This window comes from Dromiciops gliroides, chromosome 2 (assembly GCF_019393635.1).
Source record: "Dromiciops gliroides isolate mDroGli1 chromosome 2, mDroGli1.pri, whole genome shotgun sequence".
In the NCBI taxonomy this organism is placed as follows: Eukaryota; Metazoa; Chordata; class Mammalia; order Microbiotheria; family Microbiotheriidae; genus Dromiciops; species Dromiciops gliroides.
Genome location: NC_057862.1, coordinates 264,911,669 through 265,050,005, shown reverse-complemented (window position 1 = coordinate 265,050,005; position 138,337 = coordinate 264,911,669). Strand labels below are relative to the sequence as shown.

General features: G+C 38.9%; 1 pseudogene and 3 gene segments (V, D, J or C); all 4 read right to left on the bottom strand.

Annotated features, from left to right (window-relative positions):
* Nucleotides 1–25,402: 25,402 nt before the first annotated feature.
* Nucleotides 25,403–33,386, bottom strand: LOC122738699. The segment is given in 4 exon segments: nucleotides 25,403–25,898; nucleotides 26,581–26,916; nucleotides 27,576–28,286; nucleotides 33,284–33,386. Coding segments are annotated over 4 exon segments (1,542 nt in total).
* A 12,597-nt stretch (nucleotides 33,387–45,983) lies between these two features.
* LOC122740898 lies at nucleotides 45,984–46,360 on the bottom strand (annotated as a pseudogene).
* Nucleotides 46,361–50,199: 3,839 nt separating this feature from the next.
* LOC122738698 lies at nucleotides 50,200–77,487 on the bottom strand. The segment is given in 7 exon segments: nucleotides 50,200–50,283; nucleotides 50,590–50,720; nucleotides 54,281–54,607; nucleotides 55,707–56,027; nucleotides 56,419–56,748; nucleotides 57,189–57,488; nucleotides 77,382–77,487. Coding segments are annotated over 7 exon segments (1,599 nt in total).
* A 23,049-nt stretch (nucleotides 77,488–100,536) lies between these two features.
* On the bottom strand, nucleotides 100,537–111,238 carry LOC122738697. The segment is given in 6 exon segments: nucleotides 100,537–101,107; nucleotides 102,345–102,665; nucleotides 103,844–103,888; nucleotides 105,840–106,130; nucleotides 110,765–110,809; nucleotides 111,226–111,238. Coding segments are annotated over 6 exon segments (1,044 nt in total).
* Nucleotides 111,239–138,337: the final 27,099 nt, after the last annotated feature.

The window sequence follows — 138,337 nt, the reverse complement described above, 5'->3', positions numbered from 1 at the left end:
CCCAGATTCCAAGAACCCAGGAGTCTAGGTGTATGATAACCTAAGAGCCCAGAAACCTAGAATCCAGAATTCAAGGATTGAGGAATCTAAGAATCAGCAGCCTGAATTCAGGAATTCAGGTAATGGATTTCCAAATGCCAATAGGTAAGAACTCAGGACTACAGAAACCCTAGAAATTCCAGAAAGAACCCAGTATCTGAAATCCCAGGACAGAGTATAGGAATCTAGGAGCCCAAGAACCTAGGAGTCCAGGAACCTGTTATTTAAAATATTGGGACTAAAAGGTTTTAAGAACCAGAAAATCTAAAAATTCAACTTCTCAGATCACAGGAGCCCAGGGACATAGAAGGCTAAGAGCTCTAATCATCATAGAACCCAGAGCTCAGATTCAGTTGACAAAAAGCCAACTAAGGAACCCAGGAGCCCAAATACCATAAATCCATAACTCAGGAGTCTAGGATCCCTAAAACCCAGGAACCCAGGATACTAGAATACCCCAAAATATGGAAGACTAGGAACCCAGAACCCAGGAATCCAGGAGCTCTAGAACACAGGGAACTAAAAGTTCCAAACTCTGTATGCAAGCTCAGGAGCCTCAAAACCCAGGAACTTAGTTTCCCAAAGATCCCAGAAATCTAAAACCCAGAAGTCCTAGAAGGCCTAAAACTCAAGGGCCTAGGAACCTAGTAGCTCCAGAACTCAGGAGCCCAGAAACCTAGAAGCCTAAGGAACCCAGACTAAAGGAATCCAGGAGCCTATGACCCCAGAACTCAGGAGAACAGAACCTAGTAGCCCATGAACCACAACCCAGTAATAGAGAAGTAAACAATGGACTTGAATGTAGATTGTACACTCTAGTAGCTCCCTAAGGGTATATATTTTTGTTTTTGTATCCTGGCTGCTTAGCAGCTATACACCTCACATGGTTGTATGTGGAGGTGCTTTATAAACTTTAAGTAGAAATGTCAGCTATTCAACAAACATTTATTAAGTACCTGCTGTGTGTGAGACACTGATTGTGTCTTACTGACCTTGGGAATGCCAAGATCTAAAGGAAAGTGCTACTTGGCTTTAAGAAGCTCACATTCACAGGAGGGAGTGCTTCCCTCCTGTTCTCCAGAGGTTGTCAGACTCAACCATTTTTGAAATTCCTTCCCTACCTTAAGAGGCTGACTTTTTGCTCTGGAAGAGTCATAGACAGAGATGAGCAGAATGAAGTTGGCTCCCTGAATGTTAGACCCATATAGCCTTGTATCTCCCTACTCTACTCATTCAGCATGTCTGCCTTCCAGGTGCTGCAATGGGCGAGTCTTTTGATCCACAAATAACTTTTTATTTATTTATTTGTGTATTTTTTTGCAGGGCAATAAGGGTTAAATGACTTGCCTAGGGTCACACAGCTAGTAAGTGTCAAGCATCTGAGGCTGGATTTGAACTCAGGTCTTTCTGAATCCAGGGCACCACCCAGCTACCCCCACAAATAACTTTAAAAGGCTCATCTATATCTCATAGAATCATACACAAATCAAACCAGACCAGAAGACACCCATGATAAGCATCTGCTTGAATACTTCCAATATAATTGGTTTCTTTTGTAATTCTACATATTTTATTTTAAACATTTAAAGACATTATCCCAGAAGGGGTCAATAGACTTCTCCAGACTGCTGAAAGAATTCATGTCAAAACAAAGTTGAATACCCCCCCCCCCACCTATCCTCAGACAGTCCAGTTTGCTTCTGAACAGTCATTAGGAAGCCTTTTCGCTTTTTTATACATTGATCCTGAGTTTGCCTTTCAACTTCCAGTCCTAGATTTGCCTTCTGGGGTAAAATAGAACTAAATCTAATCCCTTTTTCACCTGACAGCCCTTCAAATACTTAAAAAAAACCCCAACCAAAACTACTTCATCAATCCTGTCTTTTTTTCTCTACACTAACCACCTCCGGTTCTTGAAAATAATCTTGTGGCATGTTGTCCACTTCTCTCACCATCCTGGCCACTTTACTCTGGACAGTCTCTATTTTGTCTATATCTTTCCTAAAGTGTGATGCCCAGAACTGAAGAGAGTACTTTAGTTACTACTACAACAATAACAACAACAAACAACAACAAATGACCAGGGTAGAGTACAGCAAAACTATTTCCTTATTTGGTCTCTATGCGTCTGTAATCTATAGGATGACATCAACATTCTTTTTTGTGAGGCAATTGGGGTTAAGTGACTTGCCCAGGGTCACATAGCTAGTAAGTGTTAAGTGTCTGAGGCCAGATTTGAACTCAGGTCCTCCTGAATCCAGGACTGATGCTCTATCCACTGCACCACCTAGCTGCTCCAACATCAATATTTTTAATTGCTAAGTCACACCACTGACTCACTGATCTTGTAGTTCATTAAGAGCTCAGAGAAAAACCTGCAAGCCTGCTTCATGTAGTAAAGTCACTCAGTTTGTAATTGTGTCTGATTACCCACCTCAGTTTCCTCAACATGTTGGTGTATTGGGCTCATAATTACTGCTTACTTTCCTTTCAGAGGGCCTAGAGAACTTCCATGACCTGGTCCTTTCTCTCTGTGGCAAATCGATCAAGATTATAGCTGAGATCATGTAGTATCCCCTACACCTGAGGGACTTACAAGAAAATTTTGGGGGAATGAATTGTCTGTTTACTTGCACGTTGGCCTAAGAGATGTTGTTTGCACCTTAAACCCATTCCTTTCTATTCTCCCCACACCATCCTCTTTTACAGCTTTCAGAGCTTTTCAGAGACTTCTCTCAAGTCCACTCCCCTTTCTAGGCCTTAATGTTCTCATTTATAAAATGAGGGGTTTGGGTTAGATAATCTCTAAGGTTCTAGATATCTTTAGCACTAAATATTATGATCCTATGATCCTTTTCCCATATCCCTTGTCTTCCCTTCCGCCACCCCCCATCATTTTCCTTCTCAGCCTTATTATTGCATTCTCATCCCAAAATAATTTTGGGGCAGAACATCTGGGCTCAGAAGTCTGAGGAGAAGAAAATATACTTGGAAGAGTCTTATTTGTCAGTGACCTCCGTTAGTTCTCAGCCTCGGAAGATAAAAGCCACCTCAAGGTCAGATTTATTTGAGGGAGTTCTAAGTTTCATAACAGGATGTGGACTCATGACCAGACTTTGTCAAACAACAGCCTTGTGGTCTGGGTGGATAAGACATAAACAGAAAGGCCTGGGAGCAGGAGAGGGCTCTGCTAGAAAGTGCTTCTGGCTTGGTCCCATCCCTAGTCCTTGTACAGGAGGGAAAAAACTAACTCAACGAAGTTTTATGTCATTGACATTAGAAGATATGTTTATCAGGTTCCTTCCCTACCCTTCTTAGTGGTGAATGAAATCAGAATGTCAGAGCTGAAAGGTCTTCTGAGACCATGAATCCAACTTTACAGCTGGAGAAATTGAGAGGGAAAGTGATTTAATGTCGCACAGATGGTAAGGGTCAACGTTTTTTTTTTAAGGGTCAAGATTTGGACCCAGGTCCCCTGGTTACCCAACTTGAGTATCAGGACTTCTTTTAACATTAAAAAAAATCACAGGCTGACAGAATAGGAGTGTATTCAACGCACACTGTGCAAACGAGATAAAATTGACAATGGCAATGCTTGGGGCACATATTGATTCATGCAATCCATGGATCTCAGATTTGGAAGCACAGCACTACACCCATGCTTTCTTTTGTGTGGGATTCAGTCTCTGGTCCCTCATCAAGTATTGGCCATCAAACACCTTTCTTGTGTTGCCCTTATTTTATTTAACTTTTTTTTTTTTTTTTTTTTTTTTTTGCGGGGCAAGGGGGGTTAAGTGACTTGCCCAGGGTCACACAGCTAGTAAGTGTCAAGTGTCTGAGGCCAGATTTGAACTCAGGTACTCCTGACTCCAGGGCCGGTGCTTTATCCACTGTGCCACCTAGCCGCCCCCTATTTAACTTTTTATAAACATGAATCCTGCCTCCACAGATAGTCTGCTTAGATCAGGGACAAAGTCTTCTCCCATCATTTCTACTCAACAGCATTGAGCACAGAGCTGGGTTCAGAGAAGGGAGACTATTTGAGCAGTAGGATCTGTGCTCCAGGTTCTAGGCTGGGATTCAAACAGTCAATAAATCTGGGTTCTCATCCTAGCTATTCCATGAACTCACTACGTGGCCTTGAATCACATTGGTTGTCTGACCTTCGATCTCCCCATCTGATTTTACAGGGATAATGTTTGAATTGTGTAACTTACAGAGTTGTTGGAAGGATCTAATATGATAACCTCATGTGTTTGAAACATTTTATATGTGAGCTCTCATTATCCCTGGAAGAAGTCTCAGCTACTAACTTGGCAGGATACCTTTTGTTCACTGTGGCTTCATCTCTCTAGTGTAAAAAGAATTATAGAGTGTGGCTGGTTCCCCACTAAGTGTATTTGTATAGTTTCTGTGATGCCCAGGAAAATAAAATGACACATGGATCACATGCCAATTTTCTGCTAAAAAGCTTCAAATTTTCCCTATTGCCACTGAATCAAATTCAGACTGTCTTCTGACATTCAAGATCCTCCTTCCACAATCTGGCATCACTGTACTGTTCTAACTCTACCTCCCATGACTGCCTCCTCTTCTCTCTGTGCCCTCAGAATGTTTTGTACTTTCCCATCTTTGTGCTTTGGCTCACACTGTTCTTCTGTGAGTGGGCAAGTCCTTTCATTCTTCTGGGCCTCAGTTTTCTTCAGAAGGAGGTGAACCCCAGTTAATAATGTGGAGAAGGAAGGAATTTGCCAAGATTCTAGATGACCTCTAAGGTCTCTTCTAATTCTAAGTTTTAGTATACTTTGATGATGTGGGTGATTGTGTTTGTATCAGTTGCAGAAAATCATGACTGTAGTTCAGTATAGTGAAAAAGACATACTACAAATCCTAACTTGGCTGTGCAACTTTGGACAAATCATTTAACTTCTCTGAGGCTCAGTTTCCCTATACACAAAATAGGGACAATAATACCTGTTGCGAAGCTCAAATGAAGTCTAGGTTCAAATCTCACTCTAACACTTGCTGTGTGACTTTGGGCATGTTACTGATTCTTACTTTCCTCATCTGTAAAATGAGATGGTTGGACTAGAGGCCTTTCAAGTCCCCTTCCAGCTCCAAATATCTGATCCTATGATCTTTTCAAATTGTAACATATCAGTAATTATTATCATGACATGATGTGAGTTTGATTCTAGAGTTGACAGGGTCAGGTGTTTCATGGTATGATCAAAGCTCTCTCCATTCCAGTTAGTGACATCTCTAGTTTCTGGTTACTATAACTGAAAACTGTATGTCAACCATGTGATCTGACTTCTGGTCTCATCATACCTTACATGGATACCCACCCTCCTGGAGTGTCTTCCCTTTATTCTTCCTCCCCTACTCCCCAATTTTCTTCTTTCTTTTCTTTTCCACTCTCTCAGGATAAAGGGACATTATCCCTTGGGATATAGGTCATCACTCTAGACAAGAGAAGAGTCTACCTGACAGGAAGCAGGAAAATGGACAAAGTGCTCCTGTGGGGCTCCTGCCTTTTTGAGAGGAATTGTGTAAAGATGGATGAATGGAAGGAAGAAGGCAGTGAGATTTGGACATAGTGATCATAGTCTGTCAACAGACATTTATTAAGCACTTTCTAAATAAATACAAGCAGAAAGCCTGCTATTAAGAAGCTTACATTCTAATAGTGGAAGACAAGACATAAAAGAAAGATGAAAAGGGGTAGAGGGAGAGAAAAGAAGGGGCATTGGAAAGAAAGTCTGGAATACACAGTGGAGAGGAAAACATGGATCCTCTGCTTAAATGGAAATTCTGGGAAGAGCCATCCAATCAGAAGGAGATACTGAAGGGCTGGAGAGTACTTTCAAAGTGTGAATTCCTTTTTTTTTTTTTTTTTGTGGGGCAATTAGGGTTAAGTGACTTGCCCAGGGTCACACAGCTAGTAAGTGTCAAGTGTCTGAGGCTGGACTTGAACTCAGGTCCTCCTGAATCCAGGGCCAGTGCTTTATCCACTGTGCCACCTAGCTGCCCCTGAAAGTGTGAATTCCAAAGCTGGAGTGAGTTTCTTGGAATCTCAGAGAACTGGAAGAGAACACAAAGGACATCTTGTTCAAACCATACCTTAACGGGAATTCATTTTCAATCATCTATTTGTCATCTAGTTGTCACTTAAAGAATTCCAGGAATGGGAAACTCTCTACCCACTGAAGAAACATATACTATTTCCAGAGAATGCTAATAATTGTTAGGAAGATTTTCCTTAAAACAAGCTTAAATCTGACTCCAACTTTTATTCAATGTTCCCAGTTTTGCCTTCTGGGTCTAAGCAGAACAATTCTAATGACTTCTGGTAATGGTTTTCCCTTAAAATATTTATAGGATCATATAGGACTGTAAGGGAGCCCATTTTATAGATTATAAAACTGAAAACCAGAGAAAATAAGTAACTTGTTTAAGGTCAGATAGTAAATAGCTAAGATGCAAACCAAGGTCTTTTGACTCTGTTGTACCTTGTTAATAATTCTGGTAAATGGTTTTGCTGGGGAGAGGACTGAAGCAAATAGTTTGATGTGGCTTTGAATTATCTGTGGATTTCAATTAGTCATATACCTGTTATCATTAAAAACCAAACAAACCTGATTTTGTAGATCCATAACTTATTGTTAAGGGAAGTTAGGGATATTTGGGAGATATCATTAAACACTGTGAAGGAGGCCATGGAGTACATGGAAGAATACATTGATAACAATGTTGCTACAAGATTTGTATATTTTCATACCCTTTAGTTCATAATGGCAGAATGGAAAAAGGGAGACAAGTGGCCTGGCTTTGAATCCCAGCCATGGCATTGACCATCTGGCTTTGTGACCATGGGCAAATTATTGAATCTCTCAGAGCCTTCCTGCCATTGTCTGTAAAATGAGAGATGGACTAAATTGACTCTTTAGCTCTAAATCTTTTATCCTATAATAATAAAAGTATATTTAAAAGAATGATACCATAAGAAAAAATAGGAAACTTTAATGTCTATCTTGCCCTAATGATTTGTTTTGGCCTTATTTTGATATAGAGGATAGAGGGAATGAGGAAAACAAGGCCACAGGGAGCTGGAAGGGAGGTCAGAGGCCCAATTCCTTCCATGTCTTCCTTTTTCAGATATTCTAGTATCCATGTCCCGCAATAAACTTTGTTATTGTTGTTTGTCTCTGTTGTGTCTGATTCTTTGTGACTCAGGATTTGCTGTAAATCAAGAAATACAGGTCCCTAAAAAGATTGGGGACCTCTGATTTATACATCTGTGGGTTAGGATTAGGCCAGACACACAGAAGCCTGGGTTAGGTGGTTGTGAAGGCAGCTTGAAGAAGGGTAGGAGGTGGTCGTTCATTCAGCAAACATTTCCTAAGATTCAGTGAGAACTTGGAAGGTCAGTGTGTGGAGTGAAGTGGTTGGACCGACATTTTGGACTGGGAGGAAGGGTTCAGCAATTGAGCTGAGGCCCCAGGGGTGGGTTCTAGGCCAAAAAAAATACTTCTTCTGTCACTGAGAGAAAAGAGAATAGGTTGGGGATGGGGGTGGGGGTGGTTGAAAGTTGTAATGGGGGTAAACAAGCCCTTGTTTACTGTTCAGTTTCTTTCTGAAACCATCATCTTAGGCCCCATGCAAATGTTTGTTTCTGAGGCTGTTTCCAAAAATAGTCTGGGCAGTCACACCTGCTCTGCTCACCTCAGAGCTTTCCCTCCCCCTACCTCTATTGCTGATACCCTTACACTATCTTGATGAATTGGGGGCCAAAATGATCTTGGCTTCTTGGTTTTATCCCATAACATGTGAGGTCTGTAAAGTGTCTTGGATTTGAGGAGAGGGGTTGAGAATACTTTCCCAAATTGTTAGTGGGAGCCCAGTGCCCAGGATGTGGGGGACGAGGAGGCAAGATAGGGTCCTCCACACACCATTGTTCTTATGGCTTCCCCTATCTTTTCCAAATCCTCCCTCATTCAAGACCCTCTTTAAGTCTCATCTTCTTCAAGAAGCCTTCCCTGATATCCCATCCCACATTGTCTTATCCCTGTCAGTCACACATTGGATAATTTAGTGTCTTAAAATGGCTTTTTAAGTATTCTATGTGAATGAATATTGTGTCCATGAGTAGCACCAGTGTCTACACCTCTAAATATTGCCATATTTTAGGAGTTTGACAATTTTATTTTAGGCAATATGTAGAAAGGAGGGACATTAGACTAGTGAAAAGACTGAAAACCAAGTCATTTGAAGAGGGATTGAAGGAACTGGGGTTTTTAGACTGGAAAAGAGAAAATTTAATAGAGGGAGATATGAAGGCATCTTCAAGTATTTGAAGGACTATAACATAGGAAGAAAGATTTCATTTATTCTGTTTGGCTCCATGGAGTAGAATTAGAAGCAATAGATGGAGGAAGTTGCTTGGGAGCAGATTTAAACTTTATAAAAGGAAAAAATATTTTAACAATTTTTTTGTTCAGTTGTTTTTTAGTCAAGTCCAACTCTTTGTTGACTCTGTTAGGGGTTTTCTTGGCAAAGATACTGTATTGCTTTGTCATTTCCTTCTCCAGCTCATATTTAGATGAGGAAACTGAAGCAAACAGGATTAAGTGACTTGCCCAGGGTCATTCATGTCCTCCTGACTCCAAGACCAGAATTCTGTCCACTGCATCACTTAGCTTCTCCTGTCTTAACAATTAGAGCTGTCCAAAAATGGAGTTAGTGAGTTACCATCTTAGGATTTCTTTAAGAGAAAGCTATATGAACATTTACTATAGAGTGGAATTATGTTCAGGTACAGATTGAACTAAATCTATTCTGAAGTTTCAGAGATCCGAGATTCAATGAAACAATCAATAAGCATTTATTAACTGAATACTACATGTCAGGCACTGTGTTATGCACTGGAGATAAGACTGCAAAGAATAAAGCAATCCTACTTTTAAGTAGCTTAATTTTTTTTTTAATGTATAAGGTATTTTATTTTTTCCGTTACATGTAAAGATAGTTCTCAACTTTTGTTTATACAAGCTTTACAATTTCAGATTTTTCTCCCTCCCTCCCCTCCCTCCCCCCTCCCCTAGACAGCAGGTAATCTGATATAGGTTATATCTATATACATAAACATATAGATTATATATATACATACACATAATAACATGAATCCTATTTCTGCATTAATCCTGCTACAAGAGAAAAAATCAGAGCAGTGATGCAAAACCTCAAAATAGAAAAAAAAAACAACAACAGCACCCAAAACAAAAGAAATAGTATGGTTCAATCAGCATCTATACTCCACAGTTTTTTTTTCTTTCTTGGATTTGGAGATCCTCTTCTATCATGAGTTCCCTGGAACTCTTCTGTACCATTGCATTGGTGAGAAGAATATAGTCCATCACAGTAGGTCAACACTCAATGTTGATGATACTGTGTACAATGTTCTTCTGGTTCTGCTCATCTCACTCAGCATCAGCTCATGTAAGACCCTCCAGGTTTCTCTGAACTCCTCCTGCTCATCATTTCTTACAGCACAATAGTATTCCATTGTATTCATATACCACAACTTGTCCATCCATTCCCCAATTGATGGGCACCCCCTCAACTTCCAATTCCTTGCTTAAGTAGCTTAAATTTTAATGAGGGATGGGGGCAGCTAGATGGCGCAGTGGTTAAAGCGCTGGCCCTGGATTCAGGAGTATCTGAGTTCGAATTCAGCCTCAGACACTTAACACTTGCTAGCTGTGTGACTTAACCCCCATTGCCCCGCAAAAAAAAAAAAAATTAATGGGGGAGACAATAAGTACATATGTAAACATAAAGAGCATAAATATAAGAATAAATAAAAATAAAGTAGTAAAATATAAGTCAATTAGAGGGGCAAGGCACTGGCAGTTGAGGGAAATCTTCATGTAAAATGTAGTATTTGAGTTGCATCTTGGAAGAGGAAGGGAGATTCTATGAGCTAAGAATGGGAAATGGTCAGTGCAAAGACCAAACTAGATTCTATGTTCTGGTTTTCTTCCATCCTGGCAAGTACAGGATCAGGCCTGACAAGCTAAACATGAGAAAGTGGATGAATGTTGGGGTTCAGTTCAATTTAATTCAGTTCAGCAAACATTCATTTAGTGTTTAATGTGTCAGGCTCTGTGCCTTGTACTCAAGATAGAAAGATGAAAACAAAACAAGTCCTGCCTTCAATGAACTTACAATCTTCTGGATTTGTCAGGGGAGATCAGGAGGGTCTGAGGTTAAGTGAATATCAGTTGCCAGAGGATAAATACTATTTTTGTTGGTGATGATCCAACCACCACCTGGAAAGATTGCTCATTTTAGGGGGATAAGGTAGAAACCTTGTTGATCTATTTAAGGAGAACATCCCTTTGACCCAGGGATTCCTCTGTATAGAAATCTAAACCTGGCAGATCTCTGAATCTTATTTCAAGGTCCAAAATGCTTCACTTTTCTGGTTCCTGATACTCTCCAGTCTTTCTTAAAATGTGATGGCAAGATTTGATTACAATATTCCAGAACTTATTTGACCAAGGCAGCTTAAGATTGCATGTATTTTTTGAACTTCTATGTCACATTGTAGATTCAAGTGGGACTTACAGCCTGTAAAACCCCAAATTTCTTTCATGGATCTGTTGTCTAGAATTTAGATATGCTATTCTGATCTTGCACTTAGGTTTATTTTTTGAACTCAGGTATAAAATATTTCACTTATCTCTGCTAATTACTAACATTTTTGTAGTGCTTTAAGGTTTGCAAAGCACATTTTATGTTATCTCTTGATCATTTCAATTCAGCACATTGTCTTTTCTATAGTTTAGTAGCAGTGTGACTCTGACTTTTTAATTTAAGGTCTCTGAGCCTCAGTTTTCTCCTTCATTAAATGGGATGATGACTCATTACATATCTCACAGTTTTGCTGTAAGGATCACATTATATAATGCTATGTAAAGTACCAAAGTAAATGTCAGACTCTCATGTGACAATAAAATTTTTACTTATTGTAACTTTGTCTGAAGAAGAATGAATATATGAAGTTCAAAGGAAGCAGAAATCTGATGAAGCAAAACTCCAATCAGTTGGGCTAGTTTACAGATGAATAACCATTTAAAAATGAATGAACTTGGTCATGTTTGAATTTTTTCTGTTACAGGAGTATTTCTTGATGATGAATTTTGGAGGTTTATTTTCTCTGTCAATTCTTCTAGTCACAAAATTTTTATAGCAATCATTAGTTGAATACATATGAGGAGGCATTTGTATGGGGTTAGAACAGGTGTTCTAAAATCAGTCTATAATTAAAATTTATTTCAAATTGTTTTCATAAAAGTGGTGCTTACTATCCCATCACTAGCTTTAATTCTATAATGTAACCTTATTCACATCTGAAAAACTTTTGGCAATTGAGTGGCCAGAGTTTGGTTTATTTTTTAATCATAAAAGTATTTTTATTATTTCCAGTTACATGTAAAGATAGTTTTCAACATTTGTTTTCATAAGATTTTTAGTTCCAAATTTTTCTCCATTCCTTCATTTTCTCCCTCCTCTCTAAGACAGAAAGCAATCTGATATAGGTTATATATGTACAATCACATTAAATAAATTTCTGTATTAGTCATGCCTGTGGGGCAGCTAGGTGGCACAGTGGATAAAGTACTGGCTCTGGATTCAGGAGTACCTGAGTTCAAAACTGGCCTCAGACACTTGGCACTTACTAGCTGTGTGACCCTGGGCAAGTAACTTAACCCTCATTGCCCTGCAAAAAAAAAAAGAAAAGAAAAGAAAAGAAAAGAAAACTGCCTATTCATATCCTTTGAGCATTTCTCAATTGGGGAATGACTTGCCTTCTTATAAATTTGATTTAGTTCCCTATATATTTTAGAAATGAGGCCTTAATATCAGAAATACTGGCTGTAAAAATTGTCTCCCAGCTTTCTGGTTCCTCTGTTTGTACAAAACCTTTTAAATTTAATGTAATAAAAAAATCAACCATTTTGCATTTCATAATGTTCTCTCTCTCTTGTTTGGTCATATATTGTTATCCTCTCAATAGGTCTGAGAGGTAAACTATTCCTTCCTCTCCTAGTTTATCTATGGTATCACCTTTTATGTCTAAATCATGTACCCATTTTGGCCTTATTTTAGTATATGGTGTAAGACGTTGGTTTATGCCTAGTGTTTGCCATGCTATCTTCCAGTTTTTCCACCAGTTTTTGTCAAATACTGAGTTCCTATCCCAGAAACTGGAGTCTTTGTGTTTATTGAACAGTAGATTACTATGGTCATTTACTACTGTGTCTCCTGTGCCTAACCTATTCCATTGATGAGTGGCCAGTTTGTAGTGGTGTGCCACAATGCTTATTGAAGAGAAGTTGTTGTGTGGGACAAACCATCTATTCTTCCCCAAGTAAGCTAGGACAGAAGGTACATTTTCTTTGGAACTTTTTTAAAAAAATGAATACCTTGGGTAAGTTTTAAAAATAGTTTTACTGGGGGCGGCTAGGTGGCGCAGTGGATAAGCACCGGCCCTGGATTCAGGAGTACCTGAGTTCAAATCTGGCCTCAAACACTTGACAATTACTAGCTGTGTGACCCTGGGCAAGTCACTTAACCCCCATTGCCCCGCCAAAAAAACAAAAAAACAAAACAAAAATAGTTTTACTGATGCTTTTTGATTTTTAAGAATATTACTGTTGGGAGCAGCTGGATTCATGGATTCAGTGGGTTCAGTGGATAAGGCACCAGCCCTAGATTCAGGAGGACCTGAGTTCAAATCCTGCCTCAGACACTTGACACTAGCTTCGTGACCCTGGGCAAGTCACTTAGCCCCCATTGCCCCCTCTCCCCCAAAGAATATTACTGTCACTTCTCATTAGCAGATCCCAACCTCCACTTTTTCCCTCTCCCCCTTGTACCAAACAGAAACAACCAAATCAGACCTCTGTGTGACTTAGACTGGTTCCCAGTTCCTTTTTATTGGCCTTTTTTTCTTTCTTTTTTGATTCACAGCTGTGATTACATTCATGTAGGGAGCTCCAGGGGAGGAAACTCCCTTCACCAATACATGTTGGCAACTTCTCTGTAACTTAGTCTTAGTGAACTGTCTGGGGGCACTGAGAGGTTAGACTTGTCTAGTGTTGAACAAATATTCCAGAATCCAGACTTGAACCCAGGTTTTCCTGACACCACTAAGCCATGCTTATCTTTAGCATTTTCTTTATCTAAACCTTTTCTTTATCAACTCATTTTTGCCTGAATCAGGTAAATGTCCAAAGCTGTTTTGGCAGTTTGTCCTTAATCTTTGACCTGGTTTATTGTCAAAGACTGCCTAGCTCTTTTGCTTCTACTTTTCTCTCTCAGGTCCTAGCAAAAATAAGAGATTGAAGAGCAATTCTTCCCCACACTCACTGTTCACATCAGAGCATTCTGATTAAAACAGTACCCAAGTAGATCAAGACCTATTTGATAAGAATCTTTTCCTTCTCTACCCCTAATATCCTGGAAATGAAAGACAGTCTTTCTCCCATGTACATGAACATTATAGGATTTAGATCTGGAAAGACACCTTAGATATCTTCAAGTTTTGGTTTTGGGGCTAAGGCATTGTGTTATAGTGGAAAGAGAACTGAATTGGGAATACCACTAGCTCTTTTCCTGCCACTGAATCCCCTTTGGTTCAGACCTCACTTCTCATATTACCTGTATGACTTTGGGAAAGTCATTTAACTTCCTTGGCCTTCAGTTTCCTCGTCCGTAAGATGAAAGGATAACTTTTGAGGTCCCTTTCAGTCCTAAATATAGGATATACAGGAAGTCATGACAGAAATCCTTTTTTTCAAAGAGTTTACAATCTAGAAGGGGATTATGTTTACTTACTTACTTTATTTATTTTTTTTGCAGGGCAATGACTTGCCCAAGGTCACACAGCTAGTAAATGTCAAGTGTCTGAGGCCGAATTTGAACTCAGGAACTCCTGAATCCAGGGCCAGTGCTTTATCCACCGCGCCACCTAGCTGCCCCCATGTATACTTACTTTAAATCAATACTTCAAAAGACCTGTTATTTCACTGACCCTTTTATGCTTTGGTTTATAGCCTTCACAAATCCCTGTGGCCAGAACAATTCATATCCCTAGTGATGAACCTCTTTACACTCAGTTAGTTTGTTCCTGGAATGACAGATGCATGGTTTGATCCTGGGTCCATCTGCAAAGATGTTTCAATTTACTAGAAGCTTCTAGGGCTAGTGCTCAGCTGGCATATCCTTTTGAAGACTTAAGGTCCCCTCCATTCCACAGTGTGTCCTGTATTTTTTTCTCCTTGTCAGAGATGGAGTGGGGGACGGGTGGGATGGGAGGTGGCTAGTATATCTATTATCTCCAGCATATGAAGATCAGGCCTCTAATGCCTTTTTTGTGTTCATAAGACTTATGAGCCCCCTTTTCTGGTTCAGCTTTAGTCCTTCCTCTCTCACTCCAATCCCACCAATCATAGAAGTCTATAATAATGGTAAAGTTTTTATTTTTCAAATTCATGTGTATACTGAGGTACATTGGCAGTAACTTGTGAAATGACTGTATGACTCTAAAACTTTTGTTACTATTTTTTTTTTAAATTATTATTTATTTATTTTTTGCAGGGCAATGGGGGTTAAGTGACTTGCCCAGGGTCACACAGCTAGTAAGTGTCAAGTGTTGGAAGCCGGATTTGAACTCAGGAACTCCTGAATCCAGGGCCGGTGCTTTATCCACTGCGCCACCTAGCTGCCCCCTGTTACTATTTTTATAAACTTTAAACATGTAGGCCCTCACATAGAATTTTTCTGTCAGCTCAACTCCAGCAAAATTAGGGTCTATGTAGTTGGGACTGAATGGAAGACAAAAAAGTTTCATAATGGGGTAAGTAGAACCAGAGTGAGAAACACAGAGAAGGTCCAATTCATACATGCATACATGGAGCTCTCAGTGCAAGTCTATCAAGCATTTTATCAGGCATTTCTCTCTCTCTCTCTCTCTCTCTCTCTCTCTCTCTCTCTCTCTCCTCTCCCTCTGCTCTCTTTCCTCTTTCTCTCTCTTTTGTCTGCCTTCTCTCTCCTCTCTTTGTTTTTTTCTCTCTCTTTATTTTCTCTCCTCTTCCCCATTCCCTCTTGTCTCTGTAATGGCTATGCTAGGTGATGGGGAAGGCTGTAGGAAGGAGAAGCTGGATTCTAATCCTGGACCTTGCTCTTAACTTTTCCCATTCTACTCCTTATGTGTTGAGGAGCTAGGCAGCAACCATGGTCAAGGAGTTTGGGGGAAACAGAGAAAACTGTGCTGGGGAATTCTGGTGATGGGGAGCTGGAGAGATCAAGGAGTCTGGAAGGTGTCTGTGTAGTAGTAGGAGAGAGGATATTGTATGACTGAGGGGCTCATAGGGTTAGGAGGGCTTTTGGTTTCAGAGTAGATTAGGGTCTCTGAATTTTCAGGTCCTTAACACCTGAGACCAGGCTCAGAATGCTCTTTGGGAATGACTCAGCTACCCCTGGGGAGTGGAGTCTCTGTTTGAGGGTCAGTCAGGTTTTTGTGTGAGGAATGGAAAAAACCCAAAACAAAAAACCAAAAGACTTAGAAACTGTTTCTGACCAACTTTTCCCCTTTAGACCCCAGTTCTGCCTGCCAGTTGGAGACAGGTTCATGTAGTCACAACAAACCCTGCCTCTTAGAAGGGAGTTATCTCAGCTGTGGGTGTTTGTGTGAGTGTATGAACACCCCTTCCCACCTGAGATCAATCCTTCCTCCAGAACAGTGATCTCCTTTCTAGACTCCCCCAAAATAGACTATGATGGAGGAAAGGTTCTATTTTTATTATACAGCATCACTTGGGCCCAAGGGATTCAGGAAAGATGAGAATGGGGATTGGTTGTCACTGTGGCAGCTGCAACTTGTCCATTAGACTCTGGTCCTTGGTGATGGCTTTGCTATCTCATGAAGTTTACCTGTGAGTAATAGGAAGGGGAGATTCAGGTTAGAAAAAAAAAAGAGAAAAGGGAAGTCTCCGGTATCTTCTCAGAAAGACTCTTATCTACTTCCATTCTTTCTGCCAGTCAGAATTCTAACCATGAGGGAAGGGCCTGAGTCTTTTTCTCCTCTTTTCCCCTCTGATTGTGATCTCCCTAAGAGTAAGACCTGATTCTGCTATTACTCTATCTCTTCCTTAAGAATCATTGAAGCCAGGGTGTCTGCTCTCTTTGGCAGAGGTCACACATGCACACCAATAAAAATACACAAATTCACTCACTCATAGGCAGAGACAGAAATGGGAATTAGGAAGAGAGGATGAGAGCAGGGTTAGCCCAAAGCTCTGTTACACAGAACCTCCAGGACCATAAAAACTAGGTTAAAATGAATTTATATCAAGTATGATATGTTCTTTATTCCTATGCTTATAGGCTTAAAATTTGGAAAAAACATGGAAAAGAGATGGTCTATAAAAGTATAAACCTTTATTTTGGCAGTACCTGATAGCCTGAGGGACTATCCTGTCAGGTACATTATAACAGAGACAGGCAGGAATAGGAGGTGCTGTACAAAACTTGCACTCAACTTGAAAGAAGACTACTATGAGATACTATGAAGTTGTCTGACCTCTCATCTTCCTAGCTCAGCTTCTCTCATTTATGACAGAATTTCTAACTCAGGCCTACTCCTATATCTAGAAAGACTGCTCCTTTCCCACCACTATGCAGTCCTCTCTTTAACTCTCAGTGATTATCCCCTGGTTAGGTCTTCCAGCCCTCTCCCCATGCCCAAGAGACCATACCAAGACCAGGAGTCTTGCTTGTTTAGAGGCTTAGTATTTGATAGCTGGGCCAGACTTGGTCTTGATGAGGGTCACGGTGGTATTGTAGAACATGCTGAGCAGGAACAGAGTGAGGAAGGTCACTGTCATGGGCCATAGGGTGGCCTCTCTATCATCCTCCTCCACAAAATCCTCATTAAGACAGCTGGACATCATTATCTCCTTCCAATGATCTGTGGGGCACATGAGTTCAACCCTTTTAGGCCCCAAGATTTGGAGTGGATATGGGAAATCTGAGTAACTCCCTGCTTAGGGGAAAGTTCATTCAAGTTTAGAAAGACTTGGGAGTTGGGATTCCTATATAGTAGAGAGTAGCGTTCTCAGAGACCTTGAGGTTTCAGGAGAATTTGAGACCCAGTCCATAAAGCATCAGTCTCTTAACTGCCAGATCTTTTTCATAGTCTAGCTATATCTCTCCTTCCCTTTCCTATATTTGTGAAATTGATTTCATGAACTTTGAATGGAGAACTTTGAATTTATTCCTTTTAAATTTCAACTTACTTGGGGCAGCTAGGTGGCACAGTGGATAAAGCGCCGGCCCTGAATTCAGGAGGACCTGAGTTCAAATCTGGCCTCAGACACTTGACACTTACTGGCTGTGTGACCCTGGGCAAGCCACTTGACCGTCATTGCCCCGCAAAAAAAAAAATAAATAAAAAAATTTCAACTTACTCCCTGTGACCCATTGCTCCAATTTATCAGAATCATCTATCAGCTATCCTGCCAAGATTTGTGTTGATTGCAAATTTTACAGGTATTCCATTTATGCCTCTATCCAAATCACTAATAAAAATGTTGAAAACTACAGGGCTAATGATGGATCTCTGGGATACTTCACTAGAAAACTCCCTCCAGGGGGCAGCTAGGTGACACAGTGGATAAAGCACTGGCCCTGGATTCAGGAGTATCTGAGTTCAAATTCGGCCTCAGACACTTGACACTTAATAGCTGTGTGACCCTGGGCAAGTCACTTAACTTTTTTTGCCCCGCAAAAAACCAAAAACAACAAAAAAAGAAAACTCCCTCCAAGTAGATGTAAATCCATTAATGACTATTCATCCAGGTTCATCTATTTCCAAATCCTTAACTGTATATAATCTATCCTACATTTCTCCACCTTCTCCATGTTTGTAGTATGAGAAACTTCATCAAAGGTCGTGTGGAAATCTAAGCATACTTTATTTGCAATGTGTGTTTGATTTATCCTGTCAAAAGAAAAAGGGAGAAGGGAGTAGGGAAGGGGAATAAGCATTTATATAGTGCCTACACTGTGCCAGGCACCATGTTAAGCACCTTACAAATAACATCACAACAACCCTCTAAAATAGGTGCTCTTATTATCCCCATTTTACAGTTGAGGAAACTGAGGCAAAAGGGGTTAAGGGTCTTGCCCAGGGTCACACAGCTAGCAAGTTTCTGAGGACAGATTTGAACTCAGGTCTTCCTGAGTTTAGGAGAACATTTTAATCTACCATGCTACCTGGTCACCTACAAGAAATGAAATTAAATAGTTTTGGTCTATTCCTGATGACATGATTTTTGCTCACTTTTAATGATCACTACTTTTCTTTCTAAGTGATCACAGTATTCTACAATTTCCCAAATGCTATCTAATCTGTTCTATTAATTTTTAAGTCAAATTGTTACTCATATGCTCCATCTGTTTAATATATATTTACTTATAGATGAACTCTGTTTGCTATTTATTCAATTCCAAACAAAAATCCAGATAATAGGCATTTTTATCTTGATTTTTCCCCCTATTTGGACAGGCTTAGATCTTTTTAAGTGATTATGAATCTTATTTAGCAAATTTTCAATGTTCTGTGGCTTTCTGAAAATAAAACTCTGCTATCCTCTTGTAAATAAGAGTACTTTACCATCTATCTATAGAGAATCTCTTCTACTTGGACTGTTAAAGGACATGTTAGTCAGAGAAAACTTCAATTAATTGATTCAGTAAACATTTATTAAACACCTCTATGTGCCAGGCACTGTGCTAAGCCCTGAGGATACAAAAAGGGGCAAAAGTATAATTTTGTATGATAGGTTAGTTTAGATGACCACCATGTTCCTAAGGAACTCTAAAATTCTGGAATTCTGTGACAACTTTGTTCATAATCTTTCCACCATGCTGCTTTATAAGATTTTATAAATAATTTCTACTCTAAACCAATCCTGTGCTTGGCTGCCATGTAAATCCACTTTGCAAGGAAATAAGTTTGTTAGCTAAGATAGCTTCATAACACTTTTGGTCTCACTGCAGTGATTAATTGATATGAACTAAACTTCTTTAGACTCCCTTCTTGAAAAAAGTATTTGTGATATGTAGACATGTGGTTTCTGTGTCAAACTTTTATTTCTTTTGATCCATATTTTTTGGACATATATTTCAATGGGCTTAAACAAGTCTACATTTGCATTGATGTAATGTAGTATTAAAGTCTTGATTTAATTTGGTGAATCCTTTCAAGGTCATCATAAGAATTTCTTTGTTTTCTATAACAGATATTGCATAAGTTAATATTTCTTTATTCTGCTCCTTTTTTTTTTTTGCAGGGCAATGGGGGTTAAGTGACTTGCCCAGGGTCACACAGCCAGTAAGTGTCAAGTGTCTGAGGTTGGATTTGAACTCAGGTACTTCTGAATCCAGGGCCAGTCCTTTATCCACTGTGCCACCTAGCTGCCCCCCCATGTTTTGTTTTGTTTTGTTTTGTTTTGGAGGGGGTTGCAGGGCAGTGGGGGTTAAGTGACTTGCCCAGGGTCACACAGCTAGGAAGTGTCAAGTGTCTGAGGCCAGATTTGAACTCAGGTCCTCCTGAATCCAGGGCTTTATCCACTGCACCATCTAGCTGCCCCCTATTCTGCTCCTTTTACAAATGTTCATAATGAACATTGAAATATGAGTTAGCCAAGTATCATATGAAATGATATTTCTTTTGACTGTAGATACATGATAAAACCAACTGTATCAACCCTTGATTTTCTATGAGGGTCTGTAGGACATCCTTTCATAATGGAAATGCCACTAGACTCTTGAAGTTAAGGAGATCTGAGTTCAAATTGGGCTCAACCCTTACTAGCTGTGTGACCATGGGCATATCATTTAACCTCAATATCCTCATTTGTAAAGGGACAGATGGGGGTTGGGGGCCCCAAGAGTCTCTAATATTCCGTCTGGCTCTGGATCTATGATGCTACAATTCTTTTGTCTTGTGCTTTCAATTACAGCAAAAACAATGTTAAGGTTGAGTTAGTTCCATGAGTAGTTTATCTATAGAAGAAATATGTCACTTTTAGAGCACCAAAAATTAAGTTAATATTTGCAGATGGCATAAGGACCATTTAAAGTTTCTTAGCACTTTTGGTCCCTTTTCTGTCATCAGAAGGAAGCCACATAGGAATGAGTAATGTCTTGGATTTTTCTTTGTTTCATGGCTCGATATAGAGGCTAGCCCCATGATGATGAGCATCTTCATACTTTAGAAAATAGAGTCAGTCTACTTTCTGGTTTTCAGAAAGTAGATTCAGTGTGTTTTCAACACAATACTCAAAGCCTTTCAAGAATCTGTGCTCTTTAAGTAGCCTTTAAGGGCCCCTTCTATACTACTGTGAGGAATTAGAGTAGGACTTTGTGAAGGATTGAGTCTAACAGCTTAAAAAACTATTTTTTTGTTATCCTAAGTCTTACTTCAATCTGACCTTTATCATTCCTGTTTATATTGGCTGTCAGCGTTTTTTTATCTTCCAATGATTGACTTTGATCCCATTAATTCTCTATTCAAAAACCTTTTACAGTTCCTTATTGTCTATAAGATAAAGTCAAATTTGGTGCTCCCCTCCCTTTCCAGCATTATGTCATAGTACTCTCTTCTCCATACTCAATTGTCTCACCAAACTGGATCATCAAACCGATTTTGGATTTTCCTACATTGATTCACTCTGTTCATAATCCCTGGGATACTTGCTCCCTCTGTTCTTCCCTGATCCTCCTGAGCATTTAGTCTTTACTTTCCTAATGCAGGTGCTATCATGAAAACCCATGCCTTGCAATGAGAAGCAACAGCTTTGCTGGTGATGTGACTTTGGGAAAGTTATTTAAGCTCTCTGAACTTCACTTTTTTCATCTGTAAGTTGGTTAATATAGCAATTAATATGCAAATATGTTATAAAGGAAGTTCTATATAAATCACGAAATTCCATAGGCATGCTATCTATTATTATCATTATGTTTTAGTTATTTGTGTATGTAATTGCATCCTATCATTAGGCTCTAAGTTCCACAATGCTAGAGACATGTTTTTGTTTATCTCAAAAAGGGCTTCTCTCCAACCCCAGCAACACCCCATTACTGGAAGTAACTCATTGTTTGTCTGCTGAAGGTGGACAAAGGAGCTGGTGAAAGAGGTCATCATTTTGCAGGTTTGGTGATGGTGGTGGCAGAGGAGTTTAGCTTGGAGAGTTATGGGCAAACAAAGGAGATTTAGGTCTGCTTGGGGTTATGCCTATCTTGGAGGTGGTGCAGGTCCATAAATTAGAGATTCTGGAAAGTTTATAAGCTACCAGAAGCCTAGTTGTTTCAACAGGTGACATCACAGTAAGCCTTCCTGGAGAATTGCTCAGATGAAGGAAAGGGACCAATTATTCCCTACTTCCTTTCTCTCCCCCAATCCCCTTCCTCTGCCTAAACTAAATAAAAGTCCTGGGATGAGAGAAGGAAGGAAATAGGGAAGTAATTGGGTTGAGGGAATAGTCTGGTCATTGGTGAGAAGTTCAGTGTCTTAAGCTGACAAATATTGTATATATATATGTGTGTGTGTATATATTACAAATATTTTACTTTTTTAATTTTTACTCATCTCAGTGTAGCCAACTTGAATCATATAGCCATTAATAAATAAAGAGCTAGAAAAATAAGATGGATCTCTTAAAATTACCCAACAACAGTGTAATACATAGTCTAAATGTGAGCTATTTACAATTTATAGTGGTGTGGTCAGATTAAGTGAATTTGATAACTAGGCAGTTGTATGTTCCTGATGACAACTCCTTGATGGTGCTCTCAAGATGTTGTAAGCATTTCTTGGAGAAATATTTACCTCTGTTCTTACTTGCTGCCAGAACTAGGATAAACAGGTAGTATTCTGTGACAAATTTGTTCTCATCTATGGAGCTCCCACATTCCCATGGAATTCTTTATAGCCCTTGGGATGACAAGACCTGGGAGACAACTGAATTGTTGGAGCCATGGATATGGTAGGAGCAGCTGTTGAAAGAGAAGGGTGCTATCTAGCAATCTCCCCATTAGTATGGCCTTCTTCCCTAGGTCAAACAGGATTGGTCCCTTTGAGCTGCCTAAGCAGCCCTTCACACTGATAGCTCCATTAATCTTGGCAGAACTCAACACTAACTCATGAATGTGTATCATATTTGGAATTTCCTCTCACAGTTCTAACTTGTTCTCTGTGTTACCCATAACTCAATCTGCAATTGGAAGAAACCTCAGAAGTCAGAAAGTCCAAACCCATTATTTTACAGATGGGAATTGAGGCCCACAGAGGTTAAGTGACTTGTCCAAGGTCACATAAGTAGTAAGCACCAAAAGTAGGATATGAATCCAGGTCCTTGGCTTCCAGAGTTAGCATTCTTACTATTGTACCATGTGGCTTCCATGTCCTCCCCTCCTCCAGCCTCATAGGGGTTCTCTGGTACTTAAACACATCTTGTTTGTGTTCTCTATGTGATGTGTGTTGTCTCATATCCCTAGGCCATCCAGGGCAGGGGCTACATATTCCCCTTCCTGTTGTCAAGCTTAAATACAAGGTTCTCTCACTGTAGCAAGCCCAGAAACCTTGCTCTCCAGTGACTTTCATTTTCTGGTACCCTTAGCCTTTCAGGCTCTGCCCCGGGGGGCATAAGGCTTACCTTTTTTGGAGACAATATGGTAATAATGATAATTACAATTTCTATAGTACTTTAAGGTATGAAATCACTTTATGCAAAATAGCCCTGTGAATCAGGAAATAATATCCCTATTTCACATATGAGGGAACAGAGGATTAGAGTGGTAACACCACCACCACCCATCACCACACAGCTAGCAAGTTAGTTGGGTGTTGAACCCAGAATTCCTATTCTGGTGTAAAGGCCACTGGATCTGGGTTTAATTCCTAGATTTTTTAGGGAAGTGGGAAGGGGAGTGAAGGTTAGCTCTTTATAGATTTGGTTAAGCCTGTTGTCCCTAATTAGGAGGAAGGCTTCTAAATAATATGAATAGGACATTTTGGATATGTAGGGCCTTCACATGATGAGAAACTGACGTAGAAGTGACAAGGAGCCATTAGAAGTCCTAGGTCTTTCTCAAACACTAGGCCAAACACAAGACTCAGGTGTGTGGGTAGGAAGTAGAGAGAGTGAGGAGTGAGGAACAAAGGATTCAGCAGGGGGTGGTGGTGGAAATTTTATGAAGTCTAGGGACAACAGAGAGAGAATTGCCACTGAAAAACTCATATATAGAAAATCATAGGGGGCAGCTAGGTGGCCTAGTGGATAAAGCACTGGCCCTGGATTCAGAAGGACCTGAGTTCAAATCCGGCCTCAGACACTTGACACTTACTAGCTGTGTGACTCTGGGCAAGTCACTTAACCCCCATTGCCCCCCCCAACCCCCCCCCCCAAAACCCCCTGAAAACAAATAAAATACATTTAAAAACAAAATCATAGCCTGGGTTGGATTAAGGGTTCTAGGCTAGGAGGACAAGACCTAGATATGGATAAATGACCAAAGGCCAGAAAAGTTTCTCTAAGGGAGAGACATCCCTGAGCCGGATTAAACTCTAATTTTATCCACTGTTTCTGAGATACTCTTGATTGGAGTCTGGGCAGAGGCCATTCTTCCACCCCATTCCAAATTAAGGGCCCTTTTTGTGAGGAGAGGGGTCTCTGGAATTTAATGTTGGTGGCTTAATGTTGCATGGTTACAGATAGTCAGGTAACAACTCAATTTTGAACCTCTCAGATAACCAAGAGCCAAGGGAATCCCAAAATCTTGAGATGAATCAGGACCTCCATCTCTCCTCTAACTGAAGGGATCAGCTAGGGCAGAAGAGATTTGGGAAAACCCTTTATGCTTCTGGGTTATCTTATTTTGGTGTGTGAAATTCCTTCAAAATCTCCCTCCCTAGAAATCTTAACTGGCAATGCCAGGAGCAGGGTGGGTGCGTGGGGCAGTCTCAGATAGATGTGATACAGAATAGGATAGGATACAGAAATGCTAATAGGAAAGGGGAGGCAAAAGGGTAAAGGGTACCCTAAAAGGATATAGGCAAAAGGTTAAAAAATGTAGCCCTTATCTCACCACCACCAGGGGAATACCTATCATGTGTGACTATATAGATATGTATACACACATATAGGTGTGTATATATATTTATGCATACACATATGAATATGTATGTACATATACATACATATGTATACAATATGTACACTTGTGCCTCTTTATGTCTGTTATCATGTGTTTGTTTTATTGTCTCTATGTATATGAGGCTTGTATTTGTTATGTATATCTATTTTATTCTTCTGGGAGTAACCCTCTTTTTCCTTCACTCTGCCTAGTTCAAGTCCCTATTACCTCTCAATGGAGCTATTATAATAAAATAGCCTGTTTTTCCTGAACATCTTTCTAGAATCATCTCCAAATGCATTATTCTGATCTTGTCACTTTACTAAGAAACTTCTAGTGGCACCCCTCTACTCACAGGATAAAGTACATCTCTTCAATTTGACAATCAAGGCCCTCCCTAACTTTCTTTTCTAACCTTATCTCCCACTACTTCCTAACATATCTTTTGCTTCATTCAATATGATCCATTCACTGTTTTCTGAACACATTACTCACAGGCCTACCTCTGGGCCTTTGTTTACACTTTTCCCTGAACCCCCTTAGTGTTACCTTTTTCCTCCTCTCTTCCTAAGTCAGACCGAGGGTCTGCTGCTCCTTTATATCCCCCGGACTATAAGCTCCTTGAAGGCAGACTCTGGACTTCCTCTTCTGTCTCATCCACTTTGTGGTTAGCACAGGATTTTTCATCTTATAAAAATCCTCAATAACTCCTGGAAATGGACCTCTCACCATCTATTCTGACCCCAGGAAACAATTGGGAACTTGACTGGATTAGGACCCAGATTACAAGTTAGAGATGTTAGGGAGTATCTATTTGATAAAGTGATGGTTATATCAGGTTATATCAGGAAAAGTAACCCAGACCTTCCTTAAAATACCTCTCTCTGAGCTCCATCCTAGCCAGGGTAGGGAAGACATGATGAATACCTTGGCTTGGTTCATATTATGGGAGACCCTTTCCCATTGTCCTTTCCTCTCCCCAGTACATTTTACTCCTCTCCACCCTCACTCCCTTACCCCCTTCCCCTACTACTTGGGACTAGTTGTGGCGCAGACACTGAGGACAGGGCTAGTGTTATTTCTGAGTGTCAAGATTTATTCCATTAGATATTTTTTCTATAGATCGACTTCCCCTTCACTCTTGCCTTGTAATTCAAGTTCTGAGCAGTGATGGGGGCCTGATAGTTTAGGCTGGGCTCAGTAACAGGTGCCATAGACATCAGACATGATGACAGATACATTGACATTGGTGGGTTTACCAGAGAATTGGTCGATGGTTTGCTGGGTGAAGTTCAGGGGAAGAGCTTCATGGCCTACCACACAGGTGTATTTGTTTCCTTCCTTCCATTCAGAGGCTGAGACTAGGATGATGCTGGATGTTATGAAGGTGCTGATGCTTTTGGGCTCTGGGTGAGGACCACTGGTGATGTAGTCCTTACTGGGCAGCTTCTCAGACCCCTTCATCCACTGTACCAACACTTCTTGTGGGCTGTGACCCCTCATCAGGCATGTTATTGAGACCTGTTCATTTAAGGCTAGTTCATCTGCTGATGGTGGCAGCAAGTAGACCTGGGGTGGTATCTGGATCACTAGACAGGAAGAGCGGAGACACAAGGTCAGTGAGGAACTAGGTACCAAAGAGTGACCCTAGTCAGGAAGGGAATCATTTTACTGAGGATTATTCAGGAGTATAGATGAAACAAAGTCTACAGCCCAGCAGAGGATACTGAGGGAGAGCAGCAGCAGAGCCATCAGATAGGCTGGTGAGGAAAATTAGAATGACAAGATTTGTTTTTCTTTATTTCTCTGTCAATCTCTTTCTGTATCCTTTCACTCTCTTCCATTCTTTGTCCCTCTCTACCTTGGTCTCTCTTGATGTGCTCTTTTATTTCTTGATCTCTTCTCATCTCTCACTTTCTTCTCATGCTTTTAAAAAAAAGTTCCCTATCACTTTCATTGTCTTATTGTCTCACCATCTTTCTTTTTCTTTTGCTGTCTGTCTTCACATCTTGCTATTTTCCTGTTTCTCCTCATTTTTAATGCAATTCTTATCTCTTGTCTTTTCCCATCTCTCCTTTCTCAATTTGGAGTTTTGAGCTTGATATAGAATTAGGTTAGTTCTACTAACCTTTTTTTTGTCTTTGTGATATCTAGTGCTTTCCCCCTTTTTATATCTTCCCAAACCAAACAAATAAGTTTCTTCCATTTGTTCCCCCCTCTCCCATACCCTTGGTTTCCTGAGATTCTTCCCCATTTCCAAATGGCTCCCACCTTTTGGCTTCCTGATATTCTTGATAGTAGTTTTTATCTCAGGGTGGGACACAGTGCAAGAAAAGGTGTCCCCACGGGTCCACTCCTCAGCACAGATCTCCAGGACGCTGGATACACTATACTTGCCACTAGAGTCCTTCTCAGGTCTTCCCTGGATAGGTTTGAAAGTTGATGCCTGGGCCGGAGTGTTCCCCCAGGTAAACTCGACTCCTTCACCATTATTGAGGCCACTGAGTGTACATGTCAGATTGGCACCTGTGCCCAGGAGCAGGCTCTCCAGGGAAGGAGGACTCAGGGATACATAAGCAGTATTGCAAGGACATGGAATTATTTTTTCTGTAAAACACATAGAACACAGTCATCTTCTACAGCCAGGGCTACTTTCAGTCTTTCCTGAATCTCCTCAGCTTAATATTCTGCCTAATATTCAGGTCCCGTTCCTATCTTCCCTTTGGGGTACACCACAGGGGTCATCTCTAAGGTCTCTCAGGCATAGGTGAGGGAGCAGGGGTGGGGCAAGAAGGATGAATGGGTGGATTGCTGGGTTTGAATCTTGCCTCTATCACTTACTAGCTACATGATGGTGGATGAGTCATGCAGCTTCCCTAAATCTCAGGGTCCTCATGCCAAAATTGGGTTAGTGCTGACCTCAGAGGGTCATTGTGAAGATCAAATGAGATTATGTACAGGAATTGCTTTGCCAACTTTTTTTTTTTTTGCGGGGCAGTGAGGGTTACGTGACTCGCCCAGGGTCACACAGCTAGTTAAGTGTCAAGTGTCTGAGGCTGGACTTGAATTCAGGTCCTCCTGAATCCAGGGCCGGTGCTTTATCCACTGCACCACCTAGCTGCCCCTAGCTTTGCCAACTTTTTAATGCCATATAAATATGATCTATTTTTATTATGAAATGTGTGTGGATGTGTGTGAGTATGTGTTTTCCACAAGTTCTCTGTGTGTGGTGTGCCCCAGGACAAGCTCCAAATTCTTCCTCTTACCTTTGCAGGGAACCATCAGACTAGAATTGGTGTTGTAATGTTCTATGTGGCACTGGTAGCTCTGGGTGTCAAAGCACTGGTTTGCAGGAAGGTCTAACACACTGGTTTGAATGTAGGTTTTGCCATTCAGCGTAGCAGGGTAGTTCCTTACTGTGCCTCCGGAGCCACTGTAATTCCATGCCATGTTTACAGGCTGTGGGAAGAAGCCTTGAGCTAAACAGCCTAGGACCACTGAGCTGCTATCCTCAGAGGAGCATGAGCTCAGAGGGAAGATCCTGGGTAAGACCTGGGGATCTGAAATGGAAACACAGGTTCTTAGGATCCTTGAATCCACGACACATTCCCCTATCTTCTCTCCACTGGTGGATGACAATCTATGGCTCTTTATCTCCACCCAATGTCTCCTGATTCCCATCCTCTCTTCATCTTCTTCTAGCTGTCTAACATCTGATGCTCTTTGGCTAGGTGTCTGGAACTGAAGGAAGTGACCACAAGAGGGAGCTATGTCTAAGGGGAGGCCACTGTAGAGTCTAATTCCCAGAGGAGGGAGGAAGCAGAGCTTCTTGTTTCCTACCCGTAGGGAAGGCCTTGGTGTCCCTGGAACACCTAATTCTTGTGGGGATGGCTGAGACAAGTCTATTGGGTCAGAGACCACCATTCCACAGGGCTCAGAAGCCTCAAAGTGGTGCTCTTCTGGGGTCAGTAACTTGACTGAAAAATGGTCCCGGGGAAAAATATTTGATTAGGGGTTAGAAGAGCTGAGTTTTTAATCTCAGTTTTGCCACTTGCTAACTATGTAACCTTGGGCAAGTCTAAATGACTCTCATTCTTTAGGAGTCAAACTTAACATTTATAAAAGGTGATGATTGGGGGCAGCTAGATGGTGCAGTGGATAGAGCACTGGCCCTGGAGTCAGGAGTACCTGAGTTCAAATCTGGCCTCAGACACTTAACACTAGCTGTGTGACCCTGGGCAAGTCACTTAACCCCAATCGCCTCACTTAAAAAAAAAAAGGAGATGATTGGATTAAATAATTTAAAAGATTTGCTCTAGTTCTGAATTCTATGAAACTTATTAAAAGGAACAGGAGGGATGAAGTATAGTAAACTATTCTAGAAAATGCTTATCTATGACTTCTATATCTCATATCTGTGACTTTATTTTCTTATTTGTTGGCTCCTATCAAATTAAAGCTTAACATACTGTGATTACATAGAAATCTAGGATCAGGGGTCCAGATTAATCTGCCATGTCTATTCTAAAGCAGAGATCACTTTATCCACAATCCCTCATAGTCTTAACTGTCACCTGAGCTAAAATGACTTGAGGTAGGGAGAAATAAAGAGATGGAGACAAAGAATCTGGATCTTCCTCATACATTAATAAACTTTATAGAATTTTTTTTGTACCCCTGAAAACTATCATAGGTTCTTGTGGCATCTCCTGGCTGGGGAAATGGGATAACGTAGACCCTGATGACATCATAAGATGAATCAGGATAGTAACTAGACTAGGAGCTCAGAACAAATAGTCCTAGCTAGTCTACACTGAAGGGCAGACTTCTTGTAACTTTACATCTTGGTTCATTTTTCAATAACCCTCAGCATATTAATTTCTTTGTTCCCATGTTACACTTAACACTAAATCATTTAGCCTCCTACATCACTGAGAAGAATCTAGGCTATCTAGGAAGGGATTCCTTAACTCCCCCTCCTTAATTCTTCCTCTGTTCACAGAGGAATGTGTCCCCATGTTCTTAGCTAACATTTTCTGTGCCCTTGTTTCCTATACTTTGCTCCAGTATAATTTATTCTTCTCCCACCCCCTACCTCTTGTCCCTAATGTATTTTCATTCCCTTCCTCTACCCTAGTTCCTTCATGTTCTTACAAACACATTTAGTCCTCCTCATGTCCTGAAAACACTTCCCTAGTCTTAGATCTAACTTATTCAACTACTGTCCCATTTTCTGCTAATTTTTTTTTCTTTTGCTAAACTTCTTAAAAATCAGCTTATATCTCATATTTCTACTCCCTAGACTGTAAGCTACCCCATTAAACTGTGAGCTCCTTGAGAGCGGGAACTGTGGTATTTTTTCTTCCTTCCTTTCTTCCTTCCTTCCTTTCTTCTTTCTTTCTTTCTTTCTTTCTTTCTTTCTTTCTTTCTTTCTTTCTTTCTTTCTTTCTTTCTTTCTTTCTTTCTTTCTTTCTTTCTTTCTTTCTTTCTTTCTTTCTTCCTTTCTTCCTTCCTTTCTTCCTTCCTTTCTTTTTCTTTTTTTTTTTGGCTTTTGTATCCCCAGTGCTTAGCATAGTACCTGGGAACATAGTAGGCGCTCAATAAATGCTAGTTGACTGACTCTTCTCAACCCCTTCAAGTTTGGCTTTTGCTTCCAAGACTTACTGAAAGTACTGTTTTATAACACCAAGGTTTTCCTAATTGATAAATCAAATTATATATTTTTTTCAGCTCTCATTCTCTCTCCCTCTCCCTCTCTCCCCTCCTTTGCTCTTCTCTCTCTCTCTCTCTTTCTCCCTCACTCCTCTCCCTCTCTTCATCCTTTACTGACTATGTTATTCTTCCATATGCTTTCTTTTTCCCTGGCTTCAGAGATGACCAATTTCTGGTTTTCTTCCTCCCTCTGTCAGTTAGTCAGTAAACATCTATCAAGCTCTTACCATGTGCCAGGCACTGTGCTAAGCATTTAGGAATATAAAGAAAGGCAAAAAATCATCCCTGCTCTTAAGGAGCTCCCTGTCTAATGAGATCTCTCACAAAATTCAAACAACTATGTACAAAAAGCTACATACAAGAGAAATTAGAAATAACCAACAGATTATTTTCTCTCTGCTTCATTGCTTCCTTGTCCTTTTCTTGATTCATTAAGCTTTTTGCTCTTGTCTGTCTTCTCTACACTCATTCTCTTGGCATCTTGACTTCAACTACTATCACAAGGGATAATATATATATATATGTATATATATATAAAGGGTTTTAATAAACCTTAAAGCACTATATAAAGATAAGCTATTATTATTTTATTACAATCTTCATAACTCCCAAGTCTATACATCCTATCCTGACTTCTAACATTTTCCAGACTTACATCTCCAACTGATATGGTACATTTCCAACTGTATATCCCACTGATAACTAACCTCAACATGTCCAAAATGTGATCATCCTTTGAAATTAATTGCCCTTTATCTGTGACACTAACATTTAGTCTCCCATTTTTACTCTCTTGTGGTTATTTATGAATTTTCTCTCTCTCTCACCTCATCTCCAATCAACTCCCAAGGGCTTCATAGCATCAATCACATACATTCCTACTTCTCTATTTGCTTTGCAATTATCCGTATCTCACTACGACTAGGGATATGGGAAGAAAGTATCTAGGTGTCCTTGATGAGTCCAAGTTATTAGGCCCAACAGAACTATATCCCAGGATATTGAGAGTAGGTGGATGATTTGATTACTAAGGCACAAGGAGAACTGAAGAGGCACCTCAGGACAGGAGAAGGGTAAAAACTGGCCTGATTTTTTTTTAAATGGAAAAAATGGGGCCTGCAAACTCTAAGCCTCTAAGGTTCTTTTTCTAATTCTGAGATTCTGTGACTCTGTCTTTGGGAATTCCATCAACTCATAAGTTCAACAATCATCTTTAAACAGATAACTCTTTTTTTTTTTTTTTTTTTGCAGGCAATGGGGGTTAAGTGACTTGCCCAGGGTCACACAGCTAGTAAATGTCAAGTGTCTGAGGCCGGATTTGAACTCAGGTACTCCTGAATTCAGGGCCGGTGCTTTAACCACTGTGCCATCTAGCTGCCCCAACAGATAACTCTTAAACCTATATAGACAGCTCTAGTCTCTCTCCTGGTTTTTGTTTTACATTACCAACTGACTGCTAAGCAACTCCAGCTGGATGTCTTGTTGGCATATCAAAATCAACATGTTTTAATATGAACTGATTTCCTCTAAAACCTATCCTTCCATTAAACTATTTCTGTTGATGGCACTTCCATCCTTTTCAGTCATCCAGGTCTACAACCTCCATCATCTTTGATTCTTTCTTTTTGCTCACCCACCATAGTTAATCAGTTGCAGTCTTATCAATTCTTTTTTTAAAAAATCAATTCTCTCCAATCCATCCTTCACAAAGATACCAAAGTAATATTCCTAAAAAATGGGTATGACCATGTTACTACCCTGATCAGGAAGGAAGCTGAGTGATTCTCTATTGCCTAAAGCAGAGCAAGATCTGGGCTCATGCAGCTTGCAAAACTCCATAGTGCAGGCTCAAGCCAGATTAATTTGTAATTGGGAAATATTTAACAAGATAAATAAAAGCACAATACAGCATAGATAATGTTAATTTGTGATTTTCTAGGGTCCCCTTCTATTTGAGATTGACACTAGTGGCCTAGATGATAAAATACAAAGTCCTCTGGCACTGACAATTCTTTATTGTCTACCTACAGCCTACTTAATTTTCTAGAGTTATTGTACCTTATTCTCCTTCACTCCCTCTCTGTCCTGGCCAAATATCTTGCTCATACAAGATATTTCTCTGGCCTTAGTGCCTTTGTCCAGGCTATGTCTCATGTCTGGAATTTATTCCTTCCTCACTTCTACCTCTTAAAATTATAGATTCCTAGGCCTCCTCTGATCCCCCTAGTTGTTAAGGCTCTCTTCCCCTCTTGAAATTACTTTGTATTTCCTTATTTGTGCATGTCCTATCTCAGTAATTGGGATGTAAATGTAAATGCCTTGAAAGCAAGGCAAATTTTGGTCTTGTTTGAAACCCCCACTGTCTAGTGTAGTGCCTTGCACATGTTAGGTACTTATTATATTTATGTTGAGCTGAACTCAATTGAATTAATATTATAGGCTCCCAACAAGTTTTGCTACATCCATTTGTTCTCCAATCAATCCATTATTTACATTCCTTATACATAGATCTTGTCATATAATTTCTCAGCTCAAATCTTTCAGTTGCTCTCTATTACCTATTGAATAATCTCATTCTCTTTAGCCCAGTTTCCCAGGAAGGACCTCCACAGTCTACCTCCACTCTTATCCAGCCTTAGCTTAATATTTCCTTGAATAAATACTTTCAGCTCAAGTCAAACTGGATTTTCTCCTTTGCTGCCTTGGTGCCTTTGCTTTATTCTTTCCTAAACTTGAAATGTCTTTCCCAGTCTTTCAACTTTTCTGCCCCTGCTTCTTTAATTCCCATCTGTCTTTAGGTCACCTCCCCACCTATACAATATTATGTCTTCTAATTTTTTGTATTTGTGTTTCACTCTCTACTTGGTTATAAGTTTTATGAAACTAGACAAGTATCTTATCTACTTTTGCATTTCCCCCAGCACTAAAGTCTAGTGTTGTACACAGAGTAAGTACTGAATATTTTTAAAACTTGAATTTAAACTCATTTAAATTCAAAACATTTCTAAAACATTGCACTATGAAATTCTTAGAAGAGATTATTTTTGTTTAGGATCAGGATTGAAGATAGGAGAATGGATGGGAACTGGGAGGTTTATATGTATATATATTAGTATCCTACATCCAGAGCTAGAAGGGACTTCAGAGGCTATTTAGTCTAACAGTCTTATCGTACAGACACAGAAACTGAGGTCCACAGAGGTTAAGTAATACATCAGAGGTTGGATTTGTACTCAGGTCCCTTTGAGTCCAGAGGCAATACCCTTCATGCTGTACCACACCTCTTTCAATATGAGGGTTCCTATACCCACTACTCTTACATTCCTCAAGCTCTCACACTCCTTATATCTTCCATAAGTCCTCATATTTCTCCTACATCTTCCTCACGTTCCTAATAGCCCTTCCATCTCTTTCATCTCTCCCATCCTTCATGCCCCTCACACCACTCAGTTGTCTAATCATTGATTTAGAGATGGAAGGGACATTACGGGTCATCAAGTTCAGCCCTTTCACTTTACAAATGAAGAGTTAGAGAGGTTAAGTGACTTTTCCAAGCTCAGACTAAAGTTTTGAACCCCAGGTTTTCTAGCTCCAGATACAGCATTTTCTCCATGATAGCACAAGCTCTCACAGTGCTCACTAGTTTTCAAATCCATCACAGCTCCCAGAGCTCTCACCAGTTCTCATATCCCTTCCCCGATTCTTATCTGTTCCATTCTTCCCCAAACTCAAAGTCCTCAGATTCCTCACAGAACTCACAACTCGCTCAATCAATCATCAAGATTTTAAATATAATCTATATGCCATCACTGGACTTCCCCCTCCCTTAGTCCTTCTGCCCTTCCATGTTCTCAGATCTTCCTATACCTCACAGTTCTCACAATTCTCATAAGTCTCACAGTTTCCATATCTTTTCAGATCCCTTGTCTATGCTCTTTTGTCTCTTTGGTTCCCCGTTTGCCACAACTTGGATGAAAACTGTTAGGAGTAGTTCTCTGCTTTCTGACACTCCTTTCTCTCCAGCATATCTTCAGAAGAAACAGAGTTATGGAATATCAAGCTGCAAGTCCAGAGTCTTAATTTTGCATGAGTAAAATGAACCCCAAAGAAGGGAAATAACTTTTCTAAGTTCATACAATAAATTTTTGACAAAGCAGGGGCTAGATCACAGGTCTCTTGAATCCCCTTAAATCAAATCCAGGAAGCCTTTCCCTCTTGATTCCTCATAGAATCTCCTCTCTAAATAAAATTTTCCTTCCTTTTCTTCTGTCCTCCCTCCCTCTTTTCTTTTCTGTCTATTCCTCCCCAAATATCTGAGTTTCCAGTACAGAGTTCCTCCAACTTCTTTCTTAGTATCTTTCCCCTTCTCTCTGGGCCTGGTCCAGGGGAAAATGGTGAGACAAGGATTACCTGAGCTGTGTCCTGGGCCCATGCCCGTGTCTGTCCATCTACCCAGGAAGGGCAGTCCTGGAAATCTTTTGCTCTAATACCTGAGCTCTCTTTCTCCCTCCCTCTTCCCCTCATAGGCTCAGGCTTCATATCATCAGAGGGGCTCAATGGTCACTCTCTCTGACTTCCTGTCCTAGTTGATCCAGTCTGTCTTTCACGTCATGTCTGCTTTGTGGTTCTGGCTGTGGCTGGGCCAGGTGTATGAGGCTTGGGCCTGTCTGCTATTATGATGGTAGTGGGGGTGGTGGGGGAAGATGGTGGTGGTAGGAAATATATGTTGGGCCTGGTACTGTAAACCAACAGGGAAAGGAGATTAGAGTCTCAGAGTTACTGACCCAAATTTAAGGTTAGAGTTGAAGAGCTAGAGACAACCAGAGACTGCTAGAGACATAAAAGGAAGAACAAAGAGAGGGTTCATGGATAATAATGGAGGATTTCTCTGGATAAGGAGGTGACCCCTCAGGTCAGTGAGGTGGTAGAGAAGGCACCAGGATGTTGGGGTCTTGTCACAGTAAACATACCCAGACCAAAGACAGGTATATCAGATATGTGCAGAATGATTTGAGTGGTCCATGACACCTCTTTTATTTCTGTTTTGAACTTTCCAAGTTGGCAGTAGAAATTATGGATCCAGTTATTTGTGTGGACACTTCATGAAGTTGTTTACATCCTTTGTATTTTTTTTTGGTGAGGCAGTGAGGGTTAAGGGACTTGCCCAGGGTCATACATCCTTTGTAACTAGACCAGCTATATTGTCAGCAGCCTTTGTAGGTCAGGTTTGTGGGACCAAGTCATATATGTAGATATATGACTGCAAATTTGTGATCATTGGACCAAACTTTTAGGCAATGTCTATCTGTTGAGAGATACCCAGTGATATCCTAGAGGTCATTGTCTGGCTCCCTTCAGGTCGAAAAGAACAGGGGCTGGACAATGGTGCACAAAACTCCACAGAAGAGTATTTCTTTTTATGCCCTACACTACTAGGGGCCCTTTGGGGAAAATTGTCCCTTTGTTCAGAGGAGAAAGTGTGTCTATGTATTTTGTGAGACTGGGTGTCTTTATGGGTAGAGATGGAGGAAAGAGTCCTGTGCTTCAAATCAACTTTCTCTCCACTAAGGATTTCCCTAAAGCATCCCTAAGGAAAAGAGTTCTCTGTAATAGTTTTTCCTTTGTGTGCTGTCCCGTTCTAAGATCAAATTGTGGGTAGTTGTAGTCACAGGAAGCATCTGTCCTATTGCTTCCCTTTCTGAGAAATGACTTAGCAGGGACTGTTTACAGTATTTTACCTTAGAGAAACTTTTGTCTTTTTGAGAGCACTTGGCAAATATAGAAAGTGAACAGACTGTTTGCAACAATAACCATGAGTGTGTGTGCACACACACAAGGCAATGGGAAATAGGCTGTAAATTCATGGCAGTGGCCATAGCAGCAATGACTGTGACACTGTGAGGTATCCAGATCTCCCATCTTCTCTCTCAGTGGTATGTGTCGGCTTGTTGTTGTTTGTCCTTCATTCTCAAAGAAGACCATGACATAAGGGGTGATGTCATGACCTACAGTGAATTAGATTTAAGTGAAGGAAGACTGTGCAAAGCACTGGCCCTGAGTTCAAATCTCACCTCAGTCACTTACTAGCTGTGTGATCCTGGGCAAATCACTTAACCCCAAATGCCTTAAAACATCTCCAGTCATCTCCAGTCATCTTGATGTATATCCTGCCACTGGACCCAGATGGCTCTGGAGGACAGGGTGAGACTGGTGACCTTGCACAGCCCTCCCTCACTTCACTGCAAGTCATGACATCACCCCAATGTTATGGTTCTCTTCAAGAACAAATGACAAATAACAACAACAACAATGTGTAGGCACAAGAAAATCCCATTTTCCTCAAACACACTGCTCATTTTTAATCTCTCATGAGATTTCAGTTCTTTGCACCTCTTTTTGAGGAGAAAAAGCAACACTTTTCTAACAGGGTCAAAAGCTTGAAGTTTGTTGGTCCCCAGAGACATGCACAGACAGATACTGGAGACTATCACCACCCATGGACTTTGTTTTCAGTGACCTGCTACTCCTTTGGGACTTGAAATTCAATGACATATTTCAAGACTGATAAATGAAGGTAAGTCTTTGAGGTCTGAGACGTGGGGAAGTTTTGAAGGAAAATAGAAGAAGTTAACTTATTTTCATGTTGAAATAATTTTCCTATTTTTTATTTTAGAAACAAACATCTCTAGCATTGGCTTTTTGTCACTATTCAGGACTATTGATCTATACCACAATTTGATAATTATATACTGTCTTGTTTTGTTTTCAATCTTCCTCTTCACTCAATCCTAACTTCATCTCAACTTTAGTGAACTTCCAAAGGGAAGGTCCTGGTCCCTGAACACAGTACAAGGCACACAAGAGGGATCAGTAAACCCCAGTTGACTTGAATCTACTTTTCTTTGCCTTTTTTATTGCCTTTTCTTCCATTTCACTGTTTCTGGGGAAAGCACCTTGGGGGTCAAAGAATGTCTTCATAACACCTTTATTTGATTTAGTGAAAGGCCATGGTAGAGAGGATAATGCCTAAGGAAAGTTACCTTATATGGAAGGGGGACCCACTATATGAGTGATGGCCCTTGTCTATTCTCTCCCCTTAGAACTTAGCCAAAGGAATAAAAGAAGTTTAAAGAAAAGATAGGACTGTTTCTTGGAGGTAGATGGTACAGATGAAGATAACTGAGAAAGAAGAGCAGGCAGAAGTACTCAACAAAAGCAATAGTTTGCTTTTTTTTTTTCTATCAAAGATCTACAGATTGGGACCAGTAGGGAAAACATTGTTGAATTGAGCTGGTTGACACCTAAGAGAACTGGAAATAATAAGCTGCCTTTAGAGAATTTGTCACCAGGCCCAAATGAACTACATACATTTCAGGGTACTGACAGAATTGGCAAATCTGACTGTGATGTTTGAAGACACTAGATAACAGACCTTTTTCTAGGGCTCTTTTGCAAACTAGCAAATTGTTCTAATTTTCAATTATTAGGCAAGGGTAATGACTTTCCATCATTCAACCATTTTGTATTTTCCATGAACATGAGAATTTCTCAGCTGAGCCCCATCACCTGACTGAAGTTTCTTCATAGGTTTTTGTAATGTTCCAGTAAGAGAGGGTGGAATGGTAACATAAGCATTGGATTTGGAGTCAGATTAATTAGGTTCAAATTTTGGCTCAGCCACTGGTTTGACTTTTACTAAGCATCTTAACTACTCTTGACCTCATTTTCCTAATTTCTAAAATGGAGTTTGAATTAGATGAGCTTTAAGATCCTTTCTAGTTCCAAAACTATAATCCTATATAATACACTTAATTTCTCTAGGCTTGTTTCTTTGTCTTTAAAATGATGTTAAACTAGATAAGATCCATTTCAGATTTGTATCTTGGATAACTTCTTTTTGTTTGTTTGTTTGGTTTTTTTTAGTGAGGTAATTGGGGTTAAGTTACTTGCCCAGGGTCACACAGCTAGTAAGTGTTAAGTGTCTGAGGCCGGATCTGAACCCAGGTACTCCTGACTCCAGGGCTGGTGCTCTCTCCACTGTGCCACCTAGCTGCCCCGGATAACTTCTTACTGTGACTCCAGGGCCTGTAATCTTTCTTCATTGTCTCATTAGGTCCATCTCTTCATTTTCTCCAAGTTGTCTCATTGCTTATTCTCTTTGACTGGGGAATTCAGAGCCAAGTAATATGGCCACAAGTAATATGACTTATGTTTAAGGAAAGGTCACTACATATATAATATGTAGATATTTATACCTCCTCTTTCATCTAGAATTCCAAAGCAAAAGTCAATATGTAGGCAAAGGTCTTACCTGAACCTGAGCAAGTATGATTCTTTTGGCCTATTTTACTTTTTAAGGAGTTCTTCAGTAAATTTTTGTGCCTCTTTTACATTTGGTCAATTCTGTTTTTTTTAAAGGTCTTTTCTTCAGTATTTTTTGTGCCTTTTTTTTTTTTTACCAAGCTGTTAATTTTCTTGCATCACTCTAATTTATTTTCCCAATTTTTCCTCTACCATTTTAATCTTTTTCTTTATCTCTTCCAAACATTCTTGTTGTGTTTGTATCCACTTTGCATTTTTTCTTTGAGATAATGCATGTAGCTGTTTTTAAATTATTGTCTTCTGAATTTGGGTCTTGATCTTTCCTATCACCATAGTACTTTTTTATGATCAGGTCCTTTGTTCATTTTTTGGGTCAATTTCATGTTTAAAGTTGTTTTTCTCCCCCAGCAACTGAAGGGGACTATCCTTCAGCTTGCTTCAGATTTTTTATGCTACTGTTTTCAGAGCTAGTTCTAAGTGTTTGTAAATTTGTCAGTTTTTCCAAGTGGTAAAATCCAAGGAGACTTGTGGTGACTGCTTTCCTGGTCTGTACTCTTGTCTTTACCCAAGAAGGACCCCTGCTCCTCTGCAGCTGCAAGTGGTAGCATTCTTCTTGACCCTGGATCTGTGACTGGGTCCCCTGCTCTCTTGTGACCACAAGTCCTCTCTTTGCCCTGAACATGAGACCCAGAAGTAATGGGTAATGCAAAACCTGGTGCTAGATCAGGATCTCCAGTAATCTCTTTCTGATCAGTTGCTTGACTCCCTTATGGTCTCCGGTCTCTGGTTTGAGAGTTCCTGAAGCTGCTGCCTCAGTTACCCTTAAATGTCTAGTGGCAGGAGCAACTGCATTATGGATTTCTATAGAAAATGATGCAGGCCAAGAAATAAGGGCATGACCTGAAGGGCTGCAGGATTTATTTCCCAATAGCATTTTATTGTTCCCCCAAAATGGCAGTAGTTCTATTGTTAAAGGTAGTCTTGTTTCAAATCATAATTGATTCAACATAATTGCATAAAAAAGCAATTGATGTTACCTAAGGAATACTGCTCCATTGACATGAAAGCACTACATGATGATTTTGGACATTTGAATTCAGAGATATATATAGAATTGGTATGAAACCAATGTTCTTCCTTCACTAGGTGGCATATTCCATGGATTCAAGAGGACCTGAGTTCAAATCTAGCCTCAGACACTTGACACTAGCTGTGTGACCCTGGGCAAGTCACTTAACCCTCATTGCCCTGCCCCCCCCAAACAAACAAACAACAAAAAACAAACAAAAGAAACAGTATGTATGCCACAAGTGCAGCAAATTCTATAGGAAGTATGTGATCTATAATGGATATGTCCAAAGGAAAATTCTCTTGACATGTATAGGTACCTCTTCTCTGGAGTTGATAGTAAGAATTGGTCTTTGGAACTTTGTGAAAATACTTTTTTTATTTAAAAATTTTTTTTGGTGAGGCAATTGGGGTTAAGTAACTTGCCCAGGGTCACACAGCTAGTAAGTGTCAAGTGTCTGAGGCCAGATTTGAACTCAGGTCCTTCTGAATCCAGGGCTGGCGCTCTATCTACTGCATCACCTAGCTACCCCTGAAAAGACTTTTAAAAAGTAATTTAAAAAATGATAAAATTTATGATGCTTGTCAAACACAATCATTTCCACATATAAGTATAGAAAAAGAGGATTATATGTAAAAATAGATTTTATCTCTGGATTTGAACGAATATGAGTAACATCTTGTTGGTGGACAGGCCCTGTATTCACAGATATATCCAACGAAGAATTAGAAAGCTTCTACAGTGGACAAAGTCTTTTGTGTGTATGGTTTCCACACCAACCTTTCTTTTGAGCAATGTGAAGCCTTTCACAGTAAAATACTCAAGATGGTTTCTTGCCAAGATGTAGAAATCTCAACCTATGTCTCAACCAGAGTTTCCAAAGATTTCCTAACACATTGCTGAATGTTTTGGGGACCTTTTAAAATATTTCTTTTTCTTTCACTTAACATTTTTCCTTAATTACATGTAAAATATTTTTAGCATTCATTTGAAAAAAATTGAGCTCCAAATTCTCTCCCTTATTGAGAAGGCAAGCAATTTGTTATAGGGTGTACATGTGCACTCATGTAAAACATTTCTATATTAGTCATATTATGAAAGAAAACACTGACAAAAACCCAAGAACAAGAAAATAAAGAAAAAGTATGATTTAATGTGCATTCAGACTCCATTAGTTCTTCCTCCGGAGATGGACAGCATTTTTCATCTAAGTCCTTCACAAATGTCTTGGATCATTGTATTGCCAAGAATAGCTAAGTCATTCACAGCTGATCATCATACAATATTGCTGTTACATTATACAATGTTTTCCTGGTTCTGCTCATTTCACTTTGCATCAGTTCATGTAAGTCCAGTTTTTTCTGCTTGCATCCTGCTCATCATTTCTTACGGCACAATAGTATTATATCACAATCATATACAATGACTTATTCAGCCATTCCCCAATTCATGAGCATCCCCTCAATTTCCAATTCTTTTCCATCACTAAATATTTTTGTACATGAAAGTCCTTTTTTTTTTCCCTAAAAAAACATCTTTGGGATATAGACCTAGTATGCTTGGTCAAAGAGTATGCATGGTTTTATAGGCCTTTGGGCATAGATTCAAATTGCTTGGGGGCAGCTAGGTGGTGCAGTGGATAAAGCACTGGCCCTGGATTCAGGAGGACCTGAGTTCAAATCCGGCCTCAGACCCTTGACACTTACTAGCTGTATGACCCTGGGCAAGTCACTTAACCCCCATTGCCCTGCAAAAAACAAAAAACAAAAACAAAAAACCCCAACAAATTGCTTTACAGAATGGTTGCATCAGTATGCCACTTCACCAACAATACATTAGTGTCTCAATTTCCCCACACCCCCTCCAACATTTGTCATTTTCCTTTTCTGTCGTATTAGCCAATCTGATAGGTGGTAGCTCAGAGTTGTTTTAATTTGCATTTTCTCTAATAAATGGTGATTTAGAGCATTTTTTCATATGATTATAGATTGCTTTGATTACTTTGAAAACTGCTTGTTCATATCCTTTGGCCATTTATCAGTTGGGGAATGGCTATACATTTTTTGACTCAGTTTTCTGTATATTTCACAAATAAGGTCTTTATCAGAGAAACTTGATGTAATTTTTTTATAGTTATGATTATTACATATTTATCTCCATCCTATTTTCCCTGTTTATCCTATTCTCTCCTTTCACACTGCCTATTCTCAAAAAGTGTTTTGCTTCTGACTTTTACCTCCCTAAATCCTCCCTCCCTTCTGTCAGTGCCCCATTCCCTTCTCTTATCCCCTTCCCCTCCTACTTTCCTGGTATGGTTCTTTCTTTTTTTCCTTTTTTTCTTTTTTTTTTTTTAGTGAGGCAATTGGGGTTAAGTGACTTGCCCAGGGTCACACAGCTAGTTAAGTGTTAAGTGTCTGAGGCCATCCAGGGCCGGTGCTGTATCCACTGCGCCATCTAGCTGCCCCTCTTTTTTTTTTTAAAGTTATACATGTGTAGTCATACAAAACATTTCCACATTAGTGAGGGTTGTGAAAGAAAACAGACTAAAAAAGAGCTTTAGAAAAAGGAACCATTAAAAAAGTATGCTTCAATCTGTATTCAGACACCATCAGTTCTTTCTCTGGAGATGGATTGCATTTTCCTTTTTTTATCATAAAAGTATTTTATTATTTTCTAGTTATGTATAAAATTATTTTAAGTTTTCAACATTTGTTTTCATAAGATTTTTAGTTCCAAATTTTTCTCCTATCCTCCCTTCCCTCCCCCTCCCCAAGACAGAAAGCAATCTGATATAGGCTATACAATCACATTAAACACATTTCTGCATTAGTAATGTTGTGAAAGAAGAATCAGAACAAAAGGGGAAAATTGAAAAAGAAAAGAAAAACAACAAAAAAGTAGAAACAGTATGGTGCAACCTGCATTCAGAATCCACAGTTCTTTTTTCTGGAAGTGGAGAACATTTTCCATCCTGAGTTCTTTGGAACTGTCTTGGGTCATTGCATTGCTGAGAAGAGCCAAGTTTATCACAGTTGATCATCAGACAATGTTGCTATTACTGTGTACAATGTTCTCCTGGTTCTGCTCACTTCACTTAGCATCAGTCCACTTAAGTCTTTCCAGGTTTTTCTGAAATCTGCCTGCTCATCATTTCTTATAGCACATTAGTGTTCCATCATAATCTCATTCCACAGTTTGTTCAGTCATTTGGTAAGATAGATTTCTATACTCAACTGAGTGTGTATTGCTCTCAGGGTAATTCTGATGTGAGTAAGGTTCATGGCTTCCCCCTCTCCCAATCTTTCCCTCCACTGTAAAAGCTTGTTCATGCCTCTTTTATGTCAGATAATTTACTCCATTCTACTTCTCCCTTTTCTCAGTGAAATCCTCTTTCTCACCCCTCAATTTAATTTTTTTAGATAATTTTCCTGTCATATTCAATCCACACCTATGCTCTCTATCTATGTATACCCCCCCCTTTTTTGTGAGGCAATTGGGGTTAGGTGACTTGCCCAGGGTCACACAGCTAGTAATTGTTAAGTGTCTGAGGCTGGATTTGAACTCAAGTCCTCCTGAATCCAGGGCCAGTGCTCTATCCACTGTGCCACCTAGATGCCCCTATATACCCCTTTTAACTGCCCTAACAATGAAAAAGTTTTTAGGAGCTAAAAGTATAATTTTTTCATGTAGGAATGCTCATGCATTTTAAGCTGATTCAATAATTTATTATTTCTCTTTCCTGTTTACTTTTTTATGCTTCTCTTAAGCCTTTTGTTTAAAAGTCAAATTTTCTATTCAGCTCTGGTCTTTTCATTAAGAATGTTTGAAAGTCCTCTGTTTCATTAAGTATTCATCCCCCCCCCCCAGCCCCGCAAAGGATTATACTCAGTTTTGCTTGGTTGTAATCCTAACTCTTTTGCCTTCTGGAATATCATATTCCAAATCCTCCAATCCTTTAATGTAGAAACTGTTAACTCTTGTGTTATCCTGATTGTGGCTCCACAATATTTGAATCATTTCTTTTTGACTGCTTGCAATATTATCTCTTTGACCCAGTAGCTCTGGAATTTGGCTATAATATTTCTGGGAGTTTTCATTTTGGGATCTTTTTCAGGAAGTGATCAGTGGATTCTTCAATTTCTATTTTACCTTCCGATTCTAGAATATCAGGGCAGTTTTCCTCAGTAATTTCTTGAAAGAAGCTGTCCGGGCTTTTTTCCTTTTTTTTGATCATGGCTTTTAGACAGTCCAATAATTCTTAAATTATCTCTCTTCGGTCTATTTTCAGGTCAGTTTTTCTAATCAGATATTTCCCATTTTCTCCTATTTTTCATTCTTTTGATTTTTAAAATTGTTTCTTGATTAGCTTTCATTTAACCCAATTCTATTTTTCTCCTAATAGTATTTTATTTTTTTCCAATTACATTGTAAAGATAGTTTTCAACATTCATTTTTGTAAGATTTTGAGTTCCAAATTTTTCTCCCTTTTTCCCTTTCCTCCTCCTGCCCCCCCCAAGATAGTAAGCAATCTTATATAGGTTATACAGCACAGTCATTTAAACGTATTTCCACATTAGTCATGTTGTGAAAGAAAAATCAGAACAAAAGGGGAAAACCATGAGAAAGAAAAAAGAGTGAAAATAGCAGAATCTGCATTCAGATTCCATAGTTCTTTCTCTGGGTGTGGATAGCATTTTTCATCATGAGTCTTTTGGAATTGTCTTAGATCATTTTATTGTTGAGAAAAGCTAAGTCTATTATAGTTGATCATTGCACAATTTCAATGCTCACCTCACTTGGCATCAGTTCATGTAAGTCTTTCCAGCTTTTTCTGAAATCTGAATGCTTATTATTTCTTATAGCACATTTCATAAACCACAACTTGTTCAGCCATTCTCTAATTGATGGGCATCTCTTCAATTTCTAATTCTTTGCCACCACAAAAAGAGCAGCTATAAGTATTTTTGTACATGTGCTTCCTTTCCCCCTTTTTATGATCTCTTTGGGATATAGTAATGGTATTGCTGGGTCAAAGGATATGCACAGTTTTATAGCCTTTTGGGCATAGTTGTAAATTATCCTCCAAAATGGTTGGATTAATTCACAACTCCACCAACAATGCATTAGTGCTCCAATTTTCTCGCACTTTCTCCAACAATGATCGTTTTCCTTTTTTTGTCATATTAGCCATTCTGATAGGTATGAGGTGGTACCTCAGAATTGTATTAATTTGGATTTCTCCAATCAATAGTGATTGAGAACATTTTAAAAATATGGCTATAGATAGTCTTAATTTCTTCATCTGAAAACTGTCTGTTTATATCCTTTGAGCTTCTCTCAATTGGGTGATTACTTACATATTTTAAAATTTGATTCAGTTCTCTATATATGTGAGAAATGAGGCCTTTATCAGAAGCACTGACTATAAAAATTGTTTCCCAGCTTTCTGCTTTCCTTCTTATCTTGGTTGCATTAGTTTTTTTTGTATAAAACCATTTTAATTTAACATAATAAAAATTATCCATTTTGCATTTCATAATATTCTCCATCTCTTGTCTGGTCATAAATTCTTCCCCTATCTTTAGATCTCATGGGTAAACTATTCCTTTCCTAATTTACCTCTGGTATCACCCTTTATGTATAAGGCATGTCTCCATTTTGACTTTATTGTGGTATATGGTGTGAGATATTTGTCTATGCCTCGTTTCTGCCATACTATTTTCCAGTTTTCCTAGCAGTTTTTGTCAAATTATTATCCCAGAAGCTGGAGTCTTTGGGTTTATCAAAACCAAATGACTATAGATTACTACTGTGTATCCTATGCCTGATCTTTGGTAGTTTGATTATTATGGCACTGAATAAGTAAATTATTTTATGTAGAATTGTCATTTTTATCAAATTAGCTCAACCTACCCATGAGCAATTGATATTTTCCCAATTGTTTAGATCTGATTTTATTTGTGTGAAAAGTATTTTGTAATTGAGTTGTAATTGAGTTCATATAGTTCCTGGGTTTATCTTGGCAGGTAGACTCCCGAATATTTTATATTGTCTTCAGTTATTTTAAATGGAATTTCTCTTTCTATCTCTTGCTGTTGATCTTTGTTGGTCATATATATAGAAATGTTGTTGATTTGTGTGGGTTTATCCTGCTACTGTGCTAAAGTTGTTAATTCTTTCAAGTAGGGTTGTGGTTTTTTTTTGGTTTAAACATCTTTATTTTGTGCTTCATTTTTCAAAAGGCTTCTTTACCAAAAAATTTCTTCATCTCTCTTTCCCTGCAGGAATCAGGTAAGGAACCAACCCCATCATGGGCAGATACAGGCAGTGGTGAAACTTGCCAAGAAAAGCCAAGAGTTGAGATCATAGACCAGCCCATTCTTGGATTGATATCCTTTCAGAGATCAATAGAGCAATAGGAAATAGAAGAATGGGCTTGAATAACAGACAATTCCCCTGGAAAACAGCCTATTTAGGTCAGTGTTCAGACACAAGTGAGGCCTGCTGAAGTGCAGGTGGGAGAATACAGAAATTTAAGAAGAGACTCCAGGATCTGCAGAGGACATGCAGCTTAGTCCAAAGTGCCTTCTAGAAAAGCAAATTCATCCACAGCTTCTATTGCATTATCCAGGTCCTTCCTCTGGAGAGTTTTCCTTTTCCTTTGTTGGGCACAGAAGTAGGCATCTTTTGCAATTGTCTCTACAAACAGTTCTGCAGCTTGAGCCACAATGAAGATGGTTTCCTGGACCATGAGTGTCACATCTGGGTCTACCTTCACCAGCACTTTCACCTGCACCAGGGGCAACCACAACAAGCTGGGCCAGTCAATGCTGCAGGGTCCTGTGGCAGAGGGGCAGCTGCCTGTGCTGCCTCTCCACCGGGGCCCTCTTCTGCCACTGGTGCAGTCATCGGGTCGGTTGTCACAGCCACCATGGCTGCTGCCGCCATCCCAAGCTTCTGTGCGTGCCATGTGCTCAAGTAGTTTTAATTGATTCTTTTAAGATTTTCTGAGCATACCATTGTATTATTTGCAAAGAGTGATAGTTTTGTTTTCTCATTGCCCATTCTAATTCCTTCAATTTTTTTCTCCTCTCATTGCTAAAGCTAACAGTTCTAGTAAAATACTGAATAATAGTGGTGAGAATGGGCATCCTTGTTTCACCCTTGATCTTATGGGGAACTCTTCTAACTTTACTTAATAAGATATTGATTTAAAGAAGAATTACCACCTAGTTATGATTTCATCTTAGAACATCTCAGAGGTGGCAGATAGTGGCCCTCACTAGTGCTCATGCAAAGTAAGTATCCCTTTACATCATCTTTACTTAGCCCAGCTAGGTGGCACAGTGGATAAAGCACCGGCCCTGGATTCAGGAGGACCTGAGTTCAAATCAGAACTCAGACACTTGACACTTACTAGCTGTGTGACCCTGGGCAAGTCACCTCATTGCCCCACAAAAAAAGAACATCTCAGAGAGCAAGGAGTTATAATATGATGTTCTATTGGGTGTCAGGAAAACTTGTCAGGGAAAAAGTCCTTTTTAGAAACCTTGATATACAGGAATCATGAATCAGAATCATGGACCTCCTCTATTTCCCCCCTCCCCAATCCCTCTCCCCATAGGCTTATACTCAGTTGTTTTTTTTTTTTTTTGCGGGGCAATGGGGGTTAAGTGACTTGCCCAGGGTCACACAGCTAGTAAGTGTCAAGTGTCTGAGGCCAGATTTGAACTCAGGTACTCCTGAATCCAGGGCCAGTGCTTTATCCACTGTGCCACCTAGCCACCCCCTATACTCAGTTTTGATAGGTAAGTTATTCTTGGCTTTACGTTTATCCTCTGATTTTTGGAATACCGCATTATAGGCTTTCTGCTTATTTATCATGCTGGGTGCTATGTGATCTGATGTAGCAACTCTCTGAAGAACCTTTAAGATTCACTAGCCAAGTGCTGAGAGAAACTTACTCCTCAGGTTTCATGGAATTTGTCTACTATATGAGTCTTATGCCTTTTTGGGATATTTTGCTTGAAACACTGAGCTAAAAAAAGCAACTAGGGGAAACAGGAATGAATGGACTCATATCCCCTACCCTGGGAACTGTGGTATGGGAAATAGACAATGAGAGATTGTGTGACATTATTTTTCTTATTTAGTTTGTATTTTTATGTTAAATAAATTTTGATTTTTTTTACTACAACGGTGAATCATGAATCACTTCTCTCTTTAGTTCAGAGTAGGAAATAATATTGGGAAATGGAGCACTGGTTGAATAAATGTTGAACACAAATAGGTATTTAAGAAGTTGAATGAAACATTAAGGTATTACATTCTTCACTTTTCACTTTCTCTTTAACACTTTGGCATCTGACTTCTGCTCTGCCTACCATCATTTCACTGAAAATGCTGTCTCAAAACTCAATAATACTTTCTCCAAGTTTGTCCTTTTCCTGTTTATTCTCTTGAACCCTTAATGACACTTGATGAATACTCTCTTCTGTATACTTTGTGCATTTCAGAGACATCATACTCTTTCTGTTCTCTTTCTCTCCAAAAGCTCCTTCTGTGTCTCTTTCATTGGTTACTTATTTTTTCCCTCAGTCTGACTATAGTATTCCTCAAGGTTCTATTCTTAACAACATTCTTCTCTTTTGAGACTCATTTATGATAAAGTTTTTAAGGATCATCTTTATGTAAATGACTCAAATCTATATTTTCAGAAATCAATGCCAAATCTCTAATTGCCTTAAAATACTTTTATCTAGATAGGTCCCATTAGTTGTTTCAAACTCAACATATTCAAAATTGAGTTTATTATCTTTTTGTTTAAAATGACTTGCATTTCTTATTTCATTTGCTCTCAGTGGTATCACCATTCACTGTATCTCCCATGTTTGAAAATTTGATGTGATCTTTGACTCTCTTTTTTCATATCCTGTGGATTCAGCCTTTGTTGGCTCAACCACTAGAACCAAATACACCAATTTCCCCACAAAGGATTGCAAGAACCATAAGCCCTGTGATCTTCCTGGTTCAAGTAGTCAGAGCCAATGCTTCTCAGTGTGAATAACTTTACAGAATCTAATCATCCCATGGATAATTCCTCAATCAAAACATTATTAGACAGTTCTCACAGTGAGAGACAAGAAAGATATAATTGATGACTTTAGAAAGTAGCTTTTACTAAGACACAAAGGGAAAACAATATTAGCCCTGAAAGATTACCAAGAGTGGATTTCTGATCTGGCTGCAATGACAAACACAGATGGACTATCTCTGCTTCCAAGTCTGATGGCCCCTACCCCTAACTGACCCCAGCTTTCCCAAAGGTTCTTCCCATTTGTTTTAGAGCACATATCAGGGTGGGCTCTGAGCTTTCTGATCCAGTTGGAAACAAAAGCAGGTTTTTGCTAAGGATTTGCCAAAAGATTGCTTTGGCCAGAAAGAGATGAATAAGTACATACTTTGGAAAGTCATCTCTTAGAGTCCTGAGAACAATTGTTTTTCTTGTCCTAACAAAAGGGCTTAGGGGTCATTATCTCATATAGGAAACTCTGTTTGGGGGAGAGTAGAAGGAGTGGAATGGGACTCTGGTGTTATGTGTGTGTAAGGGGGGAAAGCCCACAATAAATGAGACTGAGAAGCAAGAAAGAAGATAGAGCTGGTTGTGGAGGTACTGCAATTGGATGACTATGGCTTTGGTCACAAAAACTTATATTTGGGGATAAAGATAGCATAGCTGAGCCAAGAGAAGGAGCAGGGTAAGGCTCTGAGCTTTGAGCTGGCTTTTATGCTATAGCCTAAATCTGAGCTGGGTACTAGGCTATGGGGTGGTTCTAAGATTTGTGGTGTGGGGTGGACTTTGTTCTTGTATGTAAAGGGATAATCAGTCTATAAGGGACTTTCTCTGAGGCCCAGAGAAGCTAAGTGTTTTGCCCAAGGTGAATAGTATCAGTTTTGCCCAAGGTATAGTAAGTATCAGAGGCAGTGTTTGAACTTGGATCCTTTGATCCAAGGGCTCTTTCCCATGTACCATACAATCATTTCAACTCTGATTTCTGGATTGCTCTCTGTGCTATCATGGACTATCAGTTGAACTGGTCTATGGTCTCTGGTTTGAATTAGATTGGGATGTTCAGGGTCTCATTCAGCCAGAGGACACCTGGACATCATGGATGGGAGTACCCTGAAGTGATCAGCCACAGATTCTTTCCCCCACTCTTCTTTTGTAATCCCTCCTCATTTAGGGTTGCATAGTTTCTATTATGGCCTGAGGAAATGAGGGCATGGGACATGGGGAATATGTCCTAGGATGCTGGCATGGGGAGCTGGGGCAGGAAGCTCCATCAAGGCCATTGATCCTAGCCCTTGGGTCTGAGGTAGGGGGTCTCCCTGATTCTGTCACTAATTTACTATGTGGCTCAGGGCAAGTCACTTCTTAGGTCTCTTTTTTCTCCTCTGAAAGGTGTCGTTCATGACTCTGGAATTTCTCTTAGCTTTAAAACTCTGACTCAGACAGACCCCATGCTATGAACCCCTCTAGAGTTGTGACTTCTTACTTAGGTACACCTCATCTTGGACTCAAGACAGGGGCCTCATTTCTTGTCCTCAGGCTAGGCCCAGAGATAGTGTTTGTTTTAGAAGTTAGGGAGACATTATGGCCTAAGGTATAGGGGAAAGAAGTGACCCAATTATGTTAGGCATGTGTCCACTTGGGAAGAGATCCTCATGATGCTGGGGATACCTGCCCCACATGGAGTCCTGGGGCAGGAGCTCCCCTGGTCTGAAGTCTAGGTGGTCTGCTGGATCATGTTCTTGTAGTCATGGAGAGTACCAGGTTTCAATTGCAGGACTGCAGAAAAAATCCACTTCACCTAAGGTGGGATGGGGAGTTAGGAGGAGAAATGGGAAATAGAAGATCAATGGGGATGATGACAAGTTTGGGAACTAATGACAAGTTTAGGTGCTATCTTCCCTCTCATTCTGACTCCTCTTCCACCTATGTTTCCTTCCCTCCCCCCCCAGCCTCTCATCCTGGAACTTTCCTGGAGGTGGCCCTCTTTCTTGAAACATTCCTGGGGTGGGGAGAGTAGGAGAAGAATTAGATGAGTGGAGTAATAACTCATGACAATGATCACCACATAAGGAGAGCCCTTTTAATTCCCTCTGTGTTCTCTGACCTTGAACAGTGTGACTGTGGCACTATAGCAGACGCTGAGAAGGAAGAGGACGATGAAAACATAGATGGTTGTCCAAAGTCCATCCAATTCCTCACTCTCTATTTCTGTGCATGTGTCCTCATGACCCACATCTGCAGGAGAAAGAGGTTCATCAATTCATCTTCCCTTTTTCTTCCCTCTCCGCTCCTCTTTATCTTGCTTATCTTTCTCTTCCCTGAACAAAGATGCTACTCGGCCCCAGTTATCAGCCCTTTCTCTGACCTTAGGGTGTCAGTCTGTCTGTCAAGAAGTGCTTAGAAGTTCTGTGTGTCTAGTCTCACATAAACCTTACTTTTGGGAAGATGAGAGAAGTCATGGCCACTGGTCTGGGGAAGTCACAGTTTGGACCTACAGGACTGCGTTGGAGGCCAGCTACCATGTGAACTACCACGTGAACATCTACTGCAAATGCTACAAATTAGGGCTTGATTTGTTGTTTTGTTGATTGTCTAGACTTAAGATAGCAATGTAAAAATGTTAATAATGCTGACTAAACACACTTTTAGTGTGTCACAATGGACACATTGCTTTCCTTATCTGATTCTCAGTTCTTTCAGCTTTACAATGAGGCAGGTGAACTATATCAGTCCCTTCCAGGACTAAGGGACATTCCAGTGCTAAGGATCTATGTTCCAGAGGTCCCTGAAATGTGGGCTTCAGATGTGTGAAGGGCTATAGAGTTTTTATAAAGGGTCTGTGAATGTGAGCCAAGAATTATTCTTTTCATATTTATTTTGTGACAACAAAAGATGCATTGTGAAAGAAACCACTTTCATATGAATGGGGGAGTCATTGACTTTTTAACATTAAAAAGGAATCCTCATATTTCAAAAAGTTGGAAACCACTTTTCTAAGGTATACCAATCAATTAAAAAATATAACCATTCTTAGTCTTCGTGTTCCACATCCTGTGTTAATATCCTCTGTGAGGGACTTAGAGAAAGACTAAAATTCCCAGGGTCCTACCTTCAGAAAGCTTATATTTGGGAGTAGGGGACAAAGAAGAATCAGAACTGACAAGAACTATGTCTTAGGTCTTTCTTTTCCCATTCTAAACCTCTCCATTTCTTTCAAGTTACTTGCTATTACAGTGTTTGCAGTTCCCTCACATTTTGGTTGCCCTCCTCTGTACTCTCTTTTCCCAATCTTCTACATATATTGATTCCTGCTTCCATATTCCTCTGGTAATTCCTCCAGGACTGGGTTTATGTTTGTGGAGGTGAAGGCAGGGAATGAAGGATCTCCAGTGCCTTTGATCATTCTACTTTCCCTACCTGGAATGCCCTCCCTTCTCTAACATCACTAAACTACCAGTCCTTCAGGTGCCAATGCACTTGCACCTTCAGGTGCCAGTGAGTGCCCATGGTAGGTACTCATTATATATTTGCTAAATAAATGTTCAAGTTTTCCTCATCTAAGAAGCCTTCCATCTCTGAGTTCCTATAGGATTTAGAGTTGGAAGCATATGTATTGTTCTGTAGTGTTTATTAATCATTCTGTTTGTGATTCTGTCTTATTTTTCCTTATCCGGATGGTAATCTTTCAGAGGGAAGGGACTGTGTCTACCTCTGTCTTTCTCAGACTGTAAGCTCCCTAGGGTAGGCCCAGGTCTATTCCTTCCCTATTTTTCTCACAGCAGAGGCTGTCCAGGACTGATAACAAGGAAATCTAATTTTTTTCTCTCTCAGGCTTCAGGGTCAGTGGACAGACTCTAAGGCCCAAACGCAGGCTATGCATCAAGGATTCCTTTTCTTCTACTGTCTGCTGGGTGAAGGCAATATACAATTCATTTTGACATTTGGAAGAGGGTGTATTGTGTTAAGAAAAGTAGATTTTTGTATGTACCATGAAGTTATTATTACCACAAGAATTTCAAGATGCTCTGGATAGTGGTGAGAGACAAATCTTATAATGGAACTGGCTACTTCAGGTTGGCCTGTGTCAATTCTGAGTGTCTTTTTAGGCCCTGGCATCAGCCTTATTGGAAAGGGGGTAGGGAGATGGGATGGAATCATGCCCATTGATCTCATGGATGAAAATGAGGATAAAGAGGAGGCAGAGAAGATGTGAAGATGTATGTTCACAAATGTATGTGTTAGTGTGAGTAGAACCATGTGAATGAATGCCTGTGTTAATGATTTATTTGAGGGTAAAAATGTCTGAGAAAGATTGTAAATGTGTATAATTATTTATACATGTTTCAGAATGCATGTTATTTTATTTGTATGACTGTGTATGAATATGTCTTTAGATGTGTATGTTAATAGTGATATACATATATGTACAAATATAATTGTGCAAATGTGTATGATTGTGTGCATATGATTAATAGGATTATGTGTACAGTTTGGGATTATGTGAGTATGTGATTTGTATGTGCTGCTACTAGTGTGTTTTGTTTGTGTGAATGAATTAATATTTCTTTGATGTATGTGTTGGTATTTCTGAGTTGTCTGTCTATAGCCATCAGAAGCCCATGATCTTCTTAGAGATCTTTTATTTCAGGGGACAGGAAAAGAGTTTGTGTATCTCAAGCTGGTTTGATCAGGGATATTGTTTTATGTCCAACTTTGGGGGTTCCCAATGTGTTTATGTGAATGAGACATTATTAGTAAGTTTTTATTAATAACAATAACGATGATAGCTAGCATTTAAAGTGTTGATAGAGGTTTTATAAATATCCTAATAGCAACCTGCCCTACTAGCTCACCCAGCCAGCAGATCCAGCTAGTTTAGAAGATGTGTGGTTTCAAAACTATGAGTCCCAACCTCCTTGAGCCTGTTTCTTAATCTGCCAATGGTGATAATAAAGCTTATACTACCTACCTCACAGGGCTGTTTGTGAGGAAATTGCTTAGCAAACCTTAAAGTTGCATAGAATAGGAGGTATTTATGTGTGAGTCTAGAATACATCTGTATCCATGTGTGAATGTGAGTGAATGTCTGTGAGTGTACCTGTGTGAATAGTCGTGTGTGTGTGTATTCTCTTAGTAACACAAGCCCTGTCTCAATGTCTCTTGAAAGGAGGACCTATAAGCCATATCTACTTCCTAGGCCTTAGATCACCTCTACTAATGGAGTCAATTTCCCCCAGTTTACCAAATTTTCTGGGTATATCAGTCCTGAGGGGGAGAGTGATCAGTGGGTTAATTAAGACATAAGCCACACTTAGACTCTCTTTGCTCTTGCTGACCCCTCGGTGTTTCTGACATAAGAATATCAGAGCTAGAATCCTAGAATCTTAGAATCCCAGAAGCTTGGGCTCTGGAAGAATAGAGCCCTTTCAGAGATCTCTCTATAGTTCAACCATTCTTCCAGTGTGGGTATCACCTCTATAACTTCCTGGAAAGGCTATTCACAAAATCATATAAATCAGGCCAAGCCCCTGAGAGCTCTCAGAGGAGAAAACAATTCCTTCCCACCCTATACCAGAGAAATCCACTGTTCCCATTACCCTTCTCTCCACTCCCCAAGAACAGGTCAGTCCTTGGCTCTGATGTGGACATAGACATATACATTTATTGGGTCAACTGCGGGGGTATTTAGAAACCAGACAGATGTATCCTCCTTCAGGGGCCCAGAATGCCCATACATGAGGAGGTGGGGAAAGAGGTTAGAAAGGGTAAAGGTCTGGGTCAGGGTAGTCAGTTACCAGCTGAATAATGAAGACTTTTGTTGAGGGTGTGGGAGCCAGGTAGGGCTTCATGCACCACACGGCAAGTACAGGTATGGCCTCCCTGCCAGTAAGACTTGTTGATAATCATTCTGCTATAGAGGAAGAAGGAAGGGTCAGGTCCGTGGTCTTTGTGGGGCCTGGTGGTAGTATGATGTCCGCTGTGGTCATCCTTGTTATCACACAGCCATTGGACAGTGATCTCGGAAGGGAAGAAGTTCCGAACAAGGCAGGTGAGGGAGACAGTGTTTCCTTTTTCCTCTTGGGGTGGAGGGAACACGTATACCTCAGGGGCAATGCGTTTGCCTGTGGGGGACCAGAAGAGACCATGTAGATGAAGATCAGACTTAGATTATGGGTCTTTTTGAGATCATTCCTCCCAGCCCTTTGATCCTCCCCATCTCCTTCAGATTCTCAGAGACTTATTGGGAAAGAGAGCCCTTCATTCCAAACCCTGTCTATCCTGACTCCCAAGGCTTTTATGTCCTTCATAATGTCATATGTCTCTTCTATTACTTTCTCTTACCCATGGTTGTTTGTGGTAGGGGAAGGAACTTGAATGGATAAAGGATGACCAGAGAGTCTTATCATTTCTACTGAAAACTTAAATAAGTTTAATAATTAATAATATTAATTCCATTCCATTTGCACAGTCACCATGTCGGTATAGGCCCTCCTTACTTCATACCTGAACTACATTAACAACTTTCTGATTGATCTCCCTGATTCAGTCCATTCTCCACTAAACTGCCAAAGTGATTATTCCTGGAGCACAGGTCTGACCACGTCATCTCTCACCCCACCTCCTTCAGTGAAATTCAATGGTTCCTTATTACCTCTGGGGTCAAATATAAAATCCTCCCTTTGGCTTTTAATGCCCTTCACAATCTGGCCCTTTTTAACTTTCCAGTATTCTTATACTTTACCCCCTTGTATTCTTCAATCCAAATATAGTAGCCTTTTTGTTATTCCTCACACACAGCACTCAATATCTCCCAACTTTATGCCTTTTCACTGTCTATCCCTTATGTCTGGAATGCTCTGACTTCTCATCTCCACTTCCTGGCTTCCTTCAAGACTCAGTTCAAATCTCTCTCTCTCTCTCTCTCTCTCTCTCTCTCTCTCTCTCTCTCTCTCTCTCTCTCTCTCTCTCTCTCCTTCCCTCCCTCCCTCCCTCTCTCTTGGTCTTTCTTCATCCCTCCTACTGTTAGTGTCTTCCATTTATACTGTCTATCTATTAGATGTATGTAGTTGCTTGCATGTTATTTTTCTTAGTAGAATGTTAGCTCCTTGATGACAGGGATCATGTTTTTGTTTTTCTTTGTATCCCCAGTGCTCAGTGCACTGCCTAGTTCATAGCAGGGCTAATAAATACTGCAGCTGTTGCTGATTGTGCCCTCCTTACCTGGAGCCTTGGAGATTGTCCTGAGGAGGGGGACGGGCAAGTCAGGGTGTTCCAAACGACAGGTATAGGTTTCACCTTCTACCCAGTCATCTGTTTGGACAGGCAAGGTTGAGGTGACTGTGACAGTGCCATTATAGTTTTCCTTCATCACTGGTGAGCTTGGATTGACGATACCCCCACTTTCTCGGGACCAAGAAACCTTCACATTCTCTCCACTGGCCAGGTCCACTATCAGGCATGTGAGCACGGGTGCTTTGCTGACATAGAGGTCAAAGGGACTAGGTGGAATGAGGTAGGCACTGATGCCCCGTGGGTCAGTGTCTGTAGGGAGTAGATTGAATGATTAGTGAATGGATCATTTTATTCCACCCTGCTGTCCCCAGTAGGCTCTCCTGCTTGTTTGTAGTCCCATGCTTATGTCCAACCAGGGCAGGTGAGATTACAGAGTTTGTGCACTCCTAATGTATTGGGCCTATTTCCCATACCAACTTCCAACTGCTTTATGCGTCTAGCCTCCACATCCTTGGTCTTATGAAGCCTTCTCCCAAACCTATAAACCTAAATTATGCCTACTAGGTATGTCTCTATGCCTGTATCTGTGATTGTGTGTTTATGATTTTGTCTAAATGACTATATGTATGTGTCTCTGTGTGTAACTGAGTTGTTTGTGACCATATTTCTCTGTGTGACTGTGCAACTGTGTGGCTGTTACCTGAACACTTCTGGGCACTGTCTTCATAGATGCTGCCATTGTGTGTGACATGGCAGGTGTAGGTCTTAGATGACATCCACTGGCCCTGTGTGATGTTGAGTTCACTTTGTAGAGAAAAGGTTAGTCCCCCTTTCCGCTTGGGCCTGGTTGTGTAGGGGAACAGGCTCTCAGCTTCTTGTCCGTCCACTAGCCAAGTCACTTGGATATTGGCTGGGGAGAAGCCAGAGACAAGGCAGAGAAGCTGGATGGTGGAATGAGCATCCCCTCGTGGGTCACAGGATGAATGGAAGAGCTTCACTGTGGGTGGGATGATTGTCACAGGGCCACAGGCTAAAAGTAGAAAACAAACCATTTGAAGGAGGCTGAAACTAAGAGGGCTGTTGGGGGAAAGGGAATAAATAGGATATATAGAGGAGACAAAGAAGTAATTCCCTCTCATCCTCCTCCTATCCCATATTGATAGGAAGGTCTATTCTTAAAAATCTCCAAAGAAGGAGGCTACAATATCTTTTTTTTTTTTTTTGGTGAGGCAATTGGGGTTAAGTGACTTGCCCAGGGTCACACAGCTAGTAAGTGTTAAGTGTCTGAGGCCAGATTTGAACTCAGGTACTCCTGAATTCAGGGCCGGTGCTTTATCTACTGCGCCACCCAGCCGCCCCTACAATATCTTTCACTCTTGCTTTTCAGAGGTTCATCTCATCATTGTCAAGAAGTTCTTCCTTATCTCTGATGAAAGCATCTCCTGTCATCACCCCTGGCCCCTTTCTCACCTTGGAGAGATACAGGTTTTTTGATTTTGGTGCTAGTAGGTAAGTGGTCCACGCTGCAGGTGAATTCCTGGGAACTGAAGTCTGAGATGGTAAGTTGGCTGGTAGTGGTATAGAGCCCAGATGTGGAATCATAGGCAGCTGGAAAAGTTGTGATCATCTCATCCAGAACTTCAGGGCTCCAGCTCACAGTCACTGGCTCAGGGAAATAGCCAGACACAAGGCAGCCCAGGAAACCTATGCCTTCAGAGTTGGGATCACAGCAGGAAATCAAAGGGAAGACAGATGGAGCTGTGCTGGTGGCTGAGGGTAAGAGAGGAATCCAGACATGGTCACTGTACCAGTCACTTGGCTAATTTCTGATGTCCCTTTCACCTCAAAGCCAGGTGTTATACCTGACTCTGACTTCCTCCTTCTCCCACTGTCCTTACATAACATTTTAGGCTATGATATCCACTGATTCAACCTCTTGCCTGGGTCTGTGGAGCCCTTACAGGAATGTTGAGTGTGTTTGGGTTGGGACAGGAGAGGAACAAAAGGAACTGAGTCTGTTTACTCTACTACTCCCCAACGCAGGTTGAAATTTTAGATGGGGCTTAATCACCCTCTTTCTATTTTTCATACTAATTCCCTGGCCCCCATACCCAAGGAACTTCTTCTTCTTCTTCTTCTTTTTTTTTGGTGAGGCAATTGGGGTTAAGTGACTTGCCCAGGGTCACACAGCTAGCACATGTCAAGTGCCTGAGGCTGGATTTGAACTCAGGTCCTCCTGAATCCAGGGCTAGTGCTCTATCCACTGTGCCACCTAGCTGCCCCACCCAAGGAACTTCTAAGTCTTATGCCTCACAACTCCACAGATAAGAATATAGGCAGCATGTTTTCAGGGTTGGAATTAGGGTTAGATTTGGCTTTGATTTCTCCTTCTTCCCTCTTCTTCCTAATTCCTAGAGCAACCTTTTTCTCTTTTCTTGATACTTTAATCCTCGGGTTGCAAACATATCAACCCAAGCCATACTTCTGGCCTTGTTCCTTACCCTAATCATCATTCCATCTCTTTTCATGCCCACCACAATCATTCCAACTTGGATTTTTATCTCCCTTCCTTCTCCAACTCTGTCCTTGTAGACTAGATTTTTCTCTCCTCACATTCTACCTTGGTCCCTGCTTCAGCTTTGTTGCCCAAGAGCCCCCAGATGCCAGCCTTGAACAGAGAGCCAAGTACAATTGTAGCTCATAGTTTATCCAAGGAAGAACTCTCATCTTAGCTCAGTGACAACCCCCAGATAGACCAGCCCCAAATAAATACAGCTCAGCACAGAAACATCCCACAGTCCAGTCCAGGAACAATGAAATAGTCCAGCATAGAAACTACTGCTAGTTGAGTTTAGGAACAGCTTGTATCCCAGCTTAGCCCAGGCCAAATCAACTCAGGAACAACTTAAGTATAGCTCAAGAATATTTTCCATCCTAGCCCAGCCCACCACAGGAACATTTCCCACAAGAACAACAAGCACAAGAACAGACTCTAACCAAATAAGATCATAAGATCATAAGCATAAGATCAGCTTGTAGCATAAGATGGTCCTGTTAAATCTCAGGAATCAGGGACACCTACCAGTTAAGCATAGGATGAACTCCCAGGCCAGCTCAGGCACAGGCCCCAAGAATATCCTTAAGTACAACCCAAGAACAACTTCCTTCTCATCCCATCATTGCCATAGAACAGGAATAATTCCTAGTCAAGGTTAGGACCACCCCTTAGCCCAGCACAGTACAATCCATTTTAGCTCAGAGACAATTGCCATATTAGCACAGGAACAGCCCCCAAACCCAGTTTAGAAGGAGCACCCAGTCCAGCCTAGCTAGCCCAAGAATGTCTCTCAGTTAAGCTCAGGATAATTTTTAACCTAGTCCAATCAAACCCAGCATAAGAACAGTTCCTACCCCGGATCATCCCAGAAGAAGCTCTTAGACAGAAGAAGGATGTCTCCAATTCATTTCAGGAAGAAGAACCATACCATTTTATTGTGGTCCAGGGCCAGGTTTCCAGGATAGCTCAAGAATAGCTCCTAGCTATTAACTGGGGTTAAGAACAACTAGATTAACCAGAAATAGTACCCAGCCCAACTCAGGACCAAACTTCAATCCAGTTCAGGAATAGATCAAAACCCAAACCAGGGGCATGTTCAAGATAGATCAAGCATAGGTCTCAGTCCAGCTCAAGAACAGGCCCAGCCTAGACTATCCCAACCCAGCATTAGAACAGTTCTAGCTCAGTGACAACCCCCAGGATAGACCAGCCCCTAGAGTAGCACCCAGATGAATACAGCTCAGCACAGAAACATCCCACAGTCCAGTCCAGGAACAATGAAATAGTCCAGCATAGAAACTACTGCTAGTTGAGTTTAGGAACAGCTTGTATCCCAGCCCAGCCCAGGACAAATCAAATCTAGCTCTGTAACAGGAGTCTGTCATACCTTATCTAATCAGTCCTCTTATCTCTCAGTAACATTACTTGTTACATTTATTAATTCTGAGAGCTCTAGACACACATTAAAATCTCTCTCTCCCCTTCCTTCTTTCCCTCCTTTTCTCCCTTCCTCCTTTGTGCTGCATACTCCAGCCCACCTCTAGTCTTTGACTAACCTGACCAGGACTGTATCAGGAACAACTCATAGATCAGCCCAGTAATAGCTTGTCATAGATATAGCTAGGAGACTAGTTCTGAACCAACTTCCTAGCCAGTCTCCAACCTAGTCTGCTCTAGTCTAGCCAAGGACTGCTGGACAAGTCCAATAAAGGTCTGCCCCTAGTATCTAATACAGATAGAGCTTCCAGACAGCAAAGGAACACCTCCCAACTTAGTTCTGGAAAAGTCCAGCAAGGAACAATTCCCAACTCAGCAGAAGCCTCTAATGTAGCATAAGAACATCCTACTTTATCATAGCACAGAAACAGCCTTCATGAACACTTCAGGTATACCACAGGAAGCGTTCCCAGCCCAACACAGCTCAGGAACAACCTACTGCACACTCTACCTCTGAATATCCTCTTGACCATGTCACTATCAGTGCCTAGTTCAGTTTGGCACAAAGCACTTCCTTTCTCTACCCTCATCCCTTGTATTCATTTCAGAAGCATTGTCCAAATAAGCCTAGCTCAAGAACAGTTTCTAGCTCAGCCTAGAAAGAGCACCCAGGCCATCATAAGAATTCTTTTCAGCCCAGTTTTCAGCAGGAACAGCTCTAGCTTACTTCAGGAATAGTTTTTAAACTATAGCCCAGCTTGAGAATAACACAGACCAATACTGAAAAAGCCCATAGGTTAGGTTGAGACTGGACCTAGGCTTAGCTCCTGGTCTAGAGACATTAGAATGTCAGCTCAACAACATCCATGAGTTTCTGATGAATATCTTTCTCTGTAACAGGAGTCTGTCATATCCCATCTAAGAAGACTGATTAGTCTTCTTATCTCTCAGTAACATTACTTGTTACATTTATTAATTCTGAGAGCTCTAGACACTTAGATTAAAATCTCTCTCTCCCCTTCCCTCTTTCCCTCCTTTCCTCCCTTCTTCCCTTGTGCTGCATACTCCAGCCCACTTCTAGTCTTTCACTAACCTGACCAGGACTGTATTTTCTGTAACATGAAAATCTCAGCCTGGGTTTCTGATCTCAGCTTCTAGATGTTCTTGCTATCCCTCTTCCACTCTGGGTCCATGGCTCTTAGAGTGACTGCTCTCCTCCTTTGAATAGTCTTTTCACCCAAGACCCATAGCAGACAGAGGTAGGGAGCCTTGTACTTGGTCTTGATTTCCTCTTCCATCACCTGAAGACTTCCCCTTCCATAAAACAAGGAGAGATTGAGAAAAAACATTCTAAGAGACAGCAAAAGGGATGAACCTAGGGACCCTAGCTTCTACCAATGGTCCTCACATATTGAATCTTTCTAGTCTTACCTTATTATCAGCTCTTCTTTTTGAAGAAAAGAGGATGGTCAGAGGTCCATGGAGCTGAGAAGGTCAGTATCATGCTAGTTTGTTCTGGATCACCTCATGGGAGCTTTGTTCCCTAGCTCTAGACCTGTCTGTGTCACAGAGGGGTAGGAATTGGAGAGAGGCAGATCCTAGAACAATGGTAGTCACCAAATTCAGTCATTAATGTTATTTTTACTCCCAGGAAAAGGGTGGTGGGGGCTCTGCCTCAGTGCCCTCGGGGCTAAAAATGAGATGGAAAACCCCAGGGGCCATGGCCACACCAGGAAGTTCCCTTTCTTTTGTTCTTGTGGGAGACTGAGTGAAGGTTGGGGGGTTGGGGATCTGGGTGAGGAACTGAAGGTGACAAGAATGGGGGAACTAAATTAAATCTCTAGGTCATTATTATCTCCCACTGTCTTTACTTATCTCACTATATCTGCTTTAGTATCTTTACTTCATTTATCTTCATGTCTTTTCATCTCTGTATTTTTTTGCTGTTTCCAATTCCATCTCTTTAATTCTCCCCTTTCACTTCCTCCATCCATGTATTTCTCTATTTCAGTATCTTTCTTCTGTTTATTTGTTTCTCTGTATTTTTGCTTTTTTCCATTTCTGTTACTCACCATCTTTCTGCCTTGCAACTCTGCATGCCTATTTCAGACTTTTTCAATTTCTGCATCTATCTCCTATCTATCTATCTATCTATCTATCTATCTCTCTCTCTCTCTCTCTCTCTCTCTCTCTCTCTCTCTCTCTCTCTCTCTCTCTCTATCTATATGCCTTTTTCTCAACTTCTGTCTCTCTGTGTCTGTGCCTCTGCTACTCTGCCATGGAGTCAATAGTATGGTATATTAAATAGAACACTAGGCCCAGAATCAAGAAGATCTGAGTTCAAATCCAGCCTCAAATACTTACTAGCTGTGTGGCCCCAGGCACAGTGTCTGCCACCATTTTCTTAACTATAAAATGGAGATGATGATGATGATGATGATGATGATGATGATGATGATGATGATGATAGCACCTACCTCCCAGGGTTGTTGTAAAGATCAAATGAGATAATATTTGTAAAGTATTTAGCATAATTCCTTTCTTTCTTCCTTTTCCCCAGAATCAGTAAGGACCTAGTGTGAGACATTTTTTCTCTTTGTTCCAGATATTTTTTTCAGTTCCTAAATGCTTGGTCTGAAGCCTCCACTGCACCATTCCCTCAAAAAAATTACTAGGGAAGATTTTGAAGGAATATTTCTGTCTTCAGCTAGCAGACTAGTTCTCTTAATGTATGTATTAATAGGAGGGGTAGGAAGGATGGCCTACTGCAGCAAAGGATACAGAGAAAGGAGAGCATATGGGAAAATTATTCTTTGTTCTTCACATAAGGACGAGGCAGTCCCGAATTCTGTTCCAGCCACCTTGTGTGAGCTCATGGATGCAATAAGAGAAAGATAGAGGGGGGAGAGGGAGAGAGGGAGGGAGGAAAAGAAAAGAAATAGAGGGAGAGAAAAAGAGAAAGAGAGAGAGAGAGAGAGAGAGAGAGAGAGAGAGAGAGAGAGAGAGAGAGAGAGAGAGAGAGAGCCATTAGACCCATTAACCAGCTACCAGCTAGTCCTTTGTCTTGCCTGGAGTTCCTAGTTAAATATACTTGGTGGAAGAAGGAGGAAACTGCTCATTACTTAAAAGAGAGGCTTCAGAGTAGATGAAAAAATGGTGGAAGCCAGAGAAGAAAGAACCTAGAAAACTTTGCAAAAAATTATGAAGATTTCAATAAGGAAGTAAAGACCTTAGGGACACAAGTGGTGTGATATGGTGTCCTCAGACACAGTGCAATCTGGATTTTTGGACCACAGTTGTATGCCTATATTTTATCAGAATGATGTACTTCTGGACAGGAGTGTACCTAACAAGGACTAGTATGAATATATTTAACTGAAGTCTTGCAAATCTAATGAAAAAGAAAAGCTATAAATTAAAAAGAGGGAGAGGGAAAACTGCCTATGCATAACCAACAAACTAGATAACAAAAAGAGTGACTATAACATTGGAAGAATAGCTGTTGAGACATCTGGAAGGTGGCAAATGTATAAAGTATGGCTAATAAATAAAATGGATTGAATTATAGCTTAATATAAATAGTTGAAGCACTATCATGTAGATGCTGGATTCAGTAAGATGAATTCATAATTTTATGATGAATTCTGATGGTTCTGCTTGGCTTGTGGAAACAGTTAGATACAATGAGTCAGAATTACTAAAAAAATTAATTTAGGCAAAATAGCTTAATATCCAAAAGTGGAATGGGCTGCTCTAGGAGGTAGGGATCCCCTATTCTTTTTTTTTACCTTTTTCTTTTTAATAAACACTTTTATTTAGTTTTCAGTTCCAAATTCTCTCCCTCCTTTCCCTTCTCTCACCCCTCCTTGAGGTGGTAAGCAATCAGATATAGGTCATACGTGTGCAATTATGTAGAACATTTCCGTATTAGTCATTTTGTATAAGAAGGCTCCAATAAAGGGGAAAAAATGAAAGAAAGTGAAAAATATAATGCTTCAGTCTGTGTTCAGTTCTTTCTCTAGAGGTGGATCATGTTTCATCATTAGTCCTTGGGATTGTCTTGGATCATTGTTTTAGCTAAGTAATTCACAGCTCTTCATCAAACAATATTGCTATCACTGTGCACAAACTTTCTCCTGCTTCAGCTCACTTCATTATACATCAGTTCATACAAGTCTTTTAGGCCTTTCTGAAATCATCCTGCTTGTCATTTCTTATAGCACAATAATATTCCATTTCAACCATATACTTCAGCTTGTTTAGCCATTCCCCAATTGATGGACATTCCTTTGATTTCCAATTCTTAGCCACCAGAAAAAGAGCTGTTATAAATATTTTTGTACAAATAGGTCTTTTTCTCTTTTTTTGGATGTTTTTGAAATATAAAGCTAGCAGTGATATTTTTGGATCAAAGGGTATGTACAGTTTGGCCACAGTTCCAAATTACCCTCCAGAAAGGTTGGATCTTTTCACAACTCCACCAAGAGTGGATTAGAGTTCCAGTTTTCTTGCATCTTCTCCAACATCCAACATTTTTCCTTCTTGTTATATTAGCCACTCTGATAAGTGTGAGGTGGTATCTCAGAGTAGTCTTAAATTTGCATTTCTCTAATCAATAGTGATTTAGAGCATTTTTTCATATGGTTGTCGATAGTTTTTATTTCTTTGAAAACTGCTTGTTCATATCCTTTGACCATTTATTAATTAGGGAATAACAAGTTTTTATAAATTTGACTCAATTCTCTATATATTTGAGAAATGAGGTTTTTGTCAGAGATACTTGATACAAATATTCTTTCCCAGTTTTCTGCTTTCCTTATAATTTTGTTTGCATTGCTCTTGTTTGTGCAAAAGCTTTAAAATTTTATATAATCAAAATTATCTACTTTACATTTTGTAATCTCTCTATATCTTCTTTGGTCCTAAATTCTTCCTCTGCCCATAAATCTGACAGATAAATTATTCTATGCTCACTTAAGGTACTTATCTATTTTGACTTTTAGTATTTGGTGTGAGATGTTGGTCTAGACCCAGTTTCTGCCATACCATTTTCCAGTTTTCCCAGCAGTTTTTGTCAAATAATGAGTTTATGTTCCAATAGCCTTGATTTTCAGGTTACTGTAGTCATTTATTTTAATTCATACCTATTCTATTCCACTGATCCACCACTATTTCTTAGTCAGTACCAGAATGTTTTTATAATTACTGCATTTATGCAGTTTGAGATATGATATGGTTAGACCAACTTCTTTTGCATTTTTTCATTTATTCCCATGATATCCTTGAGCTTTTGCTTTTCCAGATGAATTTTGTTATTATTTTTCTAGATGTATAAAATATTTTTGATAGTTTGATTGCTATAGCACTAAATAGATTAATTTAGATAGGATTATAATTTTATTATATTGGCTTGACCTACCCATGAGCAATTAATATTTTTCCAATTGTTTATATTCTGACTTTATTTGTGAGAGAAATGTTTTATAGTTATGTTCATATAGTTCCTGTGTTTGTCTTGTCAGGTAGACTCCCAAGTATTTTATATTTTCTAAAGTTATTTAAGTTGGAATTTCTCTATATCTTGCTGCTGGACTTTGTTGGTAATATATAGAAATGCTGATGATTTGTGTGTTTTTGCTAGTTGTGTCTTGCAACTTTGCTAAAGTTGTTAATAATTTCAAGTATTTTTTTAGTTGATTTTCTAGGATTTTCTAAGTATAACATCATATCATCTGCAAAGAGTTATAGTTTTGTTTCTTCATTGCTTATTCTAATTCCTTTAATTTTATTTTCTTCTCTTATTGTTATAGCTAACTTTTCTACTACAATATTAAATAACACAGGTGATAATGGGCATCCTTGCTTCACCCTTGATTATATTGAGAAGGCTTATAGCTCATCCCCATTACAGATAAGATGGTTTTTTTTTTATCATTTTAAGGTAAGCTCCATTTATTCCTATGCTCTCTAGTATTTTTAATAGGAGTGGGTGCTATATTTTGTCAAAGGCTTTTCCTACATCTTCTGAGATTATCATATGATTTCTGTTGATTTTGTTATTGATAATTCAATTTGGCTGATAGTTTTCCTAATATTGAACCAACCCTGCATAGTGTATGATACTTGTGATATATTGCTGTAATCTCTTTGCTAGTTTTTAAAAAAGTTTTTTGCACCCATATTCATTCAAAAAATTGTTCTATAATTTTCTCTTTTTTGACTCTTCCTGGTTTGGGTGTCAGTACTATATTTGTGTCATAAAAGGAATTTTGTAGGACTCCCTCTTCACATATTTCCCCAAATTGTTTATATGGTAATTATAGTATATGTAGTTTATATAATATTAGGATTAATTATTTTTGAATATTTGGTAAAATTCACTTGTGAATCCATCTATTCCTGGAGATTTTTCTTAGGAAGTTCATTGATGACTTGTTCAATTTCTTTTTGTAAAATTGGGTTATTGAAGTATTTAATTTGCTCTTTTATTAATCTGGGTAATTTTTTTGTAGATCCATGTCATTTAGGTTGTCAAATTTCTTGGCATATAATGGAGCAAAATAACTTCTAACAATTTTCACAATTTCTTCTTCATTGTTGCTGAGTTTGCCCCTTTCATTTTTGACACTAGCAATTTGGTTTTCTATTTTCTTTCTTTTTTGTTCAAATTAACCTATGGTTTATCTATTTTAATGTTTTTACCATAAAAATAATTAATTTTATTTATTCATTCACTGATTTTTAAATTTCAATTTTATTAGTCTCTCCTTTGATTTTCAGGATTTCTAATTTGGTGTTTAATTGGGGATTTTTGAATTTGTTAATTTAAAAATTTATTTTAGTTGCATGCCTGTAAGGGAAAACAACCCTCTTCTCAATAATTATCAGGAACTCAGCATCGATGTGACAAAGGTTCTTTTATTTCCTTCTCATGAGAAGGAGGCACCCTAGTGTGCAGCTAGTGGGTGCAAAGAAAGGGGGTTCAGAGGCCCTGTTTTAAACCCTAGTCCCTAACGTGAATGGACCCTCCCCTTTTTCCTCATTGGTCCAATTACTCAAGGGTTACAATCTATGTGCAAAAACTAGCTAATTGGAATGAAGTATTCCCATCCCTAATCAGTTCTTCCTTATATGGACATAATTCAGGAGTGGAACTTATTCTTCCTTATATGGACACAACTCAGGAGCAGACCTTATTGAGACCAGGGCTCCTTGAATCACGTGATTTTGTTAGCCCAAGGGGGAGGGAGGGGATCTGAGAACTTTGTCCTAAAAACAGGTCAGGAGGAATATGATTGACTGTTTTATCCCCATTGAGAGGAGACAACTACCCATTTTCTCACAATGCCCAATTCATTAATTTGCTTTTTCTCATTTTATTGATGTAAGCAATTAGAGATATAAATTTCCTCCTACATACCACTTTGGCTGCATCCCATACATTTTTTTTCCTCTTTACTAACCCCTAATATACTTTATTTATTTTTTTCAGCAACAAACATTTATTTTATTTTCCAGTTACATGTAAGGGTACTTTTCAACATTCATTTTCATAAGATTTAGAGTTCCAAATTTTTCTTCCTCCCTCCCTCCACAAGATTGCAACCAGATTATATATGTACAATCCACAAGTATTCTTTTTATCAGTTCTTTTTATAGGGGTGCATAGTAAGCTTCCTCATTAGTTCCTTGGGATTGTCTTGGATCATTGCATTGCTGAGAGTAGTTAAGTCATTCACAATTGCTCATTGAACAATACTGCTGTCACTATGCACAATGTCCTCCCAGCTCTGCTCACTTCACTATACATTGATGTTCATTAGTCTTTCCAGGTTTTTCTGGGATCATCCTGTTTGTCATTTCCTGTAGCACAAGACCATTCCACTATGATCATATAGCACAGCTTTTCCCATCATTCCTCAATTGATGGACATTCCCTTGATTCTCAATTCTTAGCCTCCACCAGGAGTTTTTTGTACATGTTTTCCTCCTTTTCTCTTTTTCTTGATTACTATTGTTAACTGGTTCCCTTCCACCCTATTCCCTTCCCCATGATATTTATTCTATTATCCATCTTCTTTCATCCTATCACTCTTCAAAAGGGATTTGCCTCTGTCTGTCCCCTCCCCCACTCTTCCCTTCCTTCTTTTGCCCCTCTCTCTTTATCCCCTTCCCCTCCTATTTTCTTGCAGGGTTAGAGAGATTACTCCACCCAATTGAGTGTGTACATTATTCCCTCCTTGAGCCAATTCTAATGATATTGAGGTCTTTTAGCCAATTCTGATGAGTGTTAGGCTCATTTACTGCCCAGATTAAATAGATTACTCCACCCAGTTGGGTGTGTCTGTTAGTCCCTCCTTGAGGCAGCTCTGATGAGTTTAAGATCTTTGAGCCTTTTCTGATGAGTGTAAAATTCATTTACTGCCCTGCTTCTCTCCCAGCTCTTCCCCCACTCCATAAGCCTTTTCCTGTTTCTTTCATGTAGGATTTCACCTCTGCCCTTCCCCTTTCCCCAGTGAATTCCCTTTACCCCTCAATTTAACTCTAAAGATGTCATCACCTAGGTAAGTGACACAGTGGACAAAGCACCACCCCTGAACTCAGGGGGATCAGAGCCAAAACCCAGCCTCATACACAAGACAGTCGCCCACTGTATGACCTTAGGTATGTCCCCCAGCTCCAATTTTTTATGGTTCTCTAGGGTATTGTATTTGAAAGTCAAATTTGCCATTCAGTTCAGGTCTTTTCATCACAAATATCTGAAAGTCTTCTTTTTCATTAAAGTCCCATTTTTTCCACTGAAAGATTATGATGAGTTTTGCTGGGTAGGTGATTCTTGGTTGTAATCCCATTTCCTTTGCCCTCTGGAATATCATATTCCATGCCCTCTGATCCTTTAATGTAGAAGCTGCTAGATCCTGTGCTATCCTGACTGGGGCTCCACAGTACTTGAATTCTTTCTTTTTGGCAGTTTGCAATATTTTCTCCTTGACCTGAGAGCTCTGGAATTTGGCTATAATATTCCTAGGAGTTTTCCTTTTGGGATCTCTTTCTGGAGGTGATCGGTGGATTCTTTCAATTTCTATTTTAGCTTCTTCTTCTAGAATTTCAGGGCAATTTTCCCTGAGAATATCTTGGAAGATGATGTCTAAGCTCTTTCCTTGATCATGGTTTTCAGGTAGACCAATAATTTTCAAATGATCTCTCCTGGACCTATTTTCCAGGTCAGCAGTTTTTCCCAGAAGATATTTCACATTGCCCTCTATTTTTTTATTCATTTGGATTTGCTTTATTGTGTCTTGGTTTCTCATAAAGTCACTGGCTTCCATTTGTTCAATCCTAATTCTTAGGCAATTATTTTCATCAGAGAGCTTTTGTACTTCCTTTTGCATTTGGCCAATTTGACTTTTCAAGCTGTTAACATTTTTCTCATGTCTTTCCTGCATCACCCTCATTTCTCTTTCCATTTTTCCCTCTGCCTCTCTAACTTTATCTTCAAAGTCCTTTTTGAGCACCTCTGTGCCCTGAGACCAATTAATATTTTTCTTGGAAGTTTTAGATATAGGGGCCCTGATGTTGACATCTTCCTCTGTGGGTGCCCCTGGGTCTTCCTTGTTACTGAATAAACTTTCTATGGTCCTCACCTTTCTCTGTCAGCTCATCTTGCCTTTCTTTTACTTGCCTTTTAGCTCCTTAAAGTAGGGTGCTGTTTCCAGGCTGCAGTATCCCAAGCTTCAGAAGTCCCAGGTAGTATGATTTAAGGAGAATCAGGTTCTTCACTAGCCTGGCCTGTTCCCTGGTCCTTAGATGACCCCAGACCAACTTGCTAATCAACCAGCTTTGTGTGTTGTCGTTATTAGCTCTGTGCCCCTCCCCCACCTGGGCCACTGCTACTCGAGCCTAGCTCCTTGTTCTCAGCAGGGGTGTAAAATCTAAGTTCTGCCTTAGCACCAGCATAGACCCCTGTAGTCTCCCCCCTGCCCAGGGCTCAGCCCACTCACCAGACTGTGAGCTTAGTTCCAGACAACACTAGCACTTCAGCTGATTCAGAGGCTCTGGGGGTCTGGTTCTCTGGTGAGGCCTTCCTGGGACTGGATCTGTGTCAGGGTGACTGTGGGCTTGGGCTCAACTCCTGTATTAGCACAGCAGCTCCCTCCTTCTGACTTTCCAAGCCATTCTTGGTTAGAAGATGATTTCAGCACATTCTTCTGTGAGTTTTGCTGCCTGCATCCCATAAATTTTGTTATGTTGTTTTATTGTTGTCATTTTTTTTGGTGGGGCAATGAGGGTTAAATAATTTCCCCAGGGTCACACAGCTAGTATTATGTGTCAAGTGACTGAGGCTGGATTCAGGTCCTCCTGAATCCAGGGCCAGTACCTTATCCACTGTGCCACCTAGATGCCCCATTATTGTCATTTTCTTTAATGAAATTAACAATTGTTTCTATGACTTCTTCTTTGATCTACTTGTTTTGATTTTCAATTAATCCCTCATCTCTCCATTGTCCATTATTGAATGTAATTTTTATTGCATTATGACCTCAAAAGGTCATATGCAATGTGTCCTAATACATAGTCAATTTTTGTGTAGATATCATATATTACTGAGAAAAAGCATATTCCTTTCTGTTCCCATTGAGTTTTCTCCAGATATTCATCATTTCTAGCCTTTTCAGAATTTTTTTCACTTCCTTGACTTCTTTCTCACCTATCCAGCAAAACTGTGTATAATCCTTCAGGGAAAAAATGGGCATTCAATGAAAAAGAAGACTTTTAGAACTTCTTGATGAAAAGACTAGAGCTGAATAGAAAATTTGACTTTCAAATGCAAGACTCAGGAGAAGTATAGAAAGGTAAACAGGAAAAGGAAATCATAAGGGATTCAAAAAAGTTAAACTGTTTACCTTCCCACATAGGAAGATGATACTTGTAACTCCCAAGAATTTTCTTATTATTAGGTCAGTTGGAAGGAGTATATATAGACAGAGGGCAAAGGTATGAGTTAAATATGAAGGGATAATATCTAAAAAATAAAATTAAGGGATGATAGAGGAATGCAGTGAGAGGAAGGAAAATGAAGAGGTGGAATGGGGTAAATTATTTCACATAAAAGAAGCAAGAAAAAGCTTATACAGTGCAGGGGAAGATGATATACATGATGAGGAAGTGAATCTTATTCTCATCAGAATGGGCTCAAAGAGGGAATAACATAGACACTCAATTGGGTATTGAAATCTATTTTACCCTGCAGGAAAGTAGGAAGAGAAAGAGATAAGAGGAGGTGGGGTGGTTGATAGGGAGGGCAGAATGGGGGAGGGGGTAGTCAGAAGCAAAACACTTTTGAGGAGGAACAGGATGAACAGGATGGGGGAAAATACAGTTACTGTGAAAAAATTTTGAAGCAAGTTTCTCTGAGAAAGGCCTCATTTCTCAAATATATGGAGAACTGATTCAATTTTTAAAAAAATCATAAGTATTTTATTATTTTCCAGTTACATGTAAAGATGGTTTTTAACATTTGTTTTCATCAGATTTTTAGTTACAAATTTTTCTTCTTCCTTCCTTTCTCTCCCCACAACAGAAAGCATTCTGATAAAGGTTATGTATGTACAATCACTTTAAACATATTTCTTCATGAGTCATGTTGTGAAAGAAGAATCAGAACACAAGGGAAAACCTCAAAAAAGAAAAAAAACAATAAAAAAGTAGAAACAGTATGGTTCAATCTGCATTCAAATCCCATAGTTCTTTTTTTCTGGATGTGGAGAACATTTTCCATCATGAGTTCTTTGGGATTGTCTTGGATCATTGTATTGCTGAGAAGAGCTAAGTCTATCACTGTTGATCATCACCCAGTGTTGCTATTACAATGTTCTCCTGGTTCTTCTCACTTCACTCAGCATCAGTTCATGTAAGTCTTTCAAGGTTTTTCTGAAATCTGAATGCTTATCATTTCTTTTTTTTTTTTGCAGGGCAATGGGGGTTAAGTGACTTGCACAGGGTCACACAGCTAGTAAGTGTCAAGTGTCTGAGGCCGGATTTGAACTCAGGTACTCCTGAATCCAGGGCCAGTGCTTTATCCACTGTGCCACCTAGCTGCCCCTGCTTATCATTTCTTATAGCACAATAGTATTCCATTACATTCATATATCACAACTTGTTCAACCATTCTCCAATTGATAGGCATTCCCTCAATTTCTAATTCTTTGCCACCACAAAGAGAGCTACTATAAATATTTTTGTACATGTGGGTCCTTTTTTCCTTTTTTATGATCTCTTTGGAATATAGACCTAGTAGTGGTATTACTGGGTCAAAGGGTATGCATAGTCCCCTAACCCTTTGAGTATAGTTCCAAATTCCTCTCCAGAGTGGTTGGATCAGAGAACTAAGTCAAATTTAAGATGAACCATTCCCCAACTGAGAAATGATCAAAAGGCAGTTTTCAGATGATATAATCAAAGCCATCTATAGTCATATGAAAACTATTCTAATTCACTATTAATTGGAGATATGTAAATCAAAATAATTTAGGAGTACCTAACTTATACCTATTAAATTGGTTAATAGGCCAGAAGAGAAAAAATAACAAATATTGTAGGGGATGTGGGGAAAATGAGACATTTACACACTGTTCATGGAGTTGTGAACTGATTCAGTCATTCTCTAAAGCAATTTGGAACTATGCCCAATGGGCTATGAAATTTTTTGAATTAGCAATACCACTACTGGGTGTGCATCAAAAAAGAGATTAAAAAACAAAAAGGAAAAGGATCTATAGATACAAAAATATTTATTGCAACTCTTTTCTAGTGGCAAAGAATTAGACATTGAAGGGATGTCCATCAATTGGGGAATGACTGAACAAATTGTGATATGTTGAAATACCACTATGCTATAAGAAATGATGAGCACTATGCTTTCAGAAAAACCTGGAAAGACTTACATGAGCTGACATAAAGTGAAATATACTGTGTACAAAGTAACAGCAATATTGTAAGATGATCAGATTTAGCTATTCTCAGCAATACAATGATCCAAGACAACTCTGAAGGACTTGTGATGAAAAATGCCATCCATCCCCAGAGAAAGAACTGATAGTGTCTGAATACAGATTGAAGCATAATTTTTTAACTTTATTTTTCTTGAGTTTTTTGTCTGTTTTCTTTCAAAACATAACTAACACGGAAATATATTACATGACTACACATTTATAATCTGTATTGAATTGCTTGCCTTCTCAAAGTGGGGGGCACAGGGTGCAAGGGAGAGAATTTGGAACTCAAAGTTTTAAAAATGGATGTTAAAATTGTTTTTACATATAATCAGGAAAAATAAAATACTTAATAAAGAAAATATATTAAAATGTTAAAATTGTTTTAACATGTAATTGCAGGAAAATAAAATACTGTTTAAAGAAAAACTAATGGATCCTCCTCTGTTCCTTCTTTACAGATGACAAACTCAATCAGTCCTGTGAATTCAACTATCACTTCTACGCAAATAACCATAGCTATGGCCTCTCTTCTGTGCCTTAGACCAAAATTTATAATGGCTTTTTGGATATTTTCTTCTAAATCTCTTACTGGAATATCAAACTCAACATGGAGTTATAGACTTTTAGAGTAGAAACAATTCTTAGAGATTATCTACTACAAGCCATGTCTAAGCAACAATATCCAGTATCTATTTGAATACCTTCAGTTTGGTGTGAACTCAAGTCATTCAATTTGGGAAGTTCTTTCATTCAACTATACACTTTTATTCTTGAATTCTTTGACTTCTTATCCTATCAGTGCATATGACTTTCCATATTCCAATCCTGAATTTACTTTACTACCCATTTTCTCTGATCCTTCTAATGTCCTGTTGAATGGAACACAAAATGGCACAAAAATTTGCACTGCGGAAATAGTTTTATTCTCTGATTAACAATCTCACTTCTCACAGCAGCTCTTATAAAGTTCTTCACTTGTTAAGTTCCTTACAAGTTCCCCCCTCCATTTGTATTCAGAAGAAGACCAGGAGCCATCTTCAGTAAGTTCTCTCTTTCTTCATACTCCACACATCAAAACTAATTTACATGGTCCCTCCTTTTCTCCTTTCCTGTAGTCACTGAGGAAGAGATAACACCTTACCTTGCTAAGGCCAATTTACTTTTGCCCTTCATTCCATTTTAATCCCCTCCCCTTTCCCTACTGGGATTTAACCAAGCTGATAATTTCCCTTATTCCTTTGTCTCATCTTCAAGCTCTTTTCATCCTTTTGCTTACAAATGTGCCCATCTTTTAAAAATTTTTCATTAGAACCCATCCTATGGAAGAACAGCACTTATTTTATGCAAACTTGGCAGGTCTTTTAAGGAAATTGGAGACAATTTGTGCATATAATTATCAGGGAAATTTCAGCATGGTATGAAAACTTTTTTTGTGTGTGTGCTGTGGTAAAATACAAAAATGAAGAATTATGGAAGGAGAGGAATATAAAATGAGTAGTATGAAAAAGCAGAATCAAAACAAAAATGTGCACACTAATTACAACTATGTAAAATTTTATGCAAACTGGGTGGGTCCTACAATGACTTAAATAATTTTTCTTCCATGATTCCTAAGCATAAAACACCTAGCCAATGGAGATTTGGTGTCACAGGTTTTAGTGGAATTTTGGCTGCCCTGTGAGAATTTCTTTCCGACCTTGTATTGCTGATTGTGGTACCTGCTGAGGTGAAGTGGTGTTTTATATGAATTAGTATCCTTTTTAAAAAAATCCAGGGGGGCAGCTAGGTGGTGCAGTGGATAGAGCACCGGCCCTGGAGTCAGGAGTACCTGAGTTCAAATCTGGCCTCAGACACTTAACACTTACTAGCTGTGTGACCCTGGGCAAGTCACTTAACCCCAATTGCCTCACTAAAAAAAAAAAAATCCAGGAATTTTATCCTTTTAAATCTTATTATAAACCCAGTTGTTTTTTAAATTGAATTTTAGGGTGTAATGATTGGAATGATGCCACCTGCTGGAGACTTACTGTAGAAAAGCTGCGCCATGAAGTGAACGTCTCTGAGGGCAAGACCATGGGTCTTTTCTTTGGCATCAGGAAGTGACGTTTGCTGGTGGGGGGAAGAAGGAAGAGCCTGGCGCTCTAAATAGGGTCTTTTCCTGGGGACTCTGGCAGAGAGCAGAGCTAGAAATGTGCTCTCCCTTTAATAGATAGATGAATGTAGGCTTTTCTTTTCTCTTTACCAAATTCTTATTCTCCTTAATAAATGCTTAAAAGTCTAACTCTTGCTAAAGCTTATAATTTATTGGCGACCACTCATTAGATATTTTAGATAGTTTAGCTAGAATTTTAGCTTTCACAAGGGTCTGCTAATGTCTTGAACCCTACATGATCTTGTGGCTGTAGTGTTGTAAGTCATAGGAGCAGAGAAATCCATATTTTCAGAGCTACCAGAACTTGATATTTTTTATATCCTTACCTGCCCGCTAGGCATGAAAGCCTAGTTCTGGTGTGACAAGTCACCTCTCTTCTGGATGCTTCTCAGTCTATTAAAGCAGTGTTAAGCATTTAGTAAAAGCAGAGATCCTAAGGTTGAAATTTACATAGCTCCCTCTGCAGAGAGAGGCAGCTTTAACTCTCTCAGCAAAACAATTTCCTTAAGTTTGCAATTTAAGAGAGATTCAGATCTTCTCATTGGGCTCTGAGAAATTTTCCCCTTTTAAGCCATAGATGGCAGTAAAGATCAAGGCAGATAAACCTCAGAAGAATTTCCACTTTTCAAGATATAAGTGGCAGGAAAGGTTAAGGGAAAGCAAGTCTTTCCCTTATTTCAGATTGTTATTTCAAAAAGTAGAACTTTCCTCCAATCAGATCAGCTCCCAACAACTGCAATACCTGCTTTCCTCTGCTCAGCTTGATCTTTTGAAGTATTTCCTCTTTTTTTCCTGTCCTGTACTCTCTTCTTCATTCAGCTTCAAGGTGCTCTGCTTCTGTTTTCATTTTGCTTTTGTCTGTCTCTGGTTGTTGACTCTAGGCACTGTGAAGTGATTCATCTATACAGCGAGAAAGAAAAATGTACATTTCTGTCAGATCTGCCTGCCATAAATGGACAATGTTCAATTTTCTTATAGTTCTCAGAGTTTCTCTGTTATGACCCTCAAAGCTCCCACAACAGTCATATGGAAATGAATTGCTAAACACACACACACACACACACACACACACACACACACACACACACCATCTTTGTCTTTAGTAAGTACTTTTCCCTCTAATTACTTTTTTCCCCTGAGAGGCGAATCAGCCTTGTCAATGTTTATCACACAAATGTCTTTTTTTTCCTGTCCTTAGAAGAAAATAAAAATTTCCAAGTAAGAAAAGAAACTCCTTGGATGTGTCAACATATTGCCAGGACTGATGGATAGTACCTTATTTTGTTAACATTTTTGGGATAATTCTAAATTGTTTTCCAAAATGGTAGGGCCAAATCACATCACCAGCAAGGAATCAGTATGTTTGTTTCCTTTCATTTAACCTTAGCTTCTTAAACTGTGGGTCACAACCCCATATGAGGTCGCATAACTGAATGTGGGGGTTGCAAAACGTTTGGCAACAGTAAAAGGTTATGTATAGGTATTTTATATACTTATATGCCTGGGGTCTTGTAAAAACATGTAAAAAGGGGTCATGAGTCAAAAAAGATTAAGAAGACCTGATCTAGATCAATATTGATTAAAATTTTTTACCATGTTGGCATCTTTAGGGATGTGAAGTGGAAGCTTAAATTTGCATTTATGATGTTACTCACAATTTTGGTCACTTTGTTGAAAGTTGGCATTTATTTTTTTAAAAATTGATATTTAGGGGCAGCTAGGTGGCACAGTGGATAAAGCACCAGCCTTGGATTCAGGAGGACCTAAGTTCAAATCTGGCCTCAGACACTTGACACTATCTGTGTGAACCTGGGCAAGTCACTTAACCCTGATTGTCCTGCAAAAAAAAAAAGAATCATTAAAAAATTGATATTTACATGAAGGGAAGTAATAGGATATGGTTGTATAGGTGGCAAGAAAAAGGCGGATGTAAGAGATTTTGTGGAGGTAGAGACAATAAAACTTTGCAACCTATTAGATGTAGGGAATGAAGAAGAGAGAATAATGGAATAAAAAATGGCTAAAGATAACCGGTAAAGTTTAGAAGAAGAAATAGTTTTGAAAAAAAAATTCATTCTACTTATTTTATAATATTATCTTTGTCAAGGTTTTTCATGACCCTATCCCAAGTGTTGATTATTATAGCCTTCCATTCTCTTCTAATTTTTAAATAATGTGCCTTGGGGGGTGGAGCCAAGATGGCAGAGAGTAGCCAGCAAATCGTGTGAGCTCTCCTTCTGTTCCCTCAAAAAGAACATTAAATCAAACCTCTAAATGGATTCTGAAACTACAGAACCTGCAAAGAGACAGAAAGACAGAGTCTTCCAACCAGAGATAATTTAGAAGACTTCTGGAAAGGTCGTTCTCACTCAGGCAAAAGGGAGGCTCAGCTCACTGCAGTGCAGCGTGGGGGAGAGGGTGGGGCAAGTCAGCAGGAAGCTATGGGACACAGCCGAGCAACTGAGGCTCTTGGATCCTGGCACAACAAGCCGGTGGCGCAACAAAACAGTGGTGAAACCCACCTGCACCAGCGAGAGGGCAGATTGCCAGCTGGAGGGATACCCACAGGACAAGTGCCAGAAGGCCTACTGATTCCAGCGTGCTTGGACAGGAAGTCCAGGGCCACATCCACCGATCCCAGTGTGCTCTGACAGGAAGTCCAGGGCGGTGAAAAATCTACAAGCCTAAGTATAGAGAGCCAGTGACACAGCCCCTATATGCCAGCACAAGAAGCTTGAAACAGGGACCCTGGTGCCCACAGAGGAGACCTCAACTTAAAAATAAAATAAAATAAAATAAGCTGCATTATGAGTAAAAAACAAAAAAGAACTCTCACCTTTGAGAGCTTCTGTGTTGACAGGGAAGAGGCAAACACAAATTCAGATGAGGACAATACTCCCAAATTGCCTACATGCGAAGCCTCAAGAGAAAAGATGAATTGGTCTCAAGAACAAAAAGCCTTCTGGGAGGAGCTCAAAAAGGATTTTAAAAATCAATTGAGAGAAATGAAAGCAACACAAGAAAATTATGAAAAAAAAATCAGCAGCTTGGAAAAGGAAGCACAAAGATTGACTGAAGAAAACAATTCCTTAAAAAATTCATCTGGCCAAATGGAAAAAAACGTGCATAATCTCACTGAAGAAAACAATGCCTAAAAAAATTCATGTGGTCAAATGGAAAAAAATGGTGCATAATCTCATTGAAGAAAACAATGCCTTAAAAATTAAAATTGGACAGTTGGAAGATAAGGAATCCATGAGACACCAGGAATCAGTCAAGCAGAATCAAAAGAATGAAAAAAAAATAGAAGAAAATGTGAAATACCTTATTGGAAAGACAACTGATGTGGAAAACATATCAAGGAGAGACAATTTGAGAATCATTGGGCTGCCTGAAAGCCATGATCAGAAAAAAAGTCTAGACACCATATTCCAGGAAATTATTAAGGAGAACTGCCCTGATATCATAGAATCAGAGGATAAAATCATCATTGAAAGAATCCACTGATCACCTCCTGAAAGAGACCCCAAAAGGAAAACTCCAAGGAATATTGTAGCCAAATTCCAGAACTATCAGGTGAAGGAGAAAATACTCCAAGCAGTCAGAAAGAAGCAATTTAAATATCATGGAGTCACAGTCAGGATTGCTCAGGACCTGGAAGCTTCAACATTAAAGGACCACAAGGCTTGGAATATGATATTCTGGAAGGCAAAGGAGCTTGGATTGCAGCCAAGAATCTATTACCCAGCAAAACTGAGCATTCTCTTTCAGGGGAAAAGATGGACATTCAATGACACTGGGGACTCTCAAGGTTTCCTGATGAAAAGACCAGAACTGAATAGAAATTTTGATCTTAACATACAATACTCAAGAGAAGTTTAAAAAGGTAAACAGGGGAAAAAAGTTACTCAATAAGGTTAAACTGTTTACATCCCTACATGGGAAGATAATACTTATAACTCTTGAGAATTGTAAATGTATTTGGGCAGACAGAGGGATTATACACAGAGGGTATAAATATAAATTGTCTTTGATGTGATGACATAAAGGAAATTAAGGGGTTAAAAAGGGAGCTTATATAGGGAGAAGAGGAAAGAGGAGGTGGAATGGGTGAATTACATCATATGAAAAGGTGAAAAAAAAAGGTATTACAATAGAGGGAAAGAAGGGAGGGGTGAACATTGTTTCAACCCTACTCTCATTAGATTTGATTCAAAGAGGGAATAACATATATGTTCATTTGGATAAAGAAACTTAGCTTAATATTTAGGGAAATAAAAGGGGAAGGAGAAGGGGAAGGGGGGACTGAAGAAGGGAGGGCAAAAGCAAGGGAGAAAAGGGTAAAGAAAAGGGAGGGGTCATAAAAAGGGAGGGCAGACTGGGGGAGGCAGGAGTAAGAAGCAAAACGTTAGGAGGAATAGGGTAAAAGAAGGGGGGAAGTACAAAGGGGGTAAATAGAATGGAGGGGAATAGACAGTAATAATAACTGTGAATGGGATGAACTCTGCTATAAAACAGAAGTGAACTGCAGAGAGGATTAAAAGCCAGAATCCTACAATATGCTGTTTACAAGAAACACATTTAAAGCAGAGAGATACACACAGAGTAAAGGTAAAAGGCTGGAGCAGAATATATTATGCTTCAGCTAAAGTAAAAAAAGCAGGGGTAGCAATCCTTATCTCAGACAAATCGCAGGCAAAAATCTCATTAAAAGAGATCAGGAAGGAAACTACATCTTGCTAAAAGGCACTATAGATAACGAAGCAATATCAATACTAAATATGTATGCGCCAAGTGGTATAGCATCCAAATTCTTAGAGGAGAAGTCAAATGAGGAATACTATACTAGTGGGGGATCTAAATCTCCCCCTCTCAGAATTAGATAAATCTAGCTGAAAAATAAATAAGAAAGAAGTGAAAGAGGTGAATAGATTACTAAAACAGTTAGACATGATAGATGTCTGGAGAAAACTGGGGATAGAAAGGAATATACCTTCTCAGCCATACATGACACATTTTCAAAAATTGACCATGTATTAGGGCACAAAAACATCATAGTCAAATATAGAAAGGCAGAAATAGTAAATGCATCCTTTTCAGATCATGATGCAATAAAAATTACATGTAAGAAAGAGCCACGGAAAAATAGACTGAAAATCAATCAGAAACTAAATAATTTCATTCTAAAGAATGAATGGGTCAAACAACAAATCATAGAAAAAATCAATAACTATATCCAAGAGAATGACAATAAGGAGACAACATACCAAAATCTATGGGATGCAGCCAAAGCAGTGCTTAGGGGAAAATTTATAGCTCTAACTGCTTACATGAATAAAAAAGAGAAAGAGGAGATCAATGAATTGGGCATGCAACTTAAAAAGCTAGAAAGAGAACAAATTAGAAATCCCCAATTAGATACTAAACTAGAAATCCTGAAAATTAAAGGAGAAATTAATAAGATTGAAAGCAAAAAAACTATAGAATTAATCAATAAAACTAAGAGCTGGTTTTATGAAAAAACCAATAAAATAGATAAAATATTGGTTAATTTGATAAAAAAAAAGAAAGAAGAAAACCAAATTACCAGTATCAAAAATGAAAGGGGTGATGTTACCACCAATGAAGTGGAAATTAAAGCAATAATTAGGAACTATTTTGCCCAACTGTATGCCAATAAATTTGATAATCTAAATGAAATGGATAAATATTTACAAAAATACAAACTGCCCAGGTTAACTGAAGAGGAAATAAAATCCTTAAATAAGCCCATATTAGAAAAAGAAATTGAACAAGCCATTAATGAACTCCCTAAGAAAAAATCCCCAGTACCAGATGGGTTTACAGGTGAATTCTACCAAACATTTAAAGAACAATTTATTCCAATATTATACAAATTATTCGGAAAAATAGGTGAAGAAGGAGTTCTACCAAATTCGTTTTATGACACAAATATGCTGGTGATACCCAAACCAGGCAGAGCAAAAACAGAGAAAGAAAATTATAGACCAGTTTCCCTAATGAATATTGATGCTAAAATCTTAAACAAGATATTAGCAAGGAGATTACAGCAAGTGAACCTTTGGTTCCAATGGTTTGTCATGCTGGGGTGGAAGTGGGGATAAGCTCCCACTCTCTATAAAATGCTCCAATAGCATGTGTCTCAAATAGCCTTTGACAACCGAAGCCCAACTCCTGGCCTTGTCGTGGCGGAACTGTTTCCACTAACAGGAGAAGGGGTGAAGGTGAGTCACTGGCGTCTTAAAACCAGTCGCTTTGGGCAGGTGGGGCTCGTTAATCTTGGCAGGCAAGCCGCCTAGAGGAAGGAAACCCTGATTTTAAACCACTGCTTTGTGGCTATACCCATATATGAGAAAGGCTTCGGGAGTTAACCCAGAGGAAAAATCAGGAGTCGGAGTCCCTTAGGCAGTTGGATGTTGGATATCACATCCCTCCGGCAACTCCTGCAGTGGCTCTGGTGCCAAACTGTATTGGCTCTGCCTCTCCTTTGGATCTACCAATGCTGTGGAAAGGGAAAACCTGCTGCATGGGCAACAACTTGTTTTCCAATTGATCCGCCCAGGCCAGCACGCTGGAGAGAACACTCCAGCTACTCCTCTGGGGTAGATACAACACGGGATGTGGCAGTTATCAGTTATAAGTCACTCAGGAGCTGAGGCTCCCTTATTGGACTGCACGGCCACACTGTGGCCTGTGGCTCTTCAAGGCACTGATCCATGGTCGTCCTCAACTGGTGGAGGCCTACTACTACTACTACTACTACTACTACTACTACTACTACTACTACTACTACTACTACTACTACAGCAACTGATCACCAGGATAATACACTATGACCAGGTGGGATTTATACCAGGAATGCAGGGCTGGTTCAACATTAGGAAAACTATCAACATAATCAACCACATCAATAAGAAAACTAACCAAAATCATATGATTATCTCAATAGATGCAGAGAAAGCTTTTGACAAAATATAGCACCTATTCCTGATAAAAACAATAGAGAGTTTAGGATTAGGTGGAGCTTTCCTTAAAATAGTAAATAGTGTCTACCTAAAACCATCCGCAAGCATTATATATAATGGAGATAAGTTAGAGGCCTTCCCAATAAGATCAGGGGTGAAATAGGGATGTCCATTATCTCAATTTTTAGAAATTTTTTTTTTAGTGAGGCAATTGGGGTTAAATGACTTGCCCAGGGTCACACAGCTAGTAAGTATTAAGTGTCTGAGGCTGGATTTGAACTCAGGTACTCCTGACTCCAGGGCTGGTGCTCTATCCACTGCACCACCTAGCTGCCCCCTGTCCATTATCGCCTCTATTATTCAATATTGTACCAGAAATTTTAGCATTAGCAATCAGAGAAGAAAAAGGAATTAAAGGAATCAGAATAGACAAGGAGGAAACAAAACTATCACTCTTTGCAGTTGATATGATGGTATACTTAAAGAATCCTAGAGAATCAACTCAAAAATTACTTGAAACAATGGACAACTTTAGCAAAGTAGCAGGATATAAAATAAATCCACATAAATCATCAGCATTTCTATACATGACCAACAAAGTCCAGCAGCAAGAGATAGAAAGAGAAATTCCATTTAAAGTAATGGTAGATAATATAAAATACTTAGGAGTCTACTTGCCAAGACAAACCCAGGAACTCTATGAACACAATTACCAAACACTTTTCACACAAATCAAATCAGATCTAAATAATTGGAAAGATATCAATTGCTCATGGATAGGCAGAGCTGATATAGTAAAACTGACAATTCTACCTAAATTAATTTACCTATTCAGCACCATGACCAGTCAGACTACCTAAAATTATTTTATAGAGCTAGAAAAAAATAATAACAAAATTCATCTGGAAAAACAAAAAGTCAAGAATATCAAGGGAAATAATGAAAAAAAAATGCACAGGAAGGGGGGTTACCTGTACCAAATCTGGAGCCTTACTATAAAGCGGCAGTCATCAAAACTATCTGGTACTGGCTAAGAAATAGAGTGGAGGATCAATGGAATAGGCTAGGCACAGGAGACACAGTAGCAAATGACATCAGTAATGCAGTGTTTGATAAACCCAAAGACTCCAGCTTCTGGGATAGGAATTCAGTATTTGACAAAAACTGTTGGGAAAACTGGAATATAGTATGGCAGAAATTAGGCATAGACCAACATCTTACACCTTATACTAAAATAAGGTCAAAATGGATACATGATTTAGACATAAGAGGTGATACCGTAGGTAAATTAGGAGAGAAAGGAATAGTCTACCTTTCAGATCTTTGGAAAGGAGAACAGTTTATGACCAAACAAGAGATAGAGAATATTATGAAATGCAAAATGGATGATTTTGATTACATTAAATTAAAAAGTTTTTGTACAAACAGAAGCAATGCATCCAAAATTAGAAGGGAGGCAGAAAGCTGGGAAACAATTTTTATGGCCAGTACTTCTGATAAAGGTCCCATTTCTAAAATATATAGGGAAGTAAATCAAATTTATAAGAATCCAAGTCATTCCCCAATTGAGAAATGGTCAAAGGATATGAATAGGCAGTTTTCTGATGAAGAAACCAAAGCTATCTATTCCCATATGAAAAAATGCTCTAAATCACTATTGATTAGAGAGATGCAAATTAAAACAACTCTGAGATACCACCTAACACCTATCAGATTGGCTAATATGACAAAAAAAGGAAAATAATGAACATTGGAGAAGCTGTGGGAAAATTGAAACACTAATGCATTGTTGGTGGAGCTGTGAATTGATCCAGTCATTCTGAAGAGCAATCTGGAATTATGCCCAAAGGGCTATAAAGCTGTGCATGTTCTTTGACCCAGTAATACCACTTTTGGGTCTTTTCCCAAAGAGATCATAAAAAAGGGAAAAGGACCCACATGTACAAAAATATTTGTAGCTGCTCTTTTTGTGGTGGCAAGGAATTAGAAATTGAGGGGTTGCCCATAAATTGGGGAATGTTGAACAAGTTGTGGTATATGAATGAAATGGAATTCTATTGTGCTGTAAGCAACAATGAGCTGGAGGAGTTCAGAGAAACCTGGAAGGACTTGCATGAACTGATGATGAGTGAGATGAGCAGAACCAGAAGAACATTGTACACAGTATCATCAACATTGTGTGTTGATCTGCTGTGATGGACTAGATTCTTCTCACCAATGCAATGGTACAGAAGAGTTCCCGGGGACTCATGATGGAAGGGGATCTCCAAATCCAGAAAAAAAAAAGATCTGTGGAGTAGAGATGCTGATTAAACCATACTATTTCTTTTGCTTTTGGTACTGTTGTTTTTCTATTTTGAGGTTTTTCCTCATTGCTCTGATTCTTCTCTTATAACATGACTAATGCAGACATATGTTTAATGTTCATATATATATATATATATATATATATATATATATATATCCCATATCAGATTACCTGCTGTCAAGGGGAGGGGAGGTGGGAAGGGGGGGAGAAAAATTTGAAATTGGAAAGCTTGTATAAACAAATGTTGAGAAGTATTTTTTACATGTAACTGGAAAAAAATAAAATACTTTTATCAGAAAAAAATAATGTGCCTTTATATTTAGCTAATTTATCCATGCAGAAATTATTGTGATTGATACACATATATATGTTTATATATACAAATATACATATTTATATATACACACACATGTATACATACAGAGCACTATAGATAGAGCATTGGACCTGGAGCTGGGAAGACTTATTTTACTTAGTTCAAATCTAGCCTCAGCACTTAGTAGCTGTATGTCCCTGGGTAAGTCACTTAATTCCATTTGCTTCAGTTTCCTCATCTGAAACTGCTCCCCCTGCAGGAAACTATAGAACATACCAAAAAAGGAACACCAATTCAAGACAGAAAATATAGCCCCTTTAAACCAAGTGATTTGAGCGCATGGAAATCAATTATCCCTAGTTTTGAGAAAAATCCAAACACTGTAATTTCACAGTTAAGGACTATATTTAATATATATCAACCCTCTTGGGCTGATGTTACTTGCCTTATGGAAACTTTACTGTCCCCAACTGAGATTACAGATATTATCTCAGCAGGAAATGCCCTTGTTGCGAAGGGTAAGGCCGATGTGTAATGGCCTCTAAAGGATCCAGAGTGGAATTATAATAATGATAGGGATTTCCAAAGATTAAAAGATGCTAGAGAAACACTTCTGAAGGGAATGGAATCTTGCTCTAGAAAACCGGAAAACTGGCAGAAATTTTTAAGCCTACCTCAGGAGGCTAATGAAAGACCAAACAGATTTAAGATAGACTAGTAGGGGAGATTTATGATCTAATATCCAATTTTAATCTCACATACCTTACACCCATCAGACTGGTAAAAGTTGACAAAAAAGGAAAATTACAAATGCTAGAGAATCTGTGTGAAAACAACCATATTATTGTACTGTTGGTGGAAGTATAAACCTGTCTAGATATTCTGGAAAGCAATTTGAAACTATGCTCAAAAAGTTATTAGACTGTGCATACTCTTTGGACCAGAAATACTTGGGTCTCTACCTAAAAGAGGTTGGCTAAAGAAAGATGAAAAAGACAATGTGTACAAAAATACTTAGAGCAGCTCTTTTCATGGTGGCAATGAATTGGAAGCAGAGAAGATCATCTTTTGGCAACTGGCTAAACAATTTATGATATATGAATGTGATTGAATATTATTGTTCTGGAAGAAATGTTGATGGTGATGGTTTCAGAGGAATCTGGAAAGACTTGCATGAATAATTACAAACTAAAGTGAGAACAAGATATATAATATCAACAATATCATAAAGACAAACAACTTTGAAAGATAAGAATTATCTACATTGCCCAACCATAACTCCAAAGGACTTATGATGAAAAAAGGGCTACTCAGCTCCTGATAGAGAAGTAATAGATTCAGAGTGTAGACTGAGACATTTTTTTGAACTTGGACATAGCCACTGAGCAAATTTGTTTTGCTTGACTTATATGTGTGTAACAGGAGTTTTGTTTTTCTTGCTTTCTCAATGGGGTGTGGGAGAGGAGAGTGTAAGGAATGTAGAGGAGGGAAGGTGCATCTTTTGTTTGAAAAAATTAATTTAAAATATGTTAAAATAACATTACTGCAGAAAATAGTTACCTATCAAGATATACACAAGAACTACATAAATACAAGTACAAATAACTGTTTACAGAATTGTTCATGAAGAGGATAAATCAATATAAAAATGACAATACAGTACTACATAAATTAATTTACTTATTCAGTGCTACACTAATTGAACTGACACACTAGAAAAATAATAATATAATTTATATCTCTTGTGATCTATATTTCTTGTTCAGTCATGAACTTTTGTGTTATCCATAAATTTGAGAAGTAATTTTTTCATGTGAAAGGGGTATGATGTGTGTTAGAATATATTGCCTACATAGGTAATATGTGCCCATATTGGTCTGTTTAGATGTGGCTCAAAAGGATAACAAATCATTATTTGACAAAAATTGATGGGAAAATTGGAAGTCTGTATGGAAGAAATTAAATTTAGACCTACAACCTCACACTTTATACCAAGATAAATTCTGAATGGATACATGACCTATCTATAACAGATCATATCATAAACAAATTAGAGAAACATGTGTAATCCATTTTTTCCAGGGACATTTTTATGGGATTCTCATCATTGATAGAAATTGATCACAGGTATACCTCATTTTATTTGCTTCACAGATATTGCTTTAAAAAAAAGCAAATTAAAGCCTTGTGTCAACTCTGCATTGAGAAAATTTCCAACAGCTTGTGTTCACATCATGTCTGTCACATTTTGGCAATTTTCTCATTATTTCAAACTTTAACAAAATTATTATATCTGTTTTGGTGATTTGGGTCATCACTCATTGCATCCATATGAGATGATGAACTTAATTGATACATATTGTGTGTGTTCTGATTGCTCCACTGACCAGATATTCCCTATGTCTCTCCCTTTCTTCAGGCCTCTCTATTCTCTGAGATGAAACAATATTGAAATTAATAACAAAACATCATCCCATGTCCTCAAGTTTATGTTGTATCCTCCCTATCTCCTAGCCCCAGCCCCAGTAGAATGTGAGCTCTTTAAAGGGAGGGATTGATTTTTGGTAGGTTTGTTTTGGTTTTGTATTCTTAGCACCTTTCACAAAGCAGGAGGGGCAGCTAGGTGGCATAGTGAATAGAGTTCTGGACCTGGAGTTAAGAAGATTCATCTTCCTGAGTTCAAATATGGCCTGACACTTACTATCTGTGTGACCCTGAACAAGTCACTGTTTGCCTCAGTTTCTTCATCTTAGCTGAAGAAGGAAATGACAAACCATTCCAGTATCTTTGCCAAGAAAACTCTATAAGGGGTCACAAAGAATTGGACACTCAAAGGATATGAATAAGCAGTTTTCAGACAAATCAAAGCTATCTACAATCATGTGAAAAAATGTTCTAAATTACTATTGATCAGAGAAATGCAAATTAAAACAACTCTGAGGTATCACCTCACACCTATCAGAGTGGCTAATATACTTGGTGGAGTTGGGAAAAGATCCACCCATTCTGGAGTGCAATTGGGAACTGTGCCCAAAGGGCTATAGAACTGTGCATACCCTTTGATCCAGCCATATCACCGCAAGGTTTATATCCCGAAGACATCCCTAAAAAGAGAAAAAGACCTATTTGTACAAAAATACTTATAGCAGTTCTTTTTGTGGTGGCTGAAAATTTGAAATAGAAGAAGTGCCCATCAATTAGGGAATGGCTAAATAAGATGGGGCATATGATTGTAATATGCTATAAGAAATGACAAGCAGTGTAATTTCAGAAAGGCCTGGAAAAACTTGTATGAACTGATGTATAGTGAAGTGAACAGAATTAAGAGAACGTTGTGCAAAGAGACAGTAATATTGTTCAATGAACTGTGAATGACTTAACTATTCTCAGCAATACAATGATCCAAGACAATCTCCAAGGACTATTGATGAAACATACTATTCACTTCCAAAGAAAGAACTGATATTGATGGAAAACAGACTAAAACATGTTATTTTTCACTTTCTTTCATTTTTTCTTTTATTCAAGTTTTCTTGTACAAAATGATTAATATGGTAATGTTTTACATAATTGCACATGTATAACCCACATTTGTTTGCTTACTACCTCAGGGAGGGGGAAGGAAAGGGAGGGAAAGAGGAATAAAAATTGGAACTCAAAAGTATAAATAAAAATGATAATTAAAATTTATCTAAAACCATCAGCAAGTATTATCTATAATGAGGATAAGCTAGAAGCCTTTCCAGTACAAGCCAGGGTGATGCAAGAATGTACATTATCACCTCTGTTATTTAGAGAAGAAAAAGAAATTAAAGGAATTAGAATATGTAACAAAGAATCAAAACTAACAGTTTTTACAGATGATATGATGTTATACTTAGAAAAGTCTAGAGAATCAACTAAAAAAGCTGCTTGAAATTATTAAGAACCTTATCAAAGTTGCAGGACAGAAAATAAACCCACATCAATCATCAGCATTTCTATGTATTACCAACAAAGTCCAACAATAACAGATAGAAAGAGAAATTCCATTTAAAATAACTGTGGCCAATATAAAATACTTGGGAGTATACCTGCCAAGACTAACCCAGGAACTATATGACCAAAACTACAAAACACTTTTCACACAAATAAAGTCAAATGTAAACAATTGGAAAAATATTAATTGCTTACAGGGAGGCCAAGCCAATATAATAAAAATTACAATCCTACCTAAGTTTATTTATTTAGTGCTATAGCAATCAAACTATCAAAAATATTTTAGAGATCTAGAAAAAATAATAACAAAATTCATCTGGAAAAGCAAAAGCTCAAGGATATCATGGAAATCAATGGAAAATATTATGTAAGAAGGTGGTTTAGCAGTAACAGATCTTAAATTGTATTATAAAGGGGTAATTATCAAAACAATTTGACACTGGCTAAGAAATAGAGAGGTAGATCAGGGGAATAAAATAGATAGAAATTACACTATAGTGAATGATTGCAGTAATCTAGTATATGATAAACAAAAACTCATTATTTGACAAAAACTGCTGGCAAAACAGTAAAACAGTATGGCTTAAACTAGGTATAGGACCAATATCTCACACAATATACTAAAATAAGGTCAAAATGGGTACATGATTTACCCATAAGAAAATTAAGAGGGCATGAAATAGTTTATCTGTCAGATTTATGGGCAAAGGAAAAATTTAGGACCAAAGAAGATATAGAGAATAAAAAAATGTAAAATAGATAATTTTGATTATATAAAATTGAAAAGTTTTTTGCACAAAACTAATATAACCAAGATTACAAAGGAAGCACAAAACTGGGAAAGAATTTTTGAAACAAGTGTCTCTGATTAAGGCCTTATTTCTCAAATATATAGAGAACTGAGTCAAATTTCTAAAAATAGAAGTCATTCCCCAATTGATAAATAGTCAAAAGATATGAACAGGCAGTTTTCAGACAAAGAAATCAAAACTATCTCTAGTCATATGCTAATGCTCTTAATAATGCTCTTAAGTCACTATTGATTAGAGAAATGCAAATTAAAACAACTCTGAGGTATCAGCTCACACCTATCAGAGTGGCAAATATAACAAAAATGGAAACTATTGGATGTTGGAGGGAATGTGAGAAATTTGGGATTCTAATCCACTGTTGGTGAAGTTGTGAAAAGTGTTGGAACTTTCTGGAGAGCAATTTGGAACTATGCCCAAAGGACTATAGAACTGTGCATACCCTTTGATCTAGCAGTACCACTGCTAGGTTTATATCCCAAAGACATCCCCCTCAAAGAGAAAAAGACCTATTTGTACAAAAATATTTATATCAGCTCTTTTGGTGGTTGCTAAAAATTGGAAATCAAAGGAATGCCCTATAAATCAGGGAATGGCTAAACAAACTGTGGTATATGATGGTGATGGAATATTATTGTGGTATAAGAAATAACAAGCAGGATGACTTCAGAAAGTCCTGGAAAGTGATCAGAACCAAGAGAACATTGTGCACAGAGACAGCAATATTGTTTGATGAAGAACTGTGAATGACTTGATTTTTCTCAACAATACAATGAGCCAAGACAATCCCAAAAGACTATTGATGAAACGTATACCTCCAAAGAAAGAACTGATATTGATGGAACATACTTTTTTCACTTTCTTTAATTTTTTCTTTTAATCAAGTTTTCTTGTACAAAATGACGAATATGGTAATGTTTTACATAATCATGCTGTAACAATTGGAATGATTCCACCTGCTGGAGAGCTACTGTAGGAAAGCTCCACCATGAGAAGGTGTCTGAGGGCAAGACAATCGGCTCTTTGGCGTCAGGAAGTGATGTTTGCTCATGGGTACTGTTGATCAAAGATATCACCTAATTAGCTTGGAGCTGTGTGTGTGGGGACAGGATATTTCCAGTGTTCAAAGGAGGCTTGTGGGATTAAGGAAGGTGTGGTTCGTGCTCTTTCATGAGGACTCTCCTGGAGAGTGGAGCTAAAATGTGCCCTCCCTTTGATAGATAGAGGAATCTAGGACTTTTTCTCTCTCTTCATCAAATTCTTATTCTCCTTAATAAATTCTTAAAAGTCTAACTCTTGCTAAAGCTTATAATTTTTTGGTGACCACTCATTAGATATTTTAGACAGACTAGCTAGAATTTTAGCCCCTTACAATGCATATACAACCCATATCTGATTGCTGCCTCAATGATGGAGGAGGGGAAGGAGGGAAAGACAGATAAAAATTGGAACCCAAAATTATAAATAAAAATGTTTATTACCAAAAAAATTGTTTATAGTCAAAAAATTCTTTTTCTATATTGAATGTTGAATAATTGTTTTAAAATTGTTTTTATAATTTTGTAGCTAACCAGTTATGTCTTCATGAATTCTAATTTGAATGTATTCACACTAGGTCTTATCTTTTCTAGTCAGTCAAGTTTTATCTTCACATAAGATGTTTAGCTTTCTTTTTTCAGTGCCAGTTAATTTGATCTGTGTACTTCTCTGTTTTTCCAAATCTGTTATTTTATCTGGATTATCCATTGGTTTCTTTTTACAGTTCTGTTACATCCATTCTGGGCCTGTTCTTCAATTTTACTTTTGTCATTCGTTGATTTTTGTTTGACTTTTAATTCCTTAAATGTTACTTTGGAATTTCATTGCTCTTTCAACTCTTCTAGTCATTAACAACAACATCAACAACAAAATCCTAAATGATTAAAAAAATCTTTTAATGTATTTATTGTCAACTTTAATTTTAATTTTCCATTTATTCCATCCCATTCATTATATTTCAACTTGTATATTTGAAGGAATTTTGTGCTTTGAGTCATTGCCAAATTTCTTTATTGTGCTACACATAAATGTAACATATAAAATGCATTAATATTTTTCACCTATTTCTTAGGAAGTACCCTTCTCCCACATGAAGTTTTTTAACTGGACTCATGAAGACTGGATTCAGTGCTGAAGGATCTCGACTCCAAAGACAGGGAATTAAGGTTTTTCTTTTTTGATCTTGTCAGGCACTGTACTAAACACTGGAGATACAAATATAAAAAGGAAATATAGTCTCTTCCCTCAAAGAACTCACAATTGGGACAGACAGTACTTAAAAGGAAGCTGAAAATGGGATCAGGTAGAAAATGGGATAGGGGACACAATGAAATCCAAAGGAGTGAAGTTGGGTGGGAAATGAAGCAATGGCTGTCATGGTCCTTCAAATGAAGGTTTTGTGATGAACTCTTTACCTTCCAAGGAGAAGAGACCCAGGATGGAAGGTACTGATGAGGCTTCAGTACAAAGGCTGATGTGATCTTGCAGGATGATGAGATTCCTGAGGGCATGATGGAGCAATCCAAAGGAGTGAAGCACAGTTGGAAATGAAGATGCTCATGGTACTCCTGTTATTAATTCTTATTCACAACAGGAGGCCAGTTATTTATTTTTGGTGCTTCCCAGTTAAAAAAATCTCTTAAAATAATAAGGTATGTCTCATGTCTCATGTTTCATGTCTCGAGTTTCCCTAAAAGGTATCAATAGGATTCCTTTTAGAAAAGTTACTCAATGCACTAAGTGACATATTTGAAGTATAGGATAGCTATTTTCTATACCACAAAAGAAAGGCTTAAAACATAAAAGACTCATGAACCTGAACTAACATGCTGACTATTCTCAGGAAGTAGGAAAGACACTGAAGGACTTGTGGGACTGTTGTAAAATCATAAAGAACATTCTCCCAGTCATCCAGGCTTACAATCTAGGTGTCATCCTCAACTTTTAACTCTCCATATCTGATGTGTTTACAATTTCACTTCTATATTATATCTATATACCTTCTTCTCTCTCTGACACTGTTACCAGTGTCTTTTCCTTCCTTCCTTCCTTCCTTCCTTCCTTCCTTCCTTCCTTCCTTCCTTCCTTCCTTCCTTCCTTCCTTCCTTCCTTCCTTCCTTCCTTCTTTCCTTCCTTCCTTCCTTCCTTCCTTCCTTCCTTCCTTCCTTCCTTCCTTCCTTCCTTCCTTCCTTCCTTCCTTCTTTCCTTCCTTCCTTCCTTCCTTCCTTCCTTCCTTCCTTCCTTCCTTCCTTCCTTCCTTCCTTCCTTCCTTCCTTCCTTCCTTCCTTCCTTCCTTCCTTTCTTCCTTCTGCCAGCACTTAGGACAGTACCTGGCACTTAGTATATACTTGATAAATATTTATCGACTGATTTACTGGGAAATCTTTGCATAAGGGATTTTTTCCTATTGTGTAATTATGGGAAATATTTCAGATGTAATGAAGATGTAGAATGCTGCTAGATTAAAATATTTTCAGTTTATAGATATTCTGTAAATTTAGATTCCATGACTTGTTAAATAGACAGAAAGTTGGTCCTCATATAGTTTCTCATAGGAGGAGCTGGAACGGGATAATGTGACAATAAAACCTGCTCAGGGGAAAAGAGGTTTGGGATGACAGGTTCCAGAAAGAAACCTTAGGCTGTTTTAATTGAAATGAAATATCCCCATAAAATATAACATGACATTTGCTTTGGGTTTGTGCTAACTGGATCACCTTCTCATATGAAATTTTATTTTCAAAATAATCCTCCACACTTTATGTACTTTATGACTCTCTGTCATCTCTTTTCGAATTAGTTTAGGAGATTTTCCTTTTGGAACTAAGACTTTTTCCTTTTACTTATTTCAAAACCATCTTTGATCCTTAGATCTTATTTGTAGGCCTTGAGCCTTTTGACCCTATTGACTCCTTAGCTTTCTTAACTTCCTGGGTTTCAACCAGTAAAGTCTGAAATGACACTGGGGTTTCGACATATATGTACCAGCACTTGTAGTAGTAGTCAATGGATAAAAGTTTCATTGTTATTTCTTATGGAAGATATTGTCATGAACACAATTTTATTGGACTCTAGACAAATATTTGCTCTAACTAAATATATTATTATATACCAATTTCCTTTTCTATATGTAAAAGCTTTAGATAGGAAAAAAATCAAATGAACCAGAGCACTAATTACTTTCCTGCTGCAATTTCATCAAAAGTAGAGATTGTTTCATTCTTTGTACTTCTGTTTTCAAGGCCTAACACATTTATTGACTGAATACCATATTTTTATTGCCTATTAAGTGAGCTTTACAGCTTCCTAGGAGTCTTGATTTTTTGTCAAGTCCTTTTAGCTTCACCAAGGTGAGCTTTCCAAAGGCCCTACTGTTTTCAAAAAGCCCCTCCTTTCCATCCCTCCTTATACTTTCTCAGCTTCAACTTTTTCCCTGGTTGTGGTTGAAGCCCAGCTCCCCTCATTTTATGAGTAGCAGGAACCCTTGATGCCCAGTTGTTAGATAACAATCCTCATAACTCTCAACATTCATTGTTCTTTGCTTCTTTTGTCCAAGAAGAGGCTTGTTTAGGCATTATTATAAGGTTTCACTTATTAAGTAGTGGAAATTACTTGTCTCTTTTATTTATGTGAGCTCAGGAAAGTCATTCAACCTCTGAATTCCATTTTACTAATCTAAAAATTGAAGTTAATAATACTTTCCTTATGTAGCTTTTATACAAACTCTTATGGTTCATATCACAATTACCTCTCACACAAGGAGATGAGTTCCCAGAGAGCTGGCTATCTAACTATATCTTCTTTAGAGGAGTTTGGAGTGTCTTTATTTTTTTTATTTTTGAGATAAAGCATCTATTTGTTTAATGGCAGTAATAATTTAAAATGATTAAATATCCTTTCCACTGTTTAGCATTAGAGAGTGAGGTTATAAAGATGGATATAAAGATAATGGGGAACGGGACAACTGAGAGGAGAGTGGAAAGTTCTCTCATTTTATGACAGTTGAATGGCTTCACTCTACCAGTTTCGCCACATGGGAGCAAACCAGACATTGTCTATATGTTCCTTCTGAGGAGGTTAAAAAAGTTAGTGGGGGAAAAGTTTCAGGGGAGAACAGGAAAATAGACAGTATCTCAAAATCACAATCAAGATGGCTTGGTTACATCTATACTCCATTTAAAACAAACTGGTACCTGCTAGGATCCAATATGATAAAATTTAATGTAAATTGGCAGGAGAGACAGAGCTTTTCTGGGATGTTCAATGACGAGTTAGAGGAGGGGAAAAGCATGGAGACCTATGGTGCTTACAAAATTTGTTTAAAAAAATTGAATTGGGATTTTGAGGTCTCTCTCACTCCTCCTCCACCACTATTTTGTCTTCTGGGTTCAATGTGGGGTGGGGGATGAAGCAGAAGGACAATGGACAGAGAAGTGTTAAGGGTGAAAGAGGAAGAGGGAAGAAGAAGAAGAAGAAGAAGAAGAAGAAGAAGAAGAAGAAGAAGAAGAAGAAGAAGAAGAAGAAGAAGAAGAAGAAGATTCATTCAGTCTCATCTCATGAGATCTGTGATAGTGTTCTGTCCACTTAAACTTTTCCAATACACAGGGCAAGTATCTTGCTGTTGAAGCCAAGGGACTGAAAATGCAACTTAAATGCTCCTTTGTAACCTCTATGTTGGCAACTAGGCAGGACAGTGGATAGAGTAACAGGCCTAGAGTCAGAAAGACCTGAGTTCAAATCCATCCTCAGATACCTACTGTGTGACTCAGACACACGACTGTGTGACCCTGCGCAAGTCACTTAACCTGGTTTGCTTCAGTTTTTCCATCTGTAAAATGATCTGAAGGAATTGACAAACCATTCCAGTATCTTTGTCAAGAGAACCCTAAATGAGCTCATGAAGAGTTGGACTGGAATGACTGAAAAACAAGCTTATGTCTTCTCTTTGAGTGCCAGCGAGGGACTTGTCCTTACAGACTCATTAAAAGCCCTCACCAAGGATCTAATCTCAAGTTTTATATTGTTGCAGGTGCCACAATTCCATTGACTGACTGCTAAATTATCCTTCTAACACTCTCATGCTTGCTGGAAGCACCCTGTGCAGTGAGGTAGCTTGGGATTGCTGAGGGCTAGAGAGGTGTTCTGGACTGATGTTTTCTCTTCTACCCATCCTCCTCAGTTTGCACCTCAGAACCAAATGTGGAAAAATTCAAAACTATTATAAAAAATACTAAAGGTAAACTGTTCATAAACTTGTTGCTTTGGACATGCTCATCTAATCAGGAGCCTTCTGATTCTGTGAAAGGTTTTGGGTTGTTTTAACCACAATTCTACTTAATTTCTGAGTATATAACTTTCATTGCCTCATTGACAGTTAAATAAAGAAAATCACTCCTCCACTCTGGCCCCATCCCTACCAAATCCCTTTCCTTACAAACTCTAGAATCTCAGACTTGCTGTGGTGATTGGTGGTATTTCTTCCTTTTTTTTGGTGAGGCAATTGGGGTTAAGTGACTTGCCCAGGGTCACACAGCTAGTAAATATTAAGTGTCTGAGGCTGGATTTGAACTCAGGTCCTCCTGAATCCAGGCCCAGTGCTCTATCCACTATGCCACCTAGCTGCCCCTTGGTGGTATTTCTAATAATTATTTCTTGCTGCCACCAGCCTTTTCTTATATCCTGGGATATTCAGATTCATTTATTCAACATTTAAACATCAACTTTCCTGTTTTAGTTAGTTAGTTTAGTTAGAGAAAAATACTTCTTTAAGTAGCCCAAAATCAAGTAAAATTTTTGAAACAGTACTTTACTAATTATTAATTAAGGGATACAATTTAAAGAGAATAGAATTTAGAAGTAAAAGAGTATAGAATTTTTATCCCAAATTTTCCTAATCTAATTAGTCATAGAGATTGTCATAATTTACAAGGGCTTCTTTCCCTTTGAGCTCATCCCTAGCTTTGGCTTTGACTTATGATCAGTCAACCAAAGTATTTCTGGGGAGGGCCTGATTTGTGAACAATTCATGCCATCACCTTAGTCTTTCTTTTCTTTCTGGCACCCACTTTTCCCATGAAATTCGGGGCCCATTTTCAGTACTGGGAAGACATTTCACATACATCTTGGTCCAGCTTCAACCTCTGACCATTCCCCCAACTCTCATCTCCTGCAGACATAATTTACATATTAACAATGAGGATAATTTTTTACAATGTTAGTATCTCACAACTACTTCTGAAGCAATAAAAGCACAGCTGTGGAAATTTCCAGTAACGCTAAACAAAAGAGTATAACATTATAGCCTAGCTCTTACTGAGCCAGGTAAGTGGGAGGGTGTGGACGCAGGCTTGGACAAATGTGAACCATAGAGATTACATAAAACAAGTACCAAAGGAGAAACTCTGTTTGGTTGGAATGAATCATCTATGTCTTGTACATCAATGATGCTGGTCCTTCCTCAGCCTTCACGATGGACCCTCTAGCTTCTGTTCTCTTTTCCTTTGCAGAACATGTTCTCCCTGATGGCCCCATGCGAGAAAGGCAACAGGTAGAGAATGAGGCTAGATGGAGGTTCCATTTTCCTGAGTTGGACTTGGGGAAGAGAAGAGGAAGAGAGTCTTTGTTCCTTATTAAGAGAAACCACTCATGAATATCTATGTTCAGGGAGAAACTGAATTTGATTGTGAGGTGGAGATATTTCTGTTTTTTTGAAGAAATTGTGGTGAGGGCTCTCACTCCATTTAAAGTCTATCTCTGGGAGTTAGCTCCAAGGAGGGGCAGGGAACCCTTTCTTAGGCCCCTTGACCCATCATGTTCCTATAATCAGGGATCATTGGCTGCTTTAACTCCATCACAGAGGAGAAGATCCACTTCACCTGCAGAATAACACAAAAAAGGATGGAATGAAAGTCAAGGTTTCAGCAAAGGGCTTGCCTAGCCACTATCTTTCCCCCTTATCAGTCATGCCCCTTCCATAAGACAGTAGAGGGGATAAGTGTGAGGAACTGGGGGAAGATAAAATGGAGTCTTCTCTTGTCTCCTTTCCTCAGAGATTAGTGAAGTCCTCTGTATGGGGTCAGGAGAGGGTTGATCAATGGAATCTGGTTTATGCTCTCTGAGTTGACAGCCCAGAGTTTCTTTGTATCTTAATACCCATCGGAAGGGATGAATGGTACAGTGGGAAGGCACATTGGCAGAGGAAGAACAAGGGAGAAAGCATACATAGGACTCTCTGACCTTGAACAGGGTGACAGTGGCACTATAGCACACACTGAGGAGGAAGAGAGTGATAAAGATAGATATTGTGGTCCACAGTCCATCCAGCTCTCCATCCCTGGTCTCAGCACAGTTCTCATCTGGTATCAATTCTGTGGAGAGGTAAAGGGGAGAAGAGAAGTCAGTGATTTTTCTCTCTCTGTGGATGGCTAAGGGCAGGGAAATCCTTGAGACATCACATTTGGCTCTCAGACTTTCACTCCTCTCTTTGTCTAAGAGAAGGGATTGAGAAGAGTTTGGAAAGTAATGTGGATGGGATAGGAGTTAGGGATAAGAATGGCAAAAGTTTGTGATTGTGAAATAAAGATAAGTACATGCTAATGAGTATTAGAATGGGGAAAGGTGGATTAGAAATGAAAATAAGGTTATATGTGGAAAAGTTTTGCTGTAAGTAATTCTTATGAGTTCTGTTTCCACTCCTTGGTTTCCCATTGATCTCCTGCCTGCTGGTATCTCTACAGGATCTTCTGAGGAAGTAATATCCAATCCTATGGGCAATCCTATTAGGAGTTACTTTGTTTCTTTGGAAGAAATAGAGATGGGTTTTCAAGGTCTCTACTTATTCTCAGTGGGCTATTCTATGTCTAGAGAATGTGCTGCTTTCTCCTCCTTGAAACTGACTTGTGGGTCTATCCTTTATTCTTGTTTCTTTTCTTGTTCCTCATTTTAGTTGAGTTCTTCCAAGGGTCAATACCAAAGATCATCCCTTGACCAATCCCTTGATCTAGTCATTCCTATTCTTTTTCTATTCTCCACTTGTCCTTTCAGGGGCTAGGATTGGGGTTTGGTTGATGGCTTGGATAGCCAATCTGATTATGAGGCTATTCCAGAATAGCTTCTTATAGGAGGGCAAGACTACAGTTCCAGAAAGTTCTTAGGTGAGGCAGCCTTCCTAGCATGTCCCTTGAGGATCCTCCCCTTAAGAGACACTACACTGGACTAAAACTGGACATGACTGAGGTCAGTATTTTTTTTTGAGTCTGAGAGTATATGAATGTGTACATGGATTTTCCATATGTCATGTGCTTAATAAATTTTTATAGAACTGAGTTGACTTGAAAGGTGAACATCTGATTTTAAGAATGAGTGTATATGTGTGGATAAATGTGAATGTGTGTGAGTATCTTACTGTGAATATGAGTGTTTTGGGGTCTGTCAGAATAAGCACAATTGAGAATTTAACTGAAAGATAAGAATGACTCAATAAATAAGATAACAATCAATCAATGAGTGTACATGCCTGTATGTTTGATTATGATTATGAGGAAAATTTTGAATTGTCTGTGAATGTCAGTGTGAACATAAATGTGAGTGTAAATAAGTATAATTTTGAAAGTAGGAATGTTTCTGTTTTGGGTGCATCTGACTGCTGATTTTAAGAATGAGTCTATGTGATTTGTTAGTGAGAATGCATCTATGTATTCTGTATTGTATCTTGAGCAATCATATGTTGTGTGTCTTTTAATTTTGAGGATTTGTATGAGTGAGAATATATAATATTGTATTTGAATTGGTGTGTTTTCAAGTGAACTATTTTAATATCTCTTATCCATGATGATTTTATTCTATTTTGGGGTATGCAGGGATATTGAATTTTTGTCTGTGTGTATACATGTACTCATCTGCCTGTGTGAATGAATGTGTGTGTGTGTGAGATAATGTTTGTATCTAAATATGAGTAACTGTGTTTATGGTTCATATGTGAGTGCAACTTGTGTATACATTATATGTGTATATATGTGTGTGTGTGTGTGTGTGTATGTGTGTGTGTGTGTGTGTTATTCTTGGGGTATGTGAATTGGGCCCAAAAGAATATTAAATAGGTGAGAAGAGTTGAGAGGCTCAGTTTGAGACTTCAGGCTAAAAGCCCAGGCTTCAGGCTGGTATCAGTCATCTCACAGTCTGCATGACTTTGCAGAGCATGGGGGTGAAAACTGAGTGTAACTAGTAAATGTGAATTGTACGTTAGTACATTGCAATTAGTAATCCTCTTACTTATTTTATCCCACACATATTTTGTTTTGTGGGATGTCTGGGTGTGAAGAGAAGAGTGAGTTATTTCATTAAGGGGAAAAAGAAAATTGGGACCATAGCCTGCCAGCTGAGAGGAGAAGGGTTACTTGTCACATAGAGGAGGCATTTCACACAAATATAAAAGATGACTTATAAATTCACATCCCAATTGATGAAAAAACACATTTGTATACTAATCCAATAAGTCCCAGTCTATATAGCCAACAGTTTGAAAACAATTCACTCAAATACCTAAATTTTATCTATATAATGCCAAATATGTATTTTATACACATGAACACACACAACAGACACATAAATTCATAGTCACACTCATAAACTCACTGTCTTCACCAGGACACATTATCCTAATTCATATTCACAAATAATAAAATTGTGAGATCATAATTATTTGGTGAGCCCTTCTAGTCATTCTATAGCATACCACTCACAAGGCTCTGTAAACCCCTGGGCCCAATTCCTAGAGGTGGGGAGAAGGAGATAGGGTTGAAGCATTGAGGCTAGGGGAATGACTCACTCTAAGATGTCTATATTCTCCTTGGGGCTAGGGTGATATCTTATACCTTTTAGTTTTAATGCACAAATTGCTCTCTAATAAAATCTTCATGGATGCCTGTTGCGCTTAGCCTTAATACATTGAGTTCCTTTTCACTCTTTGTTTCTAGCCCTGTGATCTTTGTAACATGAGTCCCTGGGTGGCAGTAGTGATAGACTCCATACAGGTCCTTTTTACACCAAAAGAACTCTTACTGAGGTTCAGTGGGATGAGATATGAGATATGAGTTCAATTCTTCCTCTTTTTTTGTGAGAAAAATTTCTGGACTGTGTTCATTGATGACCATGACTACTAACATTGGTGCCAGAGGCAGGAGTGGACAATGCTTCCCCTTCCTTAATACCTTCCCAGGGAAAGAACCAGTCCAGTCAGAAAGATTCCAGATAGAGTGCTGGGTGTTTTATTGCTTTGCTTGAGGATAAATTTACAATTTACATGTGGAGCTTCCATCACCAGACCATGGAAAATGTGAAGGAGGGAAGGCCCCATGGTGGGAAGAAAGAAGTGGACAGGGAGGTGCTCCAAACTGTCTATCCTTGGAGGAGGGGATGGGAAGTGTGTGTGTGTGTGTGTGTGTGTGTGTGTGTGTGTGTGTGCGCGTGTGTTTCTCTTTGCTCTCTCATTTACCCGGGGATGCAGAGATTGTCCTCTGGGAAACATAGTTCGGTAAGGCCTCGTGCAGGACCATGCAGGTGTAGGAGTTATTCTCTTGCCATTTTGTTTTCTTCACAGTGAGCTTGCTGTAGACAAAGAAGGTGTTCCCTTCCCTTATTGGTGAGGTGGTGGAATAGTTATCTTCAGACTCTGGATTGTTGTTGCTTTGCCATTCAACAACAATTTCTTGAGGGAAGAAATTTTTTATGAGGCACGTAAGAGTAACAGTATCTTTATGCTTCAACTCATCAAGATGTGGGCCAAAGGCATACATATCAGGCTTCTTTTTGTCACCTTTGGGAAGAGGAGAAAATGTAAGCAAAAAAAAGTAAGAAAACATAAGTAAAAAAAAAAAGTAAGAAAACACACTGGGGAAGCCAGGTGTTTCTGCTACAGTATTGTGGATGAACAGACTCTGGGAGCTAAATGAACTAAAATGTTATCATATAACTCTTTCTTCCCACCCCCAAGACACAAGATCTCTTACTATTTTTGTACTTTATTGAGCTCCCTGCTGGTTACACCATGTATTTCCTTGACTCTTCTTCTATTTTCAGTTCCCTTTATTTTGGAATCTTGAGTGTTGACTTTTCTTAATTCTTTCTTTGCCTCCTTACCCCACTGAAGACACATTCTCCCCTGCTCACAGGGACAAACTCTCCCACAGAGGAATGACCTTACTCTTTCCTGATCAAGCATTTTTCACCTTTGAAACCAGATGTTCTCTCAAGCTTATGAAGAGAGAGACATAGGGTATTTTGACTAATGGGGAAACATTGGAAGCAAGGAGTAAGTATAACTTGATTTAGTAGTTTTCCATGCAAAAAGATAAAGGTCTTCCTCCCCTTAGCCTCCCCCTCAAACACCACCACAACCCCCCTACATGGAAGTTTTTCTTGAATTTCAATTTGTCTTTTGTCTATCTCATTCTTTCCTGGTTCTCAGTATGTCATTGATTAAATTCTTCCCTGCTCAGAGTCTGTAAAAGGCTACAGTCTCTAGGGATAAAAGCCCTTATCTGGGAATAAGGACGGGTAGATTTGGCCATCTGTGAGGCTAAGAAACTTATCAGCCTGAAATTCAGTGCCCTTGTTTATAAAACTGACTCATTTGTACCTCTCAGTACTTTGTACCCAGGAGGATTAGGCACATTACACACACACACACACACACACACACACACACACACACACACACACACATAGAGATACATGTACAGATAAACATACATATACATATATATGTATGGGTATAGGATCATAGGATTGGAGAGTTGGAAAGGATCTCATTTTATAGATGAACTAATTAAGGCCTAGTTAGTGATAGATGGTTACAGCTTAGTGCTAAGAAGAGGAATTGAAACCAGATCATATGACAACAAATCTAGTAGTGCTCTTTCCACTACATCCTGAAGTTGAGACAAGTTGCAATTTCTTTGGGGTAATAGAGTTCCTGACCTCTTAGAAAAAGGCATTAGGGCTAAGGATAAGCTTGGTCCCATCTGTGACTCCAAGAAGTCCAATCTTCTTACCCTGAGTGTGGAAGATGACCTTTTTCACAGGAAATGGTAATTCTTTATTATCAACTTTACAGCTGTAATGAACGCCATTCAGCCAGTCAGGGTGGGCTACAGGAAGAGTGCTGACCACTTGCGAGGTGCCATTGTTTAGTTTCTTCTGTGTTGGTTTAGGATTTTCAACTTCTTTATCACCTTTGAACCAGGTAATTTCAACACCTGATGCATCACTCACATCAACCACCACACAGGTGATTTTAGGGGTTCTTGAGGATGTGAGGGTATCCTTAGGGCTTGGTGGGAAGAGAAATACAGAAGGTCCACCAAAATCACAATCTGAAAGAAGACAGATGTTAGTCACAAACCTCCCAGGGCCCAATGCATAATGTACTTAGACTCTTTTGGGGACTCCTAATTGATCATACAAAGTTTTCATATTTGTCCCCAAAATCTACCTGCATGCTCATCTCATTCTCACAGGACTACAGAATCTGATTTAGAAGGGACCCCAGAGGGTCAACTAGGTGGCGCAGTGGATAGAGCACCGGCCCTGGATTCAGGAGGACCTGAGTTCAAATCCAGCCTCAGACACTTGGCATTTACTAGCTGTGTGACCCTGGGCAAGTCACTTAACCCCAATTGCTTCACAAAAAAAAGAAGGGACCCCAGAGTCCAACAGGCTTTTGTGCCTTGAAGACTTTCAGTCCTATTAGGAAGTTTTTCCTTAATCCAGACTAAATTAAACTCTACCAATTTAACCATAGCTCCTCTTGGCCTTCTGGGACCAAGCAGAAGAAGCCTAATCACTCTCCTACATGACAGCCTTTCAAATAGTTGAAGACACATATGTCTCCCTTTCTCCCCTTTCCCCATCCCAAAAGCCTTTTCTTCTTTGAGATAAATATCCCCTGTTCTTTTACTCCATTCTCATCTGGTACAACAGAATTCCTTTACCATTGTGGTAGCTCTCCTCCTTATTATTATCCTTCCTAAAATGTGGCAACAAAAATGGAATGTGTGTTCAGTTCTCCAAAGGTGAGACTACCACCTCCCTGGTCCTGGACTGCCTTTCAGTGTAGCTTGAGATTGCAGTGGTTTGGTAGCTATGGTATCATAATGCATATTTATATTAAGTTCGCTAAGAACTCTAGGTCTTTTTTAGAGTGCTTGTCTCTCAGACTGGACTTGAAGGGTTCATACCCACAAGACCTGTAGGGGTCACAGCCACTCTACAGTCATGGCCATTTGTTGGAAAACCCTCAATATCTTCCCTAAGAGTCCTTCTACAGGGCATAGCCTTACCCCTTCGATGCCTTATTTTTCAATCTTGTCCCCCAATATCATAAAAGATTTTAAACTGAGCACGTATTCTTGTTCCCAAGAAGCTGCTTGCCCTGGGATTCCAGCTCTTCCCCACCTTTGCCCTGGCAACCCTGGTTGGTTTCCTGCTCAGTGCTTAGCAGTTCCATGGAGGGAGTCTGAGCACCTCCCTGTGACCTCCCCTCCCCTGATACCTGGACATTTGCAGCATAGACACTCTGAGGGCTGAATTTTGGTTTCTGAAAAAGAGAAAAGTTGTTGTATAAGTTTTATACTTAAATCTAGAGGTAGAATTTCCCATCTAAACACTGGGACCATCAGCCTGAATTTGCAAAGGTTCTGACTCGCTACCCAATCTCCCTCATTTTTAATAATTTGTAACTTAGTGTAAATGTCTGTCAAAGTAATTGCCTATAGAAGAACAGATGCCTATAGGGGGAATTGGATAGTATTACAGGTTAAGTTAAATTAGGCAGCCTAGAATATTGGAAAGAGCATCTGGGTTCAGGTTCTGGTTCTGCTACTTACTAATAGTAGCTACTAAGATGGGCTCTGGCCAGTCATCTCTTTTCCTTTGGCCTCAGTTTTCTTTTCTACAAAAAGAAGGGGCTGAAAAAAGATGTCTCTGCCAACTCTCAACCTATGTTCTTGTGATATGGAGATGAGGAGTTACTTTTCTAGATATAATAGTAATGGCCAGAGGATCATCAGGGAAAGGTCTAGGTTGGGAAATTAGAAGGAAGGATAGAGAATTCTCAGCATGGACTGAGAATTCAAGGTTGACTTGGTGAGTGGTGAGACTTCCCTACCTCCGGAACTCAGGAAGAGGACATAAGCCAGGACACTTGCTTTCAGGCATTCAGGGAGAGATGAAGCAGTGGGGAGGATAGGATTTGCCAGAGACCAAATAAAGTAACAGCCGCTATTTATAGAACTTTAAGGTTTGAAAATCACTTTACATTGAATCCCATTTGATCTTCCAAATCTCCCTGTAGGGCAGGTGCTATTATAATATTTCCTCCAGAAAATGACTGACTATTCCTTCCCTTAGAATTCTAGGAGACGTGTGCTCTTTTTACAGGAAAGAAAACTGAGACCCAGAGAGAAGAGGTAACTTGCCCAAGGTCATGTTAAGGAAGTAGCAATTCTGAGCTAATTGTAGCTTCTAATACTATTACTCATGATCCCCTATCTTGTGTATTCTCCAATGCTAATCAATACTAATTAGTTAATCCCAAATAATTAATTATTAACTAATGCCCAATGCTAATTGCCATTAATTAGCTTATGAAAGGATATTTACTAAGGGAAAAGGTTTGGAAAAGACAGAATTTATGAAAACATTCTCACAATGAGGGGGTGCTATTCTCCCCATTTTAAAGATGTGGAACTGTTATGTGACCCATGGTCACATAACAAGTAAGTTTCAGAAGCAACAGTGGAACAATTACTATCTAGCTATTTGTTAAGTGATCTTTTTTTCCATTACCATTCTTCTAGGAAAGAACATGATGAGGTGTTAAGGAATTCGCATCTATTGTCACAGTCTTTTCATACTGAAGCCAAATTGCTGAAACTCATAGATTTGTAGGCCAAGAAATTACAAACTTTCTCTGCCAGCTAGTTAGGCATCTAGCTAGTGGCACAGTGGATTAGGCCCCTGGCCTGGAATCAAGAAAACTTGAGTTTAAATTTGGCCTTAGATGCTTACTGTGTGACCCTGGGTAAGTCACTTAACTTCTTTTTGCTTCAGTTTCTTCATCTGTAAAATGAAGATAATAATAGCACCTACCTTGCAGGGTGGTTGTGAGGATCAAATGGGAAAATAGTTATAAAGGACTTAGCATAGTGCCTGGAACACTGTTGAGTGCTATATAAAGGTCATCTATTAATAATAATAATTATTATTATTATTCAGGATCTAGAACTATATTAATTTTATGTGCCCCGGGACAGGAGGAAGCATAATTTAACCTCCACATTTTATAGGATCTCCTTGGTCAATAGTCGCCCAAGTCTCTATATTTATAGCTTTTCTACCTTTCCCAGAATGACTCTTCTCCTAGTCTGGAGGCTTTTTTTTAAACCACATGTGACTGTTGCCCTATCTTTATCCTCTCCCATCCCCACAGATCTCTAAAACTATAAATGCCCACCCTCTTCCCTTTGTTCATTCCCCTTTCTTCTCACCAATTTTCTTGTCAATCTTGGTGGATGTGGCTGGGTGGGCCACATTGCAGATGTATGGCTTGGACAAAGCATCTGCAGAAACTGTCAACTGACTGCTTAAGGTGTAGAGTCCTGAGGACTGGAGGACAGAAGGATAGGTCTGGATTCCACTGGAGATGGCCCCTGAATTCCATGTCACCGTCACAGGCTCAGGGAAGTAGCCTGACACCAGGCAGCCCAGAGCTACTTGGGAGGAGGTTTCTTGGGCACAATTGGGTGTCAGGGGAAAGACAGATGGAGCTGTGGAGCTGGCTAAAAAAGAAGATAGAGATAGACTTTGTCATAGAAGCACCAGTATGAACCCATTTTTCCTTCCTTCAGTTATTCCTTTTGTATTGACTACCAGGAGCTGTGACCTGGTAGTAAATAATAGCTTCCTTCCATTCTTGTAGAGCAATCTTTAACTACTAATCTTAATTTCTAGCCTCCTCTCTTCAAATCCTCTTGGAAGAGGAGATGGTCATATCTTGCAGTTGTGCTGTTTGGCTAGCAGGGCCTTCAGTAGTGGTATGTTCTGGTGGGCTAGGAAAAGTTGTCCTTATCCTGCCCTGGGAGTTTTCTCAGCTCTTACACTGGGAGGCAAGAGTGATTTTATGGAAAGAGCACAAGATTTGGGAATACCTGGGTTTGAATCCCTACCTCCTCACTGGTAAAATGTTGTCAAATTGCATATTTAAATTACAAATTAAGTTAAAACTACAGTTAAAACTAAGGCCTTTTCCAGATTTCAAGCCTTTGATACTATCAGTCCTAGCACAAGAGCTGGTGTTTGTTTTGACCTTGAACCATATCTCACCAGGGAAAAGTCTTGTGTCTCCCTACCTGACACATGGAAGCTTTAGACCAGAGTTTCCACATGTCTTTTCTGGGATAGGGTACAGGAGTGGAAGATATTAATGAAGTCTTTCCTCTTAGTTTAGAGTACTCTGCCTTGTAGATTCTTATCATCTATAGATCCCTTTCCTCCTTAGCCTGCCATCTTATCAGCTTGTACCCTCCTTTGTAACCTCGGTTCTGCCCTCAGTTCTGTTCTCTTTGTCCTTTTCAAATTTGGGTCCTGACCCTTTAATCATGTCTTGAAACATTGTGGCAAAGTGAACAGTTAGAATTGGTATCAGGAAAAAGTGGACTGAAATCCCATCTCTGATAAGCTGGGTAACTATAATCACACTCTTCCCTGAGTTTTCTAATTTGTAAGAAAAGGGGATAAGAATATTCATAGTACCCATAGTAGTATCTTGAATTTGCTGTGCTTCAAATAAGATAATATATGTAAAATGCTTGCAAACTTTAAAGCATGATATAAGTATTAGTTACTATTATTAACTTCCCTCATTTCCTGTGCTGTGTAATGTGCCAGCTCATCCCAGGGGCTGTTTCTAGATTGTATGGGGCCTCTCAGGTCTCTGCTCTCTTCTCACCAACTCTGGAGCACCTATTGCTCCCAGCCTTGTCCTCACAAACCTGTTCACTTAATACTGTGCCATTTTGACCCCATTGTCCCTTGTTCCTCAGCTCTGGGTTCCATGCTCCAATATCTCTTGTATCTCTTGTATCTCTTGTGCTCTTAGTCCTTATGGCCTTTGCCTGCATGCCAGCTCAGCTGCCCCCTCTCCCTTCTATGCTGGTTGCTATCCTTAGGGAGGTATGGGCCTTGTAAAATTTTGACCCATGGTCTCTAGCCCCCATTCTTAAAGAGATGAAATCTTGATCAAAGGGACATGCAACTTGAAATCAGAAAGACCAGTCAAGAGCCTGGATGTTGCAGAGAGGTGATATCATTAAACTAGATTAAGGAATTTGGGGGAGGCAGCTGTGCTTAGTACCCTGGTAGGCATTGTATTCCATAGGCTGATACTACTGGTATTTTAGCACAATAAGCTCCGACCTCTTCTTCTCAGAAGCTTCCCAGCTTCCCAGTAATGATAGTGCAGGGAGAGGAGAGACCTGTCCTGAGCTAAAACTCTGGATCTGGTTGTTATGGCAACAATAAAGCTTGCCTTGTCAGATCTTATGTCTCCTATTTTTCTGTGCTCCCTATTCCTCACACCCCTCCCAGCTCAGTTCTTAAGCTCTGTCCCCCTTGGAACCTTAGTTCTCTTTGGTGCCCAGTCCTTATGTCCTGCAGCAGCCTGCTCTGGATACAATGGCCAGAATTGTCCTGGACACATTTATCCTTACAAGTTCATGTCCTGTTTACTCTGGCTGTTTAGGCATTTAACCATAGAACTTTTAGCTCCTCTGTCATTGCCATTCTTCTTAGGGCATCTATACTCCTTTCTAAGTCTGATATTTTCTCTCCCTCAGCCTCGGGCACACTCTCAACCCCCCAGACCTTCATCCTCTTGCCAGCTAGATGCTCAGCTCTTCAGTATTCTTCCCTCTCCTCTATGTCTTTTTTGAAGTCGGTTCTAGGTCCCTTTTAGAGTTCACTCCCCTTCTTTTCTCATATCTTCAGACTCTGTCTCTTTAGTCTCAGCTGTCCCCTCAAGCTCCTGTGCTCCTTGTTCCATCATTCCTCTCCCAGCCCAATTCCTGTTTTCTTTATCTGAGCACCTAAAGCAAAGCTGCCCTTTCATAGCTGAGTTCCCCTTTCACCCCACTTCTCCTTCACTCTGCTTTTTTCAGTTTTCAGCATTTCCATGATCTTCAGGCCTTATCTCTGAATACTACTTCATCAGCCTCTGCGGTTCTCTCCACAGCACCTGATCTCTTTCCTCTTCCTTGTGTTGCTTTATACTACCAAATTCCCGTACTTGAGCTCTTTTCTCCATGACTCCTTGGCTGTCCCCCTCCTTTCCTGGTAGTCAGGTATTCTCAGTTCCTGTGCCTCTAGCTAGCTCAGTCCTTGTACTTGTGACCACTTGTTTTCTTTTTCCTTGTTTTTCCCATTCCTTTTACTTCTTTCCTTCTCTCTCTCACCCTCAGCTCTTCTGTCCCTCTCTTGGACTCTGTAGTTTCTAACATTGGGTCAGCTCCTTTCATCTCTTCATTACCCACTATTTCCTCTGGCACTTCTTACTCCTTTCAGACAAAACCCTTAATTCTGCCACTGTCAGACTCTGAATCACCTAGGATTTAGGCTCCGGGACTCCTGCCATCTCATACTTTGTTCCTTTCATCATATCTTCCTGTATTTGTCCAGCTTTTCAGCTCCATCTTTCATGCCATGGGCTCTCTCCTAGTTTAACTCCCAAATACTCTTCCAAATACATGCCCCATTGCTTTGCTGACCCAGATGCCATACCTCCTGCTATTTTAAGTCCTCTTCTTGCAGTACTTATTCTACCAGACAGCTCTATTACTGCAGTTTCTTATAGCTCATTTCCTATTCTTGGTAAGTTTACATCTTCCTCTTAACTATTCATCTTTTACCCTCCCCCTCTTTTGAGTCCATACTTCTATTCCTATAGCTTTCTTAGCACCTCCTTGCTCTGACTTCTACTTCCAGGCTCACTGATCCCCCAGACCTGCTTGCCAGAATTTATGACTTCTTCCACTTCATGGCTAGCCTCAAAGCTCACTTCATCTTCTAAATTCTGTCCTGTCAAATGCTCTGGGCTCCAGAGCATCCTGGTCAAGGAATCCTCTGCTACCTGGTCCTTTAGTTCATACTCTGTTAATACTACCAAGATCTGCAGGCTCAGTTCCTGAATACCTTCTCCCTATGCTCCTGTAGCACCTTGCAGCACCCCCTCTGTCCTTCTATTTTCCCTTATTCTACCTTTGCACCTTAGCTAGTGTAAGCTATGCTGAATTGAGATTTCTGACCCTCAAGGACCTGTTCTTTTAGTCCCTGTACCCCTAGTATGGTATGCTTCCATGCCCTTAGTTTTTCTATCACTAACCCCTTCAGTTCATATAACCCTACTCCTGTTAGCTCCTATGTCCACATCAGTTCTTGTATCTTAATAACCCCCATCTCCTAGGACCCTGATTTTCTTGGGTCTTATGCCCTTGATTTCTCAATTTCTGTGTCCATTATGATCAACATTCCCAATCAGATCATCTCTGGATATTTCTCTCTGTTCTTGGGTTCTTCCTCTCTAGTTCTTGTTCTCCTTTCCCATATTTCATCTTATACCTTTCCCAGCCCAGCCTGGATATTCTGTCATGTTAGACTCCATTTCCCTTAACGTAGCCCCTGAATCTTAGAGCAGCTTAGTGTAGATGATCTCCATCAGCTCAAATTATATCCCTCCTTCTTTTAGACTCTTAACTTCAGACCCCTTCTTCTTGCCCTGTGTTCTCTTCTTGCTCAGCCCAGGGATTCCTGGGCATCCTATATCCCTCTTATTTCTGGTTAGCACCTCTATTCTTAGCTCAAGCTTTGTATCGCTACCTCCTCACAATTCTTGTACTCATTACTTGCCAAGACTCTCTAAGCTCTGGACTCTAAGTCCTGGTCTGCAGACTGGTCTGTAGACCTCTGCATTTTTGCACCTTCTGTCTTATATCCCTTGTCACTGGTGAATGTCCATAATTGTCCTCTGCTCTGTCTGGACCTCCTTGGACCTTTTGAATTTAGCATTTGTATTTCAGTCCACAACCCTTTACTCTTGTCTGCCATCCTATCTTTACCTCCTGACCCCTCAGAACTAGAATCTTGTCTATTCCATGGAATCTTGTCCATTGCCATGGACATGGCAATACAAAATTTACCTTTAATCCTCCACTCACTTAAGTGCCAGAACCCCTGACTTCTTAACTTCATTCTCTGTCCCACACACCAGTATCCACCTGAATGTCCTTCCCATGAACTAAGTCTGTTGTGACTGATGTCCACAGTCTACTCACACCACTCTACAAAAATGCCCTTTTCTCTTTGCTCTCTATTAGAAGAGAAAAAAGGGGCAAGTCTGCCCAAACTTACCTAATTGACTTACCCAAGAGCTTTTCCAAATGGATGGGACTGAGGACTGAGGCTGGATCTAGGTGAAGAATGACATATCAGGAAGGGTCCTGACTGCACTGAGTTTTCTCCATCGCTATGGGTTTGCAGCGCCACTGTCAGCTAGGCCCTCCTGCCTTAATCAGTCATCAGTTTCCCCTTTCCAAGAGTTAGTAGGAGAGGTGTGAAAACAGCTCCACATCATTGCCTCACTGTCTAAAAATGGGATTGAAACCCAATGGGGCATTTGAGTCCTGGCAGTTCCCTTTTTCTCTATACATGGTCTGTCTCATGGGGCTTTTGTGAGAATGAGGTCACAGAAGGTAAGAGATGGAGGTTTCCACAAAGAAAATGGGTGTGGGTGTGGATGTTGGTATGTATGAGGGATCTCAAGCCCCTGTGGCTACTGCTCTGGGACCAGTATTACAGAGACATGGAGGGAGAAGCTGAACTTACCAAGAAAAGCCATGTGCCAGGTAGCCAGACATCAATGTGGGCATTGAGTCCAAACTTAGGGGACTCTCCTATGTTTGCCTTCTTAGTGATATCTAAGAACCTGGCTACCAGTTCTCTAGATTCCTGATAGCTGAAGCACCACAGCATGTTTATGTCCTTCTGAAATCCCTTTGCACATAACTAACCACACATAGAATCCTGTAATCATAAAATTTAGAGCTGGAAGGGACCATAGAGTCTAGCCTCCTCATTCTATAGATGAGGAAACCAAAGGAAATGTTTTCTCCTTTTAATACCACTCTCTGTCACAGCTTTTTATCCACTTAAAAAAAACTATTTTGTAAAATATTTTCTACATAGAAAAGAATTCTTAACAGTAATTTTGAAAAATTTTGACTTCAAAATTCTCTCCTTCTCCCTTCTCCCTATCCCATTCTTTTGTTTTTGAAGTTTAGTCAGCTTTACTTATAAATGACAGATTTGTATGTTAGGTTTATTATGGAGCAATACCAGGGCATTTTGGAGGAGAATTAATAGAAAAGTAAATGTTGCATTTACTTAACAAATAAGTCTTGGTTAAGACTTCAATATCAAAATCCAAGATGATATAATTTGGTCCATTAGTTTTACAAAATCATGTCTATATACTTTTTTCCCCCAGTTACATGTAAAGGTAGTTTTCAACATTCGTTTTTATAAGATTTAGAGTTCCAAATTTTTCTCCCTCCCTCCCTTTTCTTCCCCCTCCACAAGATATCAACCAATCTGAAATAGGTTATATATGTACAATCCACAAATACTCTTTTTTTTTTAGTCTGTGTTTCAATTCTTTGGAGGTGGATAGTATGCCCTTTGGGATTGTTTTGGATCATTGTATTTCTGAGAGTAGTTAAGTCATTCACAATTGCTCATAGAACAATACTGCTGTCACTGTGCACAATGTCCTCCTGGTTCTTCTCACTTCACTATACATCAGTCTATATGAGTCTTTCCAGGTTTTCCTGAAATCATCCTGCTTGTCATTTCTTATAGCACAATAATATTCCATTACAATCATATACCACAGCTTGTTTGGTCATTCCCCATTCCTTTGATTTCCAATTCTTAGTCACCACAAAGAGTTGCTATAAATACTTTTTGTACAATTTTTTCCCCCATTTTCTCTTTTTCACAATTACTCTTATTAACTGTTTTCCTCCATCCTATCCCCTTCCCCATTATATTTACTCTATTATCTATTTTCTTTTACCCTATCCCTCCTTAAAAGGGATTTGCTTCTGATTGTCTCCTCCCCCAATCTGCCCTCCCTTCTTTTCCCCTCCTGCCTTATCCCCCTCCCCTCCTATTTTCCTGCAGGGTTAGATAGATTACTCCACTCAATTGAATGTGTATGTTGAGCCAACTCTGATGAGATTAAGGTCTTTGAGCCTATTCTGATGATTGTAAAGTTCATTTACTGCCTTGCTCCTCCCCTATCTCTCCCCCCACTCCATAAGCCTTTTCCTGTTTCTTTCATGTGGGATTTCACCCCACATCTCCCCTTCCCCCTCCTCCAGTGTAGTCCTCTCACCCCTCAATTCTATCCTAAAGATGTCATCATGGGCAGCTAGGTGACACAGTGGACAAAGCATCCACCCTGGACCCAGGAGGACCTGAGCCCAAATCTGGGCTCAGACACAAGACACTCACCCACTGCACGACCCTAGGCATGTCACCCAACTCCAACCACCTCATACAAAAAAATAGACAAAAAATAAATACTTTGCAGATATCATACCTTCATAATCAAGTCTCACCCATGCCTTCTGTCTAAATTTATTTCTATCATCCGCCCTAATACTGAGAAAGTTCTTATGAGTTAGAAGTATCATCTTCCCATGTAGGAATGTAAATAGTTTAACCTCTTAATTTCTTTTTCATGTATTCGAAAGTCAAATTTTACATTCAGTTCAGGTCTATTCATTACAAATACCTGAAAGTCCTCTTTTTTTCATTGAAGTCTTATTTTTCCTCTGAAAGATTACACACAGTTTTGCTGGATAGGTGATTCTTGGTTGTAATCCCAATTCCTTTGCCCTCTGGAATATCATATTCCATGCCCTCTGATCCTTTAATGTAGAAGCTGTTAGATCTTGTGTTATAGTGATGTTTAAAATCTAAATTGTGGTCTCCTTAAATTAGAAGCTTCAGCACTAGTCTTTGGGCATTAAACATTTATTAAAGCATACAGATATTTACAAAGAGTTCAGAAAGTTAAGAAAAAGAAGTCCTACCTAGCCTAGAGTTCCAGCCTGGTTGGGTTCTTCCTCAAGTCCTCCTCCAAAATTCTTTAATCAGGAACTCTCTCCAGCAAACTTTGGAAGCTTTTTATAGGTCTGGAACAGAGGCGGTCCTTACACACTGCTTCAAGCTGATTGGTTGGCATCATCCAAATCCATTGGTTCTGAAGGTGTTCTCAAGGTGTGATTAAAATCCAGTTAACTTAAAGTAGGCTAATCAGCAGTTAATCACTCTCACTTGATTCAATCAGTCTAGATTAATCTCCAGGTGGGTCTTATTTCATCACACTCTCCTGATTGTGGCTCCACAGTACTTGAATTCTTTCTTTTTGGCAGCTTGTAATATTTTCTCTTTGACCTGAGAGCTCTGGAATTTGGCTATAATACTCCTGGGAGTTTTCCTTTTAGGATATTTTTCAGGAGGTGGATTCTTTGAATTTCTATTTTACCTTCTGCTTCTAGAATATCAGGGCAATTTTCCCTGAGAATATATTGGAAGATGATGTCTAAGCTCTTTTCTTGATCATGGTTTTCAGGTATTCCAAAAATTTTCAAATTGTCTCTCCTGGATCTATTTTCCAGGAGATATTTCACACTGCTCTATATATTTTTTATTTATTTGGATTTGTTTTATTGTTTCTTGATTTGTCATAAAGTCATAAGCTTCTATTTGCTTAATCCAAATTTTTAAGCAATGATTTTCTTCATAGAGCTTTTGGACCTCCTTTTCCATTAGGTCAATTTGGCTTTTTCAAGCTGTTGACTTTTTTTTTCATGACCCTACTGCATCACTCTCATTTCTCTTTCCATTTTTCCCTCTACCTCTATTATTTTATCTTCAAAGTCCTTTTTGAGCACCTCTATGGCCTGAGACCAATTTATATTTTTCTTGGAATCTTTGGATGTAAGAGCCCTGATGTTGCTATCTTTTTCTGAGAGTGCACCTCGATCTTCCTTGTCACTAAAGAAACCTTCTATGGTCTTCACCTTTCTCTGTCTTCTCATCTTGTTTGTCTTTTACTTGACTTTTAAGTCCTTAAAGTGGGACACTGTTTCCAGGCTGCACTGTCCCAAGCTTCAGGGGGTCCCAGGTGGTATGATTTAAGGAGGGGCAGGTTCTTCACTTACCTGGCCTGTTACTTGGTCTGTAGATAACCTCAGACCAACTTTCTAATTAACCAGACAGCAAAACTTTGTGTGCTGTGTTTGTTAGCTCTGACAAGCCTGTGCCCCAACCTGGGCCACTGCTACTCAAGCCTACCTCCTGGGGTGAGAAACCCAAGTTCAGTCTCAGCACCAGCAGAGACCCCTGTAATTTCTCCCCTGTCAACTGTTCATCCTTCTCACCAGACCGTGAGCTTAGTTCCAGACAACAATGGCTCTGCAGCTGATTCAAAGGCTCTGGGGGTCTCTTTCCCTGGCTCAGCCTGCATAGGACTGGATCTGTGTCAGTATGACTGTGGGTTTGGGCTCCACTCCTGCCTAGGCACAGTAGCCCCCTCCTTCTGACCTTCTAATACATATTTGGTTCGAAAATGATTTCAGGACATTCTTTTGTGGGTTTTGCTGCTCCAGGAATTGTCCTATGGCATGATTTGGAGGTTTTGGAGTGATTGTGTCATGAGTTCCAAGAGGTTACTGCTTTTCTTCCACCATTTTGGTTCTGCCCTGGAGCTCTCTATATTCCTCTGAGTGAAACCATGGCAGCCTTGGGCAGGGTTTTCCTCACCCCTACCCCATTCTTTTTTTTTTTTTTTCCAGTGAGGCAATTGGGGTTAAGTGACTTGCCCAGGGTCACACAGCTAGTAAGTGTTAAGTGTCTAAGGCCGGATCTGAACTCAGGTACTCCTGACTCCAGAGCCAGTGCTCTATCCACTGCACCACCTAGCTGCCCCATCTCCTACCCCATTTTTTTTTTGTGGGGCAATGGGGGTTAAGTGACTTGCCCAGGGTCACACAGCTAGTAAGTGTCAAGTGTCTGAGGCCGGATTTGAACTCAGGTACTCCTGAATCCAGGGCCGGTGCTTTATCCACTGTGCTATCTAGCCGCCCCCTCCTACCCCATTCTTAAGAAGGCAATCATTTTGATTTCAATTACACATGTGAGGTCATGTCAAACATATTTTCATATTAGCCATGGTGATAAAGAAAACACAAACAAAATAATGCAAATCCAGAATACAAAAAAAAATTTACAAAAACCAGAAAGCCCGTAATCTTTGATTCTCATTCAGAGTTCACCAGTTTTCTGGAAGTGAAGAACATTTTCCATCATGGATCCTTTGGAATTGTCTTAGGTCTTAGGTCATTGTCTTTCTCAGTTGATCATTCTTACAATATTGCTGTACAATGTTCTGCTCAATTCACTTTTCATGAGTTTATATAAATCTTCCTAGGTTTTTCTGAAACTATCCTGCTTATCGTTTCTTATAGTTTCTTATAGTATATAGCATTCCATTCCAATCATATACCACAATATGTTCAATGATTCCCAATTGATGGGCATCTCATTTTCTGATTCTTTGTTACCACAAAAAGAGCTTCTATGAATATTTTTTTGTGTGATTAAGTTCCTCTCTCTTTTCTTTGATCTCTAAGGGATAAAAGCCTAGTAGTGCTATTGCTGAATCAAAGAGTATGCATAGATGTATAGATCAATTTTTGTGAAGGTACCATGTACAGCTGAGAAAAACATATAAAATTAAAAGAATTTATATGAGGACTATTTAACAGACTTTTATGTAAAGCAATTTTAAAATTATGCAGATTTGCCTACTGATGTGAGGAAGGAAATGAGGGTCAGAGATAGAAAGGGGGCCACATAGCCATGAAGGGAGAGAGCTAGCGTACATTCAAGGACATGTGTGGTCTGCAGACAGATAAGCAAGGGCAGTAGGAACACATGTTTCAGGACAGCCATATGGGGAAATTAACAAAAATAACATATAGTGGGGCAGACAAGGTGGGTTTGGATGGGAGAGGATGGGTAACATAGGGACCAGGAACATACATGTTGTAACCAATTACAGATGGATGATGGACAGATACGTAAGGGTTGGACAGGCAGGAGGTGGGGTGGAATGGAAGTCTCAAGCCAAACCCTGATCAAAGTGTTGTTGGAACCATCTCTGTGCATCTCTTCTGCTTTCACTTGGAGGGGTTTTGTTTAATTTTTTTTATTTTGTTTTTGGTTGTGAGAGAGTTGGGAAACCAAGGAACACTGAGCCAAAGGGGCAAGAATAGAGATAAAGAGCACAATACTGTATAGAAAAGTTAATATAGATGTTTTAGTGGAATGCAGATTTCTTTCAGAATTCCTTAAGTAAAGTCGAGTTTGTGTAATGCCAATTTACCTGAAGTAAGAACTGTCTGTACTCCTTTCTATTCCCATTGAGTATTCTCCTTATTCAAGATCACACTGATTGGCTAAAAGTGGGTCCCAGTTCAAGCCTCATTTGGCCATTCTTTTTTTTAAAGTAATAAATATTTTTATTTATAGTTTTGAGTTCCAATTTCTATCCCTCCTTCCCTCCCTCTTGAGGCAGATATGGGTTATACATGTACCATTATGTAAAACATTACCATATTAGTAATTTTGTATAAGAAAACTTGAATAAAAGAAAAAAATGGAAGGAAGTGAAAAATAGCATGTTTCAGTCTGTATTCAATCAATATAATTTCTTTCTTTGGAGGTGGATAGTATGCTTCATCATTAGTCCTTTGGGATTGTCCTGGATCATTGTACTGTAGAGAATAGTTAAGTCATTCACAGTTCTTCATCAAACAATATTGCTGTCTCCGTGCACAGCATTGTCTTGATTCTGCTCATTTCACTGTATTAATGTACAAGTCTTTCCAGGTCTTTCTGAAATCATGCTGCTTTTCATTTCTTATTGCACAATAATATTCCATCACCATCATATACCACAACTTGTTTAGCCATTTGCCAATTAATGGCATTCCTTTGATTTCCAATTTTCAGCCACCACAAAAGGAGCTGCAAGAAATATTTTCATATAAATAGGTTTTTTTTTTTCTCTTTTAGGGGATATCTTTGGGATATAAACCCAGTGGTGGTATTGCTGGATCAAAGGGTATGCACCGTTCTATACCCTTTGGGGCATTGTTCCAAATTGCTCTCCAGAAAGGTTGGATCTTTTCACAACTCCACCAACAGTGGATTAGCATCCCAACATCCAATATTTTCCTTTTTTTTTAATATTTGCCACTCTGATAGGTGTGAGGTGATACCTCAGAGTTATTTTAATTTAAGTTTCTCTGATTAATAGTGATTAATAGGGTGTTTTTTTTTTTGCAGGGCAATGAGGGACTAGTGACTTGCCCAGGGTCACACAGCTAGTAAGTGACAAGTGGCTGAGACTGGATTTGAACTCAGGTCTTCCTGAATCTAGGGTTGGTGCTTTATCCACTGAACCACCTTGCTAACCCTTAGAGCTTTTTTTCATATAATTATAGATAGCTTTGTTTTCTTTGTCTGAAAACTTCATGTTCATATTCCTTGATCATTTATCAATTGGGGAATGACTTGTATTCTTAAAAATTAGACTCAATTCTATATATATTTGAGAAAAGAGGCCTTTATCAAAGATATTTGACTACATTAGCCCTTCAACATCCAATATTTTCTATTTTTGTTATATTTCCCACTTTGGTAGATGTGAGGTGATACCTCAGAATCATTTTATTTTGCATTTCTCTGATCACTAATGATCTAGAGTATTTTTTCATATGATTATAGATAGCTTTGATTTCCTTGTCTGAGAACTGCCTGTTCATATCCTTTGACCATTTATCAATTGGGGAATGACTTATATTTTTGTAAATTTGACTCAGTTCTCTATATATTTGAGAAATGAGGCCTTTATCAGAGATACTTGTTTCAAAAATTCTTTCCCAGTTTTCTACTTCCCTTGTAATCTTGGTTACAATAGTTTTGTCTGTGAAAAAGCTTTTAAATTTTATATAATCAAAATGATCTATTTTACATTTTATTTTACTCTGTATTTCTTTTTTGGTCCTAAACTCTTCCTCTTCCCATAAATCTGACAGATAAACAATTGCATATTCTCTTAATTTGTTTGTGTATCATCCTTTATGTGTAAATCATGTACCCATTTTGACCTTATTTTACTATATGGTGTGAGATGTTGGTCTATACTTAGTTTCTACCATACTGTTTTCCAGTTTTGCTAGAAGTTTTTGTCAAATAATGAGTTTTTGTTCAAAAAGGTTGGATCTTTGGGTTTATCATATTTCATTTACTATAGTGTAACTTCTATCTATTCTATTCCACTGATCTACTTCTCTATTTCTTAGCTAGTACCAGATTGTTTTGATAATTACCCCAGTTTAAGATCTGGTACTGTCAGATCACCTTCTTTTATATTTTTTCATTGATTCCCTTGATATCCTTGAATTTTTGTTTTTCCAGATGAATTTTGTTATTATTTTTTCTAGCTCTATAAAATATTTTTGATACTTTGATTGACACAGCACTAAATAAATAAATTAACAGTCAGGATTGTAATTTTTATTATATTGGCTCTGCCTACTCATGAGCAATTAATATTTTTCCATTTGTTTAGAGCTGACTTTATTTGTGTGAAAAGTGTTTTGTAGTTCTGTGTTTATCTTGGGAGGTAGACTCCCAAGTATTTTATATTGGCCACAGTTATTTTAAATGGAATTTCTCTTTTTATCTGTTGTTGCTGGACTTTATTGGTTATATATATATAAATGCTGATAATTTATGTGGGTTTATTTTATATCCTGCAACTTTGCTAAAGTTGTTAATAATTTCAAGTAGCTTTTTAGTTGATTCTCTAGGATTTTCTTTTTTTTTTTTCTTTTAGTGAGGCAATTGGGGTTAAGTGACTTGCCCAGGGTCACACAGCTAGTAAGTGTTATGTGTTTGAGGCCGGATTTGAACTCAGGTACTCCTGACTCAACTTCAGGGCTGGTGCTCTATCCACTGCGCCACCTAGCTGCCCCTAGGATTGTCTAAGTATAACATCATATTATCTGCAAAGAGAGATAGTTTTGTTTCCTCATTACCTATTCTAATTCCTTTATTTTCTTTCTCTTTTCTTATTGATATAGCTAACATTTCTAATACAATATTAAATAATAGAGGTGATGATGGGCACCCTTTCTTCACCCCGATTGAATTGGGAAGGCTTGCTGATGGTTTTAGATACATAGTACTTATCATTTTAAGGTAAGCTCCTTTTATTCCTATGTTCTCTAATGTTTTAAATAGGAATGGGTTCTGTATTTTGTCAAAGGCCTTTTCTGCATCTATTAAGATAATCATATGATTTCTGTTTTCAATTTGGCCGATAGTTTTCCTAATACTGAACCAACCCTGCATTCCTGGTATAAATCCTACCTGGTCATAGGGTATGATCCTTGTGATATATTGCTGTAATCTTTTTTTTTTGCTAGTATTTTATTTAAAATTTTTCATCAGCATTCATTAGCAAGATTGGTCTATCATTTTCTTTCTCTGTTTTGACTCTTTCTGGTTTGGATATCAGCACCATATTTGTCTCATAAAAGGAATTTGGTACGACTCCTTCACTTATTTTTTCAAATAATTTATATAGTATTGGGATTGATTGTTCTTTAAATGTTTGTTAGAGTTCACTTGTGAATCCATCTGGTCTTGGGGATTTTTTCTTAGGAAGTTCATTGATGGCTTGTTAAATGTTTTTCCTAAAATTGGGTTATTTAAATATTTTATTTCTTCTTCTGATAATCAGGGTAATTTATAATTTTGCAGCTATTCATCCATTTCATTTAGATTGTCAAATTTATTGGCATATAATTGGCCAAAATGTGTGTGTGTGTGTGTGTTTTTTTTTTTTTTTTTTTGCGAGGCAATTGGGGTTAAGTGACTTGCCCAGGGTCACACAGCTAGTAAGTGTCAAGTGTCTGAGACTGGATTTGAACTCAGGTACTCCTGAATCCAGGACCAGTGCTTTATCCACTGCGCCACCTAGCTGCCCCCGGCCAAAATGGTTTTAATCATTATCTTAATTTCCTCTTCATTGGTGGTTGATTCGCCCCTTTCATTTTGGATACTAGTAATTTGGTTTGCTTCTTTCCTTTTTTTTGATAAAATTAACTATTTTATTGTTTTTTTTCATAAAACCAGCTTCTAGTTTTATTTATTAATTCAATGGTTTTCTTACTTTCAATTTTATTAATCTCTCTTTTGATTTTTCAGGAATTTGAATTTGGTGTTTAGCTGGGGATTTTTAATTTGTTCATTTTCTAGTTTTTTGAGTTACATGCCCGATTCATTGATCTGCTTTTTCTCTATTTTATTGATGTAAGCAGTTAGGGATATAAATTTTCCCCTAACAACTGCTTTGGCTGAATTCTATAAATTTTGTTACGTTGTCCCATTATTGTCCTTTTCTCTAATGAAATCATTGGTTGTTCTTTGACCCACTTGTTTTTAGGATAAGATTATTTAATTTTTAATTGGTTTTTAATTGCTCTTTCAAATGTCCATTATTGAATGTTATTTTTATTGCATTATGATCTGAAAAAGATGTGTTTGCTATTTTTGCTTTTCTGCATCTGGTTGTAAGGTTTTAATGCCCAATACAGTTCTCATGTAGGTCCCATGTACTGCTGAGAAGGTATATTCCTCTTTATTCTCATTCAGTTTTCTCCAGAGATCTATCATAGCCACCTTTTCAAGAATTCTGTTCATTTCCTTAACTTCTTTCTTGTTTATTTTTTGGTTAGATTTATCCAGATCTGAGAGGGGAATGTTAAGGTCCCCAAATAGGATAGTTTTATTATCTATTTCCTCCTGTAACTCATTTAACTTCTTCAAAAATTTAGATGCTGTAGCATTTGGTGAATATGTGTTAAGTATTGATATGACTTCATTGTCTATGTTACCTTTCAGCAAGACATAGTTTCCTTCTTTATCTCTTTTAACTAGATCTATTTTTGCTTTTGCTTTGTCTGAAATCATGATCACTACCCTTGCTTTATTTGCTTCAGCTGAAGCATAATAGATTCTTTTCCAGTCCCTTACATGTACCCTGTGTGAATCTCTCTGCTTTAAATGTGTTTCTTGTAAACAACATATTGTAAGATTTTGGTTTTTAATCCATTTTGCTATCTCCTTCTGTTTAATGGGTGAGTTAATCCCACTCACATTTATAGTTATGATGATCACAGCCTTCCCCTATATTCCCTCCCTTGAATCAGTCCCCCCCTCGCCCTTTTATCACCATCCCCTTTTTTAAACTTCCTTATAGGGTAAGATAGATTTCTATATCCAACTGACTGTGCTTGTTATTTTCTTTTTGAACCAATTTTGATGAGAGTAATGTTTAATCTTTGCCTATGCCCCCCATCTTCCCATCCATTATGATAGTTCTTTCATGCCTCTTTTGTTTGTGTGTGTGTGGGATAATTCACCCCATTCAATTTCTCCCTTTTTTTTTCTTTCATGCAATTTCTTTTTGCCCCTTTTATTTTGTTTGTTGGAGTATCATTCCATTAATGTCACATACATAATAACCACACCCTCTGTCTACATATACTCTTTCTAATTATTCTTATAATAAAGTTGTTAAGACTTACAAATATTATCATCCCTTCAATATCACCTTATGACCACATCCTCTCTCTACTTATACTCCTAATTGCTCTAATAATTGCTCTTATAATAAAGTTATTAAGACTTACATATATTATCTTATAGAAATATAAACAGTTGAACTGTATTGAATTTCTTACAGTTTTTCTTTCTTGCTTCTTTTTTACCTTTTTATGTTTCTCATGGGTCTTGTATTTGGAGGTCAAAATTTCTATTTAACTCTGGCCTTTTAATCAGAAATACTTGAAAGTCCTCTATTTCTTTAAAATGTCCATTTCCCCCCTGAAAGAATATATTCAATTTTGCTGGGTAGATGATTCTTAATTGTAAACCTAACTCCTTTGCTTTCTGGTATATTATATTCCAAGGCCCACTGGGCTTTAATGGGGAAGCTGCCATATCCTGTGTAATTCTGACTGTACCTCCATGGTATTTGAATTGTTTCTTTTCTGCTGCTTGAAATACTTTTTCTTTAACTGTGAGCTCTGAAATTTGGCTATGATGTTCTGGGCAGTTTTTGTTTTGGGATCTCTTTCAGTTGGTGATCGGTGGATTCTTTCAATTTCTATTTTGCCCTTTGGCTCTAATATTTTAGGGCAGTTTTCTTTGATAATTTCTTGAAAGATATTGTCCAGGATTTTTTTTTTGGTCATGGCTTTCAGGTAGTCTAAAATTTCTTTTTTTAAATTCTTCAATCTGTATTCAGACCCCATCAGTTCCTTTGGAGATGAATTGTATTTTCAATCATAAGTCCTTCAGACTTGTCTTGGATCATTGTATTGCTGAGAATAGCAAAGTCATTCATAGCTGATCATCTTATAATATTGCTGTTACTTTGTATATGGTACATTTCACTTTACATTAGCTCATGTAAGTCTTTCCAGGTTTTTCTGATAACATCTTGCTCATCATTTCTTATAGCACAATAGTGCTCCATCATAATCTCATCCCACAATTTGTTCAGCTATTCCCCAATTGATGGACATCTCCTCAATTTTGAATTTCACTTTTTGTTTTTTTTTATCTCTTTTTGGATACCAACCTAGTAGTGATATGACTAAGTCAAAGTATGCATGTTTTTTTAGTCCTTTGGCCATAGTTCCAAATTGCTCTACAGAATGGTTGAATCAGTTTACAACTTTACCAAGAGTGTGTTAATATCTCATTTTCCCCATATCCTCTACAACATTTGTAATTTTCTTTTGCTGTCCTATTATCCAATTCAATAAGTATGACATAGTACCTCAGAATTGTTTTGACCTGCATCTCTCCAATCAATAATGAGTCAGAGTATTTCCTTTTCATATGTCTATAGATAGCTTTGATTATTTCATCTGAAAACTTCATATCTTTTGATTATCTATCAGTTGGGGGAATGGCTCTTATTTTAACAAATGACAGAGTTCTCTACATGTTTGAGAACTGAGGCCTGTCAGACAAACTTGCTTCAAAGTTTTTTTACAGTTACTATTTCTGTTTTTCCCTCCATCCTTTTCCCTCCTCATGATATTTACTCTATTTTCTAACTTCTTTCACCCTAACCTTCCTCAAAAATATTTTGCTTCTGACTGTTCCCTCCCCCAATCTGCCCTCCCTTCTTTCACCCCCCTCCCCATCCCCATCCCCTTCTTCTCCTACTTTCCTGAAGGGCAAGATATATTACTATACCCAATGTGAGTGAGTATGTTATTAACTCCTTGAGCCAGTTCTGATGAGAATAAGGTTCACTCACTCCCCAGCACCTTGCCCATCTTTCCCTCCAGTGTATAAACTTTTTTGGGGTTTCTTTTATGTGAGATACTTTACCTCATTTCATTTCTCCCTTTCCCATTCTACCAGTACATCCCTCTCACCCCTTTTTAAAAAAGATATCATCCTTTCATATTCAACTCATACCTGTCTAGATATACTCCACTCAGCTGTCCTAATAATGAGAGAATTACAAGTATAATCTTCCCATGTAGGAATGTAAATAGTTTAACATTTTAATACCCCTTATGATTTCTTTTTCCTATTTACCTTTTTATGCTTCTCAAGGGTCTTGTATTTGAAAGTCAAATCTTCTATTCAGCTCAGGTCTTTTCATCAAGAATGCCTGAAAGTCCTTTCTTTCAATGAATTCCCATTTTCCTCCTGAAGGATTATATTCAGTTTTGCTGGGTAGGTGATTCTTGGTTGTAATCCCAGTTCCTTTGTCCTTCAGAATATCATATTCCAAGCCCTCTGATCCTTTAATGTGTAGAAGCTGCTAGGTCTTGTGTTATCCTGACTGTGGCTCCACAATATTTGAATTGCTTCTTTCTGGCTGCTTGTAATATTTTGTCCTTGACTTGGGAGCTCTGGAATTTGGCTACAATATTCCTGGAAATTTTCATTTTGGGATCTCTTTCAGGAGGTGATTGGTGGATTCTTTCAATTTCTATTTTACCTTCTTCTTCTAGAATATCAGGGCAATTTTCCCTGACAATTTCTTGGAAGATGGTGAATAGGTTCTCTTTTTGATCATGGCTTTAAGGTAGCCCAACAATTTTCAAATGATCTCTCCTGGATCTTTTTTTTTTTCCAGGTAAGTTGTTTTTTCCAATGAGATGTTTCACATTGCCTTCTATTTTTTCATTCTCTTGGTTTTGCTTTATTGTTTCTTGATTTCTCATAAAGGTATTACCTTCCATTTGCTCAATACTAATTTTTAAGGAGTTATTTTCTTCAGAGAGCTTTTGTACCTCCTTTTCCACTTGGCCAATTCAGTTTTTCCAGCTGTTAACTTTTTTTCATGCTTTTCTTGCATCGATGTCATTTCTCTCCTGTATCTATGTTCTAGTTGAGTTGTTTTTCCAATGAGAAATTTCGCATTTTCTTCTATTTTTTTACTTTTTGTTTTATCATATCATGTCATATCACAGTCATTAGTTTCCATTTGTTCAATTCAAATTTTTAAGGAATTATTTTCTTCAGTGACTTTTTCTACTTCCTTTTTAATTTGGCTAATTCTGTGTTTTGTGGTTGTTTTTGTTTGTTTGTTTGTTTTTGGTGAGGCAATTGGGGTTAAGTGACTTGCCCAGGGTCACACAGCTAGTAAGTGTCAAGGGTCTGAGGCCAGATTTGAACTCAGGTCCTCCTGACTCCAGGGTCAATGCTCTAACCACTGTGACACCTAGCTGCCTCTGGCTAATTCTGTTTTTAGGGAGTTATTTTGGTATACATTTTCTCATGCTATTCACTCTTTTTTATGGTTCTCTTACATTACTTTAATTTCTTTTCCCAATGTTTCTTTTACTTCTCTAATTTGCTTTTTTTTTAGGTCAATTAGAGTTAAGTGATTTGCTCAGGGTCACACAGCTAGTAAGTATCAAGTGTCTGAGACAATATTTGAACTCAGTTTCTCCTGAATTCAGGGCTGGTGACACCTACCTACACCAATTTGCTTTTTAAAGTCCATTTTAAGGTCTTACTGGAATTCTTTTTTTGGCCTGAGACCAATTTGCATTTTTCTTTGTAGCTTCATTTTGGCACTATTCTCCTCCTCTAAGTTTATGCCTTGATCTTACCTATCACCATAGTAACTTTCTACAGTCAACCTTCTTTTTTTTCATTTTTTGCTCATTTTTATACTTTTTTTTGGTGACAATGTTTTTATGAGAGAGTTGGGCTTGAGTCCTATACTGTCCAAAGTTTTTTTGCTGAGACTCTAGGTCATACTGGTGGCTTTCACTGGGCTGTAGGGTGTAGATGTAAGCTTCTCCTCTGACTGTTATTGGGGATTATTTCTCCCTTTCTGTCTCTCCTGGCTGTGGCCTGGACTTCTCCAGGGGTGGTGTCCTGGATTGCTGGATTGCTATAGTTAATAGCATCTTCCTGGTGGCCCTAGAGGAGGGATCTTGTTGTTTCTTCGTACCAGGGGTAGTGCCCTGAAGCTGGGTTGCTATGTTTCCCTCTTAGCAGGTCCTAGAGGAATAATTTTGTTGCAAATCTGCCCAAGTGTTGGGGCCTTGCTGCTGGGTTGCTATGGTAATAGAGTCCCTCTGCTATTGGCCCCATGGGTGGGATCTTCCTGTTGTCCAGTGTTGGGGCAGGGGTAACCTTCACTACTGGTCAGCAGTAGGATCAAGGCCTCCCTGGTAGTTTGTGCTTGGGTGGAGTGACTCATGAGGGTCCTTGCTATGTTGCCCAGACTACTCACTTGCCTAGGGGGCTGCTGGTTTGCAGGAGGGCTGGGCCACATTGGTGTCTTGCCCCAGGCTTAGAGTCCTGCTGCTGGTCTACTGCTGGGAGCCCAGCTGCTGCTGCTGCTCTTAGACTTCATTCCTCTCCCACCTAGGTAAGACAGACCTTTCCTGCCAGGCTTATAAGCTGCTTCCCTGCTCCTAGATTGATTCCAAGGCAGTTTTCTATTGGTTTGGAGGGGAAATTTGGGGGAGTTTCAGAGGGTTCCTTCCTTATTCTGCCATTTTAGCACCAGAATTCCCCCATGTTTACCTTTTTATATGTCTCTTGAGTCAAATTGTCTATTAAAGCTCTGATCTTTTCATTAAGTCCTTTATTTCATTAAATATTCATTTTTCCCTTGAAGGATTGTGAGATACAGTAACAACTGGTTAAAGTAGTGGACTCTTCTCAGTTAGGGAAAAGCATATAAGGAACAGCAAGGCAATATTATCTATTAAACTAGGTCAACTCAAGAATCTGAGTTAGAGGGAGAAATGATAAAAACTAATTTGAGCTGACTCTTGCCAGTGTTCTAGTAAAAGTAGGTAAAAGTTCAACCTTAGTCACTACTGTGCTTGCTTAATAGACTTTTTAATATTAAATTCTCCTCTCATGCCTAAAATCTCCACCCCATTTTTGATATGGGTTGCATGAAGTTATATATGGATGGGAGGGGTAACATATCATGGGGAATTTAGTTAGAACTCTTCCAGGAAGATTGTGAACCTGAGCCTAGCAACCTATAGTGACTCAGGGGAGGGAATTACTGAATCAGGGCTCAGGATAAATATGGGCTACACACTGTCAGCACTGGTACTCACTAATTGGTTTTACTGTGGATGCCCATTCTCATGAGAATGGAATAAAGGCTTTTGTCATACAAAAGTTGCCTCTGAAAGAATTTATTTTGAGGAGGTGGTCTTCACCTGTTTCTTACAGGGACTATATTCCTTAAAGAGTAAGCCTATAGTAACTGGAATGTTCTTAGAGCCAGTGTCTCCAGCCAGAAACATATTATCAATATGAGCAGTGTGTTGAGCGGCTCCCATCCCCTTTTAGTAAAAGATTTGGTGGATGTGGTTCTGCAAACTCATAATGATCCTGTGAAGGTCTTGTTTTTGGTCTGCTTAACGTGAGAAGAAGAGGGGCCTTTTGATTGGCTGAAAATAACTGTCTTGATATGCTCGAGTCCTCCACTTATCCAGGTAATCAGAACAACATGAGGATTGGCTGCATTGGCTAACATACCAATAATCCTTTGCAATGACCAAAGTCAACCTAGCTGGAAAATCAGCTCATCCCAGGACTGAAGCAGATCCTGAACTATTTGATGATAATGGTCTTTGGATCTTAAAGAGACATTCCTATCTTACCTGATAGCAAATTATAAGACTCTGTCCCAACTTTGGTTATGGGACTCTCAGAATTAACCTGTTTTTTTTTTTTTTTTTGAGAGATCTCCTAATCAAGTATGCTTTCTGATTTGTGTATGAAAGACCATCTCCTTGACTCCTGAAATTCTTCACTCCCCTTCCCACTGAGAATGGAACCCACTGACTAAGCCTGCTTTCCCCTCCAGAATACCTTAACTGCCTTTTTTAAAAATGTCCTATTCAGCATTGGTTGGATAGTACCATGCAGCATATTAAATTTTTCTTTTCTTTTCTTTCCTGCTTAATAAAAACCTTTAATTTTACAGGCATTGTCTTTGGTTTTCCTTCCCTTTTGGGAAGAAGGGGATTTAAATCTCAAGAAGTGGCCTTTGGAGAATTGGTCTTCGTGTTCTTTGATCTTCCCCTTTAGGGAATGAGAGATCTAAATTCCATTTAAGAGAGGTTTGCTTCAGTTTACAGCTGAGGAGTTGGAACTAAAAATGTATTCAAAAGACTCTAGTTTTTTCTTTTCTGCTTGGCTGTCATCAAGGGAAGACATAGTTGGAAGAGAAAAGTTTTATACCTTCCCAGGCCTATAAGTTGTTGTGAATAGAGATCTCTGTTTTTTGCTTCTCTGTAATTCTTTCCTGCTTTTAGTTTTGGAGTATTAGAGATGGGCATAACCTTGTAAACTTTAAAAGGTCATGAGAGTGAACCATCAAAAATCCAATGATGGGAATTCTGTCCAGAGTTTGATACCAGCTGTGGCATCAAGTGGTGGAAGCCAAAATCAGCAGTAACTCAGATGCCAATGTATCCTGCAATTATACATTCATAAGTGAATTTTATGGGGCAAATGGCTGGCAGAAAAGGGTTTGAGTTTGGACCTACTACCTCCAAAGACTGAGGTAATTATAGGTGGTGTGTGCTTCTAGATACTGGGGGTGGGGAATGTCTGTACTTCTTTCTATAGCTTCTTGGGAAATATCCCTTTGTTTCTACAAATTATTTTTACTAATTGATGTTAGTTGGTCAAATAATATTTGTGCATTAATCACTATGATTGATAATGAGGAGAATAAATCAGCATGTGGTCTCAAGTCAATAGCATTAGAAAAACACCTAAAACCATGTGGGGCAATCCTAAAACTCTGAGAGGGAGATGCAAGCAGCCTATCTCTGGGAGAAAGACCTTTTAGTGTGGATTGGGAGATGTCTAGAGTATGGTTACCCCAACATATCATGTAGAATCTCATAAGAAGAGACCTCAAAAGACATCTAATCCAAATTATACCCGAGCAGGAAAATCCTGAGAAATGGACTTTTTGGAAATCTCCAGTGACAGGAAACTTACTACTTTTTCTTTTAAAAATAATTTTAGTTTATTTTAACATTCATTTAAAATTTTTTTGAATTCCAAATTTTCTCCCTCTCTCACCCATGGAGAAGGCAAGCAATATAAATTATACACGTAAAGTCATGCAGAACATTTCCAAATTAGCCATGTTAAATAAAATCAAGAAAAATAAAGTAAGTGAAAAAAGTATGCTTTAGTCAGTACTCAGATTACCAGTTCTCTGGGGATGGAGAGCATTTTTCATCATGAGTCTTACAAAGCTGATCATCATTAAAGTATTGCTGTTACTGTGTACAATGTTCTCCTGGTTCTGCTTACTTCATTTTGTATCAGTTCAGTTTGCATCATATTTTTCTGAAACCATACCTCCTTCTCATTTCTTATAACAATACTATTATATACCACAACTGGTTCAGCCATTCCTCAATCGATGGACATCCCCTATATTTTGAATTCTTCCAAAAACCACCAAAGGAGCTGCTATAAATATTTTTGTATATATAAGTCCTTTTCCTTTTTCCTTTGATCTGTTTGGGATACAGATTTAGTGGTGGTACTGTTAGATTAAAAGGTCTGTGCAGATTTATAGCCCTTTAAACATAGTTCCAAATTGTTCTCCAGAATGGCTGGATCACTTCACAATTCCAGTTGTGCATTAGTTTCCAAGATTTGACTCAATTCCCTATATATTGGAGAAATTAAGCCTGATTTTCTCAGATAAATTTGCTGTAAAATATTGATATTATTTTAATTTTTAAAAGCAAAATATTGTTTCCCTGATTATCTCTTTTAATTAGGTTTCTTTTTGCTTTTGTTTTGTCTATGATCATGATTGCTACCCCACTTTCTTTGCTTCAGCAAAAGCAAGATAGCTTCTGCTCAAACTCATTCTAATGTGTATGTCTTTCTTTCTCAAGTGTGTTTCTTATTAGACATTGTTGGATTCTGATTTCTAATCCATTCTGTTATCTACTTCTCTTTTATGGGTGAGTTCATTGCACTTACATTCACAGTTTTGATCACTGTGCATTTCCCTCCATCCTATTTTCTTCTGTTTATCCCTCTCTTTTTCTTCCCTGTCCCTCTTCAAAAGTCTTTTTTTGCTTCTGACCATGCATCCCTTAATCTGTCTTCCCTTTTGTCACCCTCTATCTCCCTTTTCTTTCCTTAAAAAAATAAACATTTTTATTTATAGTTTTGAGTTCCAAATTTTATCCTTCCTTCCCTCCCTCCCCTTTTCCCTTGCCAAGGCAGCAAACAATCAGATGTGGGTTATACATATAAAATGATGTAAAACATTACCATATTAGTCATTTTGTATAAGAAAACTTGGATAAAAGAAAAAATGAAAGAAAGTGAAAAATAGCATGACTCAGTCTGTGTTCAATTAATATCAGTTCTTTCTTTGGAGGTGGATAGTATGCTTCATCATTAGTCCTTTGGGATTAAGATAATCATTATATTACTGAGAATGGTTAAGCCATTCACAGTTCTTCATCAAACAATATTGTTTTCTCTGTGCACAATATTCTCTTGGTTCTGCTTATTTCACTATATATCAGTTTATACAAGTCTTCCCAGGCCTTTCTGAAATCATCCTGCTTGTCATTTCTTATAGCACAGTAGTATTCCATTGCCATCATATACCACAGCTTGTTTAGCCATTTCCCAATTGATGGACATTCCTTTTATTTCCAATTCTTAACCACCACAAAAAGAGCTGCTATAAATATTTTTGTACAAGTAGGTCTTTTTCTCTTTTTGGGGAAGTCTTTGTCTCCCCCTTTTCTTATCTCATTCATCTCCTACTTCCTGCTAGATATGACAGGTTTCTATGGCCAACTGAATTTTCATATATGTTTTTCCCTTTGAGAACCAATTCAGATGAGAGTGAGGTTCAAACATTGCTTGCCCCACCTCCATTTCTCCCTCCACTGTAAAAATTCTTCCTTATGTGAGATAAGTCCCCCTATTCTTTTTCTCTCCTCCTCCTTCTCCCAGTACATCCATTTTCTCATCCCTCCTTTTATGAAATCATCCAAACATAATCTACTTATACCCATTTTCTTTGCCTACGTAGACTTCTTCTAATGGCTATAGTGAAAAAGTTCTTAAGAGTTTCATGTGTCACCTTCCCAAAAAGGAATATAAAGAGTTTAGCCTTATTAGGTCCTGTATGTTTTCTCTTTTTATGCTTCTCTTGAGTCTTGAGTCTATATTCAGCTCTGTTGTTTTCATCAGGAACTTTTAAAAGTCTTCTATATCATTAAATATTCATTTAAGGGGGCAGCTGGATGGTGCAGTGTATAAAACACCGGCCCTGGATTCTAGCTGTGTGACCCTGGGCAAGTTACTTAGCCCCCATTGCCCTCCCCCCAAAACAAACAAAAAACCAAAACAAACAACCCCCCCCAACAAAACAAAACAAAACAAAATATTCATTTAAGGAAGGATTTTACTCAGTTTTGCTGTGTAAGGAATTAATTGTGATTTGGAGTTTTTATAACCCCATCTTTGCTTCATCATGAAGGCTAAGAGAAGATGGGTATGTATTTTAAGAGATTATAGGAACAAACAACACAAAGAACATTTATTGAATCAAAGTATCAAACTAAAGTACCTAACGCCCACCTAGGAGTTTCCCCACACCCACATGGGCCTGGTCAAATTATAATGGGGACAGCTCAGGGGGTATGTTAAACCAATTGGAGACTCAGCCTTGCTATAGAACCACCCTTGCTGTGAGAGAGGCAGGAAGGGGGAGAGAGTACTTAGGGAGGGAAAGAAGATAGAGAGAGAAAGAGGAGCTAGTTTGTTTTTATCTTTGGACCTAATCAGGAGAGACTGCAAAGCTGATTCTAACTGGAACTACAGATTCCAGGTGGTGGTGAGTTTGTGTTGTTGAAGTGAGGTTGGCTTGTTAAGCCAGCTGAACTGGAAACAAATTTAGGGTTTGAGTTAGTTTTTGCCAGGCCCAAGCTGTTCTGAGCAGCTGAGGAATCAAAGCTTATTCAAGGTAGCTGGGGCCTTTTTACCCTAGAGATTTAAATTCTAACCATCTGGGAAGAGGGTCATATTTTCCTTTTCTCTATCCCCTTTCTCATTGTCCCTGGCTTTATTAACCCCACTTGTGTTATAAATTTTGTTCCCATTAATAAAACCTGATTTATTTGTGAAAAAGAGGCTGTTAATCTCCTTTCTTATTAGTCTGGGAGACATAACTGAAAAAGAGGAAGTTTGGAGAAGGGGAAACTCTGGACCTAGAGGTCCCCCATTATTTTCTGAACCCAATATTACAGCAAGCCACCCAATTAACTTTCCCATACTAAATTTGGCCCTAACAGCTGGTAGGTTATTTTTCATTGTAATCCTAGCTCCTTTGCCTTACAGAATATCATATTCTAGGTCCTTTGCTCCTTTAGCATGGTAGCTGCTAAATCTGGTATGATCCTGACTGGGATCCATGGGATTTGAATGTTTTCTTTTTGGCTGCTTTTAGTATTTCCTGCTTGACCCAGGAACTCTGGAATTTGGCTATAATATTCCTGGGAATTTTTTTGGGGGGATATCTTTCAGGAGATGATCAGTGGACCTCATAATTTCTTGACAGATGATGTCTAGGTTAATTTAAAAAACAATGGCTTTCAGATAGTACAATTAAAGAATCTCTCCTCAATCTATTTTTTTTTTTTGGTGGGGCAATGAGGGTTAAGTGACTTGCCCAGGGTCACACAGCTAGTAAGTGTTAAATGTCTGAGGCCGGATTTGAACTCAGGTCCTCCTGAATCCAGGGCCAGTGCTTTATCCACTGCACCACCTAGCCGCCCCCGCAATCTATTTTTAAAAAATCAATTATTTTTCTGATGAAATATTTCACACTTCTCCTATTTTTCATTCTTTTGACCTTTATTGTTTCTTAATGTCTCATGCAGTCATTAGCTCCCACTTTCCCAATGCTAATATTTAAGGAATTACTCTCTTCAGTGAAGTTTTGTATTTCTTTTTTACCATTTGGTCAATTCACTTTTTAAGGTATCTTCTTCAGCATTTTTGGTGCCTCTTACCAAGCTTTTAATTCTTTCCCCCACAATTTTCTTGTATTTCTCTCATTTATTTTACTAATTTTTCCTCTACCACTCATTTGATTTAATTTTTTTTTTTTGCTCTTCCTATAACTCTTTCAGGAATTCTTTTCAAGTTTATGTCCAATCAGCATTTTTCTTTGAGGCTTTGCTTGTTACTGTTTTTTTGTCATTGTCTTCTGAGTTTGTGTCTTGCTTTTCTCTGTCATTGTAATAGCTTTCTATGGTTGAATTTTTTCTTGGTGTTTTCTCATTTTCTCAGCCTCTTTCTTGACTTTGAACTTTATTTTAAAGCTGAACTCTCCTCACCTTGGTGATGGTGGGGAATCTGCCCCAAGCTTCAGGCTTTTTTGAACTATTTGCTGTTTTTTTCCAGCTAGATTTGCAAGTTTGTAAGTTACTGGTAATTCCAAAATGGTGTGATCCTGGTAGAGGTGTACTCACTGCTCTCCTAATCTGTCCTCTGGTTTTTACTCAGGAAGGATCCTTGCTCCCTTTCAATCACAAGTGTTAGACCTCCTTTCTGCCCTGAAATTATGACCAGGACCCCTAATCCTTTGCAAGTATTCTTTTCTTTCCTGGAACTGTGACCTGAATCTGAGCATGTGCAATGGAGTTGCCAAACAGTGCCTACTTCTGCAACCAGTGTTGATACAAGGGTCTGATGTAATCTTTTTCTGACCAGTTGCTAACCACCCCTTTTCCCCTCCACCTCCACCCGTTACTATCTCTGGGTTGAGAACTCCTATAATTGCTGTAGCTACCACAGATCCTTCTAAGACCCACAATGGTTTCTCCTAAATACCCTCTTTCCTTCCTCCAATACAACCATGGCTTCCAGTTCTGTCTTACAGAAAATGGAAACCAGTATATTTTTTCTTTGACATGACAGTTCTTTACATACTTGAAGATAATGATTTAGTTTTCTTTTTTCCAGGTTATACATCCCTAGTTCTTTCAAATGATCTTCATATAGTACGGTTCTCAGTGCTTTTACAATCCTGGTCCTCATTTTTTGGAGTATGATGGTCAGTTCTGTAAACTTCTTTCTAAATTGTGAAATCCAGATGGTGAAGAAAAGGTAGTGACTTTCTTGAGCTCTCCCTAAGACCCCTCTAAATACCTTCAAATAATGCCATAAGACAATTCCTGGAGAACCAGAACCCACAAAAAGACAGGGTGAAATCAACTTAGAAGGTCAGCAGGAAAGGTCTGTTGTACTGGGGTGAGAGTGGAGCACAGCCCAGCACAGGCCATGCTGGTACAGGCCTAATGCAGCCACAGCCCCAGGCACAGCAAACTAGGAAGGCTTTGGAGCCTTTGAATTATCAGCAGCAGGAACTGCTTCTGGAAATCAGCCCACAGATGTTGAGGGGGTCAAAAAATTGGGCAGAAGTAGATTACAGGGATCTCTTTGCTAACACTGAGGCAGACTCTGTTGTTTTGCTAACGCTCTGATACAGGTCACAGTCTTTGGTGGTGGTCCCAGGCAGGGGAGGAACACAAGCATACTGGAACTTGCAGCCACAGTGGAGGGGGATTCTGTCCATAGTTCCAGGGCAGAAAAGAAGGCCTGTGGTTGCTTATAGACCAGAGCACAGACCAGGAGGGTGGTAAGCATACCTCTTCTTAAATCATACCACCTTGGAAGAACTAAAAACTTACAAATACCTAGAAGTATCTCTGAAAACAGTTCCACAAATCCTCTGAAGCTTGGGACAGTATGCCTTCCAGCATGAAAGCTGTGCCCCACTTTAACAAAGAGTTAAAAGTCAAGAAATAGGCTTGGAAAATGAGCAGACAGAAAAAAATGCTGACCCTAGAAAATTTCTATGGTGACAAGGAAGATTAAAATATACCTGCAGAAGAAGCTCCTTCTAAGCCATAGAAGGGCTCAGAAAGGAATTTGAAAATAAAGTAAGAGAGATAGAGGAAAAAATGGAAAGGGAAATGAGAGTGATGCAAGAAAAGCATGAAAAAAAGTCAACAGCTTGGTACAGGAGGCACAAAAATACTGAAGAAAATAACACCTTATAAAACAGACTGGGCCAAATGGTGAAAGAGATACAAAAAGCCAATGAAGAAAAGAATGCCTTGAAAATTCAGCCAAATGGAAAAGGAGGTAATAAAGATTTCTGGGGAAAATAACTCCTTAAAAATTAGGATTGAGCAAATGGAAGGTAATGACTTTATGAGAAATCAAGAAACAATAAAGGAAAACCAAAAGAATGAAAAAAATAGAAGGCAATGTGAAATATCTCATTGGAAAAACAACTGACTTGGAAAAAAGATCCAGGAGAGATAATTTGAAAATTATTGGACTATGTGTTATTTAAAATTCTAAATGTGGATTCTAATCTGACCCCCCAGTTTTTTGGGGAAACTGACTAAAATCACTGATAAATGAGTTTAGGTTTTTAAAGGGTTTATTGAAAGATAATAAAAGAAAGAGAAAGCCTGAGAACAGATTTCCTATAACCTGACAATCCTAGCCTTCCTAAACCTCCCACTTCTGAAGTTCTCTGCCACCACACTGATGTCTCACACCAAAAGAGGAAGAAGCCTTTCCCCAGTGTCCACTTCCTGCTTCATGTTCCCCTCCCAGAAATGGGAGGTTCTTCAAGCTGATTGGCTAGTGTCATTCAAATTCATTGGTTCACTGGACCCAAAGGTGGTCTCGATGTAAAGTTCAAAGTTTTTAGCTTCTGAGAACAATTACCTTCTTAAGTACTAGCCAGATGTGCTTACAATCTAGTACACCAGTCAGCAGTCAGTTGCTTTTCCCCAATTCAATCAGTTTAGATCAATCTCCAGGTGAACCCCTGAGTTCCATTATCTTGACACAACTACTTGAAATCCATAATTAGAAAAGAGCCTAGGCATCATCTTCCAAGAAATTTTCAGGGAAAATTGCCCTGATGTTCTAGAACCAGAAGGCAAAATAGAAATTAAAAGAATCCTAAAATGAAAACTCCCATGAATATTATAGCCAAATTCCAGAGCTCACTGGTCAAGGAGAAAATATTGCAAGCAGTCAGATAGAAACAATTCAAGTATTGTGGAGCAACAATCAGGATAAAAACAAGATCTAGCAGAGGTCTTGGAATTAGAAAATAATGGAATTTGGCAGATACTCAAAGGATCACCTGGAGATTAATCTAAACTGATTGAATTAGGTGAGAGTGATTGCAGATTAGCCTTCTTCAAGTTAATTAGATTGTAACCACACCTGCCCTTAAGAAGGTATTGTTTGCAGAAGCTAAGGACTTTGAACTCAACTCGAGACCACCTTCAAGTCCAATGGACCAATGGATTTGGGTGACACCCATCAGGTTGAAGCTGTGTGTAAGGACCACCTATGCTCCAGACCTATAAAAATCTTCCACACTCAGTTTGGGAGCAGTTCATGTTGAAGTAGGCTCATAGCAGAGGACTTGAGGAAGAACCAGACCAGGCTGCAACTCTAGGCTAGATAGGCCTTTTCTTAACTTCACATTTTCTCTTTTTTTCTAATACCTAGTATGCTTTAATAAATGCTTAATGCCTAAAGACTGGTGCTAAAGCTTCTAATTTAAGGCAACAACACATTAGATTTTTTAGACAACACATTTAGCTTTTAAACATCACATATTCTGCAGGTCAAAGGAATTGGGATTACAACCAAGAATCACCTACCCACCAAAACTGAGTATAATCTTTCAGGGGGAAAATGGGAATTCATTGAAAGAGAGGACTTTCAGGCATTATTGATGAAAAGACCTAAGCTGAATAGAAAATATGACTTTCAAATACAATACTCTAGAGAAGCATAAAAAGGTAAACAGGAAAAGAAACCATAAGGGACATTAAAAGGTTAAACTTTTTACATTCCTACATGGGAAGATGATATTTGTAACTCATAAGAACTTTCCCATGATTATGTCAGCTGGATGGAGGGCATAGGTGTGAGTTGAATATGAATATGAAAGGATGATATCTTTACAAAAATAAAATTAAGGAGTGAGAGAGGAGTGCAGTGGGAGAAAGGGAAAGAGAGAAGTGGAATGGGGTAAAGTATCTCACATAAAAGAGGCAAGAAAAAGCTTATGCTGGAGAGAGGAAGATAGGGGAGGTGCTGGAGAGTGAGGGAACCTTACTCTCATCAGAACTGGCTTGAAGAGGAAATAACATACACATTCACTTGGGTATAGTAATCTATCTTACGCTGAAGGAAAGTAGCAGGGTAAGGGTATAAGAGGGGGTAAGGTAATAGCAAGGAGGACAGATTGGGGGAAGGAGCAGTCAGAAGCAAAACACTTTTGAGGAAGAAAAGGATGAAAGGAAATAAAGAACAGAGTAAATTATATGGGTAGGAAGTAGGATGGAGGGAATTCAGTTAGCAATAGTAACTGTGAAATGACAAGCAGGATACTCTCAGAAAAACCTGGAAAGACTTACATGAGCTATTGCAAAGTGATATGTACTGTATACAAATTAACAGCCATATTGTAAGATATGTGTGTAAGATAAGCCATGAATGACTTGGCTATTCTCAGAAATGCAGTGATCCAGGGCAACTCTGAGGGATTTGTAAAAAATGAGATTCATCTCCAGAGAGAGCTGATGATCTCTGAATGCAGACTGAATTATTTTTTTCTTAGTTTCTTTTTTTTAAAGTTTTTTTTTATCTGTTTTCTTTTACAACCTGACTAATGTGGAAATGTTTTGCGTGACTATACATGTATAACACATTAAGTTGCTTGAATTCTTAAGGTGGGAGTGGGGAGGGAAGGAGGAAGAATTTGGAACACTGTTTTAAAAATGGACGTTAAAATTGTTTTTACATATAATTGGGAGAAAAATAAAATCCTAAAAAAGGGAAAAAAGAATTAAATTGTGAAATCCAGAAATAAATATGCCAGATGCACATACAGCTGTCCAGATTGCAGTTCTCTTTTCTGTGGCATGATTTTGAGTTTCTTCACTACTCTGGTTTCCCTCTGTAAATGCTATATCTTTTCAGTCAGTTAAGAAATATTTATTAATTGATTTTTATGTGCTGGGCACTATGCTAAGTGCTAGAGATGCAAAGAAAGGCAAAAACAGTCTTTTCCTTTAAGGTGATTACATTATAATGGAGGAAACAACATATAAATAACTAGATATATGCAAGATATATACAGAATAAA